The sequence below is a fragment of the Carassius carassius genome, chromosome 41 (genome assembly GCF_963082965.1).
Source record: "Carassius carassius chromosome 41, fCarCar2.1, whole genome shotgun sequence".
Taxonomy (NCBI): domain Eukaryota; kingdom Metazoa; phylum Chordata; class Actinopteri; order Cypriniformes; family Cyprinidae; genus Carassius; species Carassius carassius.
The window spans coordinates 16697162-16841340 of record NC_081795.1 but is presented as its reverse complement, the minus strand read 5'-3'; the positions used below and the strand labels follow the sequence as shown (position 1 = coordinate 16841340).

The window sequence follows — 144179 nt, the reverse complement described above, 5'->3', positions numbered from 1 at the left end:
TTTATTTCTCCAAAATGTGGCATATTCCGTCCGCGTTAGGCAATAGGAATTCTGTTTTTATGACTGGATTCTACGAACCAGACTGTGTTTGTCATGATCGGTGTTACAGAGAACACAGGAGAGAGAACCAAGTGCGGGTATGATATTTATTCAAAGGGTAATCCAGAGGGGTAAACAGTTCAGGCAGGGTCAAAACCAGAATATCCAAACATACAAGACACGAAGACAAGGCAAGGCAAGGCAAGGCAAGATGACGGACATGAAATAACCTCAACATTAAACAAGGACTCCGTGACTAAGACTCAGACAGACCAGGTATAAATACACAAAAGGATGATGGGGAAACAGGAGACAGGTGGGGAACAATCAATTAACTAAACAAGGAGGAAGGTGACCAAATAAGGAGACAGGAAGTGATAAATGATAAACACTGTGGGAACTGAGGACACCTAGTGGAAACCCAGGGAACACAACCCAGACACTGTGACAGTACCCCCTTTCTAAGGAGCGGCTCCCAGATGCTCCAAGACAGACACAAAACAGAGACCAGGAGGGAGGTGGACAGGTGCGGGTATGATATTTATTCAAAGGGTAATCCAGAGGGGTAAACAGTCCAGGCAGGGTCAAAACCAGAATATCCAAACATACAAGACACGAAGACAAGGCAAGGCAAGGCAAGGCAAGGCAAGATGACGGACATGAAATAACCTCAACATTAAACAAGGACTCCGTGACTAAGACTCAGACAGACCAGGTATAAATACACAAAAGGATGATGGGGAAACAGGAGACAGGTGGGGAACAATCAATTAACTAAACAAGGAGGAAGGTGACCAAATAAGGAGACAGGAAGTGATAAATGATAAACACTGTGGGAACTGAGGACACCTAGTGGAAACCCAGGGAACACAACCCAGACACTGTGACAGTGTTTTCTGCATCACAGAAAATTATAGGGCGATATGTCTCAGAATAGTCACTGAAATTTTGAATCTTTGAATCAATTAAATCTGTATGTGGATGTGTGTAAATATTAAAATGTAATCCCCTTTGTAATGGTTAACATTTTCATAAGTAATTGTAATTTCATTACACATTTTTTTCATAGTAACTGTAACTGATTACAGTTCAATTTATTTTGTAAATAAATAGTAATAGCAATTGTTACACGGGTAGTCATAATTGGGAAAGGATATGAAGTTGAAATGGTGATTTGATTTTTTCTGGTCTTTGTGTACCATGTTAAATTGTATAATTAATGAAAAATGTTTTTACAGTTAAACAATATATGCAAATTGATTTATTTTTCTTTCATTTTCTGTTTTTGTGTAGGACTGAAAACCACTAATTTTACTTCGTAAGTTCTGGTTGAACAAACCCAGTGCTCATACCCTGTAAAACTGGTTGAGAGTGATTGTTTTGAACGGACTAACTAATCCACCATGGCACGTGAACAGGACTACTACACTATCATGAGGGGGGTGCAGGAGCTTGATTTCCAAGGGAACCCAGTGCCCAGTGATCTTGTACTAATAGGTGAAAGTGCCTTTCCACTTGCCATAAATCCAAGAGGTCAGGTGCTGATGGCTGCATCTTATTATGGTCAGGGACGTGTGGTGGTGTTGGGACATGAGGAATACCTAACACGCTTCCCTGTCCTGATAAAGAATGCACTAATGTGGCTCATGCCATGTACTGGTGATGGTGGCATTGTAGGGATTCAGAAGAAATTACGTTCAGTAGATGAAAACTTGAACTATTGCCCTATCAAGACAGAGCTAGGAGACTTTCGGAATGGATTAGCTGTATATATCACAGATGCTTACAGTGTCGAGAGCTGTGCAAAGGATCTGATTGCTTTCATCAAAGCTGGGGGTGGCTTGATCATTGCTGGTCAGGCCTGGCATTGGGCTGCAACCCACCCACAAGAAAACACTATAAAGAACTTCCCAGGAAACAAGGTGTGCAGTGTTGCAGGAATTTACTTCTCGGAACACTATGGAGAAGTTGGCATCTTTCCTGTTCCAAGAAACATCCCTTCTAATTGGATTGCTGTATCGTAAGTTCAGAAGACATTCTTAATTTTTACCCATTCTTTAAGAAACATACATTTCACCAACTGTTTTAAATTGTTACTTTTCAGTATGGGCAAGTACTTTAAAGATGACCTAAAGTTCCTGCTAGAAGGTGTGTCTGAGTTCGACGTCCGAGGTGGGACTATAGCATCTGAGGTGTTGGTGCACGGACCATTAGCATTTCCCATTGCAGTCACTCCAGATGAAAAAGCATTCATTGCTGGTGCCTATTATGGGCAAGGTCGAGTAATTCTTTTGTCACATGAAAGCTACATAGGTCGGGACTCTCTGTCCACTTTCCTGATCAACGCTATCAAGTGGCTTGACGAGGGTCGCAAGGGTGTTATTGGCATCATACCCAGCTTACAGGAAGCCCATACAGTACTGAGCAAATCTGGTTTAGATTGTCAGTTGACTGGTTTCAGAAAAGACCTAAGCGTCTATGTTTGCACTTCATACAGTGATGCCCAGTGTGCTGAGATCCAAGATTTTGTTGCTGAAGGCGGAGGTCTTATGATTGGGGGTCATGCCTGGTATTGGGCTCAGACCCACTGTGGCTGCAATGTGATGACCGATTATGCAGGAAATCGCATTCTTAATAAGATGGGTCTTTGTCTCTTGGACAGTACTTTGGGCGGGGGGTTATATAAAGCCCCAGAGATAGAGAATGGGTGTAAAGAGGTGTACTACTTTCGTAGCATGCTACATCGCTTTGCTGAGCATGTAAGACGGGGGCATGAACTGACGAATCATGAACAGAGCTGCTTGAAACATCTGGGCAATGACTGTGCCAGTTACCTTCGCATGAGATCTCATGACAGTGCTGCCTATACTTCAATGGTAGCACTTCTTAGTGACATAGTGAAGAAGGTAGGTGTTCCACAAGTGTGTAGTAACTGCCCTGTTCAGAGTGAAAAAGACCGCCTGATGCTCCACATTGGGACAGAGGTATACAAAGTGTCTCCTGATCCTGATGCCCTTCTTCCATACATCATTAAGAACAGACCTAACTTGCCGACTGTGTCTAATGCAAGGGTTCGGATCAGTGCCAACACTGCAGGTATAAAGGTTTTCCCGCCAAATTTTATTTCTTGTTTAAGTTTCAAAATACTTAAATACTATACAGTAAGAATGCATTTATTTGTTTCAGCTCACGAAGATTGGATAAGCACAGGCTTATATATTTCTCCTGGTATGAAGACTTGCATAGCAGTACCTCCAGAGATTGTTGGGAAAAATTGGCAGGTGATGAATAAAGTCTATACATGTAACCAATCATGGAATAGTTGCTGCATGAACTATACTTGTCATTATAGATACCGCCTAGTTGTTCATAGGCTTGGGGAGCATGTTATTAACATGAGGGGATAACACTATGCAGGTGCAGCTTGGTTGCCAAACGGATAACATTGATAGATTAGATGTTCTGAAACGGGCTCCTGTGGTCCATGAGCGATTCCCTTTGAACACAAAGATGGTCCAAGTCTGCAATCTATGGGGAGGGCTCATCTACCTAATAGCACCTCCTCAAAGCAAAATGGATGGGGTGGAAATTGCTGTGCATGTCTCAGTACAGGCTCCATATTTCAAGTCTGGTAAGAATTCTGTATGAGCATCACAGTGAGGTTTCTATCAGAACATTTAATGTGTATGGTAAAACGTTGCAGTGCTAACATGTTTTGTCCCTCAGGAGAGACCAGTGTAGCTGACTGGGTGAACAGGATCCGTCAGGCACCTGCCCCCTGGGCGGAGCTTGAATTTGAGAACATCATCATAACTTTAGAATCAGAATATATAAGGAATCTGGACTGCCCTGATAAAGTGGCTAAACTTTGGGATACCATAATGAGAAGCATTGCTGACCTGGCAGCAAAGCCTGGCAAGTTCCCCCGTAAGGAGCGGTTTGTTGCAGATGTTCAGATCTCAAACGGTTGGTGGTACTATTAAATACTCAGTATCTTTGTTAGGATCAAGAACCATCACTATTACAACAGAATCATGCTATTAATATTAATTACACTCACACTGTGCTGGTTGATAACACTGTTCCCCTTTTATTTTTGCAGGTTTCATGCATTCTGGCTATCCCATCATGATGCACTCTACCTCTGCCCCAGAACTAGTAAATGTACAGGAAGCCTATAAAAGTGGTTTGTGGGGACCCATTCACGAGCTGGGTCATAACCAGCAGCGTGGAGTTTGGGAGTTCCCTCCACACACCACTGAGTGCACTTGCAACCTATGGTCAGTGTACGTACACGAGGAAGTGCTGGGTTTGAATAGGTCTAATGCGCATCCAGATATGACTCTAGAAAAACGTCAGGCTCGTACCATGAAGTATTGCAGTGGCGGTAAGGATTTAAACAGCTGGTGCATGTGGACGGCACTTGAGACTTACATGCAGGTGCGAACAGACAGCATATCATTTAATAGATAGTTTAATCAATTAAATGCATTATTTGTGATCCTTGGGGGTAATAATAATATATATATATATATATATATATATATATATATATATATATATATATATATATATATATATATATAATTATTTTATTTATTTATTTATTTTATTTTTTTGTTTTCCAGCTTCAGGAAAAATTTGGCTGGGATTCTTTCAAGAAAGTTTTTACTGCCTACAATGATATGAATGGAGTGCCAAACGACAATGCAGGCAAAATGAATCTATATGCTGAGACCTTCTCTAAAGTGGTCAACCTGAATCTTTGCCCCTTCTTCAAAGCATGGGGTTGGCCCATCCAGACCAGCACACAAGAGAAAATCTCTCATCTCCCTGAGTGGAGTGACCATCCTTTGGTCCAGTATGCATAAGAACATAATGTTAATGTGCTTTGTTGCGCATCAGCAACAGGTCTTAATTCCATATTTTCAGAATTAATAAACTCAAGGGTAACACTTTATAATAACTTTCATTAATTAATAATTAACAAACATTATATAATTTTTTACGTATCATTAGTTAATATATATTCACATAGCTAGAAACATGAGATAATGTGCTTGTTAATGTTTATAAAACTTATTAAACATTACCTAATGATCAACAGATAATTAATGTAAATAACAATTATTATGATCATGCATGCCTTGAAACTCTACAAATGATTTTAACAGATGTTATAAAATAATTAAAAGCTTTTGTTAATGTACAACAATTTTGCTGTTATCTTGGTGTGAAACAAGGTTAGGGTTATGTGTTTTTAAAAATGTACAGTATTCTCCTACTGATGTATGATTCAAGGAAAACCATGTTTAATGATATAGTATACTAATATAAGTGTTTTTTTAATTCAATAAAAACAAGTTTTGCACCCAAATTGCAATGTGTGTTATGTCTTTATGAAGCATTTAACTAAAAATCCCTATAAATAGATGTTGTTAACAGCAGCTAAAAGTCCAGTGCCCATAAAAGTGCTGCATGATTAGTAATCATTTTTAAACATTTAGAGATGATGAATAGTTTCCACTTTAGACTGGCTACTGCAAAAACATGATCAAATAATTAATAAATGATTTAAGATGTGTAAATTGGGTGAATTGAGGACATTTGAGACACATTTTCCCATTGAGATGACTGCTTTTAAGTGATTAATGATTAATAAACTTTTATAAACATTTACAAAAGATGAAAAGTTAACACTTTAGATTGAGTACTGAAAAAACATGAACAAATTAGTAATAAATAATTAGTTAAAATAGTATATTATCACTAAGTGTAATAATGTTGAATGTTATCTGATCTTAATGAAACTATGACTTCAGGCCCTTAAATGGTCGACAGGAGTGAAGGCATAATGAAATGCTTAATTTTACCTGTTTAAAAAAAAAAAGACCATGTAAAGATACAGTTTTCCACATAAATAAATATGTGTCATTTATGAAATCATGAAGTTATCAGTTCACCTCTATAAAACAGCGCTTCTCTCTACCTCCACCATTGCTTGGCTGAAATATGTAAGCAGCTTAAGACAGCTGTTTGGTAGTGTGTTTTGTGCAGCGTGACGAAGTGATACATGTTTAGGAAGCACTAATATAAATGGACCACATCTGGCAGGGACGCTCCTAAATCTGGAATTTTCTCCTTGTAGAAGAACTTGATGCAGTCAGGTGAATCCCAGAAATTAACCAGCACATGTCCATCTGCAGGGCTCAGGAACACACCAATGAGGACACAAACGATGAAAGAAAAGGGCTTGTGTGAGTTAGCCAATAAAGATGGTGATTTCAGAGGAAATTTTCTGGTACATTGAAAAAGCTTAGCTTGTTGTGTTGACTCACCTGTAGCTGTGAATCACCATGTCATTGACAGGAACATGCTTGGTGGCAGAAGGGACCATCTCACTAAACTAAAACCAGCGAAAACTAGATCAGATCAATCAATAACTGTGTATTTTGATGTAAAAAAAAATAGCCCAGAAAACAGATTTTCAATTCCATTTTCCAACCTTTCATCATGGTATCATTACATTGGGTTTCATATTTAATTTACATATAGCATACTGTAAAATAACTGGAGTAAAAACCCAAATACCCTGTTGTTTTGTTTTGCTTGTTCCAGATTTGCTGTGAACTTGAAACACCTGCAGGGATCTCCAGTGCTTTGACTGACATCTATATATCTGTGGAAAAAAATCATTTCTGGTGCCATAGCAGTTTTGAAATAAGCATTTGTATTTGAAAAAAGAGATAGGCACATTTTTCTAGATTTCAGGGTAAGTGTTAGTGTTGTCCACTGCGATGCTTCGGCCTTCTTTTAGAGCATGTTCACAGGCTGAAACACACTGCTGCCAGGAGCCAAGTATGTCTTAGAGTTCATGTGCACATCACAACATTAAAACAGTTAAAACAAGTCATTATACACGTTTGGATGTTTTCCTCCAAAGCTTCTAAACCAGCTTGATATCCTGCTCTTCCAGATCAACTTATTGTGTCTTGGTTCTCAGTTGTGGCAGTTAACTCAGCTCACCCTGTTCAGATACACATAGCCCTTTGTAATGATGTGTGTCTGGAAGAACGTCCATTTGCCCGCTGCAAAATTAAAAAGTTATGTTATGTCATAAAAAACGAGTCTACGGAGCCCCTCTGGTCCCACTTTGTCAAAAAATATATATATATAACTAACTCGTGGCCTCAAGATAAGTTAACTCGTGGCCTCAAGATAAGTTAACTCGTGGCCTCAAGATAAGTTAACTCGTGACCTCAAGATAAGTTAACTCGTGGCCTCAAGATAAGTTAACTCGTGGCCTCAAGATAAGTTAACTCGTGACCTCAAGATAAGTTAACTCGTGACCTCAAGATAAGTTAACTCGTGGCCTCAAGATAGTGAAGTGTCTGACACATGGACCCTTTGTTATTAAACTGGATCCTGTACTGTAGTGCAATGTAATACTTCACATTCTGTGCAATATTATCTGTTTTAATATTCAGTGTAATATAATTTGATGCACTTCTGCTTCTATTTATTTACTAGTACTGTTCATCACAATCAATTCAATTCTGTTAATACAGTAATGTAAATCTTGTAGGCTGCATATCGATAGTCCTTTATAATTCTTCATATTTTATAGCACATATTTATACTTTTTACATGTATATAGGCTACTTGTTTATTTACCAACTTCTATTATTATTTCTATTCCTTTAAAGGTCCCATGACATGGATTATTTCCTTTTCTTTAAATGCTTTTTAAAGTTTCCTTAGGTGTACTTATATTGTTAGTATGATTTTTACATTTAAAATTTAGAAATAAAAAGCATTTTTTATATCCTGATATTAGCCCTCTGGCTTGAATGCTCTGTTTGAAGGGGCGTGTCTGCCGTGAGACTCCGAGTAAACGACAACTGTTGTGATTGGCTGACATCTTTGCATTCGAAATGCGTATTACATGTGGAACCCCTCTCAAATTTATATATATATATATATATATATATATATATATATATATATATATACTACAGCTGTCGAGATTAACGAATCGTGGATTTGTTGATTATATAATTATTTTTCGATCTTTTCCCATCACATGAAAGGCTGCAGTGATGAGCTGAGTAGAGTCTGTTTATCGCGTGAATGCAGTGATCTCGTCATTATTGCAACACGTTTTCTCTGACAAAATGCTTTCACCACAACTAACAGCAAACACATGAATACAGTAAGAGCTCCGTTGTATAACATAACAGCGTCATTCATTGTAACGGCAGTTTGGGCAAGTGTGCAGATATACTCGCGATGTGGGGGGGGCAGGGGGAGCATTGCAGTATTGTGTGAGTATTGTGTGACTGTTCATTTTTCCCTCTCAAAATGTTTTAAATGTTTCATGAATTACAACAAAATGCGAAATAACTTGTTTTTTAATCACTCTCATTGCCACAGTGTGTTTTGAAAAAAGGAAAGAAAAATGTTAAAAATCTTTTCGTTTTGGTTGAAGATAATATTTTAACAGTGCAAAAGTGGTCCACATTTCATTGATTAATTGTGTTCGAACGAAGATGCGATGCGAAGTCAAGTGGCTGCTTATGCGAAGTAGCCTACCTGTTTACAAATATGATTGTATTGTTGTAGTGTTTTTTCTTGGGTTAAAAATAAATATGTGTTTATTTAGCATGTTTGTTTTGTCCATATGTGCTAGTGCTGAGTTCCCCAATTGATAGGCCATGCAAGTCCCAGCCAGGTGCGGATTTAGACATTTTGGGGCCCAAGGCAAACACAGACATGGGGCCCTCTACATCTCTTGTTTCCCTCCTTTTGTCAATCCTTATTTAAAAAAAAAAAGCCCTACTTGTTACTTCTCTTCAGCAGTCTTCACACAGCAATGATGTATAGACATCTGGAGTTGTATCTGTAAGAAAAAAAGAAGAAAAATAAAAAACACAGAACAACATTCTGTTTAACAGATGTATCCTCTGTAAAATTGTATTTACATAAAATTTTCTCTGTACAATAATATGTATTGTCTATTTACACAGGGAAGAGCAGTCATTGGTTGTCATTTACCTTGGTTGTTCTGATAGTATCTTCTATATGGATCTGCTTGCTGCTACATGTTGTTTTTGGACTTCTGTCTTGTGTTACTAAAGTGAGAAGAAACACACAAGACCATAAGTGATCAATTATGGAGACATCATTTTAGTAAAAATAACTTACCTTTTTTCTTTCACTGACTTTCTCCTGCTCTCCCTTTTTTTCTGACCATTTCTTAATTTCCCTTGTCTCTGTTTTTGCATCTTTCTAGTCTTCTCTCTTTGGTCTTTGCTTGTCTTTTTCTTCTTCTCTCTTTGGTCTTTGTCTGTCTTTTTCTTCTTCTCTCTTTGGTCTTTGCCTATCTTTTTCTTCTTCTCTCTTTGGTCTTTGTCTGTCTTTTTCTTCTTCTCTCTTTGGTCTTTGCCTATCTTTTTCTTCTTCTCTCTTTGGTCTTTGCTTGTCTTTTTCTTCTTCTCTCTTTGGTCTTTGCTTGTCTTTTTCTTCTTCTCTCTTTGGTCTTTGTCTGTCTTTTTCTTCTTCTCTCTTTGGTCTTTGCCTATCTTTTTCTTCTTCTCTCTTTGGTCTTTGTCTGTCTTTTTCTTCTTCTCTCTTTGGTCTTTGCCTATCTTTTTCTTCTTCTCTCTTTGGTCTTTGCCTATCTTTTTCTTCTTCTCTCTTTGGTCTTTGCCTGTATTTTTCTTCTTCTCTCTTTGGTCTTTGCCTGTCTTTTTCTTCTTCTCTCTTTGGTCTTTGCCTGTCTTTTTCTTCTTCTCTCTTTGGTCTTTGCCTATCTTTTTCTTCTTCTCTCTTTGGTCTTTGCCTGTCTTTTTCTTCTTCTCTCTTTGGTCTTTGCCTGTCTTTTTCTTCTTCTCTCTTTGGTCTTTGCCTATCTTTTTCTTCTTCTCTCTTTGGTCTTTGCCTATCTTTTTCTTCTTCTCTCTTTGGTCTTTGCCTGTCTTTTTCTTCTTCTCTCTTTGGTCTTTGCCTATCTTTTTCTTCTTCTCTCTTTGGTCTTTGCCTGTCTTTTTCTTCTTCTCTCTTTGGTCTTTGCCTATCTTTTTCTTCTTCTCTCTTTGGTCTTTGCCTGTCTTTTTCTTCTTCTCTCTTTGGTCTTTGCCTATCTTTTTCTTCTTCTCTCTTTGGTCTTTGCCTGTCTTTTTCTTCTTCTCTCTTTGGTCTTTGCCTATCTTTTTCTTCTTCTCTCTTTGGTCTTTGCCTGTCTTTTTCTTCTTCTCTCTTTGGTCTTTGCCTATCTTTTTCTTCTTCTCTCTTTGGTCTTTGCCTATCTTTTTCTTCTTCTCTCTTTGGTCTTTGCCTGTCTTTTTCTTCTTCTCTCTTTGGTCTTTGCCTGTCTTTTTCTTCTTCTCTCTTTGGTCTTTGCCTGTCTTTTTCTTCTTCTCTCTTTGGTCTTTGCCTGTCTTTTTCTTCTTCTCTCTTTGGTCTTTGCCTATCTTTTTCTTCTCTCTTTGGTCTTTGCCTATCTTTTTCTTCTTCTCTCTTTGGTCTGGGTGTGAGTGAGTGTGTCTGTGTGGGTGAGTGTCTCTGAGTGAGTGTGTCTGTGTGTGTGTGTGTGTGTGTGTGTGTGTGTGTGTGTGTGTGTGTGTGTGTGTGTGTCTGTGTGTAAGTGTGTGAGTGTCTGTGTGAGTGTCTGTGTGAGTGTGTCTGTGTGTGTGTGTGTGTGTGTGTGTGTGTGTGTGTGTGTGTGTGTGTGTGTGTGTGTGTGTGTGAGTGAGTGTGTCTGTGTGTGAGTGAGTCTGTGTGTGAGTGAGTCTGTGTGAGTGTGTCTGTGTGTGTGAGTGAGTGTGTCTGTGTGTGAGTGAGTCTGTGTGAGTGAGTCTGTGTGTGTGAGTGAGTGTGTCTGTGAGTGAGTGAGTCTGTGTGAGTGTGTCTGTGTGTGTGAGTGAGTGTGTCTGTGTGTGAGTGAGTCTGGGTGTGAGTGAGTCTGTGTGAGTGTGTCTGTGTGTGTGAGTGAGTGTGTCTGTGTGTGAGTGAGTCTGTGTGAGTGAGTGTGTCTGTGTGTGTGAGTGAGTGTGTCTGTGTGTGAGTGAGTCTGTGTGTGAGTGAGTCTGTGTGAGTGTGTCTGTGTGTGAGTGAGTCTGTGTGTGAGTGAGTCTGTGTGAGTGTGTCTGTGTGTGTGAGTGAGTGTGTCTGTGTGTGTGTGAGTGAGTGAGTGAGTGAGTGAGTGAGTGAGTGAGTCTGTGTGAGTGAGTGTGTCTGTGAGTGAGTGAGTGTCTGTATTGTCATGTCTAAAGCACTATAATCTGACCTTGCGAGGTTTGGCCTCAGCAAATCTTGCTATCACTGATTCCATATCCAGTGACTTCCTGACTTCCTGCTCGATGGAGAGAACAGCTAGAGCAGACAGCCTGTCCTGTGACATAGTTGATCTGAGGTACGTTTTGATTAGTTTCAGTGATGAGAAACTTCTCTCACCGAAGCTACTGTAACAGGGAGAGTGAGGAGGAGTCTGAAAGCTATACTCAAATTTGGATATATGTCAAGTAAATTCTCTTTATATATATAGTCAAGCATCTCAAATGGTGATGAAACATTTGGCGGGAATGACCTAACTGCACCCTTAACCTCAAGCTTCAGATCTTCTGCATCAATGTCATCCATCCTTTGCTCTAATCTGTGGCAGCATTCATCCAGCTTCCCTTCCTTCTCAGTGCTTCTCATTGTGTCGAGTGAGTAGAGAAATCCATAAAGCTCATAGAAGATTTCCATATTGAAAAATCTGTTCTCTACAGTGACAAGAGCTGTATCTATTAGACGTAGAAAAAACTCTCTTTTGAAGAGCTCTTCTGCAGTTGACTGAGTCTGCTCTGTTCCCTCATACTCAAACTGTTTTTTTTTTTTTCTCTGACGCACCTCAGGCCAGCTCATCTCCACCTCAAGCTTCTCTGCTATCTCCCTGGCATCTGTTTTCGCAGAATGAAATCCATGACTGCGAAATTCCTGAAGAAATTCTTTCACTGCCCTGATTTCTTCTCTCACTGTCTCAACTGAAACTTTGGGGCTCTGAAGGGTCTTGCTCACTTTGTTTATCTGGAACATCACATTGTACCACACAATGGTACTTACCACAAAAGGCCATTTCTGCAGCTCCTTGCAGATGCTTTCAGCTGTTGAGACAACATCTGCATCTCTTTTCTCTGTGGCGTACTCCTTTTAAAGCAGTTAATGCCTTCACGATTTCAGGCAGCTGGTAGCGAACAGCTTTCACAGCTTCAACTCTGCACTCCCACCTGGTTGTTGACAATGCTTTAAGTGTCAAATTCTTGACGTGTTCTTTGAGAATACTCCAACGTTGAACTGAAGAGCTGAAAAGATTGTAAAGTCGCTGTATCAGCCCAAAGAAGCTGATGGACGTCACGGAGGACTTGGCTGCATCACCAACAACAAGGTTCAGTGTGTGACTTCCACAAGGAACATATAACGCTTTGTTGTTTATTTCCAGCACTCTCTTTTGGACTCCCTGCTTTTTACCCTGCATGTTGCTCCCGTTATCGTAAGACTGGCCTCGACAATTGCAAAGATCCAATCCTAGTGTTTCTAGTTGGCCTAAAAATGTCTCACATAAGCCTTTTCCTGTTGTGTCAAGTGCCTGAAGAAATCCAACAAAGTGCTCATGGATGGAGACACCCTTTGATAATTCACAATTAACAATTCGTAGCACCACTGAGAGCTGCTCATTGTGACTGAGGTCTGGAGTGCAGTCCATAATTACTGCATAGTATTTGGCTGTTTTCACTCTCTCTACAATTGCATCAGTTGTACATTTTGCCACAAGGGAAATAAGTTCATTTTGGATATTCTTGCTTAAATAGGTGTCACTTAGCTGTTTTGCCTGAATTCTCCTCAGATGCTCTCGCATCACTGGGTAAAACTGAGCCATTAATTGCACTTGTCCAAGAAAATTTCCATTACCAGCCTCAAACGATTTGTCTGAGTGGCCACGAAATGCAAGATTGTGCTCTGCCAGATGGTTTACAATTGCAATAAGTCGTCTTAAAATCTCTTTCCAGCAGTTTACTTCAAGAGCAATTAGATCTTGGTTTACCTGATCTATAGCTGTGTTGGTTTGTAGTTTCTGTGAAAGATTGCGCCAAGCATCCATGTTTGTGATGTGTTCTGCAGACCTCTCATGCTGTCTCAAGTGTGCAGAAAGATTTTTCCAGTAATTAAACCCATCTGCACTTAGCTGAGTGGCCTTTTCTCGGTTACCAAACAAGCGGCAACAAAAGCACAAAACACAGTCATTTTTTTCACTGTACACGAGCCAGGACCTCTTTATTTTTTCTCCATTCTTCATTTGCAGGTAATAATTGCTGTTTGTAAATCTTCTGCCCTCTTGATTTTTAGGATAAATTCTATCCTTGCTCTGAACTGGGCCTCTCTGCACTATTGAGCAGCGCTCTTTGTCAGTGAGATGTTTTGGCCAGAGTGCTGGGTCATCTTCAACTTCAAGTGTAACACATTGGTCAGAATGACTGCTAGTACTCATTAGTTGTTCATTGGAAATAGAATTGTCGTCTTTTTCGTCATAGACGTCGTCATCATTATTATCACTGTCACTGAAAGTGAACGCGGATGTTTTGTTACCTGCAGCTGCAGTTGAAGGATCCTCTTCATCCTGTAAAATTGCCGTGCATGTAACGTTAGCAGCAATATCGCTTGAGCAGCCTGGGCTAGCACTGTCGCCACGCTAGCAGCAGTGCTAACAGTCGTGATGGTGTTAGCGTTGTTGTCATTGTCAGCGGGGCCGGGCATCACAAAAAAGTTTGTTACCTTCGGCAATTTTGCTAAAAACTTTTTGCTTTCCTCCCGTTTCTTCCTTTTTTCAGCACCGCTTGGGTAGCTTCGCTTCATTTTTACTGTCAACACTCTCTCTCTGTACACTCTGTCTATCACTGTCAATCACTTCTTCGTCAGTTTTTTGGCGCATTACAGCCTTGTCACTTTCGCAGATGCGCAGTAAGTGAAATAATGGAATAGTCCAATGTAGTGAGGTGTCTGTGTGTGAGTGAGTCTGTGTGTGAGTGAGTCTGTGTGAGTGTGTCTGTGTGTGAGTGAGTCTGTGTGTGAGTGAGTCTGTGTGAGTGTGTCTGTGTGTGTGAGTGAGTGTGTCTGTGTGTGTGTGAGTGAGTGAGTGAGTGAGTGAGTGAGTGAGTGAGTCTGTGTGAGTGAGTGTGTCTGTGAGTGAGTGAGTGTCTGTATTGTCATGTCTAAAGCACTATAATCTGACCTTGCGAGGTTTGGCCTCAGCAAATCTTGCTATCACTGATTCCATATCCAGTGACTTCCTGACTTCCTGCTCGATGGAGAGAACAGCTAGAGCAGACAGCCTGTCCTGTGACATAGTTGATCTGAGGTACGTTTTGATTAGTTTCAGTGATGAGAAACTTCTCTCACCGAAGCTACTGTAACAGGGAGAGTGAGGAGGAGTCTGAAAGCTATACTCAAATTTGGATATATGTCAAGTAAATTCTCTTTATATATATAGTCAAGCATCTCAAATGGTGATGAAACATTTGGCGGGAATGACCTAACTGCACCCTTAACCTCAAGCTTCAGATCTTCTGCATCAATGTCATCCATCCTTTGCTCTAATCTGTGGCAGCATTCATCCAGCTTCCCTTCCTTCTCAGTGCTTCTCATTGTGTCGAGTGAGTAGAGAAATCCATAAAGCTCATAGAAGATTTCCATATTGAAAAATCTGTTCTCTACAGTGACAAGAGCTGTATCTATTAGACGTAGAAAAAACTCTCTTTTGAAGAGCTCTTCTGCAGTTGACTGAGTCTGCTCTGTTCCCTCATACTCAAACTGTTTTTTTTTTTTTCTCTGACGCACCTCAGGCCAGCTCATCTCCACCTCAAGCTTCTCTGCTATCTCCCTGGCATCTGTTTTCGCAGAATGAAATCCATGACTGCGAAATTCCTGAAGAAATTCTTTCACTGCCCTGATTTCTTCTCTCACTGTCTCAACTGAAACTTTGGGGCTCTGAAGGGTCTTGCTCACTTTGTTTATCTGGAACATCACATTGTACCACACAATGGTACTTACCACAAAAGGCCATTTCTGCAGCTCCTTGCAGATGCTTTCAGCTGTTGAGACAACATCTGCATCTCTTTTCTCTGTGGCGTACTCCTTTTAAAGCAGTTAATGCCTTCACGATTTCAGGCAGCTGGTAGCGAACAGCTTTCACAGCTTCAACTCTGCACTCCCACCTGGTTGTTGACAATGCTTTAAGTGTCAAATTCTTGACGTGTTCTTTGAGAATACTCCAACGTTGAACTGAAGAGCTGAAAAGATTGTAAAGTCGCTGTATCAGCCCAAAGAAGCTGATGGACGTCACGGAGGACTTGGCTGCATCACCAACAACAAGGTTCAGTGTGTGACTTCCACAAGGAACATATAACGCTTTGTTGTTTATTTCCAGCACTCTCTTTTGGACTCCCTGCTTTTTACCCTGCATGTTGCTCCCGTTATCGTAAGACTGGCCTCGACAATTGCAAAGATCCAATCCTAGTGTTTCTAGTTGGCCTAAAAATGTCTCACATAAGCCTTTTCCTGTTGTGTCAAGTGCCTGAAGAAATCCAACAAAGTGCTCATGGATGGAGACACCCTTTGATAATTCACAATTAACAATTCGTAGCACCACTGAGAGCTGCTCATTGTGACTGAGGTCTGGAGTGCAGTCCATAATTACTGCATAGTATTTGGCTGTTTTCACTCTCTCTACAATTGCATCAGTTGTACATTTTGCCACAAGGGAAATAAGTTCATTTTGGATATTCTTGCTTAAATAGGTGTCACTTAGCTGTTTTGCCTGAATTCTCCTCAGATGCTCTCGCATCACTGGGTAAAACTGAGCCATTAATTGCACTTGTCCAAGAAAATTTCCATTACCAGCCTCAAACGATTTGTCTGAGTGGCCACGAAATGCAAGATTGTGCTCTGCCAGATGGTTTACAATTGCAATAAGTCGTCTTAAAATCTCTTTCCAGCAGTTTACTTCAAGAGCAATTAGATCTTGGTTTACCTGATCTATAGCTGTGTTGGTTTGTAGTTTCTGTGAAAGATTGCGCCAAGCATCCATGTTTGTGATGTGTTCTGCAGACCTCTCATGCTGTCTCAAGTGTGCAGAAAGATTTTTCCAGTAATTAAACCCATCTGCACTTAGCTGAGTGGCCTTTTCTCGGTTACCAAACAAGCGGCAACAAAAGCACAAAACACAGTCATTTTTTTCACTGTACACGAGCCAGGACCTCTTTATTTTTTCTCCATTCTTCATTTGCAGGTAATAATTGCTGTTTGTAAATCTTCTGCCCTCTTGATTTTTAGGATAAATTCTATCCTTGCTCTGAACTGGGCCTCTCTGCACTATTGAGCAGCGCTCTTTGTCAGTGAGATGTTTTGGCCAGAGTGCTGGGTCATCTTCAACTTCAAGTGTAACACATTGGTCAGAATGACTGCTAGTACTCATTAGTTGTTCATTGGAAATAGAATTGTCGTCTTTTTCGTCATAGACGTCGTCATCATTATTATCACTGTCACTGAAAGTGAACGCGGATGTTTTGTTACCTGCAGCTGCAGTTGAAGGATCCTCTTCATCCTGTAAAATTGCCGTGCATGTAACGTTAGCAGCAATATCGCTTGAGCAGCCTGGGCTAGCACTGTCGCCACGCTAGCAGCAGTGCTAACAGTCGTGATGGTGTTAGCGTTGTTGTCATTGTCAGCGGGGCCGGGCATCACAAAAAAGTTTGTTACCTTCGGCAATTTTGCTAAAAACTTTTTGCTTTCCTCCCGTTTCTTCCTTTTTTCAGCACCGCTTGGGTAGCTTCGCTTCATTTTTACTGTCAACACTCTCTCTCTGTACACTCTGTCTATCACTGTCAATCACTTCTTCGTCAGTTTTTTGGCGCATTACAGCCTTGTCACTTTCGCAGATGCGCAGTAAGTGAAATAATGGAATAGTCCAATGTAGTGAGGTGGGGGGGGCCCTCCTGTCTGCGACACTAATGATTTGATGCCATTTTTCGCAAATGGAGTTTTAGAAATATATATTTTGCACGAAGTAAAAAAAAAAAAATCTTTAAGCAAGTTAATGGGGCATTTTGGGGGCCCTTAGGTAGCTCGGGGCCCAAGGCAATTGCCGACCTTTGCCTAATGGTAAAGTCCGCCCCTGGTCCCAGCTGCTACAATGATTTTTTTTTTTTGCCCCCCCTGGCTCGAATGTCAAACTCCGCCTATGATCGCTCTCTGTAGTTAAATCACAATTTAAATAACAGATTTGTTTCATGCTACTAAGAGAAACAACGTGAAGTTGATCGTTTAGTCACTGGCTTGTTTCACTGATGCATAAACAGTATTAAACGATTTAGAAAGAAAGTCTGTGTGAACTTTGATTAACTACACATCATCAATCACTGATCAGAGATCAGGCATTAATGAACACTGTTACTCACTGTTTGTGGTGGTGCTGTCGAATCCATATCATAAAAGTCTGTTTGTAATGCCTGTGCTGACATTGCGACTGAATTATATGTAAATATTTGGGCGGGCAAAGCAGAGAAAGGGGAGGTAACATTTCTCTTTACAACGTCACAAAGAGGAGATTCCAGATCAGCCCCTTTGAGCTTCCATTTTCTCAAAGGCAGAGAAAGATAGCAAAATCTCGATTTACACCGATTAAAATTTTTTGAAACTTGGGGACCACATACATGCTAGGGGAAGTCATATTAATGTTAAAAAACCTCAGAAAGTGAAATTTTCATGTCATAGGACCTTTAAATGTCTTGATGTGCACATCAACTGTGACACAAGAATTGTCCCCCGGGTTATCAATATCAGTAAAGATCAAAGAATTTCTGATTCTGATTTTAAGTTAGCCTATAGTAGTGTGCAGACTGGTTCATTAATTATTTAAGTGTTTCACATTTTGGAAAAGCATGTCCGTGTAGCCTACGATAAAACGTCAGCAGAGGGTGTTCTAGGCTTAGGTCACGGTACCTCCGTCTGGCTGTATGTATTTATGTGTATTTTCCGGTATTTCCAAGTTGACGGCAAAGTTGCGGGATGAGAATGCGTTAGATGATCATATGAATAATTGTGACGGCTTTACAGAGGTAAGAGTGTTTTAATTAGAATGGTTAACATTTAGTTAGATGGCAAATTACTGAGTTAAGATAAGTTAAGCAGGCTAATTCAACGTTAATGGCTATCAAGTCCGGTAATATCCGGTATATATATCCGGTATATATATATGTATATATATATTGTTAATGGAGATGATGATTTTGCAATTGTACTGTCTTGATTAATGCTTAATTTGCTATAATTTGCTATACATATATATATACATATATAAACACATATAAATATATATATATATATATACATATAAATATATATATATAGGTTACATATAAATATATATATATATATATATATATATATATATAATTTCTAATATGCTGATCTCCTGTTTCTTATAACCTTATAAATAAATCAATATTGAAAACATATTTTTGTGGAGACCATGACATTTTTTTTATTCTTTGTGGAATAGGACGTTGAAAAGAACAGCATTTATTTGAAATAAAAAAAAAAATTGTCATATTATAAATGCCTTTGCTGTCATTTTTGATATATATATTGTTAATGGAGATGATGATTTTGCAATTGTACTGTCTTGATTAATGCTTAATTTGCTATAAACAGATATACTGTAACCTAAGTAGTAATAATGCTTTTTACTAAGTACAAAGATGTAACCCTGGGATTAATGCTATATGGAAAATGTATTGTGTAACTTCACTAACATTAAGAAAACTGCTTACTTGCATGAAATGTATATAGTGACTGATTTAGAGTAGAAACACTTATGTATTAGAAATAGTTTTTATGATAAATGGACAATATAGTAAGGTGTATTTCTCAGACAGTTAAGAGGAAAAAGAAGAGGAAAAGGGCTAAAGCAATGCTACGTAAACAACTGAAAGCCTCGGCAGAGGAGTTGGCAGCTCTCCAGGTGATGACATCAGAAGAACCAGCGTTCAACGTCTGTGTATAAAAGACTGAGAGAGAGACTCGAAGGGCGGATACCGAACAAGCACAGTATCCCTCGACGCCTGATACCAGCTGATTATACCTTGATTTTGTAACTTTACTATTGTACTTTGATATAACTTTTGTTAACTTTAATAAAACTTGCATTTTATTATTGACCAGTTATGGTCTGCAAGAGTAGTAATTTAAGAGGCGTAAGTAAGAACTGACCACTGGGAAGTCTTCTGAGCAAATTGTAAGTACTTTTGGAATGCTTATAGTTTTGTCCAGAGTCGACTTTCCTTACCTACCTGAGAATAATAAATAAATAGGTAAAAGGTGTATAGATAAAGCAGACACCATAAAACAATATATATATATATATATATATATATATATTGTGGTGGGGTGAAGTAGGACACGACCAGAGAAGGAGGGTAAATTCTCCGAAGGGTGGATTTATTAACAGAATCCGTGTAAGAACTGGCGGTGCTGTGAGGTGGTTTGGGTATTGGGTGCTCGGCGTCCTGTCTTGGCAGTGCTCTAGTGCAGTGTGGGTCCGTGCTCTCCTGTGGCGTTGGGGCTGGCGGTCACACGCTGCTGTCTAGGGCATAAGGAAAAGACAATGTTAGCCGATTCTCGTGGAGACATCTCTCACCTCTTTGCCCACTTGTGGGGTTTATATGGGCAGAGGCTGATGACACGCAGGTGTGGCCGCTCAGCCCGTGATGAGTAGGAGCAGGTGTAGCGCCAGGAACCACCATGTCACCCTGGCGTTGGTCTCCTTTGCCCGGGCCATCCACTGCAGGGGAGCGTGGTCCGTGAGGAGGGTGAAGTGGCGGCCGAGGAGGTAATAACGGAGCTCCAGGACTGCCCACTTGACAGCCAACGCTTACCTCTCTACGGTGGCGTACCGCTGTTCTGCGGGGGTCAGCTTTCGGCTGATGAACATCACCGGGTGTTCCTCACTGTCGTGGTCCTGCGACAAGATGGCTCCCAACCCGGTGTCGGACACGTCGGTTTGCAGCAGGAAGGGGCGGTTGAAGTCGGGGGCACGGAGGACCGGTTCCGTCGTCAGGGCGGCCTTGATCTTGAGAAATGCGGCTTCTGTTCCGGGGTGCCACACGACTTTCTCCGGCTGCCCCTTCCTGGTCAGGTCTGGCAAGGGAGAAGCTAAGGAGGAGAAGTTAAGATGAAGCAGCGATAATATCTTATATTATCGCCAACCCCAAAAAGGCCCGTACCTGTGCCTTAGAGGTGGGCCGCGGCGCAGAGAGGATAGCTGCCACCTTCTTCTCCTGAGGTCGGATCAGGCTGCGACCCACCTGATATCCCAAATACTTGGCTTCGGCTAGGGCCAGATGACACTTCCGGGGGTTGGCGGTCAGGCTGGCCCGGCGCAGCTCCGTGAGCACCCTCCACAGCCATCCAGATGGTCCTCCCAGGTTCCGAGTGGATCATGACGTCGTCAAGGTAAGCCGCCGCATAGGCCTGGTGCGGCCGAAGGAGGACGTCCATGAGCTGTTGGAAGGTGGCTGGGGCCCCATGGAGGCCGAAGGGAAGGACCCGGTACTGCAAGCGGCCGCTTGGGGTGGAGAAGGCCGTCTTAGGTTTCGCCTGTTCCATCAATGGGACTTTCCAGTAGCCCTTGGTGAGGTCGAGAGTGGATATGAACCGGGCCCTTCCCAACCGGTCCAGCAGCTCGTCGATGCGGGGCATCGGATAGCAATCAAACTCGGAAACTTCGTTCAGGCGGCGGAAGTCGTTACAGAAGCGGAGGGTGCCATCGTACTTCGGGACCATGACGATGGGGCTGGACCACGGGCTGAGCGATGGTTCGATCACCCCTAACCTCAGCATCTCCTGTACCTCCTCCTCGACGGTGTGTCGCCGAGCCTCCGGGACACGGTAGGGTCGCTGCCGGACGATGGTTCCTGGTGGTGTGCGGACATCGTGCTTCAGTACGTGTGTCCGCCCAGGCTGGGGGGAGAACACATCCGGAAACTGACTGACCAGGTGCTGCAGCTCCGACTTCTGGGCGGCCGAAAGTTGAGGATCTATATCGACAACCACGGGACTCGAGCTGGCATAGGCTGAGAGCTGGGGCCCGGTTCCGACCCAGCGCTTCAGCAGATTAATGTGATATAACTGATCCTCTCTTCTCCTACCGGGCTGCCGCACCCGGTACGTGATGGGGCCAACTTTTCCCGTGACTGTATAAGGGCCTTGCCAGGTAGCTAGGAACTTGCAGGCAGCTGTGGGCACAAGAACCAGGACGTGGTCTCCCCGCTGGAACTCCCGTGGTTGGGCCGCCCGGTTGTAATGCCGTTGCTGCGCCTGTTGTGCTCTCACCATATGTTCCCGGACGATGGGCATCACTCTATCAATCCGTTCCCTCATCTCACGCACGTGCTAAATGGTGGTTCGGTGTACCGCCGGTTGTTGTTCCCAGGCCTCTCGGGCCACGTCGAGCAGTCCGTAACCAACTCTCGCTCGGTTTCCCCCTGCCGGGCGGCCATGTTTTCCATGATTTGTTGCTGGCGGATGCTCACCTCGGTGAGATGTTTTAGCAGCTCTTCCATCGTCGGGGGAGGAGCGCCACCTGGGGAACCAGATAAGATTTGTCAGGTAGAGACCGTGAGGAAAAAAAAACAAACAAAGACATCCAAACCAATTGACTCGTTGCACACGGTGAGTGGTAGGGTAGTCGGTGTCCACTTCACTGAGTTGCCCGCATTCTCCACTAGTAGGATAAGTAGGACACGACACGAGAAGGAGGGTAAATTCCCCGAATGGTGGATTTATTAACAGAATCCGTGTGAGAACTGGCGGTGCTATGAGGTGGTTTGGGTATTCGGTGCTCGGCGTCCTGTCTTGGCAGTGCTCTAGTGCAGTGTGGGTCCGTGCTCTCCTGTGGCATTGGGGCTGGCGGTCACAAGGTGCTGTCTAGGGCATAAGGAAAAGACAATGTTAGCCGATTCTCATGGAGACATCTCTCACCTCTGTGCCCGCTTGTGGGGTTTATATGGGCAGCGGCTGATGACACGCAGGCGTGGCCGCTCAGCCCGTGATGAGTAGGCGCAGGTGTGTCTGCGCCGTTGCCAGGGCGACGTTGATGAGCGCTTGGGACACGTGTCACAATATATATATATATATATATATATATATATATATATATATATATATATATATATATATATATATGCTTTGACCTCAAACTTTTAAACGGTATTGTAAAGGTATAAAATATCTACATGAAAAAAAAGCGGTCAAATTCTGGCAAGCTGAACTGGAGAAAGGGAGAAGAAAATAAATCATTTTGTGGAAGCCTGTAAACTTCTCCCTTTTTTATACAGTAATATGTAGCAAGACAGCACTATTGCGCCTCCTTGTGGACAAAATAGAGTAAAGCTATTGCACTTTATTTACTTAAATACTAATTAATATAAAACAAGTAACTCAATGTGTAATGAAGACTGCAGTTAATTTCATTACCAGTCCATCACTGCAGGAAAAATCTTTCTTCTTTTTTCCTGGTGCCCAGTTCGCAGAACGTCCTATTAGTACATGCAAGGAAAAACATGACTGGGCATAGAAACCTGGTATGTTATTGGGTCATTTTGCAACATGTGCTGTAAACAAATAATACAGTTGTTATCAAAACAAAGTGTTTGACAATTTTTTTTTTTAATTTCAAGTGATATAGAACATATATTTTATTTCCACAGTGAACAGGTGGGGCTGATTAACCAGGTGCAGTGTGCAACCAGTTATCAGACATCCAGAGGAACCACGTCCCAAACACTGACCGTCCAGGTAAGAAGGGTTGTGCCCGAGCTGTAGAAACACAGGAAGGTTTGAACTCACTTATGCTTTTGTATATTTATGTATTAGAAAAGAATTTCAAAATGTTGTTGTTAATTAAATTGTATCTCCCAGTAAACTGTAACATTCACTGAGAGAGACAATTTTATTAACAACAACGTTTTGAAATTCTTTTCTGAAACCTTTGATGTGTTGGTTTTACCTGCGTAACCAGAACCTCCTGGATTTCCATAGTTGGCCCACAAGTTTGACTGTCAGGAAGATAGTTGGCCCACAAGTTTGACTGTCAGGAAGAGACGTGCTTCTGTTTTTCTTTATGAACAGAAACAAGCGTGACACGTGCAACTTTTGGATACCTGTGATGGGTGTGATGTGACCTAAAAACCCACCCTGATGCCTTGAGCACTTCTTTTCTGTAATTCTGGTTTCAGGACCTCGACCTAACTTTAAAGCTCGACCATCTGCCATCTCGCCCTGAGCAACAAATAATACAGTTGTTATCAAAACAAAGTGTTTGACTAATTTAAAAAAAAAAAAAAAAAATTATTTCAAGTGATATAGAACATATATTTTAAGTTTAACTTTTGATCTCCAATAATCATAAACATTCTTCTGTTATACTGTCATTTATAAATAATCATTCAATTTTATATTTAGCTTGAAGATTCAGAGCTACTCAACAGATCTCAAAAAGAATCTTTAAAAAGATAAATAAAACACTGCTAAAATAATACTTTTCAGTATCAAAACATTCATGTCTCAAGAGTGCTAATAACAAACACTGAGCCTTGAAAGAACTTGATAGAGCTCACCTCCTACATATAAAGCTCTGTGACACATCTACAGTCACTCCACCATTTGCCTGCAAAAACACTCCAGTGTCTTAATATACACAGGTTTCTCTGACCGAACCGGATGCTTTTTTTTACATAATGTTAACAAATCAGTAAACAAATGTTTAATATATAGAAATATAAAGTAAATGCATCTTTGGTCAGTATAAGAGACTTCCTTAAAAAGTGGTTTAAAAATCTTATCGACCCCAAACTTGGTTCAAATGGCACTGTATGTAAAAAAGCCAACGTGTCATTTACCTGGATGGGCAACTGCAGTGTCTCTAGAATATCCTCAACTTTTGACTTGAACACTTCCGGTCTTGAGTTTGCCTCCAGAAATACACATCTGATTAGTGAAAAAACACAACCTAAAAAGACACAAATATGACCAAGACTTGTGCTACAAAAGCAAAAATAACTACAAACATTTAAACTAGACAAACAGTAAAATGTAAATGCTGCAAATTCAGTTCAACATAAAACAAAGGAATAGTGGATTAAACAGCACCTTTTAGTTTTAGTAATTGTAATACTTAAACTTAGATCATTTTAGTTACTTGCTAAAGCAATATGTCTAATGTAAATGTAAAAGTTTATGCTTTTTATTAAGATATATTTTATTTTAATTAACAAAATAATAATAATTTCTATAATGATAAAAGTGTTTTTTTTATTAAAAAGCATACATTTTTTCACTATTAATACTTTTACAATTCATATATTTTGAAACTCCTAAAGACTTTTAACACAAGCTATTTATTCTTCAAAACTGTTTCTATACATTGGATTTAGTTTTATCTTATGGCATTTCTTTTGGTTATGTGGATGTTTGTGTTGCAATCTTTTCTGATAACAATCCAGTTCTTTTTGGGATGTCTCGCCCATATCAGCCTGTTAGATCTTGCCCACCGACACATTTGTGTCTTATGTTGAAATCTAGTGTGATTATAGTGAGTTTTCTAGGGCATTTTTGAGAAATCATAATATTTCTACCTTTGAAAATTCTCCATTATATTTGGATCCTGAGCCTGAACTGTGTTCTTTTAACTATGGTTGTTCAAATATTTTAGACTCTATTGCACCTTTGAAGGTGAAACGTGTAAAAACTAAGGTAGAGCCTTGGTTAAGTGATACTATAATCAAAAAAAAATCTAAATACTGAGAAAATCACCTTTAAGGTTGTCCAAATGAAGTCCATAGCAATGCATATTACTAATCAAAAAAGTTTTGATGTATTTATGGTATGAAATTTACAAGACATCTTAATGGAACATAATTCTTACTTTGTCATAAAAGAAAAATCGCTAATTTTGACCAATACAATATATTTTGGCTATTGCTACAAATATAGCCCAGCACCCGGTTTTATGGTCCAGGGTCATATATCTATATATAGTCTGGATTTTAATTCCTTTTTAGGGGATTTCATGTGAATTTCCAGTTATTTCCACAGTGAACAGGTGGGGCTGATTAACCAGGTGCAGTGTGCAACCAGTTATCAGACATCCAGAGGCTCCACGTCCCAAACACTGACCGTCCAGGTAAGAAGGGTTGTGCCCGAGCTGTGGAAACACAGGAAGGTTTGTACTCATGCTTTTGTATATTTATGCATTAGAAAAGAATTTCAAAACGTTTTTGTCAATTAAATTGTATCTCCCAGTAAACTGTAACATTCACTGAGAGAAACAATTTTATTAACAACAACGTTTTGAAATTATTTTCTGAAACCTTTGATGTGTTGGTTTTACCTGCGTAACCAGAACCTCCTGGATTTCCATAGTTGGCCCACAAGTTTGACTGTCAGGAAGATCGTTGGCCCACAAGTTTGACTGTCAGGAAGAGATGCGCTTCCGTTTTTCTTTATGAACAGAAACAAGCGTGACACTTGCAACTTTTGGATAACTGTGATGGGTGTGATGTGACCTAAAAACCCACCCTGATGCCTTGAGCACTTTTTTTTTGGTTTCTGGTTTCAGGACCTCGACCTAACTTTAAAGCTCGACCATCTGCCATCTCGCCCTGAGCTCCATTCACACTTACTAGTGCGCACTGCACCTCCATTCACGGACGACAACAGCTGAACTTCAGGAGAAGTCACGGTAAGAAATATAACTAGGTACAATTAAGATTGAAACAGCCTAAGTAAATGCTAAATTAACATGCTACCGTGCACGTACTGTTTGAGCTAATGATAAATATGTAATATTATGAATGTATATATTACAAATTACTGAACTACAACTCATTAGCTAACGTTACATACGTTAACTTTGTTTTTTTAATACATCCTTTAATGTGTCTTGTGTAAAGATAATGAACTCCAGAGGGCTCATACTAACTGTACAACCTGCGCAGTCTGCGTGTATCTACAAAGTCCCCCAAAATTATACTTCCATCTAACCACCATGATTTGGCTAAAAACGCAATATTGTAAAATGGTGCTAACCAGTTGCCTTGCGGTTCATTTGTTGTACACGCTTTACTGCTCTGACACGTAAATAGCCTATGTCCGATGTTGAACAGGGACATTCATTGTGTGGTTCACAAATCATTGGGCGTGACTGGTGGTGAATAGTTTTTGCATTACCAGAGTTACTGCAGGTAAATTTAGCACTGTAAAACTGTGGTCTTAAGTAGTAGTAGTAGTAGTGAAGATTGGTTATTAATGTTTTTATTGTTCATGAGCTAGAAATAAATTAATTCTCAAAGTGATTTCATTGATATCGTTTCTCTGTGCTGTTGTGGTGTGGTGTGATTGTGGTGTGGACATTTAGAATAGCTTTCAAAACTTTACAATTATTGTTAGAATGATTGTTTTTGCCTGTTAAAGTATTACAATTTCCTTAATAAATAAATAAATAAGCAGCATAACTACTTCCAATATTGATAATAAATCAGTATATTAGAATGATCATGTGACCCTGTAGACAAGTAATTATGCTGAAAATTCAGCTTTGCCATCACCGGAATAAAACTGTTTTGAAGAATATGTTACTAGTTTGAAGAAACTGTTACTTTAAATTGTAAAAACAGTTCATGATATTACTGTTTCTGTAGTTTTGGTCAAATGAATGCAGCCTTGATGAGCATATGGGACTTCTTTAACAAACATGAAAAATCTTACTGATCCCAAACTTGAAAGTGTATTATAATATGATAATACACTTTCATGAAAACATCTTAATGGGGTTGGGGGGGGGGGGCTTTTCTGAACTATCCTTTTAGGACTGATGTGGGAAAAACTTGAAAAATGTAGGTGTTCACACTTGGGTATTTTTATTAATTTTTTTTTACCCAAGAACCCACTCTGCCATCGAAAAAGAAAAAAATCCACTTGAGTTATCATAGCCTACATAACCACTGTCAATGAATATTAAATAATAATTAAGATTTTCTTGTGATTTGTTAAAAAAAATAAGAAATATATTACTTTGTAATATGTTTAATGGATAGCTTCAATTTAATTTAGTTAATTTAATTTAAAAATGTTGAATACTGTAGAGGGAGTGGTCGACTGGTTTCTGGGTGAACAAACAAAATGGAAAAGGTATAATCATGGGCGTGTTCGTTGGGTGTGCTCCTTATAGGTGAGGGAGACATTGTCAAAGCCCCAAACTCGTTCTCACAGTAGTTAAACATAGCTAAGCGAGGAAGAACTTTTTTGTATATCCAAATGAAGGTGAGTGTGTACAAAGAATGCTCCTTTTAGAATAAAGTCGAAATTGTGATGCCAAGTTTTAGTTTTAAGATTGGGAAAGGATATGAAGTTGAAATTGTGATTAGAATTGTTTCAGACTTTTGTATGCCATGTTAAGTGGTATAATTAATGAAAAACTTCTTTACCATTACAATATTTATGCAACTTGATTTCTTATTCTTTGACTTTCTGTTTTTGTGTAGGACTGAAATTTTACTCACAAACCCAGTGCTCATACCCTGTAAAACTGGTTGAGAGTGATTGTTTTGAACTGACTTACTAATCCACCATGGCACGTGAACAGGACTACTATACTATCATGAAAGGGCTGCAGGAGCTTGATTTCCAAGGGAAAGCAGTGCCCAGTGATCTTGTACTAATAGGGGAAAAAGCCTTTCCACTTGCCATGAATCCAAGAGGTCAGGTGCTGATGGCTGCATCTCATTATGGTCAGGGACGTGTGGTGGTGTTGGGACATGAGGAATACCTAACACGCTTCCCTGTCCTGATAGAGAATGCCATAATGTGGCTCATGCCACGTACTTGTGATTCTGGCACTGTAGGGATTCAGAAGAGTTTACGTTCAGTAGCTGAAAACTTGAACTATTGCCCTATCAAGACAGAGCTAGGAGACTTTCGGAATGGATTAGCTGTATATATCACAGATGCTTACAGTGTTGAGAGCTGTGCAAAGGATCTGATTGCTTTCATCAAAGCTGGGGGTGGCTTGATCATTGCTGGTCAGGCCTGGCATTGGGCTGCAACCCACCCACAAGAAAACACTATAAAGAACTTCCCAGGAAACAAGGTTTGCAGTGTTGCAGGAATTTACTTCTCGGAACACTGTGGAGAAGTTGGCATCTTTCCTGTTCCAAGAAACATCCCTTCTAATTGGCTTGCTGTATCGTAAGTTCAGAAGACATTCTTAATTTTTACTCATTCTTTAAGAAACATACATTTCACCAACTGTTTTCAATTGTTACTTTTCAGTATAGGAAAGGACTTTAAAGATGACCTAAAGTTCCTGCTAGAAGGTGTGTCTGAGTTCGACGTCCAAGGTGGAGCTATAGCGTCTGAGGTGATGGTGCACGGACCATTAGCATTTCCCATTGCAGTCACTCCAGATGAAAAAGCATTCATTGCTGGTGCCTATTATGGGCAAGGTCGAGTAATTCTGGTGTCACATGAAGGCTTCATGGGTCGGGACTCTCTGTCCACTTTCCTGATCAACGCTATCAAGTGGCTTGACGAGGGTCGCAAAGGTGTTATTGGCATCATACCCAGCCTACAGGCAACCCACACAGTACTGAGCAAATCTGGTTTAGATTGTCAGATGACTGGTTTCAGAGAAGATCTAAGCGTCTATGTTTGCACTTCATACAGTGATGCCCAGTGTGCTGAGATCCAAGATTTTGTTGCTGAAGGCGGAGGTCTTATGATTGGGGGTCATGCCTGGTATTGGGCTCAGACCAACTGTGGCTCTAATGTGATGACCGATTATGCAGGAAATCGCATTCTTAATAAGATGGGTCTTTGTCTCTTGGGCAACACTTTGTGTGGGGGGTTATATAAATCCCCAGAAATAGAAAATATGTGTAAAGAGGTGTACCACTTTCGTAGCATGCTACATCGTTTTGCTAAACATGTAAGCCTGGGGAATGATCTGACAAATCATGAACAGAGCTGCTTAAAACAGCTGGGCAATGACTGTGCCAGTTACCTTCGCATGAGATCTCATGACAGTGCTGCCTATACTTCAATGGTAGCACTTCTTAGTGACATAGTGAAGAAGGTAGGTGTTCCACAAGTGTGTAGTAACTGCCCTGTTCAGAGTGAAAAAGACCACCTGATGCTCCACATTGGGACAGAGGTATACAAAGTGTCTCCTGATCCTGATGCCCTTATTCCATACATCATTAAGGACAGACCTAACTTGCCAACTGTGTCTAATTCAAGAGTTCGGATCAGTGCCAACACTGCAGGTACAAAAGTTTTCCTGCCAAAAGTTCTCATGTTTAAGTTTCAAAATACTTGAATACTATACAATAAGAATGCAATTATTTGTTTCAGCTTGTGAAGAATGGATAAGCACAGGCTTATATCTTTCTCCTGGTATGAAGACGTACATAGCAGTACCTCCAGAGATTGTTGGGAAAAATTGGCAGGTGATGAATAAAGTCTATACATGTATCCAATCAAGGAATTCTTGGAGGGCATATTATTAACATGAGGGGATAACACTATGCAGGTGCAGCTTGGTTGCCAAACAGATAACATTGGTGGATCAAATGTTCTGAAACGGGCTCCTGTGGTCCATGATCGATTCCCTTTGGACAAAGAGGTGGTCCAAGTCTGCAATCTATGGGGTGGGCTCATCTACCTAATAGCACCTCCTCAAAGCAAAGTGGATGGGGTGGAAATTGTTGTGCAGGTCTCAGTACAGGCTCCATACTTCAAGTCTGGTAAGATTTTCTGAATGAGCATCACAGTAAGGTTACTATACAGAACATTTAATGTTGTATGGTAAAACTTTGCAGTGCTAACTTGTTTTGTCCCTCAGGAGAGACCAGTGTGGCTGACTGGGTGGACAGGATCCGTCAGGCACCTGCCCCCTGGGCAGAGCTTGAATTTGAGAACATCATCATAACTTTAGAATCAGAATATATAAGGAATCTGGACTGCCCTGATAAAGTGGCTAAACTTTGGGATACCATAATGAGAAGCATTGCTGACCTGGCCGCAAGGCCTGGCAAGTTCCCCCGTAAGGAGCGGTTTGTTGCAGATGTTCAGATCTCTCACGGTTGGTGGTACTATTAAATACTTACAGTATCTTTGTTAGGATCAAGAACCATCACTATTACTACAGAATTGTGCTATTAATATTAATTATACTCACACTGTCTTGGTGACAACACTCTTTCCCTTTTCCGCTTGCAGGTTTCATGCATGCTGGATATCCCATCATGATGCACTCTACCTCTGCCCCAGAACTAGTAAATGTACAGGAAGCCTATAAAAGTGGTTTGTGGGGACCCATTCACGAGCTGGGTCATAACCAGCAGTGTGGAGTTTGGGAGTTCCCTCCACACACCACTGAGTGCACTTGTAACCTATGGTCAGTGTACGTACACGAGGAAGTGCTGGGTTTGAATAGGTCTAATGCGCATCCAGCCATGACTCTAGAAAACCGCCAGGCTCGTACCACAATGTATTGCAGTGGCGGTAAGGATTTAAACAGCTGGTGTATGTGGACGGCACTTGAGACTTACATGCAGGTGCGAACAGACTGCATATCATTTAAAAGATAGTTTAATCAAACAAATGCATTATTTGTGGGTAATAATTATTTATATACATTTTTTTTATATATCATCTTTCATCACCACATCTAATTTTTTCCAGCTTCAGGAAAAATTTGGCTGGGATTCTTTCAAGAAAGTTTTTACTGCCTACAATGATATGAATGGAGTGCCAAACGACAATGCAGGCAAAATGAATCTATATGCTGAGACCTTCTCCAAAGTGGTCAACCTGAATCTTTGCCCCTTCTTCAAAGCATGGGGTTGGCCCATCCAGACCAGCACACAAGAGAAAATCTCTCATCTCCCTGAGTGGAGTGACCATCCTATGGTCCAGTATGCATAAGAACATCTTAGATAGCTGTTTAAATGTTTTAATGTTGCTAATTAGTAAGAATATATATGCTTATGTAATTTGAAATCATTATTGTTCTCATTTTGCTTAAGAAGATGAGCAACACTTGTTATTGGTGGGTATAGTCTAAGTGGACTAAGGTTAAGCACAACCAGAAAATGCATGTTTAAATCACAGCACATACTATACATAAATAATAAAAACTACTTGTATTACTGTATGAAGTGCACTTCAAAAGTCAGTTTAACTGTATGGCATGGTGTTTTATATTGGTGTATCTCCTTTTCTTATCCAAGAGAATAAATCATATATATCATATTTTCTAAGACTCTGGATGGTGCATAATGTTAATGTGTTTTGAAAATATGGAATTAAGACCTGTTGCTGATGCTTAACAGATTTAATAAATACAAGGATAACACTTTATAATAACTTTCATTAATGAATCATTAACAAACACATCATTTTAACTGGTTTATATATATTATATATTCACATAGCTAGAAACGTGTAATAATGTGCTTGTTAATGTTTACTAAACTTATTAAACATTACCTAATGATCAATAGATAATTAATGTAAATTACAATTTTTATGATCATGCACGTCTTGAAACTCTACAAATGATTTTAACAGATTTTATACAATAAGAGCTTTTGTTAATATACGACACTTGTTGTTATCGTAGTGTGATACAAGGTTGGGGTTATGTGGTATGGGTAGGTTTAAGGGTTTGTTAATGGGTCAAAAGTGTAGATGGGACAGTTTGGCTACTATAAGGGAACGCGGGTCAATCTGTTTATATAACATTGTTTTGATAAATGATTTTTTTTTAATCTTTTTTATTTTTTTAATTCTTTGTTTTCTCCGACTGATGTATGATTCAAGGAATAACATGTTTAATGATAAAGTATACTAATATAAGTGTTGAGGCAATAAAAACAGTTTTCTTTGAGAATGATTCTTTGAGAAGCATTTAACTAAAAATCCCTTTAAATAGATGTTATGGCAGCTAAACATCCAGTGCCCATAAAAGTACTGAATGATTAGTAATCATTTATAAACATTTACAGATGATGAATAGTTTCCACTTTAGATTGGCTACTGCAAAAACATGAAAAAATAATAAATAGTTTAAGATTTGTAAATGGGGTGGGGGGGGGGGGGGTGTTTGCTTGATTAATGAGGAGAGGTCACCCATTCAATTGATAAATTAGCGGCTAGTTAAAGATGTAAAGGTAACTTTTATTGTATTAATTAAAAATAAACTGATATTAGGAATCAATCTCTTGCTCTCCTTATGTTTCTATATGCGTGTTAACACAATTCAGCAGCAAATGAAGACTGACGCCAGGTTGTGGTTTTCCCCAAAAAATGTTTACTTCGATATCAGTTTAATAAGAAATAATTGAAGTCACATAAATCACTGTTTCCACAACTCACTTATATTACACTGCTCATTTATATCACATTCCTCACTTACATTACACTGCTTACTTAAATTACTCGCTTATCAAGTCAAATCAAGTCTGCTTTATTGTCAATTCTTCCACATGTACAGTACATACATACAGAGAAACGAAATTGTGTTACTCTCAGACCCACGGTGCATACAGATAACAGTAGAGCCTAAAAATCAAATATAAAAAGTAAGATACAACTATACAATAAGGGAATGTAAAAAAATATATATAATAAAATTTAAAATAAAGTTGAATTTATTGAAATTTACTTGGAGATGTGGGATCTGGTGGGGGGGGGGGGGTTAGTTCTGTGATGCCTGGGGCAGAAGAGGCATGGGTGGGGGTGGGGGGTGGGGGTCAAGGTCGGGAGCGAGTTCAGCTTCTTGACAGCCTGATGAATGAAGCTGTTCTTCTGTCTGCTGGTCCTGGTCTGGAGACTCTGCAGTCTCCTCCCTGATGGCAGCACACTGAAGAAGCTGTGTGATGGGTGTGTGGGATCACCTGCGATGCAGAGGGCTTTGCGAGTGAGACTGGTTCCGTAAATGTCCTGGAGGGAGGGGAGACAGACACCAATGATCTTCTCAGCTGCTCTCACTATGCGTTGCAGAGTCTTCCGGCAGGATGTGTTACAGGCCCCATACCACACAGTGATGCAGCTCAACAGGATGCTCTCGATGGTGCCTCTGTAGAAGGTGTGCATGATGGATGGCGGGGCTCTGGCTCTTCTAAGTTTGTGAAGGAAGTAGAGATGCTGCTGTGATTTCTTGGCCAGTGCTGCAGTGTTGTCCCGGAGAGGTCCTCTCTGATGTGTACACTCAGGAAATTGGTGCTGCTCACTCAGAGGAACGTGCTGAGTGTGTGCTCTCGTGAAGTCAACAACAATCTCCTTTTTCTTCTCCACGTTCAGAGAGAGATTGTTGTCACTGCACCATCCGGCCAGGTCTCTCAGTACATGCCCAGGGATGATGTCAGGACTCGGAGCTTTGCATGCATTGATCCTGCTGAAGGATCTCCTCACTCTGTCTGGGGTCAGCGTCATCACCTGGTCGCCGGGAGGAGGTGGGGTCTTCTATCCAGTGGTGCTGTTTTGTTGCTCAAAGCGAGTGAAGAAGGTGTTCAGCTCGTACAGCAGAGAGATGTTGCTGTCACAGGTCCGCAGTAGGGGCTTGTAGTCCGTAATGATCTGTATCCCCTGCCACAGTCTTAGAGTGTCTCTGCTGTCGCTGAACTGATGGGCTATCCTCCCGGAGTGCTGTCTCTTAGCCTCTCTGATGCCGTGGGACAGGTTGACTCTGGCTGTTCTCAGGCCCACCTCATCTCTAGCTCTGAAGCCAGCGTTCCGCATCTTCAGGAGTCTGTAGACCTCCCCTATCATCCACGGCTTCTGGTTGGCCCGGACAGTGATGGTTTTTGTGACTGTTACATCATCAATACTGAGTCTCTGAGTACTCCTGGAGTTCAGTGGTGTTATTGTATGTGGCAGTCTGCTTACTGGAACATATTCCAGTCATTTGTGTCATAGCAGTCTTGAAGAGCCCCTGACGATCCTTCTGGCCACACTTGAATTTGTTTTTTAACTGGTTTGGCGACTTTAATGAGCAGTCTGTATGCAGGCATTAGCATTACAGTGATGTCGTCTGAGGCACCAAGGTGGGGGAGGGAGAGGCTTTGTAGGCTCCTCTCTGTGAAGTCTAAAATGTTATTACGTCGTGTTGCAAAGTTAATGTGTTGGTGTATTTGAGTCAGCATGGTTGAAATCCCCAGCTATGATAAGAAAAGCATCAGGGTGCGCTTTCTGCTGCTCACTGATGTGCTGGTACAGTTCATTTAGTGCATTGTTCCTGTTGCAGTTGATGTTCAGGGAAATGCAAACCGAAACAAGCAGTATGGCAGTATATTCCCTCGGCAGATAGAATGGTCGGCAATTAATAATCATAAACTCCACCAGGAGTGAGCAGTGTTTGCAGATCACAACAGCATCGCGGCACCACGCGTCATTGATGTAAACACAAAGCCCGCTGCCGTGGGTTTTTCCTCCCGCGACAAGAGCTCTGTCCGCTCGATAGCACGTCAGTTGGTTGAGCTGAATAGCACAGTCTGGAACACTGTTGCTGAGCCATGTTTCTTATAGTCCTCTGAGTTGAATGTAGTAATCGGATGTAGTCCAGTTTATTGTCCAAAGAGCGTACGTTAGCCAGTACGTGGGGATAGATGGCTTGTGTGGGTTAGCCGTTAGTCTAGCCCAGATACCTCTGCGCTCACCCCTCTTCTGCTTCCTCTCACACCACTTGTGATGCCTCCGCTGTGGGTGAGATGCAGTAGTGGGGGTCGGTGATGGTGTAGGCCTCCGGAGCAGTCCGAGATCCCGCAGCTGTTCGGCGTGCGCAGAGTTTAACTGTAAAAATGCGGTTCTGTCGCAGTGACGTACAAAATCACTGCGACTCACAAGACAAAAAACACGAAAACACCATTATGTCGAGACAGAGAGAAGCCGCTGCGTGTGGACGCGTCGCTCCCTACTATCCATATGCATATTACACTGCTCTATCCATATGCATCTTTGCTCTTTTATGTTTTTTCTCCTTCTCCAAGAGATGATGCATTTCGGTGACACCTGTAGTTTTCTATGTGGTGTCTGTCACGCTCGTGCAATGGAACAAAATGCAGCGGTAAATTAGCAGAATAAAGCATCAGCTACTTCGCAGTCTATTGGCCTTTTTCTCCGCTCATACCACGTCCTCGAAAATCCTCATTTATATGACTTCCCGCCCTTTGTAGATACTTGTTTGATGTTTAAATTTGCTCTTAGTTGTCCTAATTCTTTAATGGGCAATTTATCCTTATTGCTACAACGAATGAATGGTATTTCTTTCAATGACATGATAGAATTAATCTGCGCTGCGGTAACATTCGCTGTGATGTCGATCAAGTTCTGCTGACAAAGGCATAGCTGTCCCCGTCTCTGTTTTTTTTTTTCACATGTGATAAAGATATTAAAGTAGTTTTTCATTTTTTTCTTGTTAAAATTCAAAATAGTTTTTAAATATTATTGGATGTCACTGTTCCCACTCGTTGCACAAGTTAAGGTTAGCTAGCCCCCCCCCAACCCGGAACTCAATTGAGATTGCAATGCAGTGCCTGCAGTTCTAAAAAAAATTATCTTTTCAATGGAAGTCTATGAGAGCACTCGGGGCAATTCTCAGTTTGACAAAAATCACCCAAAAAGGGGCGGTACTACACAAAACGTGACTCGACGCTGGACTATTTAGAGGCAGCACAAACAGTCTAGAATAGTGGAAGCTAGCGTAACACTGTGGTTGAATGTAAAAGAAAAAAATTCCTCCCTTTCCCTTGGTGGTGTGTCGCCCAATAACCCTAATGGAGAAACCGCCACTGTTTGAGACACACTTTGCCATTGAGATGACTGCTTTTAAGTGATTAATGATTAATAAAATTTCATAAACATTTTCAAAAGATAGTTAATGCTTCAGATTGAGTACTGCAAAAGCATGAACAAATGAGTAATAAATATGATGTGTAAATAGGGTAAATTTTGGACATCTGGGATGCTTTTTGCCATCGAGATGACTCCTTATAAATGTATTAATGATAAGAAAACCTTATAAACATTTACAAAGGATGAATAGTTTCCACTTTAGATTGGGTACTAAAAAACATGCATGAACAAATAATTTCTTAAGATGTGAAAACAGTAGAAGTCTACATAAAAAAAATGAAGACCAAATAGATACCTTTATAGATTGATAAAGAAATCAAAAAATATGTTAACATTAAATAGTTCAGTGAACAGTAAAGAGCTTAAAATAACCGATTAAGCTAATTATTTCACAACATTTGTGTAAAAAACAGGCATTAGGTAATGTGTGAACTGAAGTTTAATTAAATTTGTTAGCATTCAAAAGTACATTAACAAATAACCTTGTAATAATTGTTTAATTTCTGTTGAAATTAGTTGTAGATTTTTAAAAGGTGCCTGATCATATGAACTGAAAGTTAAATAACATTTGTTAGCATTTGAACTTACATAAAATTATCTGTTAAACATTACATAATGTTTGTTAATGATTTATTAATGAAAGTTAATATAAAGTGTTACCAGTTGAAGTAAATGTGTTGGCCTAAGCTTTGCATTGGCCGCTAAACAGTTCATTCACCGGTGCATCAGAGAATTGCTGAAGGAAGTCGACCATCTCATCTAAGGTGTGTTCAACTACCACATTCAGCTCTGTGTTTAGGGCAGTTGCAGCACCGCTTAGAACGGGGCGGCCATTTTGATCGACACAGCAGTAAGCGTTCCAGATGTACTGTGGGATGTTGACCCTTCTGACATTGTTCTTGATGATCCAGTTGTTAGAAGAAGGAATAGCACCAGCCAACACATAAGCCTGATGACAGTTGCCATTAAACAAGCTGGTCAGTTTAGACTCGTGTTTGTTCCATGCGTTCTGATTCAGCGTTGGGATTTGGGGCACCACATTTGTCAAGGAAAAGGTGGCATTTCGACTTGGAACTAACAGGAAGCAGTTATGATAAAAGAGAGAGAATAAAGTAAACATTAGAAATAATTTCACTTTTGATAAAATTAAATTTCAACGTATATCAGTAAGTGTCCACAATACTAACTTCTAACTTTGGCAATAAAAGTAACAATGCGGAATGTTATCTGATCTTTCTGAAACTATGACCTCAGTCACTAAAAAGTTCAACAGGACCGAAGGCATAATGAAATGCTTCATTTTACCTGCATGATGTCCATTGGGGTTCAAGTGTCCACGGTCAAATCCTGAGTTTGTGTAGTCTTCATTCAGAGCCTGTTTTTCTCCTAAATAGATATCTGGTTTTTGCTGCAACAGCTTATAACCATCTTCCATTTCTTCAGACCATGAGGGATTCACCAACTAGCAAAACGTCATCATTTTAATGGCTTAATCCAGAGACATCAACATTACATTAACATAACCAAGAGTAATTAAAGGGTTAGTTCACCAAATAATCAAAATTATGTAATTAATAACTCACCCTCATGTCGTTCCAAACCAGTGAGATCTCCTTTTATCTTTGGAACACAGTTATTTGGAACACAAGATATTTTAGATTTAGTCCGAGTGCTCTCAGTCCCTCCATTGAAGCTGTGTGTACGGTCTACTGTCCATGTCCAGAAAGGTAAGAAAAACATAATCAAAGTAGTCCATGTGACATCAGAGGGTCAGTTAGAATTTTTTGAAGCATCAAAAATACAGTAAGCAGTAATTGGTTTGTTTTAACTCAGAGGGATTGTAAGCCACATTAAAAAAGTTAACAGCGTAAGTAATTTGTGGATTAATGCTTATTGGAGACGCGAACCATTTCAAAACGATTCAGTTCGATTTGGTGAACTGGTTCAAAAAGATCTGGTTACATCGAATGATTCGTTCGCAAACCGGCTATCACAAACTGCTTTGTTTTGATTTCTCTCACAACAGACACGGAAGAGAAGACAATGCTGAATAAAGTCGTAGTTTTTGCTATTTTTAGAGCAAAATGTATTTTCGATGCTTCAAAAATTCTAACTGACCATCTGATGTCACATGGACTTACTTTGATGTTTTTCTTACCTTTCTGGACATGGACAGTAGACCGTACACACAGCTTCAATGGAGGGACTGAGAGCTCTCGGACTAAATCTAAAATATCTTAAATTGTGTTTCCAAAGATAAACGGAGGTCTCACGGGTTTGGAACAACATGAGGGTGAGTTATTAATGACATAATTTTGATTAATGGGTGAACTATCCCTTTAACAAACACAAGCCCCTTCATTTTAACAATATTGGAACTAGAGGTCCAGTGAATATTTCAGGATAAATGTATTATATATATTAGTGTTTTATTATTTAAAAAAAAATTATTTTAAAATGTATTATATTTGAGCATATCTGTGTACCAGTTTTCCTACAAAGTGCTTGTGTATATATATATATATATATATATACACACACACACACACACACACAGTGGGTACAGAAAGTATTCAGACCCTTTGCTCAGTATTTAGTAGAAGCACAATTTTGATTTAATACAGCCATGAGTCTTTTTGGGAAAGATGCAAGTTTTTCCACACCTAGATTTGGGGATCCTCTGCCATTCCTCCTTGCAGATCCTCTCCAGTTCTGTCAGGTCAGATGGTAAACGTTGGTGGACAGCCATTTCCAGGTCTCTCCAGAGATGCTCAATTGGGTTTAAGTCAGGGCTCTGTCTGGGCCATTCAAGAACAGTCACAGAGTTGTTGTGAAGCCACTCCTTTGTTATTTTAGCTGTGTGCTTAAGGTCGTTGTCTTGTTGGAAGGTGAACCTTCGGCCCAGTCTGAGGTCCTGAGCACTCTGGAGAAGGTTTTCATCCAGGATATCCATGTATTTGGCCGCATTCATTTTTCCCTAGACTGCAACTAGTCGTCCTGTCCCTGCAGCTGAAAAACACCCGGACAGCATGAAGCTGCCACCACCATACTTCACTGTTGGGACTGTATTGGACAGGTGATGAGCAGTGCCTGGTTTGCTCTACACATACCGCTTAGAATTAAGGCCAAAAAGTTCTGTCTTGGTCTCATCAGACCAGAGAATCTTTCAGGTGTTTTTTTTTTAGCAAACTCCATGGGGGCTTTCATGTGTCTTGCACTGAGGAGAGGCTTTCGTTGGGCCACTCTGCCATAAAGCCCCGACTGGTGGAGGGCTGCAGAGATGGTTGACTTTCTACAACCTTCTCCCATCTCCGGACTGCATCTCTGGAGCTCAGCCACAGTAATCTTTGGGTTCTTCTTTACCTCTCTCATCAAGGCTCTTCTCCCCCGATAGCTCAGTTTGGCCGGACGGCCAGCTCTAGGAAGGGTTCTGGTTGTCCCAAACGTCTTTCATTTAAGGATTACGGAGGCCACTGTGCTCTTAGGAACCTTAAGTGCAGCATAAATGTTTTTGTAACCTTGGCCAGATCTGTGCCTTGCCACAACTCTGTCTCTGAGATCTTCAGGCAGTTCCTTTGAACTCATGATTCTCATTTGCTCTGACATGCACTGTGAGCTGTAAGGTCTTACAAAATGGTGTGTGGCTTTCCTCATGAAGTCCAATCATCAAACACAGCTGGACTCAAATGAAGTTGTAGAACCATCTCAAGGATGATCAGAAGAAATGGACAGCACCTGAGTTAAATATACGAGTGTCACAGCAAAGGGTCTGAATACTTAGGACCACGTGCTATTTCAGTTTTTCTTTTTTAATAAATGTGCAAAAATGTCAACAATTTTGTGTTTTTCTGTCAATATGGGGTGCTGTGTGTACATTAATGAGGAAAAAAACTAACTCAAATGATTTTAGCAAAAGGCTGCAATATTAAATTAAAATTAAGTGAAAAATTTAAGGGGGTCTGAATACTTTCCATACCCACTGTATATATATTGTTCAACCTTTTATCACAGTAAATCCTTCCATTAGTTTCCAAAAGTATTTTGTCAGTTTTCAGCCAAATTTACAATAAAACACAAGTAAAATAGCAAAAAAAATAAAACGTTAATAAAATACTAAAATACAGCACATAAATAAATCAATAAATAAATATCCATCATTTATGAAAACATGAAGTTATCAGAGTTCAAATAGAAAAGCAGAAACAGAAAATAGAAATATACGTTTTGTATATATTTATTGTTTTATTAAAGAGAGAAACCAAATAGATGTATATCAGGAACTAAAAGCAGCAATCCTCACTGTTTGAAGGCAATATAGATAAATAGATTGAACTCACCTGTGGCTCTATAAACCAGCGCGTCTCTCTGCCTCCACCATTGCTTGGCTGAAATATGTAAGCAGAATAGACAGCTGTGTGGTAGTGTGTGTTGTACAGCGTGGCGAAGTGATATGTGTTTAGGAAGCGCTGACATAAACGGACCACATCCGTCAGGGAAGCTCCTAAATCTGGAATTTTCTCCTTGTAAAAGAACTTGATGCAATCAGATGAATCCCAGAAATTTGCCACCACATGTCCATCTACAGGGCTCAGGAACACACCAATATATATATATATATATGTATATATATATATATATATATATATATATATATATATATGTTTAATTATATATACATAATTATTCTTTATATATATATATATATATATATATATATATATATATATATATATATATATATATTTCTGTTTTATTTTTCCTGCAAAGGTTGTGTTTGTCAGTGTGTTTGTTTCCCATCACTCAAGAGTGACCCCATGGGAACAGCACTGGTGTCTGACCCTGATGTAACCCAAGAAAGTCTGATTAACAACAAAAAAAAGTTAGTGCACACATCAAAGGTGAATTAAAGACGATTACTTTATTTATTGGGCGTGTTTAAATTCTAGCTAAATATATCAAAAGAGATAAGATTAACAAATTCAGTTTATTATCCAGTATGGAGGGGCTGGAGCATGGGACTGCTCCCACACCAACCCCCACATAAAACCATGTCCTCCTAATAACGGCTCATTCTAACACCCCCATGTCAATGTCACCATGTGGGAAGATTTGCATGAGGCCGCCCAAATGTTCACGCAAAGAAAGAAGGCGTAACTTACACCTCACTGTAATGAATGAGTAGGTACATTTTGAACCTTAAAGAGCATTATCACATTGCATTACAGCAAACATAATGTTCTTTTTAGCTACATCATATGACCCCTTTAATGCTATGTAGTATACTTGTCAAATTTGTGATTTTTGATTAGTAAAGCAGCAGGTTTATGTGGGTTAAGATGATTTATTAAGAAAAAAATAAACTATTAAACAGTTCAGAGCAAGTGGTATATTTGCAAATTCCTGATGTTCATGTTGTGTCTAGGTTTCTTTTCAGAGACTCCAAACACATAACCAACACTAGATGGCAGAATAGTGACAGCGTTCATGTGCCATTAGAACTCAGCAGGTCTCTGGGCCTCAGAATCCTTCAGAATATAAACAGATAGAAAAATAAGAGAATATATATGTGTATAAATTATTACAAATACATCTCAAATTAATTAGGCTGAGATGAAAAAGACATTGGTCATACATCTGACAGTCAAGGTGAAACAGCAGTTCAGAATTCAGTAAAGCCATCTGAAGAAATGTGTGAGATGCATATAAAGCATATTACAAATGATTTAAATAGATGTTTTAAACAGTAAAAATATAATATAATATATATAATATAATATAAAAATTAATATAAAAATATACATATTATCACAAAAGTTGATTTAAGTCCATTATCACAGATATCTTGTTTCATAAAGAACTCTTCGAGACAATATTCCTACATTAAGCCACACATCTGTGATTTTCAGACCCATGGTGTGGAACGGGCCAAACTCAAACATCCTCCATCCACTCTCCTCATCTATGTCCTTTAAGTCCATGCATTTCAGAATTATTCATACATTTCCAATATATTTATGCATGAGTTCTCTCCACTCACCCCTCCCTGCCTGCACACCCCATCCCATTACTGTAATCCATCACCCCGGCATCATCCGCCATGCAAGCAGCCCCTGAGTTGCCATGGCAACCACCTCAGGCCCCAGCTCTTTGCATTCGTGCTCTTATTGGAAGGAAGGCTCAGGCAGTCTGAGGCTGTCTGGTGGATGTGGTAATTGGCTTGGAGTCTCCAATCCAAAACACACACACACACAAACTCAAACACAAATAATGCAGCAGAACACACAGACATTTGTGATTTGGAACCGAATGCTATGGACAAAATTCTGATCTTAGTGCAAACGGGTTTAAATTTTGTGTTTTGGTAAACATAAAACAAATTGGAATTCAAATTGTGTTAAGAAAAAGAAAGTGAGCATTAATTTGTGCTTTACTTATTTATTTATTTATTAACTCTGGATCGAGACTAAATAATTAAAACAGAGCTAAAATTGTGTAGCACAAATAGACCGATTACTTGTTAGTTAATTGTGTTTCTTCACAACAGGCAGGCAGAAGGTACAAGTATCTGTTTTACTATTCACTCTTCCAATTAAAAGCACAGCTTTACAGTACAGCATGTCTGCTAGATTGCATGTCATTTATCAAGATGTAATGTTCTAGCTGTAGGAGAGAGGGAGAAAAAAAAGAGCCTTATTTTATCCAACAAACAGTTTTAAAATGGTTACAGCCAATTGGTTTCCTTACACCAGTGGAAGAAGCTGACCAATTTGTTTCTAAGTATCAAAAGTGCTACAGTTTTTCACCTATGGGCTGAAATTTAGTCAAGGTACTTTACACCAAGACATAATGTTTCAGTTTTCACTGTTTTTATGTCCCTCTTAGAATTTAAGAGGCCTTTTTTCGCTGCTGTGCCTTTGAGAGCAAAGCCTCTTTCAAGGGTTTGAGGTTTCTGTTAGGCCCGAGACAAGCTTGCAGTAATAGCATCTTAGAAAAACTTTGTGAAATGTTCATGAAATTAGTTCAATTAGTTAATGTGAAGTTTAACAGAGACTCCTTGCTGGAGCTGATCTCTCTTTATACAAAATGGGAATAACTGTGTGATTTTGATTAGGATACAACCGTAAAGTGTTAGTTATGCACTGAGGAAAACGCAGTAATGAACACTAATAGGATCTGTCTTAAAGTGTTAGTTCAGACAGAAATGAAAATTATGTCATAAATGACTCACCCTCATGTCGTTCCAAACCCGTCAGACCTCCATTTATCTTCTGAACACAGTTTAAGATATTTTTTATTTAGTCCGAGAGCTCTCAGTCCCTCCACTGAAACTGTGTGTACGGTATACTGTCCATGTCCAGAAAGGTAAGAAAAACATCATCAAAATATCTTTAACTGGGTTCCGAAGATGATCGGAGGTCTCACGGGTTTGGAACGACATGAGGGTGAGTCATTAATGACATCATTATCATTTTTGGGTGAACTAACCCTTTAAGTGCGTGTCTAGACAAGCCGTCTGAGGTAGTTTAAAACTGTATAGTTTTTTTAAACTTAAAAACACACATCATTTATTAATTGATAATCAAATTCTTTGATAATTATTTCATTATATATATATGTTATTGCAGCACTGCATTAAATAATCTACGCAATGTGTCTACAAGTTTTGTGAACGGAGGATAATGTGTACCTTTATATGTCCTTTTAATGTATTAATATGTAGACATAAGCTAAAATGTAGGCCTTTTAGCTTTTACTACCGCAGTGACAGAACCTTTTTTCTGAGAGTGCAGGAGACTATAGTGCTCTAATCATACACTAATCATAATTTTATGATACTTTTATGGTACATTTGTGTCCCTTTTGAAGCTTCAGTTCTCCAGTTCCTTTTCATTTTTAAATAAATGAAAAATATCAACCAGCACATTCTTCAAAATGAGTGTTTATTAGCTGAGCCACTCTTGTAATTGTTCCAAAAGATCCAAGAAAAAAAAATATTTCTATTTGAAAAAAGTCACATCGATTGCTCTGTTGCGGAACAAACTAAATTCTGTATATAATTGCTGTATTTCAAACACCACAGAAGACAAAATTAGATAATGGTACTTTTTTTTATTTCCTGCTTGTCAAAATGGACAGAAATAAAAGAAAGGACATTCTTTAAAATGGATCGCCGAGCAGCAGTCATCAGCCGCTCAGTTCCACGAGGAGCACAAATGTACAACTCAGTCCTGAGTCAGAACACGCTTCTTTTCTCCATACGTCTGTTTTATTTTTCTATGGACAGTTACAAGAAAGGAAAACACTCACGCATCCTCTCGCACAAGAGTTTCTTTTGTGTGTGTGTGTGTGCGTGTGTGGGGGAATAAAGAAAACTGCAAGCGAAAATCACAGCACAACAATACACAGGTAGAGAAGACCCTGCGAAATCAGCGAGACAGATTAAAGACAAAAAGATCACAGATCTCAAACGAAAGATGGACAGAGGACCACATAGTCCATGTTGAAATGGAAATGTAACTTAGTCGCTTACCTTTTTTATAATCTGGTTAAGCATTAAATACCCATAATCCCTCAACCCACACAATGCCACTCATACTCTCACATTACTAAGAAAACAATCACATCATTATGACGCCGCCCCTCATCAAAAGGCCTGCGAACTAACACATGATACAAACCAATCACAGCCTCTCTTTCAGCTTTACGATCGTTTGATAATACAACAGAACTTGAAGGTTAGGTTCTAACCAAAAATCTCACCAAGGCAGACAAATCATAATATATATATTTTTTTCCACTTAATGCTGTTGAAAAAAGTCTAATTTCTGTGCCACAACCGGCACCGAACAGAATGGCAAAATTGACAGGTTTTTAAAACATTCTTACAAGCCCTTCCATCTGCCATTGGTCACCCATACAGACAGCTCCGCCTCCAAACTCTTGCTATTGGTTGAGCCAGTGTTGCTATGCTGGGCCACTCAAGCAAACATAGCAATGTTTTGAAAACACCACAGAGCCTCAGTGTTTTGGCTTCAGGAACTGAGAGAGAAAGAATCAACACATTCCATGTGTAATTATTGTGTTATCAATATCAGCGCATGCAAAATGTCTCTATAATTTCATCTTGGGTGTAATTGCTTATGAACAAAACGCTTCAATAGTGCCCTCATCCAGTAAAATCACACAGACTGTGCAAAATAGTCACAAGTCAAAAAAAAAGAACAATGAGGGGTTGGCTGAACAGAGAAGTTGATATATCAAAATGTGAAATCAAGACTATTTCTACTGAAAACGAAACATTTCTACAACTCTTTTAAAAAATAATTGAAAAGATTTACATATCTGGCGTCAGAGTTGGAAATGGTGTAGTGCTCATTAAAACCAGTAACTGGAAAATTATACAAAAATAGAAATAGCCCAATGACATGGATTAATATTCCACTGACAGCGTAGAAAATTCTGTTTTCACATTTTGATGCATTACAGCACATGGAACATTTCACTTGAGTCTATAACATGGACTGTTTCTGGAAAGACAGAGCACTTATCTATTTACAGCAAACGTCTCGCAACTTAAAGCTCAAGGACTTGGTGCAGAGAAAATGGCAGGCAGTCTTTTCAGTTAGGCCACAGATAAGAGGGGACTTTTGGGTTCAAAACAGTCACCTCAGCACAATCGCACACACGCACACATGCTGCCATCCCCGAAAACACTCCTCTGGATTTATCTTGACATTTTTTTCTTCTTTTAAGCAGGCTGCAGTAGCAAGTCTCAGAACACAAAGCAGACTTACAGATAGTAAAGAGCTCATTCTACAAAAGAGGCGCACAATTTTCTTGTCACAAAAAAGGAAAAATGCCCCTCCAAAGAGACAGAGGGGAAAAATAACGAGTCTCCAAAGCTGGTCTTCAGTTTGTCCATGAAATAAAAATCGATGGCATCTATAGATGTCAGAATTTCACAAACTCCTCCCTTTTTCCCAGAAAACTCCGCCTACTTTAGTCTCCGCCCACTAGCATTCTGCCGTTTACAGGTTCAAAGTTCCACGAGAGTTTTAAAGCGCACATACATACAGACGCAACTTCCCCAGAGAGGGTCACGAACACAAAAACATTATTGCAGATTAAGTGTGCTTTCTTCGATTTTTTGTCCTTAAATTATTTAAAAACGATACTATTACAACATGCAAGCAAGTCATCATAAAAAAGAGAACAATCGAACATTTAACGCCCTGTTTTTAAAACAAGGACAGACGTTGCCCGATAAATATACACTTTTATAAATGCACCCTGGCTGAAAGGGAATTTTATGTTGGCTTGTTCAGAATAGGAAGAGGAGGCAGGGATCATGTTGGAAGTACAGAATAAATCAGCAGATTTTTGAAATCTACTTTTCTTACTTTTCTTTTTGCAAACAGAGCAAATTTAATTCTGGTTGATAGACATGCACCTTGGACTTTCTTAATAAAGGGATCTATCTATGCATGAAAACAGGTTGCAGCATTAAGACTTCCCTAAAAGTATATGACTGATGTTCTAGAATTTTCCAGATTCAATACAAGTAAAGTTGATGACCACAAAAAAAAAGTCAGTTGTACTTGTCCTTTGTTTTTTGCAAGAATGATAAGGCATATATAATGAAAGTGAATTGGGCCAATTTTTGGAGAATGGTGAAAAATGTATTTAAGTGCTTTTGTGTAAGCTTTTATTAGCTTATAATGTTGTAAAAGCTCTTACATTATTATTACTATTGTTGTTGTTAAAACGGCTGTTCTAATTTTAATGGTTGTTTTAGGCTAATTCTGTCATGGCAACAAAGTTGGGCATTTACAAAAAAACTAACAAAAAATTTGTTAACATTCATACTGTTTGTGTTTGTGGCTATATCTTTTTAAAACTGAGTATTTTAATACAGACTGGCCTCATTCACATTCATTGTAAGTTCTTCACTAGTTACATTTAAATGCACTCAAATAATCTGTTTAAAATCGGACAGTATGCTCAATAAGACTGAAATGCATTATTCAATCAATCTGACTGAGCTTGATCCAAATGAAATTTCAATCGTATTGAAATGTCATTATCGCAGTGGCTTTCTCATACGCAGCAACTGAGCCCCACGTATGCACTGAATTTTAGTTTGGAATGTATATAATGTGCATGCAAACACATATGTGAACTGGATTGTAACGTTTAAGGTTCATATAAACAGATCTTTTTAGAATCTGAATTCGGGTAGATTCATTTCGAGTGCGAAATTAAGTGCTTGTAAACTGTAGAGGTCTGAGTGGGGATGGATTGTTCAATCCTGCTCCCTCAGAAAGATGTTTTATTTTGTCCTGTTCACGCCTACAGCCCTCACGTTTTTTCCTGCTTATGTCCGCAAATGCCTGCAGTAAGAGGTCTACACAGATTTTTCAGTCTCGTTCCACTGTCATAGCCTATTTTTCCCCCCACACACAGCGCTTTAGATCTCAAGTGCTTGTTGCAATTGTCGCAGCAGGTAAAAGGGATGTACGCTGTCGCATACAGTGAAAAATACTGAAAATGTCAAACGCTGCACCTGTAAATCATTTTTGGTTGTTGTTGTTGTTCCTGTTAAAAACTGAAAAAATATGGATTAACTAGATAATTATGTTTTGCCCCACTATTATTTAATATGCACATATCTATAGAATCATTTTTTTTTTCATTTATATTTTATCATGGTAGAGAATGGGATCTTCAGGACCCAATGAAACAAGAGTTTTGAATGATGAGAGCAGGTGTGTTTGCAACGATACTGATATTTATGTAATCTTATTGCTGCAACGGAATGTTCATCTCACAATTCATACTTTTTCGAGAATTGTGGTGAAAATAAGATTGTGTTGGGTCCTGCAGATCGCAACCTTTCCCTAGTTTTGGATTTTTTTAAAGAAAACAACTGACAAGTTTTGTGGTAATCAACATTATTCAACAAGTGTTGTAGAGTAACTTATACCAAACCAGGAGTATTCCTTTTAATACTGATTTGTGTTGAAAGAACCAATAAGTTGTACCTTCAAGGGATATTAAAGGTGCTGTATGTAGGATTGACACGAGTGGTTGAACTACGTATTGCAGTCCAAATCAAAAATATTGGAAAGGGGGTTTTTTTCACCCGGCCCCTCCTCCTCAGACTTGACGCACACGCAGGTTGCCAGATTGACGACACAAACAGGAACAAGCGCACTTGACAATGAATGGAATGAAATGAAATACGCTGTGTTTTCCACCAATTTGCAACCCAGGGTGCTGAAATATAATTGGGTAAACTGGCAGTGGGCAGGTTTCAAACCCAAACCAAAACAGAGACCGACGTTCTGGCCCGGAACACACATTTTCAAAGGAGAATAACTGACTGTAGCATTGTTTTTCAAATAAACAAGTATGTTAACTTGCATGTTTCTTAAATATCTGCAAACATATTATGGTATTTCTATGCTTTAGTAGAGTCAAAAACTTACATACAGCACCTTTAATTATTGAAGATTTTATTCATCTCTACACCTGAAGTCTAATTATAACTAGAATAAGGCCAAATTGAATGACTAAACATGATCTCATTATGTGCTGGTGTCTGCTCCTGAAGAATATACTGCTAAAAATCAATGGCACACTGATATCATCTCTCACCAGAGCTAAACCAACCAAAAGCTGCAGTGAGATCATGTGGCACTTATCTCAACTGCAGTAGGTGCGTCATCTAATATCACAGAGACTCCTCCCACTGACACGCCCCCTTAGACTCGAGTAAAATGTCTCCTCAGTGACAAACCGTTTGGCACTACTGGTTTAACCACCATAAGATCGAGCCAGGCAAGAAGTAGACCTCTCTGATCCATGAAGGATACAACTCTTTGGGGGACTGTTAAGGAAAGGTCTGCTTGAGTCCCAATTGACATACAAAAATGTTAGTCGCACCCTACGTTTTCCTTGCAGTCACCATACAGGCAATGGGCAGATAAAACATGTTCTCTTCTGGTGGATGTTGGGGGAGTCTCTTTGGATTTGATGATGGGATAGAGTAGGATGAGACTGCTAGGGTGAGGTAGGGCACGGAGATTAGGTTAGTGTGATGTAGGCGGACGCTTTTTCCTTTAGCTGGCGCAGACACAGATGGCAACTCCAGCTCCCTGCAAAGGAAGAGCCACAAATTATGTATAGTCAGATGTATATTCTGCATTTAAATAAATGCAATTCTTGTCAAGAAAAATAGACGGGAGCAGCAGTTGTGAGTGAGCTACGAGCAACCCTAGCTACGCCCCTGAATTAATTGCATTAAATATTTTTAACTCGTTAATCTGGAAAACATAATTGCCTGTGTTAACGCGCTAATTTTGACAGGTATATATATATATATACCGGTATGATTCGTATTATTATTTTTTAAACACATCAATGTAAAACACATAACACATACCCTCCGGAGGCTCCGACATAGGGGGGCTTAGACAATACATGTGATACCCTCTGTCACAATCATCACAGAATAAAAGCTGATCCTGTAAAAATAATGCAAGTTGATCCTTGTATGGACATGTCCCCAAACACCAGCGCTGGGGCCTTGGAGTAAACAGTTCAGAAGCACAACAAAGATTGCAGTGGAAACGTAAGTGGCTTCGTTCAGTTGACTTACATCATTCTCTGATGTTCCACACAGGCTGCAGGATTTGCACTCGATGCACTGCCAGCGGTAGGTCCTCACCGCCGCCGTCATGTTGACCGTGAACTGCAGGCACGACGGATGACCTGCAAGAGCCCAGAAAAAAGGTAATATGTTGAGAAAACGAATAAATCCTATTTCCGAGCAGAGCTTACATGGGTTTGGTCGCACCTGATCGGCCGCAGTCCGCACAGGAAATGAGATCTTCAGGACAGCCTGTTTTCTTAGAGCCTCCTAGACAGAAGTCACAGTAGCCGTTCGGGATGACAGAACCATCGGCTGCTTTTTTGGCTGCAAACAGAAGAGAAAGGTGCATGTTATTGAAATGCAATTAAGAACTATGTTATCATTCATTAATTTGTTACGTGTCATAGACTAACAATGAAAACATTTTTACAACATTTATTAACTTATTAAAACTAAGTCAATGGTAATTTAGAAAAAATATTGTTCATCACTAATTCTTCATAATACATTAACAAATGTTAAATTACAAAACTTTAAATGTTAATAATATCTTAGTATATGTGCAAATTATTATTTAATCTAGTTTTTTTAGAACTTCCTATTTATCAAATAATCCTGTAATAAAAAGAGTATCATGGCTGCTGAAAATATATATATATATATATTTTTTTTTTTTTACCAACACTAGTGTGGAATAAGTTATGCTTTAAAATATTGTTCATTGTTAGGTAAATACACATTAACCAATGGTAATAATTTTAACATTTTACAAATTAAAAAATAAATTCTTAGATGTAGGATGTTGAGTTGTTGTGGATTGGTTGCTGTTGCTAGGGTATTTCTGTCTGGTTTCTGTGCTTAAAAAAGACCACCGTCAAGCCTCTATAATATTCTGGTCTCTAGATATGAATTCAGTCCCTCAAGCAGTGTCCATTTTACTGTTCACAAGAAGAAAATCACATATCTGCTTAGCAAATAAGTATCATTCATGTAGCACAAACACATTTTAATACTGAGAGCTTTCTTCAAATCCCAACCCTAAATATGAGCAATAGTGTGAGCAGCACTAACTAGAGCTGCTCATATGAAGCCTGCCGGATTGTGCAGTGTGTTTCTGTCCATATGTTTCCTATCACAGTGGTATACAGGCCTGCTGAAGCCTGCAGTCAGAGCGGAGGGAGGGGGACAGGCTCTCCACTGGGAGAACTGGAGGTCTGTTAAATATTGTCACAGGAAGAGAGGAAACTGCTGCGGAGACAAACAAATACACAGCAGGAGACTGGTGTATATAATTAACAAGGAAGACAAGGACAGCTCTGTGCAGTGCTCAGATCGGCTTGAATTCATGGCTGAACGGGTCTGGCTTTCAGCCGGTTGAATTTAATGCAACAGTGCGACTGGTTTTGCCTGCATACATATATATAGTAGAAATAAGTGTATGCAGCAGTGTAAAACAACACACACACACACACACACACAGTGATCATGTGCGGGTGATTTAGAGAGCTCTGGCCCACTCCAGCGAGGTCATTAATCCACTCCATCCTCTAGAGATCCTATCAGTGGGGGAGGGAGCATGTGTGTGTTATAAAGAGAGAGAGAGAGAACGGGGAAAGGGGGTGCTGTTTTATTCTCTAATCTCTAGAGAGAAGAGAGAGAATGAACCAGGATAAGATAAGAGATGGAGGAAGTAAAACCCAGTGCAGATGAAAAAGTGTTCGCCGTCCAAACCTCTGTGTGAAAACACACGCAAATAGCTCCACAAATTGTGCATGCAAAGTTGAGCAGGGGCATGAACCAGACTGAGGTGGTTTCTAAATCAAGATGGCATTAGGACGTACAGTAGAGCTTGTGGTGTGTGAGAGGCTGCATTGTGTTGCATAGATATCATCAGTAGTTTTAAAGGCAGGTCTGCAATGAGACGAGCACACCGTGTGCTGTGGAACTGTCCAGGGTGCTTAAAGCCAAACTCTACCCATTTCAGCACAGGTCAGGTTTTAGCAAAGTTTGAATAGTGGGGGAATAAAAGCTGGGGGTACTCAGCCTGTCTGCACTGGTTCACTGATATGAAGTTAAAACTGTATCAGAAACTCTCACTAATGCATAGGCAATTCAAAATTGCTCAATCAAATATATACAATCCAAAAATGCATTCATTTTATCTGTTGTTTCTCATTTTACAAATACATATTTGTATCTTCACTCAGCATTGCAAGATACATGTGAATGCATTTGTGAATATTTTTATAAAATTATATATATATATATATTATTGTTATTATTATTATTATTATTAAACTCATAAACAATTCAAATAAACTGGTCACTTGTCTTCATGTTTATTAATAATAATAATAATAATAATAATTTTATTATAAAAATATTATGATTCTTATTATTATTAAATGTATATATAGACAATTCAAATATACTGGTAACTTGTCTTTATGATTATTATTAATAATTATTATTATTGTGGCTGTTATTGTTGTTTTAAAAACATATGAACATGGTGTCAAGTGCTTTTTGTGGCACATTTTTTTATACTTATTATTATTATTATTATTATTATTAATAAAACATTTGGACAACACAATGAGTGCTTTTTTTGAGAGAGTTTTTTTTGTCACTTTTTTTTTTTGTTTATATATTATCTGTATATTATTAATAATAATGAGAAGAAGAAGAAGAAGAAGTAAAACAACAATAAAAACAACCGCAACAACAATAGGAATAGTTATTATCAACATCATCCTATTGGCCTTAAATAAACAATTAAAATAAATAGTGTCACATACTCATTTCTACCATGAAGAACAATCAGGGGTGTTGGACTTTAAGGAAGGGCTGTCAGTCTGTCTGCATCTTGGGAACACATTAAAATTCCTTGGACCTTTGGATCATGCAAATTTGTATTAGTTGCTGTTTCCCTGTGAACTGATCTGAAATCAAGACAGCCAATTAGACTGGAGTTTGCTGTTTTTGTGTGTAACCAGATGGTCAGTTGATGGTTCATTGGCCTGAAGCTGAAACTAGCATACAGCAAGCAACCAGTTCACACTTGCCATGCAACTCACTTTAATATTCAGTGGGTAAAAATAGTAAATGCTCATTTAAATAGAGAACAAGAGGGTTGGAAAGTAAATTATAAGGATAGTTCCTGAAAGCTGGGCAGTTCAGGAAAATAAGGAAGCAAATCTCTGCAGCATACACATTCACACTGCATAATTAGAAAATGAAAACTAGTGAAGGAGTGAACTGCACTCCAGAAAGCAGCACTACAATATGTCTCACAAATATTGGCTGCAGAATATAACATGAGGGTGAATAAATGATGCCTGAATTTTATGTATGTAATATTGAAAAATAGACATGGAGAGGAAAAGAAAAAAGAAAACAAGCAGTGTTTAGTATCACTTTTTAAATCATTTTAGTGGTTTTTATCAAAATTTGGAATTTGTTTTTATTTTTTTATTTTCATTTGAAGTCTGCTTTGGCTACTAGTTGAAATACAACAAAATAAATAATAAAATTAGTTTTAGCTTGAGTTAACTATAATAACTATGCTTGACAATACTGTGGCAAAAAAGTATTCTGTGAAAAGTTATGAAAAGCATGCATTCTGGTTTCCTACAGTTATATAGAATTGAACAGTGGTGAGAAGAAATCTATTCTTTAGTCCCTCTGTCTCAAAGGCAGCGGTGCTCACAAGTCCCTGAGGAGCTCATGCATACACAAACATGAACACACTCTCCTGCTGTCTCACATGTACTAAACACAAACAACATATATGCATAAAATAAAGGCTTGACTACAAGATCTGAAAGAGCAGAGAGTGAATCAGCAGATTCTAGCATAAGCACAGGGCTGCCCCGTAGCCTGCCTGACTCCAGCTAAAGCCTATCAATGATTAAAATCCTGCAGTCATGGTTAAGGTGTAGTGTTCGGATGTCAGTCACAGGCAATGCTTTCTTGTACATGCACACACAAAAAAAGAAAGATAGGAGGAGAGAGAGAGACTAGAAAATCTAGTGAGTTGCCTCCATAGGCAGCATGTTAAGGCATCATAAGAGGCATCATTTCAGCTACATTTTCCTTTGTGGAAAAGGAAATCCCAGAATGAGAAGAGTATTTGTAGAATATTTGTAGAACTTCATCTGAATATTTGTAGAACTTCACTAGACAGAATTAATTTATTTGGAATGCCAAACACAAACAACACTTTTATATAATAAAATATATAATAATAATATAATACCAGTATATAATATAATACCGGTATATAATATAATAACAGTATATAATATAATAATATATAATATAATGATTTTTTTTACAAACTTATATTTTTAATTAAATAATAATTAGTACTTAATATACTTATTATTGTTTTTATTATTATTATTATATTGTTAATACAATGTAAAGTAAATTTATCTACAGTGAATTTATATAAATTTCATTTCATTCTATATAAAAGTTAGATTTAATTCAATAATTATAACACTTTATTATTTAAACATGCTTTATAAATATACTTTATTATTATCATTATTATTATTATTATTATATAGTGTATTTATATGTAGGATTTAGTTATTTAGGTGATTTTATAATATAATATAATATAATGATTTTTTTTAATGATACATTTAATTCTATATGAAACTCATATTTTTAATTAAATAATAATTAGTACTTAATATACTTATTATTGTTTTAATTATTATTATTATCATATTGTTAATACAATGTAAAGTAAATTTATTTACAGTGAATTTATATAAATTTAATTTCATTCTATATAAAAAAATACTGTATAAATATACTTTATTACTATTATTATTATTATATAGAGTATTTACATATAGGATTTAGTTATTTAGGTGATTTCATTATATATAAAATGTCATTTAATAATAATAATAATAATAAACTATTTATATTTTTAACTATATGTATTTAATTAACTTGGTTATAGTTAATTAAAATGCATTATTTTGTGCATTATATGTGTGTTATGCATCTTTATGCTCATAACAGTCTCGTTTCATTAGCTTAGTATCATGCTAATGCCAAACTCTACAGAAGTTGAGTCGAGTCTCCCATGCAGAGCTGCTGCCTATGAAGAGTTTTATAAACCAGTCACTTTTGAGTCTCCATGACAGTTAGGAAGCTGCTGTTCTAGAAGACATCTGTCTATGCAGACAGCAGACAGCCAGGCAGCACGCTGGGTATTGGAACAAAGCCCTATATTAACACAAAAAACAGAAGATGTAAAGAACAGACAGATGAGTGAAGCCAAAAGAAAAACATAGATTGAGAGTTTTAGAGACAGACGCAGGAAATCTTTGGAATTCTTCCTAAATCTTTCCCAGTGCAGCATTTGGCCAATTATGAGGAGAATGCAGGCAGAACAGCACACTTCACAGCTTTCAAGTGTGTCTGCAGCCCCAAGAGAATCCAAAGACAGAGATAGGAAGAGGGATCCTCAAAAACCTCCCTCCCTCCCTCATCATATCTCGCTCTCTCTCTCCGCTCCCCTGACTTCTCCAAATGATCCTATAGTGAAACTATTCTATTTTAGCAAGATGACACATCTTTAATTAGGACATAATTGGCTGGGAGAGAAAGCAGCTCAAGTAACAGCACCACAGGAAGTTCTCACAAGCACCTGTTGGCAAATATTTCCACGGTCACACATCCCAAAAATATGATGCTATCAAACAAGAATCATGCAAAAGCATCGCTCACACTAAGACGATTCCTCATGCCTGATCTGACGTGTAGATCACTGTGAAATAAGGGTTAGATTAAAGCTCAAGGAGAAACATACAGAAACATGAATATATTTTCAATATTTAAATGTTATATATATGTTTTTTTTTTATGAATAGAAAGTTCAAAATAATAATAAAAATCAATAATAAAAAACAGCACACTATTAATGCGTTACTGTCACTTCTGATCAGTTTGATGCATCTTTGCAACTTTTGATTAGTGTTTCACATTTTTTCACAAAACAAATGTTAAGGAGTTTTTAAATACATTTTAAAATATATTAAAATAGAAGATTTTACAGTATTACTGTTTTTGCTGTTTGTGTGTGTGTGTGTTTTATTAAATAAATGCAGCCTTGGTCATAAGAGACTTCTTTTAAAAAACAAAACATATATATATATATATATATATATAATTTTTTTATTATTATTATTATTTGTTTTTTACATATATATCCATTATTTAAACTATGGGTCAAAGGTTTATACAAATTATTTACACCTGTGTTTTTATTATAATCTATCACATTAACACACACACACACACACACACACACATATGTATAAATAAATAAATAAATAAATAAATAAATAAATATATATATATATATATATATATATATATATATATATATATATATATATATATATATATATATATATATATATATATATATATAAATATATATATTTAATTATTATTATTATTATTAACACATTTTGCTTAATTTTTGGTTAAATTTATTATTTTCCGTCATAAGTGACAGTCATATTTACCTGAATTATTCCTTTATCGTGTGCTTTATATTGTGGAAAACCTCACACAATAGTGTCTCCTGAACCAAACTAGGTTTAAAATAGGACATAAGACGCACCTCATTAAGTTTTGCTGCAGTGGATGGATTTTACACAAACAAATAGCAGATTCCCCCTCCTGAGCTCGGCTTTATTACTGCTACATCTTTGCCTAATCATTTTCTGAGGTTGCCCACATTCTGCACCCCACTTCTTGACCGTGTCAAATGGGGCGGACTTCTGCTTTTAATAACCTCCTTTATCATACTACCACACACACACACACACACACACATCCATGCATGGTTACACATAAACAAACAGCATTTGTATTGTTGGGTTCGGAATAAAACCAGACAAGTACCAATCATAAGCTCGATATATTGGTCAGGACAGTAAGTAAATTTGTTGATATTTGGCCATTTTGAAATTGCTACCATCAGAGGACACGACTGTCTGATTAACAGAAGTGTTTCAGATCCAAAGTCTAAGAGATAAGTGGTTGTGATTGTTGGTATAATACATTCAGCTGATGCTAAATAGTATTTTTGACTTTAATAAAAACCAGTTAATTTAGATGTTACCACTTTTAGTTATAATATAATATAATATAATATAATATAATATAATATAATATAATATAATTAATATAATATAATATAATATAATATAATATAATATAATATAATATAATATAATATAATATAATATAATATAATATAATATAATTAATATAATATAATATAATATAATATAATATGTAAAAGTGTTTTTTTTATAAATCTCTTATGCTCTCCAAGACAGAATTTGTTTGACCAAAATATTCTGAAATATCAATGCAATTCAAAATAACTGTTTTGTGTGTGTGTGTGTGTGTAACAATCAGATATTGGGATCAATAAAAAAACGATATAAGTCATATAAATAAGTCATATTTAAAAAACAAAAGGCATTTCAGTATCATAGGCCTCAGTAGTTTGTCTACTCAGCGACAAAGTTGCATAACAGAATGACATTGTGAAAAGAGAGGAGGATCAGCTTTTGCTGCATAATAAAACCTGATCTATGGTTGCGGTGCTGTCCGTCTGGCGTGTGCGCGCGCACACACACACACAAACCAATGCTTTGAGATACATGGTGACTCTAGTGATGAAAGCAAACAGTATGGAGCAGCAGATACACACAGACTATCCTGCAGCCCAAAACACTGAATTAATGCCACCATCACCATCTACTCTTTGAATCTGTTTACAAGAGCAAAACTACTGTCCACCACAAAAAGGAATAACACAAACACACACAAGCTAGCGCCTTATGCTGGCGCTAGCTTGTGTGTGTTTGTGTTATTCCTTTTTGATCCTTCACAACACAATCCTTCACACAAGACGACATTCACAAGAAAGTACTGTATATGCAAGCGGGAGAAGAAACACACTTCAGTGAGACTTTTCCACTCTCCAAACTTTCATGGAACAGATGGAAACTGTAAACATTAAAAAATCAATATTTCCACTGCGGAACCCTAGGATTGTGAATCCAGAACAAACTCATGCAATATATATTATACTTATGATACCCCATGATAGCTCTAATTCGAAGTGATTTTTTTATTTACATTTACATTCATTCATTTAGCTAACACTTTTATCCAAAGCGACTTACAATTGCTATATATGTCAGAGGTCACACACCTCTGGAGCAACTAGGGGTTAAGTGTCTTGCTCAGGGACACATTGGTGGATTTATACGTATTATATATATTATACATATTTTTTTTATATGGATTTTATACTCTCTGTCCACCCTGGGCCTCCCATCTGGTTAAACTAAGAATATTGCAGTTCCATAATAACAACTTCTATGCATATGCACATACCATTTGCAAGGTAATAATAATATATGTATTTACTATTTAGATATGGCATGTGTATACTAAGTGAGAAAGAACAAATTATATATACTTTTCATTAATAGATAGATAGATAGATAGACAGACAGACAGACAGACAGACAGACAGACAGACAGACAGACAGACAGACAGACAGACAGACAGATAGACAGATAGACAGATAGATAGATATATAGATAGATAGATAGATAGATAGATAGATAGATAGATAGATAGATAGATAGATAGATAGTGATTAACTCAACAGAAAGCAGTCCATTTTTAAGTTCCTCATTATCTGAGCATGTTTACATATACATGTGAGAAAGAAGGTGAAGAAAAGAAAATGCGAGAAATGATGGTGTGGTGAGAGTCTAAATGATCCTGAGGAGGCAGTCTAGCCAAACAGCCCTCGGCCTTCTTCTTAATACAGAATAGCAAATGAGGCAGAACGCAGTATAGCTCAACACTACTGTCTGCCCTCATATATATGCCAAATCATAAAGAGAATCCAGCAAATTTCTCTCTTTCTTTCCATCTCTCTCTCTCTGATTTAATGAACCTCCGTCCCTTCCATCCTCAAACCTAGAGAAACTCCAAACTCCACTGCCCCTCTCTCTCTCTCTCTCTCTCCCTCCCTGCTCTCGATGTACATATAACAACCCATTCTTCATAGCGGGAGGCTGGCTGGCCAGTCTCCATGGCAACACCATCGCTAGGCAACGGCCACTGCTCGTCCTGCTTTGTTGCGGAGCAGACAGGGGTGCAGCTGTGGCAGGAAGCGGCCGGGGCCTAGCGGAGCGCAGACTGCAGACAGGTAAACTCACACAGATAAGTATACTTGAGATTTTGCAGAAATTGCCTGAGTCTAGTGTATAATTAGAATCTTCTTGAGCCATTTTTATGTTATCCATTATCAAAGTATTCATAATGCATCATAATACAGATAATAAAGCATTACAGATAACCTGTTTCATTACCTGTTCCTGTTTAAAGCTTATAATGCATAAAACACATGATAAGCATTGTGTTTTTAATTTATTATCGCTCTTTAATGTACATAATTACTGTTTTCTAGGTGCATGTTGTTTATTTTACTGCAAACAAGTTTTTTGGTCTCAATGGAGTAACATTCTTCTTTTGTTTCTGCTGACGTTACTTCATCTGTTTATTACTGGATGATGTTAACCAAAAGCCAAGTAAGTTATAACTAAGGGTACGCAATGAAATAATTATAAGATGTTTTATAATGTTTTATTGTGCATAAAAAATCCTGTATAACCCATACAGACTTTAGTATCTTTAGTATCTAAATCTATGGTTACATACAATAATCTATTTTAATCAAAATATTAAAAATAGTATATATCTCAAATGTTTTTGCTAATTTAAATAAAGCTGAATCAACAGAAAATATTGTATTAGGTGAAAATGCTAAACTAAAGGTAACTTGCATGTTGCAGCAAACTGAAATAATTGTAAGTATTAAATAAACATAATACTAATATTTAAAAAGGGATCAAAAACAGTAAAGAATACAAAATGACAAAAAAATGAAACAAAATTTAAAATGAAATCTGAAAATAAAAAATTTAATCTCATTCAAATATTAAGATAAGTCATTTATAATACTAATAAGTGTGTGTGTGTGTGTGTGTGTGTGTGTGTGTGTGTGTGTGTGTGTGTGTGTGTGTGTGTGTGTGTGTGTCTGTGTGTGTGTGTGTGTGTGTATGACAATGATTACAGTATTATAATTTATTATTATAACCGCCTTTAAACAATTCTATGAAACATGATAATGAAACATAATTTTCAAATAACATATCTTTATTACAATAAATGTGTGTGTGTGTATATATATATATATATATATATACAGATTACAGGAAAAAATTTCCCGCTCACTCTTTATAGTCTAAACCCATGCATGCAGATTTAAATATGAAACACAAACAATTATAAAATACCCATTTGTTGTAATGAAGATAATGTGTTATTTTATATGTGCATGGAATTTACGTTTCATTATCTAGTATTGTTTGAAGGCTCTTTGAGGCATAATGCTATTCATTTATGCTTTGTTTTTACCAGGATAGCATGATTTTTGCCAACCGTTTATTGCAATTGACTGTTGTTGTTCTGCTGTTGATAAGTTCAGCCTCCTCTTGTTCCCAGGTGCGCTGATACGCCATTATTATTTGTGCCGTGATTCAGCCTAACAATCACGACTCCTCTCATACAAACAGCATGAGGGAATTCATCTGAAGAAGGGAGTCATTCCAAGCTTTCAGAGCAGTTTGCTTACCAGCCATAATCAACACAATCGTTCATAAAAAAAGTATGTGATTACTCAGGTGCTTGTGTATGTGACATACACATATATACATACATAGAAAAATAAAAGCATGGAGTGGGAAAGTGGGGGAAAAAATCTCATTTAGGAATGAATGTAGAAAGTAAACAAAGAGACAGAAAGACAGATCAAATCTGACCTTCACCACAATGAAAAACAACCCCCCCCCCCACCATATATATGAACATATATATATATATATATATATATATATTTTTTTTTTTTTATTATTATTATTATTATTACTACAAATTTTATTAAAATTACAATTAAAACTGAAAATAAAAAATAAAGATGATTAATAAAAACAATATCATTACATAAATACTACTAAAATAACATGGATATAAAAATAAATGTTCAAATCTGTACCTGTAGTTGACGAAACACACACTAAAACATTGTGTTGTGTCAGTTTACAGTATAATCTTGACTACTATTTGCTGTGCTTTCAAATTAATTTTACAGTATTACTGTCTTGTATTATTTATTCCTGTTTAACAACAATGGTATACTGTGAGTTAACAGTGAACAGAACCAGGAATACTGTAAAATCACAATGATCATCAGAATTGTTTTCAACAGTAATCTCTTCTATATTTACAGAATATCCGCAGTACTGTGCTGGCTTTAGCTTTCCAGCCTGCACTAGGGCATAAATAAATGATGGTGTAGAGTTTTTAACTATTTGTTGGGTGATTCGACTGTTGCTGTAGTTGCATTCACTTTAGGTTACATGTTTGGTAATGTTTTTTTATTGTCACCAGTATTCTGCAAAACTCATGATTTCCCTTACATGTTCATAGAAGATTATGTTATTTCTGTAACTTAACATTACATTTTGCCAAATATAATATAAACTGTAAGAGTTAAGAGCTGATCATAATGTCTGGCTTCTTGTCTCCATGTTAAGCAATGCAACGGATTGTATTCTGTAACACAATTAGACTGGATGGGAGAAAAGTAATTAAAAGTTAAGAACTTCACTGCTAAAGGGAATGTTAATTAAAAGGAATATGAAAAGGAACACAACTATTTGTACTATTATCTCACAATGCAGCGCGCTTATCTTTTTTCCACAGTTGTGTAAGGATAGAAAATGGCACTGATTTTACTCTAAAATTCAGAAAATTAGGGTTCAGTCTTGTAATATCCTGACGTTTTTTAGAACAGTGTGGGTGCAGAGAGAGAGAGAGAGAGAGAGAGAGAGAGAGTGGGTGTGTGGGTGTGTGTGTGTGTGTGTGAGTGTGTGTGTGTGTGTGTGTGTGTGTGTGTGTGTGAGCGTGCGAGCATATGTGGGGGAGGATTTTAACTAGAACTCCCAAATCCAATTTTCAGGTGCACATCTAAAGGGTCGACCTCAAATGCAAACAGCAATCCCCCCGCCACCTACCCCTGTACCCTTTATCCCTTCACGTTGACACCAGATAGCACCCCTCCCCCCAGACCCTGCTGGACAGCCCCCAAAACCCCCTCCGTCCCACCAGCAGCACCACAACACTATATGAAAAAGAATATGAGCAGGCATGAATTTTAATGCAGTCGCTCATCTCAGCCAAGCAGCCTCACGTCTGCAGTGGAAATAAATAAAGAGGGGGAAAAATACAGAGAACTGATAGATGAATCTTAAATCAAAAGGAGATAGAGCAGAGAGCATAGGCAGAAAGACAAGGGTGATGGGGGAAAGAGAGAAAGCGAGAAAGAAACGGCAAAACAGAAGAAAGGAGAAAGACAGAGAGCGAGAATGAGAGGTGAAATCTCATCTCTTGGCTGAATAATCTGTCATTCATCAAACTGATAGAACAGAGAGGTGGAACAGCCGCAAAACCAAATAAAGGCAGAGGATGGGAGTTTCGGATTTGGTCTGGTTCCAATTCTCCATCTTGAGTTGGACGGCTCTACTATCATGCATGCATCTACATCTCTCTCTTTTGGTCTAAATATTGCATGAATAATACATGGGCCTAGGTTTCATTAAAACCTCTCTTATTAATAATATTGCTCGTGGTGGAGTATGGGAATACTGTGTGTGTGTGTGTGTGTGTGTCTGTGAAATGAAAAAACGTACCACCCTGCAGACGCTCACGATTGCATTCTGTCTGAAAATCCTGCAAAATTTTACCAGTAATCTTCAGCACTAACCGGCTCTCGGATCAACAAGCCAGTGGCGGTAAGAGGTAAACAAAGCGTTGGGAAGGCAATTTCAGCCAAAGCATTGAGCCAGATAACTCTGGGAGGCAAATGGGCATGATTTCACAAGGACACTGCAATGAGGTCACTGTTACCTTGCCTTTGTCAGGAAAAAAGGCTGTAGACCGAACACAACGGAGCCATGAGGAGTGGAAGATCTCAATACTGATACATGATGACTTCATGAAACAACTTCATGAAAAGAAAAAAAAACCTTTTTCCATAATCAGTTTTTTTGTCTTTTTGTACCAGTAAAAATATAAAAACTGAAATTGAAATTTGTACTTGTTCAGTAAAACTGTGTAAAGGCCCGTTCACACTAAAGATAACTACATTAGCTTCCACACCAGCCAATGATATCGTCTGTCGCTTTAAATTCTCAAGCTCTAATTGGCTGTCAATGTTTTTATCGTTCATCAGCTGGAAAAAATCGTTCTGAAAGTGATTCCAATGATAGCGTTTCTCTGTGCCATTCTTTAATATTGAGAACAATTTTTAGAACTATATCTTTATCGTTATCTTTATAGTAATCATCCATGGTGTGAACAGGCCTTAAGACTTATTTTCAAAGAATATAATGTTTTAAGCATAAACTATTGTCAAAATGTTTGGAGTCAGTATGCAGTTGTATGCAGTTTTTAAGGAAATTAATATTTTTATTCAGTAAGGATGCATTCAATTGATTAAAGTGATAAAAGTGACAGTAAAGACTAATATTGTTACAAACATTCTATTTCAAATAAAGTTTTTATTCATCAAAGAATCACTGTTTCCATAAAGATGAAAATATATGCCAATAGAAAACAGTTATTTTAAATTGCATTCATATTTTACAATATTACTGCTATTTTTATCAAATAAATGCAGCCTTGAGAACATAAGAGACATGTTTCAAAAAACATAAACAAATTAAATAAAAAATATCGTACCTATTCTCCCAACTTTTGAACAGTAGTGTATATAAAAAAATAATTATTATTTTTATATTATAATATAGTTTCAATATAAAAATTTTCATGTTTTTCAATATAATTGGTCTTAAATGTTGTCTTAACCATAAAACTGTCACATAATGAGTATTTGATATTCAAATAGAAAAGTTTGTTTAAATTATAGTAACATACTGTATGCTGTTTTTAATGTTTTTTGATCAAATAAATTTAGCCTTGGTGAGCATACGAGAAATACACACACACACACACACACACACACACTTAAAAATCGTACTGACCCCAAACGTCTGAAAGGTATTGTCAATGAGATATATTCTCTGATGATACGGCTTAATGTAATATTTTGCCTTTCAGGTAAATGTATCTTGAATGTATCTCGTTTTCAGGAAATTTTTACTGGAAAATGACAAAATACTGATTACAAAAAACACAGTGTGATTTTTGTTATGCATGTGTGAGATGATTAATACCCTTTTCCACCAAAATGGTGCTGGTGCTCGGAGACGTCTCTCTCAATAGTACCACACAGAAAAGCCTTTATAGACAGATTTTCCGGCACATCATATTTAAATCCCTTCAGTATGAACAGTATGACGTTTTTAAATGTGTCTCAGTCTATTTGATTTCAAATCATTGTGTTCTTTTTGTCAATGGCCATTATGTGTATGTAACACTATTACATATGAGTCAGCAGTTTTGCACACAGTATTTAGCACCGTGGTGAGAAAACTAATCAAAAAATAGAGGTAAACAGAGGTAAAAAAGTTATCGTTTCATGAGAAAGTCTCTTGGCATCACGATGACTCATTATATCATAACTATAGCAGCTGATGGAGACATGGATATTGACAACAGTGCTTCAACAAACGGATCCAAATCCAAATCTTTTCCTTTGTTCGTGTCGTGTGGTAATCACCATAATTACAAGATGACAAGTCAAAGATTCGACCATGTCTTCAGAACCAGATATCGTTTCCACTGAAACCCATAGAATATAACGTCAAACGGATCCGGGCTTTGTTGTTGATGACAAAATACTTAATAACGATGTTAATTCACCACAAGAACAAAAAAAGAAAGAAAACTGTTAATATTATAGGAGTTCCAGATATAAAGAATAAAACTCATAGTAATCAATTCACACGTATTTGTAAATAAATCTTTTTATTTCAGACAGATGGGGAAAATAAAGTGGCTGGATTAGCACTGCAGCACAACAAAAGTAGGAACATTAGGAGAAAACAGGGAGCCGACTGCTGCACTGCGCACTTCCAGTCAGCTCTGTTGATTATAATGAACGATCTAGTTCGGTTAGGAGTAGTTTTGTGAACTTTAAGTGATTACTGCCCCTGGTTCCCGGCGATAACAGTGCCTGGTTTAAGACCAGCAGGATTAAGAGGCCGAGTCAATTCGGTCCAGGCCAGAAGCACCTTTCATTCATTGGAAATGCGTGGAACTGGGTTAGATTGGACAGCGGCTCCAGCACCAGCACCGGGGTCAGTGGAAAAGGGGTATGAGAGAGTGAGTAAATAGTGTTAGAATAGTGGTACTCTGTGGGTTGTGCTATGAGTGTGTAATCCATGGCTGAGGCTGATGCTGCGCTCACGTTTGTGGTTGTTCTTGCGCTGGAAGGGCAGTGTGTGCCGTTCAGAGTCTTCCTCACCCTCTTCGTCTGCCAGGTGTGTGTGAGTGTAATGGTAACTCAAACCTGGACGGTTCTTGTAGCGCTTTCCACAAACTAAACACAAAGAAATACACAAGGACACAAAAAGGCAGTCAACAATAGTGTAATAATGTGTACAAATGTTTGGTTAATTTTGTCACGAACAAAAACCATCAATTATATTATAAGTATTATTATATTTACATTATTATTAATATTCTATGATTTGATTTACTATCAATTATTTGAATTAATTTCATTTTAATGTAATGACTAAAAATATATCATAGGTATTATTAATAAAATAAAGTATAATAAAAAAAATAATTTTATATTTAATTTAAGAAGTATTATATTTGGATAATAATAATGGTATAACATATATATACAGTACAGACCAAAAGTTTGGAAACATTACTATTTTTAATGTTTTGAAAGAAGTTTCTTCTGTTCATCAAGCCTGCATTTATTTGATCAAAAATACAGAAAAAAATGTAATATTGTGATATATTATTACAATTTAAAATAATTGTTTTTAATATGTATTATACTTTAAATTATCATTTATTTCTGTGATGCAAAGCTGAATTTTTAGGATCATTATCACATGATCCTTTAGAAATCATTCTAATATGATGATTCATTATCAAAGTTGGAAACAGTTCTGCTGCTTAATATTTTTTCAGAACATGTGATACTTTTTTAGGATACTTTGATGAATAAAAGGTAAAAAAAAAAAAGAAGCTATGTTTTTAAAATATAAATATTTTGTAATAACAATATACACTACTGGTCAGTAATTTGGGGTCAGTAATTGTTTTTTCTTTCTTTTTTTAAATAAAATCAATACTTTTATTCATCAAGGATGTGTTAAATTGATAAAAAGTGATAGTAAAGAAAATATATTATTAGAATTTGTTTTTTATTTTGAATAAATGCAGTTCTTTTTAAACTTATATTCATCAAATATATTAGACAGCAGAACTGTTTCCAACACTCATAATAAATCAGAATATTAGAATGATTTCTAAATGATCATGTGATAGACTGATGTTACATGTGACACTGAAGGCTGGAGTAATGATGCTGAAAATTCAGCTTTGCATCACAGGAATAAGTTTTTTTTTTAAAGTATATTCAAATAGAAAACTATTATTTTAAGTTGTAATAATATTTCACAATATTACAGTTTTTTCTGTATTTTGATCAAATAATGCAGGCTTGATGAGCAGAAGAAACTTCTTTCAAAAACATTAAAAATAGGAATGTTTCCAAACCTTTGGTCTGTACTGTGTATATATATATATATATATATATATATATATAATTGTAAAATTAAATTAATTAGAATTTTACAATTTAATAATTAAAATAATATTTTAATAATCAAAAACTAATCATAAGCATTAGATTTGTATAGTAAAAGCTATTTAATACGTATTTCCATTTTATTTGTATTATTATTTACTATAAATAATTTAAAGTAATTTAATGGTGTATTAATGTGTATTAATTTTAACCATTAAAATTTATTTGATTTAAATGTAGTAAACATCACTTATGAGTATTATATTTGTATAGTAATAGCTATCACATTTAATTATTATTATTATTATTATTATTATTATTTATTAAACACTGTTACTAATTAAAAAAATGAATATTATAATATATATTATTATTTGTATAATATTTGTGTCGTGTGTGTAAATAAACATTTCAGCTGTTACTGCCCATGAGAGAAGATACAGTTACAGATAATAATGTTGGGAACACTATGCAGGATAAGTCGCCACAAAAAAACAAAACAAAAAAAAACACCTTGACATCAAACATCCTATTATCAGAAGATATTGCATAGTACATGAATATATGTCTCTATGGTTCTTTTATTACCCGTTCTACTATTGCTTACCCCATGCTGGTTTTTAATAATAAATATAGAATCTGTTCTGCGATCATTTGTTTATTTTTGCGTGATACTCACTGTCACACACATATGGCTTGTCTCGATCCTCTAGGGATGCTGGTTCCTGTCTCTTTCTCATCCCACCGACACCACATGCCTGGACATATCAAAAATTGCATGTAAACACACACAGATTAATTAACAGTTGGCAACCAGGTGCAGCTAGAGATCCTTTGTTATTTTGGCCTCGCGGAGCCCCCATCCCACTTCCTTCTTCAAGCTTTAAGCAAATCCTCTTACACAGCATTAATTACACACAATTATCACAGCATCTCTTCCACACGTTGCCGGATAACTATGTGGAGTGTGAGAGATCTTAGAGGAAGTAGTGTGCCCCAATTAACAGCACAGAAGGTGAGAGATTCTAGGACCTGAATCGAAGACATTCTGTATGTTATCCTTGTATGTGTTTCTGCTAAACTCGAGTAATGAAACTTGCTTTTACGTACAGTCGTGCGCCATACATTGCCCTATAAATTGAATTAATGTAGCAAATAAGATCAACAATTGTCCTTTGAATGCACAGATAAGTCTGTAGAGTTTTCCTTCTTCAGGCTGTGGTTATTTCATGGCTTGAGTGCATTTCTGCACAGAACCACTTACGGTTCCAGCCTTTCATGTATGTGGGGTTGTAATTACAGAAGAGACATGTTTTCAGTGTGCTATCACACATCAGGTGTTGTCTTTAAAGGGGTTACTAAAGGATGTTTTTCATAGCTGCTCGGAAGGAGCTGCTTTGAATCAACACAAAACCAGTAGAACGCAGTGATGAAAGGTATGCAGGGATCAAACCTGGATATGTGCTAAACAGCCATAATGGATCAATGGCTGATGAGCTACAATAGCCTGCTTTGTTCAGACAGCAGCCTTGAAGAAACAGAAATCCTAGATTAAACAAAGACCCCGCAAGGCTCACTGCAAACCTGTGATATATTAAAACAAAACCTTGGGTTGTGGATCTAATCGCTACCTAGAGCAGACGTTCTCGACTGGTCAATTGCAACCCAAAAATGTGTGGGCAGGTATATTCTTCTGACAGCAGGAAACAAACAATACTGAAGGTAAATAATCAAATCTATCAAACCATTCCAAACCAATTTCCGAAAGACATGCAGAAACGCTTTTTCTTTTTTTTTTGTCGTTGTACATTTAAGATTGTACATCTATAGTCAAACTCCATAAAATCCTTCTACGGTATTCACATCCAAATGACTGAAGGTAGACGAAGATACGACCCAGACCCATTTGACTCAGTGCTTGATGTGCAATGCTAAAATGTCTTATGAGTAATCAGCCTACAACTGTACGATTCACTCTAATATTAGTATGATTCATGCTAATTAATTAGTGACTGCAGAAAATGTTATGCTGCATGTGTTGTACCCGTCCTTTGGTGCGATTCTTGCGTTTGGGAACATCCTCCTCCATCTCATCCATGTCCAGCTCGTGAGGAAACTCTCCCACCAACAGCTTCTGTGACCACAAGGAAAGACCAGCACGTACTGTGTGAGTAAGCTGTACTGTTTGAGCAACTCTAGAATATAAAACAAGCTGGACAGACGAGACGGAGAATAACAGACCCTAAGAAATACTATATGGAAAATATGTTTTATATTAGTTTACATCAAATAACAGCTTGTACTGGTTTATCCAGCGGACACATGGTTAAAAAAAACCGTAAGGGTCTAGCTGGAACAGACTTTTTAACATTTACAGTAGGTCGCCTTTGTTGTCATATAATGGTACAGTAATTGTAAATGTAAATAGTGATACAAATTCAAGTATAATGTGCATTATGTGGTGAGGTTTTAGGGTAAATACATAGGGTTAAGAGTTTGTTCAGATTATTAACACTGTGTCTACACTGGATACAAACTGTGCGACATAACATGCCAAAGCAAACAGAACCCATTAAAACTAGTCATGCAGCGCAGTCAATGACGCGACGTAAACAGCTGAAAGTAAACCCATTTCTGATGTACTCCACCCATTTGCTGTACTTCCAATAATAGTTTATCAGTCAGAGCAAACTTTCCTGACAAGCTGTTTCAAACTCTGGAAAACGAACATCATTTCGATCTGTTTTTATTCTAAATGACAGTACACCGCTATTGTTTGTCTATTGTTGTTTTTTTTTCTTGATTTTGCTTGAAGTATTTTGAGGCCTTAGCTGTTTATGTTCACACCAGTTCGTTCTCCGATCTCAGTTGAAGTGTATCATGTTTTCGTTTACAACTGTTCTTTGTTCTAAATGAATTCACACCAGTTCGTTCTTCGATTTCTCTTTAAGTATCGCTGTTAGCTGTTTTTGGTTTAAATGACGTCACACCAGTTAGTTCTTTGATTTTGTTTGAAGTATATCCTTGCCTTTGTGTTTGTTTTTTGTTTTGTTTTTTGTTTTTTTCAGAGGACGTCACTCCAGTTCGTTCTTCTATATCATAGGACATTAAAATGTGGGATAAATGTATTTGGAACATTTTCTTTAACACGTCCCGTGTAAACTGTGTCAAGCTGTCGTGTCTCGACATGAAGTAAATCTCGTGACCTTAGCTGTTCTTGTTCTAAATGACTTCATACTGGTTCGTGCTTTGATTTCAACTGAAGTATATCGGGACCTTAGCCGTTTTTGTCCAAAATGAAACTACACTAACTCGTTCTTCGATTTTACTTGAAGTATATCAGGGCTTTAGCTGTTAGCTGTTTTTGTTCAAAAGGACTTCACACCAGCTAGTTCTTTGATTTCGTTTGAAGCATATTGTGGCCTTGGCTTTTTTATTTATTTAATTTTTTATGACGTAATACCAGTTTGCTCTTCCAATTCACTTTAAGTATTCAGGTACCATAGCTTTTTTTTTTTTTTTTTTGAAATGACATCACACCAGTTCGATCTTCTATTTCGTCTGGAGTATTTTGGTTGTTTGAAATGACGTCCCACCAGTTTGTTCTTTGATTTCAGTCGAAGTGTAGCAGGGCCTTAACTGTGATGACTGCCTAGCAAGCGCACAACTGTAAGCACACTCATACTCTGTGGCTGTGGGAAGAGAACAGAGGTAGCAGGGTGGCACACAGCTTTTAACTCCTGCAGGGGCCTGAGGCGAAACAAGCAGCAGGATCACAGGTCCGCTCCCAGGGGACGAAGTGCTCTAAAGAGTCACTCTTAATTGAAGTGCTAATTGGTTAACTGTCCACCCCTGGGATAGATGTCATGTTGTGTGCAAAACAGTGAGGGTGGTGACACTAGTGACAGCTCTGTCGAATGACAGGCTGGTTCATTAGGATCTATAAGCATTAGCACATCAACACGGTCAAAGGTAAATACCTGTAAACCCAGCTACACTGAAAAAATGCAACCGTTCTCCGCAAAATCAATACATCTTTGTCAAATGTATACTGACACAGACACAGACACACACAAAATTACAAAAATACACTCGCAAACATACACACTTTGTGGTTAACAAGAACGTCTGCCAGTAGGGGCGTATCAGGCCTGCAGGGATTTGTGTTACTGCCAAAAAGAGACACAAGTACTACAGAGAAATCAGAAGGGGAGAGACAGGAAGAGAGAGGAAGATGGCAATAGAAAGCAGAAAGAAACGCAGAATGGAGTGGTGGGATACCAAAAATGACTGTACTTCAGGACAGAACGTGTAAAAAAGCTCTTTATCTAGTTGACAAGTGAGTGAGTGTCTACAAAACCATTGTCGGGCGAGCAAACAACCATTGAGGAATCTTTTTTTTTTTTTACCTGGCATTCACTCATGGGCTCCTCCTCTTTTGTTTCAACCTTCTTATCCAGCAGTTCTCCACTGAGGAGTGACTCCAGAACGGGACCCTCAGGAACACCCCCTTCCTTCTTTAGTGCTGCTTCGTAGTCTGAACACACACCGTAAAACACTGTCACACCAAGACGTTTCTAGACAACTCATAAAAGACCAGACCAGACTGTTTTTATGTCATCTGTTTAAAGCCTTAATGTATTTCTGTTCAAACTGATTATGCAAAACCAATTTTTCCAAACAAGGGCATATTAAATTGGCTGTAAATACATTTATAATGTTATAAAAATTGATTCATCATTGATAAAAAAAAATTTGTGAGTGGCAAGACTTTCTGAATACCAGCTCTCACCGATTTTAAACTCGATGGGTCCAAGACGTGGATCCTCTAAGATGTTTAACCGTCTCTTCTTTCTCCAGCAGCGTGCAGGATAGGTATAGAGCTGCCCTGGAGCCACACCTGGGTTTAAAAAAGAACCAGGTAAAAAAAAACTCAACCTTGCAACAAAATCACGTTTGTAGCATGATACACTGTATAGACACACACCTGGCCCACGATGGGTCTTCTCCATCCATATGTAGCAGTTACTCTGCGCTACGCCTGTTTGGGAGTCGAGAAAAGGCAGGCGCATGGAGCGTTCAGCACAAAGTCGAGCATTATAACTGCGGCAGTGCTCAATGGCATCACGGTAAAACTCCTCACCAAGGCTGGAAAGAATTAAAAAGGGGGAATGTGTTACAACAAACACATGAATGCTCAAAAAACTATATTGATTATTTACAGGCCCCATGAAATCATCATCTCTATGCTAGTAAACACTTAAAGGTTGACAAATTTATATTTTAGCACATAACTGCATTCAAAATGTAGTCTTTCCCTTCTGGGAAAATAGAGCAAAAACTATTCATGAGTCATGTTGCGCTAAACAAATTTCTGTCCAAGTAACTTCAAGGGGTCTTTAAATGTTCAGCCATCTTTGCAGAGAACTCTTTGTAGTGACATGCAGGAGGTAAATACAATTCTTGGCTGGCATCTAATTAGGAAATAAACATCTCATTTTCAGCTCTGTTAGAAACCTATCGAATGTGCATTGCAATCTACTGCACAGAATCTCACTCATGTGTTAGGAATTGCTGTTTAAAAACACTGCAATATGAGAACGGTGGTGTGAACTAATGGTTCATGTTCCAAAAAAGAGCGCACTCAACAGTTCTGTCCTCAAGAGTATGTTTGCATGCTCAAAACTGGTCAGGACAAAAGTACCAAACAGTGATTTTATTGCTGAGGCTGCACTCAGAAACCTGCTTTGCAAACTGCTGCATTTGTAAAACAGTTTTAATATAAGAAAAACACTCATGAATAAGTCAGTAGCAACTGTTATATATTGCTTTACAGATCAGTAGTTGATTTACACTCAAATTTGAATATATGAAAACGCATTATTTTTTTTTTTTTTTACTTTTTCAGAAGTTAATAGGAGGCTCCTTTGTGAAAAAGAAGTGCACTTGAATCACTGAATCAAATCTTAAAAGTATATTTAAAAAAACTGTAATTGCATAATACATAATACATATACAACATAGTATTAGCACTAAAGTGTACTTAAAAAGGGGAAAATGTTCATGACTGTGTTTTAGATAGTGTGCTTTGTACAGTAGTAATGTCAAATACAAAGTTTTACTTTAAAGTATATTTTATATCATTATGTTTTAATATTTTATTTGTTTTAGTTTAACCATAAATGGTTACCAGTATATCTGGGCAGTACATTTTAATTAAAGGACAATAAATGTAATTGAGAAATTATATATAAAGACATACATGAGTCTAACTTAAGTGGATTAAAAAAAAGCATTTTAAAATTCCACAAATTGCATTTAATATCAATTTAAAGTATAATAGATTTAATTAATTAAGTCTCTGAAAACATTACATGCAGCTCAAATTAGTCATATTATTCATTTACATAATAATCACTCTTTTTAAAAGTATGATGAGTGTACTTCTTTTTCATAAAGTCTCCTTCACAGCGAACACAGTTATGCAGGAAACTGCAATTATAGAGTTTAGCTATCATTATAAAACATTGATTGGCCAAGTGACCAATCAAAATCAAGTAGTTCAGAATGAGTCGTGTAATAATGTTTGACAATGTTAAAAAATACAAGTGCTACTGAAATTAGTCCAGATGTTCTTTTGATTCTGCTCTAGTTTATTCAGCACTGAAGTTTTTCTGCATCATCCCTCCCATTGTTAACACAAGGAAAGATCAAAAGTGCAGAAATAATTGGGGGATGCTTAAAAAGTCCTGACAATACTCTCCTTAACCCTGCTCTCCCGCGGTTCCCTTTTCTTCCTCTGTTCATTTTTTGTGCAAACCGGCTGAATAAACCCCCTGCTATGTTATAACCTACTGTAAAAATTAGCCCTACAGAAGTATTGGTGAGTTCTGCGGTTTCCGATGCATCATCGTTTGTTTCATTGTAATCAAAAGCACTGGTCTGCAAACAGGAGTGAGAAATGAAGGAAAACTGCATTATGCAATAATGACCGCAATAAAACAACACATTTTCTACCTAATTTAGTCCATGTTTGATTCGGGGGCCACATCCTGGTCATTCGGTGCAGGCTGGAATCAATCCTCAACATGTGGGTTGAAATAACCCTAAGTGTTCAGGGGCAGTAAATTACAGTGCATTGAATGTCATGTGCTCAGGGTCCACCAGAGGGGAAATAATAAGTCCCGTGGTGAAGTGCTGTGGGCTCCATTTAAACAGTCAGCAGCCAGTCTCACAAAATGGACCAGGCGAGCGAGTACAAAAACAAAATGTGGCATCTCCGTGATTATGTGAGAAATTGTTCTTCAGAGAAAGTCCTTGTCAAATAAACTTTCAGGACTTCTGTTTTTGAGGAATTTCTGAAAGGCTTTCTGATTGGACTTTGAATATTTCAAACATAATGGGCCTGTCCAACAGGCGAAAAGAGTTGGGGGAAAAACGGTAGTTCCTTCAAGAACTTCCTGAACTGGTGAGATAAGGTGGCTTCTCTGTATGACACAGCTTGTTTTCATATACCACAAGCACAATGGAAAAAGCAATCAATTAGATCGGAAATATTCACACGACATGCGGAAGAAAAAATAGATATCGTGGCCACAAATTAAGAATTGGATCCCATAACTTATTATAGACTTATTAATTCATCCATTCATTTTAGTTAAGTATATTGTAGAGATGCACCGATTGCAATTTTCTTGACCGATATCAATTTCGGCCGATACCGATTTTTGCCGATTTTATTTTCCTAAGAGATATTAATTGACAGCATATACAAACAAGAATCTACCATTCTTCGACACAAAGTTTCATTAAAAAAAACACAAGTTAAATGTCAATAATTAAATAAGAACAAATAAAAAAAATGCTAACAAAGGCACAAATAAATGCAACAGAATAAAGAGCGCTATGAAACTAAGTTTTTCAGGTTAAGTAAGTTTTGATTCACAAGCTGTTTGAGACTGAGCCCAGCTTGGGCGATATACTAATATAGATCAGTTGTGGTGCGTGCACTTTTGCTGTAAGTAAAATACTAATATAATGAAGAATACAAGCACAATTTAACTGTTGCGAATGAGACGTTTGTGAGAGAGAAGTGGTCATCGGCGAGAAGAAAGCAAGAATGCACGGCTGATGTGACGTTATTGCCTGTGCCTCTAGTAACAAAATGTATTGGCTCGAAATCTGAAAGAAGTGAGACTGATCGGCTGGTCACCGATCCATGAAGAAAATCGTCCGATTCCAATCCCTGGCCGATCAGTCAGTGCATCTCTAATATATTGGTCACCCATCTGTGCCAATAGCCCCGTGGTGCTACATACAGCGACATACAGCACATCTAGGTTCACGGCGACCTGAGTTCAATTCCCGTCTCGAGGTCCTATACTGGTTCTGCTCCTCTGCTCCAACGCTTTCCTGTCTGCTCTAAACTATCATCTCTAAATTAAGGCATAAAAAGGCCCATTAGTGTAACTTTATAATATATTGTAGCCAAAAAATTCTGCCATCATTTATTCACCCTTATGTCATTTCAAACCTGTATGACTTACTCTCTTATTATGAAAAATGCTGGTACCAAACAGCTTTGTTTCCCATTGATTTCCATTACATGTTGGACCATAGAGTGCAAGTCAATGGAAACGGAAACCATTTGGTCACCAACACTCTTCAAAGCATCTTTTCTTTGTATTCTGAAGAAGGTAGAAAGTCATACAGGTTTGAATTTACGTAAGAGTGAGTAAATGATGACAGCATTTTCATTTTTCGGTGGACTATCCCTTTAATTGGGTTTTTAAAAAAATGTCATCCACTGTAAATAGAGTAGCATTGCAGAAATCTCACAAAGAGGTCACTTTTAAACCAAGCGGCTTTGTGTTGGACAATGCTGCAAATTCGTGTGCCTTAAAATCAATGCTAGAATCTACATTGGGATTTTTTTTGCCCTCACTCGAAACTCCAGATTGTGTGAATTCCTATTTAAATGACTGGATTGTGACTACAAAATTTCATCAAAGCAATGTTAAATGTGACTGCATCTGTGCTTTGGATATGATATGTGTATTTGATTTAACAAGCATACCTGTTCTTTATGACAGTTCCACTTGATTGTCTAGAAAGAGAAAGAAGAAGACAGAAACAGACAAAAGTCTTACAAAATAGAAAAAAATTCTGAAGTATGTTTCTACTTGTTTTTGCCCAAATCAGCACAAGATACCGTTTACTTAATAAATAAATAAATTCAATTTCGGTTAAATTATCATCTTAATAACAGCGAAGGAAACACATATTTAAATAAACACAAAAATGAAACAAACTTTATTACAAAATTTTGAAAACAGAATATGTTTCTTATCTACTGACAAGGCTTTGGGAAGACTTGTGTTAAACGACCAAGCATGCCAATAGTGGTCATTTCAAAAAGACCCAATACCAGCTGATTAATTGATATCTGGGTCTGAAACTAGGATCTGGATACCTTGACTGTGTTTTCTGATTAGCCACATGAACAGCAAGAGCAGCAGCGTGCTACAGTTTTACAGCTGACAGGAAAAGCAGTTACAAGAATAGCAAACGGAAAACACGTCTTATTGCCACTTTAACTACATTACTGAGAGATGCATTATTTACAGTTATTGTATTCACCCTATATGAGAACTCCAAAAACATTAGGTATCTGTGAGGAAGGCTGACAGAATAGAGAAATGGATGAGGTTAGCTAATATAAGAAAAAATCAATAAGAGGAAGCAAAAGCCTGAAGCAACCCAACCAGAGTTTGGCTTGTGTGCAGGCAGAGCCGGCCAGGAATGGCATCCATGGGGAAAAGTGTGTATGCCAGTGTGCCATGAGCAAGCGCTCTCACTTCTTTGTGTGTAAAACTATGCTCAGAGGCAGTGAAAGGTCAGTGTGTGTGTGTGTGTATATTGTGCGATTGTGTGTTTGAATTCGATTTTAGCCTTCAGATAGTTGATGCTGAGTGACCAATGAGACAGCATAGCAGAAGGGAAAATGCACTTAGCTTGGTGCCCATTTATGATTCATATAATACTTTTTGTACATGATATAATTTTACTGTAATACCATGATTTTTTAATGTACCATAGTTCTGCTCTACACTTCAGAATGTGCAGATACTTTATTTATTGGTTAATCCAGTATAAAAGATACACACATGGAGTTTTATGTTGGGCACTTTCCATCGGCGTTTGTTATGTTTATGCAGATGATAAATTCTATGATATTTTTATGCCCTTACAGAAATGTTATTATAGAAATTATTTAATTTAGTTTTTTTCAAATTTCCTTGTGACAATTAAGGACTAGGATTGCCATTTAAAAGTTAAATTAACAAATAAAATTGTTAATTGAACATATATATATATATAAATTTATATATTTTTATAGAAATAATTAAAAATCAAACTGATACACAGATGTTTCTAAACAATTTATGTAATTAAGTTTTAAAGATGTAGTAAAATGTAGTAACAGTAAATATTACAAATCTCAACAGTATTATTATTTTTTTTTTTTTTCAAAAAACTTTTAAATAGCTTTCTTTTTTAAATAAAGCATTTACAAACTGCTTTTCTTTAATTGCTGGTCAAGTAAAAAAAAAAACATTTTGTACTGTATGTCAGGTTTCGACATTAACATTTAACCATGCTTATTTGATTTTAAAATGTATTTATAAATGTATTTTACAAGAATTAAATAATTCCATCAACTATAAACATTAAAACAAAAATATTATAGGAATCTAATTATTAAATATTATTGCTAATATTAGACTCATATTAATAATATTATATACAAACTACACATTTTATATATATATATATATATATATATATATATATATATATATATATATATATATGTATGTGTGTGTGTGTGTGTGTGTGTGTGATTTGTAAATTAATACGTTGTGTAAATTAATATATAAATTAAGTATATCTGATTCCTTCCTATTACTTTTTTACTTTATATGGATTCAATATTTTCATAAACTATAAATATATAAATATAAAATGTATTATAGAAACCTAAATATAAACTAAATATAATACTGAAAAATTATTTATATATATATGGTGGCCAAAATTATTAGAACACTAGTATTTTCACCAGCTAAAGAAACTGGTTTTATGTCAGTTATTTCTATGTTTTGCTGTAGTGTGTCAGTAGGAAATATCAGTTTACATTACCAAACATTCATTTTGCAATTAATTGCAATAATCCAGTGAGGTTTGTGTTTGCACAAGGAGTCTGACAGCAGAGATCTCATCTCACCATCATTATCGGTCTGTCTGGAATAACATGAAGAAACAGATGAAACTGAGACAGCCTAAATCCAGAACAACTGTGGTCGTATCTCCAAGACACTTCAGGAAACCTGCCTGCAAATCTCCCAGAAAAACAATGTGCTAGTGCACTTGGGGAAAAGCTATTTTAAACGCAAAGGTTGGGCACAACAAATGTTGATTTAATTACTTAATAGAAGTTAACTGATCAAGAAAATCTATTTATGGCATTATTTTTGACAGCATCCTCATTTCACAGCATTTTTACACAAGTGCCTAAAACTTTTAACAGTTCTTCCCAACAATTTATAGTAAAAGATAGTGACTGATATGTAGACTTGGGCCCAGACTTGAAAACTCTGGAAGGAAACGGGTAGCGAAAAAGACACTAACTCAAAGCAACTCACCCCTGAGGTTCAAGCCAGTGCCCCTCCCCCTCCCCCTCCGCCTCTTTCTAGTCTGAGCACAGAGCCGTCAAGCCCCCCTTCTCCACTCCATCCCCTCAGTCCTGCGTGTGCTGCTAGTGGAACAAGTCTGGCTTTCAGTAATAAGTTGACAGCTGAAGAAAATGGCTGCTCTCAGTTTGTTTGCTTCTTTTTTTTAGGCAATCTCATTATATTATTCTGTGGCGGTGGCCTTGAAATCTGTGGAACGTGTCTTGCTGGAAGACGAGAGAAAGCCGGCCATATGGAACACAGTCTGAAAGTAGGCCATACTCTGTGAATCCCAATTTTCTCGATCAACACTGTTCCCCGCAGTTCTCTATGCAATTTAATCACAGTCCCTCCCTCATATGATAGGTGACCAGTGTTCGATTGTGAATGACCACCTATGGATTTCTTTAATAGCAGTGAAGGAGGATTTGGACAAAACCTTTCAGGCCAGCATTTATTTGTCAGCATCAGTGACAAATGGAGCGCAGATCTAATCGGATATGTCTGAGGCAATATTTTCAACTTATATTCTCTTATATTTTCTCTTATATTTTCATTAGATTTGATTTTGGTGCACAGTGTTGCTGTATTAGCAGCATATATCAAAGCAAAGGCTAATGAAAGAAAGCATCAAAAATTATAATCTACTCTCTTAGAGCTATTTTTAGTAGATGCTGCCCACTTAAGAGACCTTTTTTTGCATCTAAAGCTTTTAAAGATCTGTGAACACGTAAAATCCTGCAATAAAATGTGTTTGGCATTGATAAAGCATGCTTGAATACGATATGAATGCATTCATGTAATAACCACTTACAATTTACACAAAGAAAGCCAGGCTGACATACACACACACACACACACACACACATACACACATACACACACACACTAGCTAAACAAAGGAAAACAGGAACCTCAAGAGCAGGGTGCTTTTTCCCCAAACCAAAAGAGAAATAAAAAAAGATGATTGGAAAGGAGTGCATAGCTTCCAGCATCCACACTGTCACTCCTGTGCAGAGCTCAACTATGACCCTTAAAAATAGAACAACCTCCAAAATTAGCTCTTCTTCTGTAGCCTATTTAATTTCAACCAGCGAGGAGGCAGAGGGAGATGTTGTCCAAATCTGTCTGAAAACGTACTGGTGTATTCCTCATTATACTCAGTGCACTCCCTACAGTGCCAATTAGTCTCAATTAACAGTTGTCCTTTAGAAAAGTAACGGAGAGCTCCCTCTAGAGGCTGCACTGTGAAAGTAAAGTACCAAACTCCTGTTGAAGTTACTGAATGCAAACACACATGCTCAACAACAATATATTAATTTTAACACAACTTAGTAACAAGAAATTTTAAGTATATATATATATATATATATATATATATATATATATATATATATATATATATATATATATATATATATAGTGAAACTATGCAATATTCATTTATGGATTAAATAGGTTACATAGTAATACTGTATGTAACCCAGGGTCACAGAAAAGAAGTTAAACCATAATTTTCATGATAAACAATACATTAATATATCTTTCAATGATACATAAAAGCTCTGTATTTACAGTATTTTTATTATTTTTTCAATAACTGGTCAGTGATAGGTGCTTAACCTTCAGAAAATATTAATAGCAATACTGTCTAACAATAAACATTATGTAGTTACACACGTTTCCCGTTCAGTTTCTTCACATTTTCAAATTTTCCTTAAAATTACTTGCATAAGAGGGTTGAGCTTGTCAAATGTAGTCAATTACAATTTAAGTAAATATTGAGAACATTTTGAGATTATTTACTGTAGAAATAAATCTAAATTTATATTAAAAGAATGTACTATTATAAATTATACTTACAGGGTAGACAATATTTATTTTTTTATTGTTAATAAAATTAGTAATATATATTTAATGAATTAGTAATTTTATCATAAAGAACTAAATATCAATTTAACACATTATACTACAAAAATTACATTTTTATTTTATTATAATTGTTAAATATATAGGTAAGGTGGTCGACATGGAACTAAGCTAATTAAAGGTAGGGTAGGTGATTCTGTAGAGGCTAGCAATAGCAAGTTAGCTTTGAAAGCGTAAGCTCCCACCCTCCCTGTAAATCATTCTCCAAAGACACACCTCCTCCAAAACACATGAACGCACACAGGCAGACCAGATGCTAACGACATGATGACAGAGGGTTGAGGCACTGCCTCATGTCTCATTCACCGCTGACAAAACATTACAGTACATACCACATAATATTACAATAGCACAACAATATTACATTATTCGCTCGCTCTGCAATAGCGTACTGGAACGTGCTGATGACGTATGACGTCTGTGAGATCTGGGTGCACAGAGGTATGCAAATATATACATTGACAGACAGGTAGAACAGCCTATCGAAGTCCTCAGACCGACGGATATGATTGGACGAACATGTTATGGACCTACGCCTTCCACAGTAAATCTAAATATTAATACATTTAGACCACTTAAATTTAGTGATTGCTATCGCGATGTGAAGAGACTTTCAACCAGCATAACAAGCAATGTTTTTGAACCAAATCACCTACCCTGCCTTTAGGCTATAGGTCTTTCATGCTAGGCTTTGTTAGATAATAGTTTAACATAGCTCTTTAAAAACAAAATGGGATTTGGGCCTTGAAAGCTTGTTTTATAAGTCATAAAGTGTACCATATTCATGGAATGTGCCAGACAATAATTAAAAATCTGCTATCTTCACATAAACTTAAATTCTACTAACCAAAAAAGAAATGCAGCAGTACCAGATGGTAATCCCATGGACTGAACGTTTTCATATTCAAACCAGCAGTCCTGGATACTTCAGAGAATACTATTGTACTTTTTTTATAAGTGGATCTTAGTGGCACATGTGGGTGTAAAGTACTTGTAACCATGCTGAATTGCTGTGGCTGGTGCCACTGATGGTGGAGGCTGACTAATATGTTGATGTGGCCCACAGTATTTCCATGAGCTTAGGACTGTTAAGAGAGGATATTGGCATGCCCATCCCCCATCAGTACTGTAGATTACACTTCGCAATAGCAACCTCCTCGAGCACCTCTCCCTTTTCGTCATCCGCCCCGCTACCCCTCCCTCTTCTTTTTCACTAGACAACCCAGTCAAATGATTTATCTCATTTCTTTCTTCATTTGCCTCTCTTCCTCTACAGATGTGCGGGTGCATTTCCTCCAGCCTGCTGAAGACTAGCTTACTGAGGACTGAATGAACTGCAGCACATTAACAGATGCATAGTCAAACCTCAGCCCTGCAGTAGCAGAGGCCAACTGTTACAAAAACATTTCTGAATCTCATCGACTTAAAAGAAAATGCATGTTGATTATGTTGGCTAGCCAGTATTCTAAGAATAAGAGCATGTTTACACAACAGTGATTTTAGTAAAAACAGAAAAGTTTTTCCTTTGCAATTTTGAAAAGTTTTGCATAGAGACGACACCACTGTCAAAGCATTCCCCATTTACACAGACCCGTGAAAACGAGGAAAGACGCTGGATTATGCATGCCAGGCCAGTAGTTGGCGATGTCACTTTGTGAAGAACAGCTACCGCGCACATACACATTCCTATAGACTGAACACGTAATATGCATGTGCACAGTTTTAGGTTTGCGTTTTTGTAGTTTACATGGAGACGTTAAGGGTATCGTTTTCAAAAAAAAAAAATACATTCTGATACAGGTTTTCAAAAGTTTGCATTTTCAGGTCCCCAAAACACCACTGTTGTGTAAATGAACAGCCCAAATGCATAAAAACTTTTCCAGTTCTACTTGAAAATGGGTTTGTGTAAACGCCCCCTTAACGTGCAAGTAAAGAATGGTCTCAGAACAAGACAGAAATAGTCAGTATAAATTGAACTTGTCGTGTCTATTGTACAATCTGTTCTGTCACGGTTTTAGAGTTTAGAGCATTACATGTAACCATTCAGCTGACGTAAATGCTAATCATCATAAAAATTTCGCAAGTGCTGACACATTCTTTTTCCGTTTAACTTCCGTTAACCAGATGTTGCAAAAAAACAAGTTTGCTCCATATGAGATGCTTCTGTGTTCCTATATTACTCCAAGTCGGAATGAAATGAAAATTAGCCTAATTACTGGAAATGCAGTGTATACAAACTTGCTTTAATAAAAATAAATATTTTACATAGCATTTATCAGCCAGCACTGCATTTCTCAAACGCATTGTGTGTATTTGATGTGAGTTGATCGTTCATTGGTGGCGATGGATCTACGATCTACTTAGGCTTATGATGCTTTTGGAAAACGCAGCCCAGATCTCTGAAAACTATTTTTTTTACAAGCTGGTGATTTCATATGGTGTAATTTTTATGGAAGCATACGATTTTTAGGGAAAAGGTAAGCATAAAGGTCTAAATCTAAGTCAGCAGGGTGTGAGCTGGGATTTTACAAACAAATCAAATCATACAAATAAGAATTAGTTACCAATTCACCAAAATTTACAATAGTAATGTTGTTTTAGTATTTAAATCTTTCAAACACCAACATCTCAAAATCCAGTCAACAAATGATGCTGAATGGAACAAAATTCCTGTACTATGTTTTTTTTCAATGTTGTTTGTTTCAATGCAACTTTAAAGCAATATTTTTCGGTAATTTTCAAGGATGCATTAAATCTATTTATATTTTACACAGCTGCCAAAAAGAGAAGACAATATTTTAAAGTTAAGCAATTATTCGATGCATTTTTCTTAACTTAAAAGTGTTTCCAAAACTCGTTTTTCTCCAGTGACAGAGAAATAATACTTAGGAGGAGAAAATGACATTTATTAGACAACAATCTGCACATGACATACAGCACTAGTAAAGCACTAGTTGTTTGCTTCAGTTTAAAATTTCACCAAGTGCTGCAAAATGTTGGTATTTAGATCTACCAGCTTATATGATTTTTTTCACAGTTCCTATGAAATGTCTATGGTTTTACCCTCAACCACTAACAGTGAAGAATTCATACTAGTTCACCAAGTGAATTTTCAGAGATTGTCTGCTAAAGACACCTGCATTAACCATGGACCGCAATGCTTGCAAACACCCTCGTTCAAATGGAATACCCAAGATCCTTCAATGCAGTAGAGAACCATATATCCTCAGAGGCATTTGTCTGCTATATTGAATTGCCCTGCTGTGTTTGCTGGCACAGGCTATGTGTTCACATAAATCGTTTCCTGTGGTGTAACATAGACCTGATGTCCTGCCGCATGTAAACTGCTTGAAAAGACTGCAGGACTGACAGGGATGCTTACAGGTGCACTTGTACAGTTATTTTAGTTGGGCAAAATCCCAGTGCTTATTATTCTTTATATCATATATCACATTCGCACTGCATAAAATACATATTTGGGGACCTATCACCTCATTTGTGAGTGTTCACACACTGTATACTCTGAAAATTGCCCTCCACCGTGCAGTACTTGCGTGATGCTCTTCACAGATCATATTTAACCCTTTATGTTTCCCTCTTGGAAAATTTATAGTTTCCCCTTAAACGAGTATTCCTTTGGATCTCCAGTGAAAATATCCAGTGGGACAGTTTGTCTTGTAGAGAGATGAATATTTCGACCCTCTGCACTTTAATAATATCGGAAATCTGGAGAAAGGATCTATCTACCTAATAACGGAGAAAGAAGAACAGCTATAAATCTCATCTGATGGACCCACATTTAGCAATGGACCATGCCATGTACTGCTCTTCTGCTGCAAATGCATGTTCTGATTCATTCTGTCACACACACACACACACACACACACACTAGCGCTCAGCACAACGTACACACAGTCTTACAGGGCCGAAGATGCCCATGAGCATGCAAGTTCTAGATAATAGAAAATGCAGTGGACACTTGATGTTGACACATTGATGGATGAAGATGTCCACCTTTCAATGCAAAAGGAGTGAAGGGTCTTTTTTATTTGGATATAGAACACTATAATACTATAATCTGCTAAAGGCAGCACTAGAAACAATCATTATTTGTTTAAAGCACTGCACTATTGGCGATCTCCTGCAGACCACCAGTCCAACATATCAGTGAGATCAAAAAAACAAAGTCATTCTCAATCAAACAATGCTTGTTTAAGAAGAAGATACCTCAAAAGGAGTGGCTTTGTTGAGGAGAGGTTGAGCAATTTTCACCTGACAGATGATGGGAAAAACCCCATAGACTTACAATGACAGAAGGACACAAACCATTCTTAAGGTTCAGAATAGGGATGCACATATATTGACCATTTGAACATTAACCGAAAGTAAGAATTTTTACCAATTAATACTATCAGTTAAATGATTGAAAAAAAAAATCCCCAAGTATTTTAATGTATGCTGCATGATAAAAAAAAAAAAAACACTATACATATATATTTTTGTTGACTCGTATGCACATGTTGACATGTGCATATTTCAATGAGCAAGCACCTGCTTCACCTTCCCTTAGTTAACTGATGTAGAATACGAAACACAATGGAAAGTGGCACTTGTGAACGTGTGGAACTCAGCAGCACTGAACAAAACACCGGTGTTTTGAGTGGATTGTAACTTAACCACCTCTGATTGGCCACTGCATTCATTAAATCAACAGATATGATTGGCTAGGACCAGCTGATGAAAAGTCCAGAACTGCAGATTGATGAGATTTTTGTGATGGCATGATGGTGTTATTTGCCAGGGGTCTAACACTTAACAGGCAGGCCTCCTATTGACACGTTCCGAAAAAAAAAAGTGCATGTTGTGAGGTAGGCCTGCTATTTGTTTTTATTTCTGACACACAAAAAAAAAGACTACGCCGGTAAGCTTATAGAAGGATTTAGTGTGTGTTTCCATTTTGTCTTAATCTTAATTTGTTCTTTAATTTGTTTATTTCTTAATTTATTAATGATTTAAGTGATCTGTATTAAGTGTAGGCCTATTTATTTATTCTTTTTTGTATAATATGGCATTTTCATAAATAAATATAAATATCCTGTGGTTTGTATGCAAACATACACTCTAAAAATGCTGGGTTCAGCCTTTTGGGTTGTTTATTGGTTTATTTTTTACATTTTTACCCAGGAGCTAGGTAGTGTGTTTTTATTATTTTAAATGAATTTTTTTTTAAAATAGGTTGACTGAATCAGCACTATGTCAAAAAACAACCCAACAAATAGGTTAATGTATAAAACCCAATAAACAGGGTCTAAATAACCCAGCATGTGTTCTGTCCAAAGATTTGCCTAAAGCTGGGTTGCCAAATAACCAAGAAATAATTGATTTTAACCCAGCATGAAAGTCCCAATTTATCCCCCAAATCTAACCATCAGTTGGGCTTAAGCTTTTCTTCAAAAGGTATCATACTAATTTATTTGAATTAGCCAGTGATTCGACAAAACCTAAAATAGTTGTGAATTGTCATGTTTTAAATATTAATTCAGAGTAAATATTTACATATAGTGTTTTACATATTTACTCAAAATTCACAAAAAAATTATTCATATGGAAACTTTTCAGAAGAAAAAACAAAACAAAACATGAATATTCCACACTAACCCATAAATTTAACCACCGTTATGACACAAGCAAGCAAGCAAAATAAACATACAAATTAGATCATATGTAAATAGTTACGAATGAGAGTTTGCTGGCATTTACTCAAAATTCACGAAAAAATAATATATATATATATATATTTAAAACATCGTTTATAATTCACTGATGCATCTGTTTATTGAATTCACAACTGACAAAAAGCCAAATAAACACTTTTGTTAACTGGCAACATGGATAATATCCATAGCGATAATTTCAACATTGCCAATTTAAAAAAAAAACATTTATTATAAAAATATAAAATAATGATTCATGATGTATTAATATAGTATCATGACTAAAAAAAAAAACGTTTTTTTTTTTTTTGTGAAATTTCATGAATTGTCCATTCTAATGTCCAGATATTTTTGCATGGCTATATTCTCCAAACTACTTTACTCAGATGTTCACACTGACGAGACTGAGTCATCAGGAAGTGACACCCTCCCTCGGTCTTCTTCAGTCCACATCTGACGATCTTCCCACAAGGTGAAAAAAGAGTGAAAGTGAGGACACCATCATGCTCCTCTAACCTTCTTAACTCCTAAGTTCAAGTGCAACAGCACAGAACACTACATATAGACTATAGATGCTAGCAGCGCACTATAAGATGCCTGCGCAACAGTGTGATGACTGACAGTGAGTTAGATAGCTTTGGAGAAATAGGTCATAGAGCTAAAAATACCTATCTGTGTGTCTCTCTCTCCTCTTGAAGACAAAGAGAGTCACTCCAGAAAAAAAAGTGAGTGAGCGAGTGAGTGCAATGAAGAGAACAGCCCACCAGTCTCAGAAGAGAAATGCCTTTATAGAATTGTGGCCCCTAATGCAAACAAACATTAAAAAGGGCCTGAGTCTAGAGATTGGGGGGGAAGGGTCTTCAGATTAAGAGCACAGTGTGAATAATTATAGAGATCTTATTTTTCTCAGATCAGCAAGGCAAAGCGGAATAACTATCCAAGAAGTCTGCGTCCTAGCAGATGACTGGAAGAGACAGGACAGCATCACTTTAGCAGACTGAGAGAGTTAGTCGAAGATAGAGGAAAAATAGACACAGTTAATGAAACTGTGTAATAACTAGAGAGATGTGATGACCAAGTGGAGGAAAAGAGACTGAACAAAGAGAAATAAACAACTAATCCAAAGATTCCCAATGAAATGCCATCAATTTGGTGAAGGCATGCCAGTTAGCAGATAATCAGCAATCAAAAGGCAGGCATAATTTAAACACCATCTTTTAAATATTAGTGATTTATAAAAGCCAGTAATGGACGTTGGCTTGGCTCCTCAACTGATATCTCTTCATGGCTTTAACTGGGTTCTTTGAAGAGGGCTATTGAAGAGTGCAACATCACAGTAATTCAGACGCTGAGTGAAACCCCTCTTTCTGTTCATTCACGTTTCTCATGCAAATATCTCAAATGCACCGAGAAGCACACCTGATATTGAATATGCATAAAAGCATCTGTCCACAGTCAACAACAAAGTTCACCGCTGATCGAACCAAAGAGAACCCAGTAAGATACTGCAGGTGTTGTCATGTATGAGTTACTTACATGAGTCACTGAGTCAAAACTGCAGTTTGATTCCTTTACAGAAAAGTGCTAAATAGTGCCACTAAGGTTAATGAATCACTTAATGGCTACAATCTAATGTACAATCGTATAACACTTTAAAATTAGGTCTCGTTGGTTAATGCAGTAACTAAGTAATAACATTTATTACAGTATTTATTTATCTGGGTCTAGCTCTAACTCTCCAGGCGTTGGTTACGTAAATTGCTTCCATTAAGAAAGATCATGTGAAGCACGGAGTAAGCTATATTTGCTGCACATATGTCCACACACACTTAATTTCTCAAGTCTGAATACATATTTTTACGAAAAACTTGACTGAATTCAAATTGTCAAAACCGTTAGTTTAAATTTGAGTAAGCTGTAGCCTATTGTAGCGCAAAAGTAACCAACTGACGAATGTTATTTCACCAGTATTACTCTCGTTTGTTTGTTTTTTTTCTTATATATACATTTTAAGTTATTCAAATTCTATAATTTGTCATAAGGTAAGAGTTCATTATCTCATAAAACCCTGCCTCCTCTCTGACTATGAACTTCCATTCACAAAGCAAAAATAATATGGATAATAATGAATAATTTATGTAGTCAAATGTTTGGCAGCAGTGTCCAGTGTAGTCACAGATTAGACAATCAAGTTAATTGATAATGTATAATTTGTGTCAAATGTGTAAAAGATAATGTATAATTTTACAAAATTTTATACAAAAATTATATATATATATATATATATATATATATATATATATATATATATTTATATATATATTATTATTATTATATTATTATATTATATTATATTATATTATATTATATTATATTATATATATTTTTTTTTTTTTTTTTCTTCTTCTTTTCCTGATTTGGAGAACGTTTTAAACCGCTCTACTGGGATGTTATCAGCAGCTGCAACCAAAATGCAACGTTGTGGAGACGTTTCAAGCTTGCTGGGTCCAGGTGGCCAGTCGTGGTTGTTAGCCTACATGAGAGAGATGCAACCTCCGGGTTAAAACCCCGGCACAGGTGCAATGTCCTCTTCATCAGAAGTAAAAGCTACACTCACATAGTCATGTCAAACACAAACATGTCTCCCCATTCGGAAGGTCTCCGTCTCTAGCAGACGAATGTAAAGCAATTTTTGGCACTGAGCCCGTGTGGCGTCTGCGTGCCGACCGCCGAAAAAAAAATGTGTCAGCGTGCACAAAGGAATCTAATGGAAACTTCACAGAATGTGCACAGAATTCTTCACAGAATGTGCACTGCTGCAACGGCGCATAAGAGATGTTACACGCCACTAAAATGCCATGTTTAATAAACATGTTCTTGCTTCTGAAGTAACATAAAGAATTAATTTCCACAATGCATGTAATTTGTACAACCGAATGTATGTGATCAGCGCGTGCAATGTAACCACTGAAAACCCGCTCTAAACTATAACATTTTCCAGTTCTGTCAGCTTTGCACCTAAATCCTCTAACAGACAGCATGCCAGTTCATTTTTGTTTGCCATCATATTATGTAAAAGCAAAAAGGTTCAAGTCGTTAATCTCGAGACTCGGAGACCAGTGAACTCTCCCGATTCCAGCACCAACAGCTGTAAGTTCCCAGTGATCAATACTGACCAGGGACGCCGGGTCAACATTCTCCACATTCCTCCATATCATCACTGTGCATATGCAGAAATGACACCCGAGACTCTGCACTTTATAACATGCCATATTTGCCCAGATGACAAAATGTCGCCGAATGCAGTATTATTTATTGCATTTCAACATGCATTCGTAGTTTAAACCTCGCCAGCATTTAATACTGTTAAAGATGTTTGTCTATTTGTGAATTAGAAAAAAAAAACGCTGTTTGTTGCATGACATGTATTCCATAGAGCATGAAAATATAAATATTTTTTTACTTACGATTTCAGAGGATTTTGGACCACTGTGGCCATTTTGATATAGAATGATACAATGTAAGACTGCAGATCCCCGGTATTGTACATGTAATATAGCAGCAATTTCAATTTCATTCATTCTCTGGGGCTGCGGCTGGATCGGCCAGCCAATAGGAGCACGACTGGCTGACGGTGAGTGCCGGGAAATGTAGTTTTTATCCCTTGATGGCTTCAGGGGTCAGACGCACGTGTACTACAAATAGCATAATGCACTGCGGTTAACTGTATACTAGTCCCGCCTTGATTTTGTTTGGGCAAGCCAAAACATCTACTGTAAAGTCAAGGTTGGATTGCTGGACTGTCTGTCAGTATAAATATTTTTGCTCTCATGTTGGTAGCTTCTTTGATTCGTAGAGAATTGGAAATATTTTTTTGAGAGTGATGGGCAGCCATGAAGAGCGATGAAGTCAATATTTATTTTCTTAGTATGCATATATTATATATTTTATATTAGAGATAATCCGAACATGTTTCGGTTGGCAGTTATCAAAATTATTATTGCATAGCTTTATTCTCTTTATATATATATGTGTGTGTGTGTGTGTGTGTGTGTGTGTGTGTGTGTGTGTGTGTGTGTGTGTGTGTGTGTGTAAATCATCTAAAGCATTTTTTTTATTATTATTTTAATTATTCTGTTTAAGAAATTAAACAGCTACAAAGGGCTCTTCAGTCCAGTTAACTGCAATGGCGCCACTTTGAAGGCATTCTGTGACATGTGATATTTATAGATCCCTGCTAACAAATATTTAATGAACCTTAGCAAGCTCTATGAAATGGCTCGGAACCCAAATGTCCTGTTAATTCATAAGGGAACACTGCCGAATTGGTGCAGTTTTAGGGGATTTTAGAGTTGAGCTAATCTTCAATTTAAGATATTGCACTGCAATCAATTCGCAAACTAAAATGAAACATTAGTTATATTCTGTGTGCAATTACCAATTAAGTATTTACCAGTTTTACAAAACTTCGATTTTTTTTAATCATACAATAATGAGTTAATGTGAGAGCGTCGTATCATGGTGACTTGCTTTTATTGACCTGGACAAACTTCTGTATTTTGCACACAAAGACTGCTGAGAGAATAGCGACAGAAAAGCCACTAGAGGACGGCAAAATGCTTAATAATCCACAATGAAAGCCAATAGTATGAAAGCGGCTGAAAGAGTAGCAACAGCGCCCTCTTGAGTTCAGAACAGCAGTAGCACTGTAGTCCTGGGACAGTTGTAGTCCAACTAGCTTTCCAGAGAGGTGTGATGGTTTTAAATCACGATGTCTGAAATGCTACCGAAAGATATGGAAGAGATTTCTCTCGGGCCTGTTAAAATAGACGAGGAGAAGGAAAACGGACGGAGTTTTCTCCTGGTGGACGAAAACGAAAGCTTGCAGGTTTGTTTTTGTTAGCTTCTGTGTTAGCTATCGCTCTATTAGGTAAACAGCACATGCTTTGTCTTGGTTGTTTTGATAGGTGTTTGTCAATTCACGAGCATGCTGGTAACTAATTATAGTGTGTGTAAAATAAATAATACACCGATGAACCAAGCCTGAACTGATAGTATAAGTGAATCACACGGAAGAGCTGTCTTTTGACAACATTTAGGGTTCTCACTGACATGCGATCTTTAGCCATTGATTATATCAAGGGTTTGTGTAGTTCTGGTCTTTTTTTTTTTGTCACATACATTCATGTCATGGCTTTAACATGTTATTCTGATGTACTTTGGTAATACCATGTTACCTATTAGCTGGAAAGCCTTAATAGAGAGTTTGGAGAGTTTAAAGTGTTTTCAGGAACCAGCCTGATCAGTAGTAGTCACTGTGATAGATTTTTTTTCTGTATAGAGACCCTTAAATTAAGCTTTATTATGCACTCAGTCTTTTGTTGTTTCAAACCCATATGACTTTATTTCTTCAGTGGAACACAAAAGGCTGGTTGACTCATTCACGATAGCATAATGATTGTCATTTTTGGGTGATCGGTCGCTTTAAGATCCTTACAAATGGTGATAGACAAAATCAGACAGACAGACAGGTGGGACAGGCGTCCAAGAGAAACCATTAACACACAATTCTGCAAACTCATCCGGAATTTGCATCCGATAACACATGTAGGCAGATTTAAAAAAAAAAAAAAAAAAATGTGTTTGTAGATATTTTAGTGATCTTCTAAAAAACACTGTGATCTTCAGCTGCTCAGAATTATTTTGTTATATTGCTATAATCTGTTATATTGTCTAAGTCATGTGATGGGATACGTGTTTTTTTTTTGCTGCATGTATTCCAGGCTTTGGCAGTGTTGAATTGATTTTAAATGAATTGGTAAACAGACAGACAGACAGACAGACAAATAGATAGATAGACAGTCATGTAGATAGTGTGACAGTTTCTGTTAACTTGATGTCCCTTGTACTCTTTCTCTCTCAGGTGAAGAATGAAGCTCAGTTTTTGCAGAAGTTGGGCTGCAGTGCTGCACAAGGAGTCAAAGTGCTGTCCATCTTTGGCAACACGGGCGATGGCAAGTCTCACACTCTCAATCACGTGCTCTTTGACGGCGAGGAGGTGTTCCTCACGTCTCCGTCTCCGTCCTCCTGCACGGTGGGCATATGGGCCGCTTACGAGCCGCGCCTGAACCTGATTGTGCTGGACACGGAGGGCCTGCTCGGTGCCACCAGTCAGCAGAACCGCCGGATGCGTCTGCTGCTGAAGGTCCTGGCCGTATCAGACGTGGCCATCTACCGCACGCGGGCCGAGAGGCTCCACAACGACATGTTCCAGTTCCTCGGCAGCGCGTCAGCCGCTTACCTGAAGTACTTCACACCTGAGCTCCGCGCTCTGTCTAGCCGCTGCGGGCTGGACGTGCCTCTCTCCAGCCTGGGACCTGCTGTTATAGTTTTCCAGGAGACTTTTCGCACTCAGCTGCTAGGCCAGGGTAAGTCAGAGCAAGCAGACTTTCACTGTTTACAAGGCCTGCAATGTTTATCAAAATGAATACAGCATTTTTCTGATACATGTTGTTGCCATAGGCTGTTGTATGACTAGCCTGGGGCAAAGAGATTGCTGTTTAAACTTGGGTCTGCACACCCTCATGGGGCCTAAACACATAGGAGGGGGTCTTTGAAAAAGTCCTGAATTTCAGACTAGTGGAGAATCCACAAGAAAAACCCAAGTTGTCAGTCAAACCAGGCTTTATTTGAAGCTCGATTGTTTCATCGTTCCTGCTATTATTTCTGTCTGCTTAGTGATGGGAATAAAAAAAAAAATTCTTGTCTCTTTAGTCAAATGACAAAATTTCAGAGAGATTTAATTGGAGTCTGTAATATACATGGGCCATGGAGAAAATGATGATTTTTATCTGTTATTTTAATTAAAAAAAATAATGCATACAAACAAAGACTTAAATGCATGATGAGCATGCTTTTAATTTTTGATTTAAGATTTCTTTTGAGCTGTACTGATATCATAATGAGAAAAAACTCCTCTTTAAAAGAATTAAATTCTTGAAAATAAAACCTTCAGTTGTCTGACACAATCTTTTATCATTATTTTTTAGAAAAAAGATTTTTTCATTTTTACAAAATGAATCATCACCTCCAAATCAAAATCATGTAATGAAAAAAAAAACCTGGGGAAAAAACCCTAAATTAATAATTCATTATATTTTATACAAAAAAATACTGTTAAATATTTTTTTTAAATTGTGCTCTCACATGTATTCAAAGTGTATTCGATATGTGTTTACTGTTTACCTACTGGTTAGAACAACTTTCATAATTTAACTTTTTTTTTTTATATGGTTGAAACATTTTTAAAATATTATGAAACCAAGATTGCAAAGAGATAAAGATATAAGATATAAATGAATATAAAATTGCATCTTCAGGTCCCTTATTTGCTTCTATAAAAGATTGCTTAAAAAAGCCTTTTTTAAATCATTTGTCTAAAAGAACATAAAAGATTGAGTTTTTTTATGGTTAAGCAACTAGTTATCTAACATAGACAGCAGGACAATCCCAAGGCAGGGTGACTCAGGTGTGCAGGGTAACCAAATCACACTACTGCACTATTATAATTATGCCCTTGGGTTAACCCCAGGTCTTCAGCATACTGTAAATCATGGTACATTAAAAGTGTTTTATAAAGCGCATAAAAAAGCTTTAAATGTCTGTAAATGTTTCTTCATCTTTTTTTTATTTTGAAACGATTGAATTAGTGCCACCCAATGAAGTGTGTCAGGCTAGAGAAATAAGGCTAGGTCTTGTTTTCTTATGCAGATGGCTCTGTCCTGGGGCAAGCAGACACACTGCTGCAAAAGCGCTTCCATGATTTGGGCCAGAGCACAGACGCCTTCAGCTCCGTTCAGTACGTGGGCACCCAAACCATCACTCCCCCCACAGACTACTCCCAGTTAGTGCAGATAGTCAATCATCAGGTGAACAACACATCCCAGCGAGCCCCACGCCAGCCCGCCATTGTGTTCAGTGCACTGCAGGTACAGTAGCTCCTCAGACTTTTCTCTCTGTGTGTAGAGTGCCCCCCCCAAAAAAAAATTTAGACATTAAAAGCTTTCATATTTGGTTCGATATTTTGTATCTAAAAGTTCAAAATGTAATCATCATTTATTCATTCTCATTCCAAACCTGTGTGAGTTTATTTCCTCTGTGGGACACAAAAGGAGAAGTTTAGCAGAATGTTGACAGTGCTCTCTTCTGTCAAGTTCCAAAAATGACTTAAAGCGCCATAAAAGTGGTGCTTTTGACTCTCTCTTTAAATAAACATGCACTATCATTCAAAAGTTTTTGGTACGCATGATTTATTTTTTTACAGATAAATGTTTAAATGTTTACATTTATTCAGAAAGATTGTGTTAAATTGATGAACATTTAAATAATAACAAAATAGTGGCTTTTAAGTTGTTACAAAATATTTCTATTTTAAATAAATGACATTCTTTGGAACTTTCTGGTAATGGAAAAAAAAATATATATATATATATATATTATAAAATATCTAAAAATAATAATATTAAGCAGTACGATTGTTTTCAACACTTATAATAGTGTTTCTTGAGCACCAGGGTTACTGTAGTTAATTCAAACTAAAACCATAAAACATTTAGTTTATCTTGATGCGCTAATTAATAAAATCTAAAGTAAAAAGTAACATTGTAACGAAACTTAAAAAGGAAAACAAAATAAATAAATACTAATTCAAAATACTAATAAAGCTTATATCTAAAATAACGCACTTAAGCACCAGATCGGCATATCAGAATGTTTTCTGAAGGATCATGTGAAAGCCTGGTGTAATGGTTGCTTAAAATTCAGCTTTCCCATCACAGGAAAACAAATATTGTAAAATATATTAGAATAGGAAACCATAATTTTAAAGTGTAATAATATTTCACAATATGGCTGTTTCTACCATATTTTAAATCAAATAAATGCAGCCTTGTTGAACATAAGTGACTTCTTTTTAAAGACGTCTTACCAATCCCAAACTTTTAAACAGTATTGAACTTAAGTGTGATTTAAGTGTCCTAAACTACTTTTCGGGGTGAGTGTATGCATGCGCTTCACTGGACTCCTCTCCTCTCCTCTGCTCTGCTCTCTCTCAGGCCTTGAGCGACAGGTTCTGTGGCGAGATCTCAGATGACAAATTCAGCATATGCTCCTTCTTTCCTGATGAATATTTCACTTGCCCATCAGTCTGTCTCAGCTGCAAGTAAGTCCACACAGGCATCTCTTCAAGCTGTGGCCTTTTTTTAATTGGAGGTTGTTGTTGAATGCACAGAAGCATTATGTTTGATGCATAACAAATTAAAAAAATTGCTGCATTGTCACACATCAGACTCTAATTTCATCACATCAACACTGAGCCATTTCATAATGTTATGATTTGCAGTTAATAAAGAAATAGGATCTCTATTCAGCATGCAAAACAAATATATGGAAATGAGTTGCACATGAATGTAATTAGATCTCGAGTCGTTTGTTATTGTTTTAGCTTGTGTGTGTGTGTGTGTGTGTGTGTGTGTGTGTGTGTGTGATTTAATAGAGCCATACTCTTAAAGAATACTTAAGAACTTGCAAATCATAACTAACCTCTCCAAAATCCCATGGCTTTAGTGTTCGGTGTAAGATCGGCATGAACCACCAGAAAGACGGGGTCCCACACATGGCTGATGGATTATGCCAGTATGCCCACCAATACAACAATAAAGTTCTCATTTGTAAGGTAAGATCTCACTGTCATGGCCAGTTCTTAAGGTCAAAATAAATGTTTTTTGTTTTGTATCATCTAGTTTAGTTGTCTATTCAGTTTTTTTGTTGTTTCATTTTGATTAGTTTTTGTTTTAGTTTGTTTGTGCTTTTATATGTTTTTTTTGTTTTGTTTTTTAGGTGGGGCCCTAAATAAAGTTGTATTTTTTTTTTGTTTTACTTTTTTTATTACTTAATGTTTTTTGTTGTTGTGGTTGTATCTGGAGTTTTTTATTTTTATTGAATTTTTTGTGTGTGTTTCTAAGTTTTTTATGGAATTATTATTATTATTATTATTTATTTTTTTCAATTGAAGTTACTCCTAAATGTAATGTAGGAACTTTCCATTTTTAAGGTTCCTAATATTGTTTTGGGTCTAATAGGATTACATGCATGCAATGTCCAAAAATGCTGATGTTTTCTTAAAATATGCATTTAATATCATCTCATTTTCCAGTGATTCTCAAATCACTTCAAAGAAGTTATCGGATTCAGTTTTTCTAAACCCCTCCTTTCCGTGAGCCTACTCTGCTCTGATTGGTCAGATGGCCCAGTCTGTCGTGACTGGTCTACCGCCTACAGCGCAATGCCTTAGATCCGTATTTTGAAAACTGATAGAAAATATAAACATCAGTTGTCAATAAAAGGACGTGTTTGTGGGCGGGGTCAAGTTGTTCGCAGCCGGCCAATGTAGAACATAGGCGGGAATTATGCAAATATGTTGCTTCAAATTACCGATGACTTGTTTGGGCTGTACAGAGTAGATTCTTTATTTTGTGAGACAATAACTTTGTTTATGATGCACTTTCGGCTTCACAACTTTGCAAATCGTTTACATTCACAATCATACAGCTACATTACACACTAGATGAAAGACAATATTAGAAATGGCACTCTTCTGTGTAGCTGCTTTGAAACGGTTTGTATCGAGAAAATTTAATCATTAATTTTATTTTTATTATAATTTTGTATCTTGTGTTTGTAGTTTTTTTTTTGGTTTTAGTTTTTTGGTTTTTATTTTCATTTTGATTAGTAAAAATTTTTTTTGTGGTGTTTATTTTTATTTTTATAATTTATTAGTTATTATTGTTTTATTTGTTAAATTTTTGTTGCACTATTGATGTTCACTTTGGCGGTGCCAACATGCCATTTTGTTTTTCATGTCAAAAAATTATAGAAAATTAAATTTAAATTCAAACTGCGCTTGTCAGATTGCGCTTCATTCAGATGAATCCGTTTGCAAAAACTGTCCTATATGGATTTTCAATCTGAAAAGAAAGGATACTAGATGGATGGAAAGGATGATAAACCATTTCTTTTACCCATGCAGAGGTGTTATGAGAGCGGAAGAGAAATGATTGTCATACCAAAAACATCTGCCTCTTCAGATAACCCATGGCTTGGTCTGGCCAAGTATGCGTGGTCAGGGTGAGTAAGAGTTTTTCTTACTGAAACCAGCCTCTGAAGCTGGTCCTCGTCCAAGCTCTGAACCCTTGTTCTACAGATATGTTTTAGAGTGTCCCAGTTGTGGCATCATCTACCGGAGTAGACAGTACTGGATGGGTAACCAGGATCCAGAGAGCATTGTGGTGCGGCCAGAGGTCAAGCATGTCTGGCAGGGGGTGAGTTGTTTTTCCTGTGTCCCATCCATGTGCTGACTCCATTGATGCTCACGGTGGTTAATGTTGTATTTGTGCATGTAGACCGATGCCTTCCAGATAGATCATCAGAATGCAGCTCAGCGGGTTTTGGATGGAATGACTTATATAATCCAATCAGTGACAGAATACAGCTCAGGCCCAACTAAGGCCGTCACCGCCTGGCTCACAGACCGGGTGGCTCCACCTTACTGGAAACCCAACTCTGAAATCATCGTGAGTTGACATGCCCTATACGAATAGATGAAAGACAATGTCAAGTTACACTCATTTATGCAAATTTCGAATTTCATAGCATGCAAAAGATGTCAAAATGTCAATCAAATCGATTGTTTTAGTTTGTAATAACATCATGTTTGTTTGTTTAGGAATGTAATGGTTGTAAGAGAGCGTTTGAGGAGGCGGAGAGGAAACACCACTGTCGGGCATGTGGGGAGGGTTTCTGTCAGGCCTGCTCCACTCACAGCATGCCAGTGCCCGAGAGGGGCTGGGGCGGCACCCCTGTACGAGTGTGTGATGCCTGTTACCAGCAGGGAGGACCCCAGCACACTGGACAGGGTGAGGACTTATTCTGGAGTTATTCTTACACTTCCTAAGTTTACATTACCTACCAAAAGTGTTGGGTTGGCAAGCCTTTTTCACTTATGCTTACAGAGGCTGCATTTATTTGATCAAAAATACAGTAAAACAGTAATATTGTGCATTATTTTTACAATTAAAAAATCGTTTTTTCCCCATTTAAGTTTTTTTTTTTTTGGTGACATTGTACATTAAAAAAACATTCCTGTAAATGTACCAGAATTAGTCAGATGTAATAATTACATAGTACAAATCATACAGTATTCTATTAAAAAAACAATTGGATCAAGTAAAACAATGAAAACGCTCCTACTGTGTCCAAAAACTGGGTAAAACTTCAGACCCAAATTGTTTTCCATGTATGTGCATCATGCAGAATTTTTGGTCTTGTAAAAAATGCAATATTCTCCAGGGTTATTGATTGAGTTGTGCTTTCCAAACCAGTTTTTAATGGTCTCAGTGTTGGATGTTGATGGTTTGCCGAGCTGAGACTATATTCTCTCCCCTGCAGTGGCTGTTACAGAACCCCGGGCACTAGTCGCCCGCAGGGTGGCAGAAGTAGCTCAGTCAACACTGGATATGGTCTCCACCGCAGTGGACTACCCCCTGTGTGAGTGTTGCCACTTAAATACACTCTGAATTTACCCTAGAGAATTGTATTATATATAATGCAGAGAAAGAGAGTTTATTTTAGTTTTTTGTTTTGTTTGTCCTGTCTTCAGGTTTAGTAAAGGGAGTTGCGAGACCAGACTATTGGATCCCAGACCATGAGATCACCCAGTGCCACAGCTGTGCCAAACCCTTCACCCCCAGCATACACAAGCACCACTGCCGGGCATGCGGTCAGGGAGTGTGTGGGAACTGCTCGACTAAGACCAGGCCAGTGCCGTCTCGAGGCTGGGACCACCCTGTGCGAGTGTGTGACGGCTGCGCTGACCGCAGGGATTCCCTTTGAAATGCTGCGCTGCTGTAATACAGCCTGGAGCTCAGATCCAGTTTGTAGGCCGTTTTCAAGCCTCAACCAGTGTAATCATGGCTGGGGGGAAATATGAAACCCACTGCAGTTGCATAGACAAACACTCGGGCTCTTCAAAGCATTAGCTGCAAAGTTAGAGGATGAAGATATCTGGGTTATATTTCATCTTAAAAATCAATAGAGAAAAAACAAACAAAAAAAATAGGTTAATTGTCTTAAGCATTTTTTATTTTCCTTTTGACTTCAGGATGAATAAACTTTTGTTTTTTTGTGAGATTTGCTGCAGAAATTAAAAAGAGGAAAATAGAAAATACTGCCGCTAATAGTTTTAATAGATTCTAGCTAATTGACTAGTGCTGAACGCAAACTGTCTTCTAAAAGTGTTTTTCTGTAAATAATTTGTTGATTAAACATCTTAATGTTTCTATCCCAAAGATAAGAAATAACCTCCATAGCAGACGAAAAGACAGTGAGCAAGAGCAGTACAAATGAACACATCTAATACACAGTGAATTATCATTTGAGATAAGTAGGAGATGTTTCACATCTAAGCTAATTAAAAAAACCTTATATTTTATTCCAGGAACAGAAGTTAAGTTAAGCAGTGCAGTTTATCATGTGATGAATCCTCTGAGTTCATATCTCGTTGTATTTTTTTATCAGCATTGTCCTTTACTACACATTCTATACTTTTCTCAAATAACTGCACTTTACCTAATGTTTACTACTACTTTAGTTGAGAGCCGTATAACCTAATACATAAGATGCAAACTGTGCATATATATAATGAAAACTGAATTATTCTCCATCATTTATAGTGCCTGATGTATCTCAACCACTATCTTGCTGAGCTGAGCAGTCACAGCAGGATAACTCCTACTGTTTGTACAGCTCATAAAATGGCTTATATATGGCACTTTATTCATATTTGATTGGAGAGAATCCATGTGGAATTTCTTAGAGGGATCATTTACCCAAAAATGAAAATGATATCCTCGTATCCATAGTACACTTCCATATATATATATATTTTAGTTACCAACAATCTTCAAAATATCTTCTTTTATGTTCAACAGAAGAAAGAAACTCAAACAGGTCTTGAATTGGTCATGAGGGTGAGTTTTCATTTTTGGATGAACTATCCCTTTAGCTGTGATGTTTATGTTTTTTTTTTATGGTTCTGCTTTTTATATTTTTTATCTGGAATTGAACATTGTAGTCTTCTATGAAGGGATTTAACCAAAGCAATGGTTTTAATTGCATACAAGCGAACCTGCATTTGACAATCCTGCAATCTTTGTTTTGACTGGCCGGTACTGTTTTTCAGGCTTTTAATCAGAACATTAAAGTTATTTCAAAACAGCCTGACCTCTTGATTCACAAGATAACAGACATCAATGGAAAGGAATGGCTTCTAGCTCTGTAAGTGAACAGACGCGAGGACTGTTCAGGAGGTAGAGGTCTAGATTTGCTTCTCCAGGGGCTTAAATAGATGAAATCTGGTTTAAATCATGGAGGCTGTACTCACATTTCCTCCATTACTGTCTGCCTCATCACATCTGCAGGAGACTGTAAAGATTGTAATGTCAGCACTTGTGTGAGTGTTATTAAGAAGATCACACACACACACACACACACACACACACACACACACACACACACACAGGGATGCTGATCGTGGTATTATAACTGACACAGTTCTCTTATATCAGTCCTTTTAGTTTTTCAATTTCTGATACTGAAACAGAAGTATTGTGTAAAATTAGAAATATAATGTCATTTTAATTAAGTTTTGAATAAAAGTGTTCATTTACTTTTTAAATCTTACTCTTAAAACTTTGGAATAGTAATGTAAATGTTTTCTTTTTTTTTTTTAATCAATGCTTTCAACATTGATGGTAATAAGACATGTTTGATGACACACATGTACATTTTAGTAGATTTCGATGTTCATTCATCAGTTAATCTGTCAGTAATTTTTATATAATTATTTAGAAACGTTATTCATTCCACATTATTTTCAGTAAAACTTTAAAACAAGTGGCCCCGAGAACATTAAACATAAAATGGCAATATTTGGTCCTTGAATCAGTTATTATTAATCAGTTGTTATGAACTAAAATGATTAAATGTTACAAATGACGAGGAGTTGAAATAAAATGTAAACGTTAGATTAAATTAAAATTAAACTTTAAAAAGCTTAAATGTTAGAAATGTTGCTTTGGCAGCAAACTGCAATAAGTTTAAGTACTAAAATACTAAAACAGAAATAAAAAATAAAGCTAAATAGAAATATTTTGAATGATGATGATGATAAAGAACATAAAATGACAAAAACTTAAAATTAAGATGAAAAATGAAAATAAAATATTAATAAATAATATAATAATATTAAAATAACACCATGGTCCTGATTTTTTTTTTAAATGCACTACTAGACTGTAACCAGCAGAGGGAGGCAACATTGCTCTCAGAAAGAGACCCACTGAGTCACCCATTGATTTAGGATTTCACTCATTGCAGGATCTTACATAGAGGCAGTTTTTTTTTTTTACAAATATTAAAACTTTATTTTTATTATTTTTGACCATGACAATAGACCTCACTCACTCAACACTGCCAAAAACTGCAGTCTCCAGCTCTGGTTGATTTAAGGATAAACGGATGAAAATAGCCCCATGTTTCCTGACTCTACTGTTTAATCCAAGAGTCTTTTATCATTTATATTGTTCTTGTACAGGAGGAGAAAGATTGGTGCACCAGAAAACGATCTGGAGCACAAGAAATGTTGTAATGCACTGCTGACACATTTCACACCTCATAACTTCATCATGACAGGAAACACTTCAATTTTAGCAAAATTCAAGATGGATTTATATTTTCGGTATAGATTTGGTCTTTATGTTTCATAGATTTTGACAACTAGCCCCGGTCTCCCTCAATTCCAAAAAGATGGAGAGAAGCAAAAGCTATTTATTGTTACTTCTGTGTTGTTATATGATATTTGGGTGCAGTCTTAATCATTATATTTCACTATAAGCTTGTTTATCAGTCTCATAAAATGCATAAGATTATTTGCCTGGAAAGAATAGTTCACTGCAGGACGCTGTCATGCAGTTTGTTTTCATCTCCTCCAGCAGGTGCACGTGCTAGGACTGAGCTCCAGCGACAAAACCAACACCACGTGCCGGTTCAGCAGAAAGCATTATTATAATTCCTTAATCCCCATTTCATACATTATTTCAACTGGAACAGCACTGACAGACAGACACTCTCCATTTGGTTTAAACTTAATTTGGGCCATTGTTTTATTTGAATTCACATATGGACTGCAAATAGCCTGCTTAAGAGAACAAATCACGTTGCCAAAAAATAAATTAAAACTGCAGTGGATGCATCAATGCAGAATCTTATATAGCCTACTCACCAGTGTCTTTTTTTCATACTGGAAGCCTTTGTAAGTTTAATTTATATCCGGGGCCAGTGTTTTTCTGCTTACTGTGGCTCTTTTGGATGTTTATTAATGGTTGTTTTGCTTTTCGAATGCATGGCAACTCATCCTGCACTGTCCCGTTTTCATCCACACAGACACTCTGTGGGTGCAGGACAGTAAGAGAAGAGTCTCAGGCTTCCTCGGGGAAGACATGGTGCCATTTAACAATGCTGATCCTCAGCTTCTGCTGAGACACAAACAGGCACTAATAGTCAGTTCTGCCAAACTGTGTGGTTGATGGTCTGTCACGATTAATTTTTCTTTTTAAAGTCCATTCATAAATCTTTACGAGGGGCTCTATTATTTGTAGTGAACAAGAGGATCTATACAGTTTAATGGAGCAGCACATAAGAGCAATCACTTTTTAAATCTCCTGTAAACACAATTAATAAAATATGTGACTGAAGAAAAAATAAGAATGAAGAAAATTATACCTATTTCAGTCTTAATTATGATTTCATATATATATATATATATATATATATATATATATATATATATATATATATATATATATATATATATATATATATATATATATATATATATATATATAATTTAAATACAATATCAATACAATAATTGCATCAGATTAGGAAAATTTCTATTATAAATATCTGTTGAATCTTAAAAACAAAAAAAAGTAAATAAGCATAAATAAATAAAAATTCTTTCCTGTGGTGATCCTCATCATATTCGCATTACATATGGGAATTCATATTTGTTATATTTATAATTGAGTTTATAAATTTATAATTTGAGTATATATACATACATATATATATATATATATATATATATATATATATATATATATATATATATATATATATATATATATACGTCAATAAATTGATTTTTTTTATAATTATTATTTATTCAGTTTAAATTTAATATAAATAAATGTAATTATATATATATATATATATATATATATATATATATATATATACAGTATAGACCAAAAGTTTGGAAACATTACTATTTTTAATGTTTTTGAAAGAAGTTTCTTCTGCTCATCAAGCCTGCATTTATTTGATCAAAATACAGAAAAAACAGTAATATTGTGAAATATTATTACAACTTAAAATAATAGTTTTCTATTTGAATAAAATGTATTCCTGTGATGCAAAGCTGAATTTTCAGCATCATTACTCCAGCCTTCAGTGTCACATGTAACATCCAGTCTATCACATGATCATTTAGAAATCATTCTAATATTCTGATTTATTATGAGTGTTGGAAACAGTTCTGCTGTCTAATATATTTGATGAATAAAAGGTTAAAAAGAACTGCATTTATTCAAAATAAAAAACAAATTCTAATAATATATTTTCTTTACTATCACTTTTTATCAATTTAACACATCCTTGATGAATAAAAGTATTGATTTTATTTAAAAAAAGAAAGAAAAAACAATTACTGACCCCAAATTACTGACCAGTAGTGTATATTGTTATTACAAAATATGTATATTTTAAAAACATAGCATCTTTTTTTTTTTTTTTAATCAAAGTATCCTTAAAAAGTATCACATGTTCTGAAAAAATATTAAGCAGCAGAACTGTTTCCAACTTTGATAATGAATAATCATATTAGAATGATTTCTAAAAGATCATGTGATAATGATCCTAAAAATTCAGCTTTGCATCACAGAAATAAATGATAATTTAAAGTCTAATAAATTTAAAAACAATTATTTTAAACTGTAATAATTTATCACAATATTACCTTTTTTCTGTATTTTTGATCAAATAAATGCAGGCTTGATGAGCAGAAGAAACTTCTTTCAAAAACATTAAAAATAGTAATGTTTCCAAACTTTTGGTCTGTACTGTATATGTGTGTGTGTGTGCGTATCCTAATTACACATATAAATAGGTTCACCACAGAAAATTATGGAAAATAATAAAAAAAATGTTTTACATATTTATAAATGAGTAATGAGGGGAGAGAATCTTGATCCAACAAAGGTGCCATTGTTTATATTATATTATTTATTTATCTTTTATACAATGTAATTACAATAGAAATATGTACGTTTAAATACAAAAGTCTGTAAATAAAGATTAAAAATAATCTCCACTGGTTTGTAATCACTACATTAACGTTTATAATCAACTTCATGAGGTAATTTAGTTCCCTGGTTTTGTCAAGGGGAGAGTGTGAACTAAAAGAGCCAGGGCAATTGAGTTTGTTATATTCATCCATTTGATGCCATACAACATATTACTTTGCCAAATTACAAATGCATTGTCTTTGGAAAAATGACTATTTTTAGATTCATTTTGCACAATAGACCCGCTTCACCCTCTAATAAACAAAACCGAGAGGTCAGTTTATAACACATGATGGTCAAAATGGCCTTTTGAAACAGGAGTTAAAAACATTGTGCCTGCCTTGAATGTCCACTGCTATTACATCTCCAGAGGAAGAGCACAGTGTGCAGTCGGACTTTGATCGTCTAGCTTTGACACCTGCAGGCTCCACACACTCCAGAAAGATCATGCAACATCGTATTCGTACGGTTGGACGAGTTTCCAAAGAAAACAAAAATACAACCATTGAGAATTACTGAACGATAAATGTGCCTACAGGCTCCACGATGGGAACATATGAACCTCTTGAATGAGCAGAATCCAAATCTATTTTTACAACAACTGCATGAGATCTTATTACGTAGTGTGTGTGTGTCATTATTCGCCTGCAATTAAAGACAATTATTCCCTTTCTTAGACCAGAGCGAGTGAAAAAGTGGTAAGAAACAAAAGTCAAGACTAATATGCATATTCAATGTTTTAACATACTGTAATATGGAATATTTTAAGCATGCATGAACGGGACCAATGTAAAAGTCCATGTAGTTGTTCCATTGCTTGCAAAGAACAAACACTATAACCTGCATCTTTTACCGTTTTCTAATATTTTCTTACACTTGCTCTTCAATACCACCCATTCTAAAACATTTTATCATTTTGCCGCCCTAGCATGGTCACAGAGTTTCTGAAATACATTCTTAACAATTGAGAAGCCCCATGAACCCACTGAAGATAATGTTAAGGTTGATCAAACTCATATATTTGAACAGGTCTTGCTAAACAGATTATAAAATGAAAAGAGGTCACTGCAGTGGCATTTCGGTCTAGTTTTCCATTGCATGTTGGGACTCGGATGTATAATCAGGGTTGGAATGTGTCTGTTGGTGGAACTTTTGGTATCCACTTGGTTCAAAGCAGATGCTTCAATGATTCATATGATTCATTTGGAATTAATGAAATTAAATGGCAACAGAAATGGGCAATCGATAAAGAAACTGAAAGCATGCTATTTACACCACAATGTAAACTCAGAGTTATTCTAGATAATGTAACTCTAATTATTCATTATTTGATGAATCAAGTTTTCAAGTAGCCAATATATTCCACTTTTAATTCTTCTTCCTGTTCAATATAAATAAATAAGGGAAAACAATAAATACATTTCGACCATCCCCTAATTTCAGAATTCCATTCATTTTCCAAGCATGGGTCATTACTGGTCAAAGTACTGTGCAGGTTTTTCTTTCAAGCTGCCTTGTAAGTGCCAAAGATGTTCTGACGGTCTTTCTGTTCTCCTGATTCTCGAATTGACGCAAATTGCAACTGAATAATCTCTTACAACAACCAATGCCCTCAAACAGACCAGGAGCATAAGACACCCCTTTAGGAGACAAAACAAGGCAAGGGTTAATGGGGTATGAAATAGTTCAGCCTCTTTCAGAGTCTCCTTAAGATTATAGTTCAATCTCAAAATTCTTTTGTAAGTCATTCGAAAAAGGGTTTTGCGCCTTCGGTTGCGATTTGGACTCCAGAGCAGCCCACTTTGCCTCAAAATGCTCTGCTTCTTTGGAACTGCACATGGGATTCGGATTCAGACTTTCCATGGGCCAACCAGTACCACTTTTTACGATACTACCATTTTGTGTGACACCCGTAGTGGTGTTCGTTGATGGAAAGGAGTTATGGGGGTGGCCGTTGACGGTTGGAGGAGGGGTGAATGTGGTGGTTGGGAAGCCTCCGGAAAGTGTGGGGAAAGCCAACTGTTGGCCACCCCCAAGAGTTCCTGTCTTCAGCCCCATCGCCGCTCCACCACCCCCTGTCCCGGCCGCAGTGCAGAATACATTAGCCACCATCTGCGACGGTGTGATGCCCACCACGGGCACACTGGCATTGGGATAGGTCATGCTGTTGGCCAGACTGGGCATATATGGCTGCATAGGTACAAAAGCCGGTTGAAGAGGCTGTTGGGCGAACATGCCAACAGGTGCAGGAGTGATGTCAAAGGCCATTGGGAATGGTTGCATGGAGGAGGGGAGGGAGCCGGGTGCGATGGGCATGGTGGGCACGGGCGGAGGTTGCTGACTGGGTGGTGGTGGTAGGGTTGGTGGAGTCTGCTGCTGGGCTTTCACCACTTTAGCCACCTCCTCCAGCCAGCGTTCTGCTTCAGACGGGGTTCGTTTGTGGCCACCCTGAGGAACGGGCGGAGGGGACTGGACAGCAGGCTCTGTCTGAACCCATGAGTTTGTAGCTGGGGAACGAGAGGGGTAAGAATGTTCAAATATGACCATATTTATACCGGTTAGAGTTTGTAATATTAATACATTTGAATGTTGCCGAAATATGCTCTTACGCTCTCCAAGGCTGCATTATTTGATCAAAATAAAATACATTTTCTTACTCTGTATCTGTGTCATTTTTAACAAGTTGTTTAAACTCACTTAATTTTGATACGTTTTTCATTTTTAAGTCATTTTTGCGGAGCCCGCACATGGCATGCAGGAAAAAAATAGTAGGCTAAATCATGTGCATGATATTCTACTTTGTTCCCGATTTATAAATTGTGCACACGATTGTGAACAAGGCAGATTTTTATTGTTTTATTACTATAAAATGAATAATAATTGATTATCAATAATAATTGCGCACAATTCAGCACATTAGAGTGATTTCTGAAGGATCTAGAATAATGAGAGAAGAAAAAAAACTTTTATTTAAATGATTTAACATTAAATGTTTAACAATATTAATGTTTTACTGTATTTTTAACCAAATAAATGCAGCCTTGGTGAGCATAAGAGACTTCTTTCATAAACATGTATACATTTGAATTATTTCACACTTTTGACCGCTAATGTACGTTTATGTGGGAATGTGCCATCTGTGTTACCTTGCAGTGGAGCAGGTGGTGGAGGAATGGCAGGTGGAGCGCTGTAAACTGGTAAGCAGTTGTCGGCGGCTTTGGCACACAGATCCTCAGAAGGTTTGGTGAAAGAGCTGTTGATTTGGCTGCACAGAGCATTTAAGCTGTCCGCCTCTCCTGCCACTGACAAATCCATCTCTGGAACTGACACAAACCAATAGAAAGGTCAATCACATCTGTGAGGCTCATTTCAGTGGGCCACGCATGCAGTTTATGGGATTTTAATTGCTAAGATAACCTGGATCTATAATATAAGGTAGGGATGCACTATACATTATTGTTCAATAGTGTAGGTTTGTTAAGGTTTTTTTTTTTTTTTTTTTAAGGATGCATTAAATTTACATCTATATTTCAAATAAATCCTGTCTCTTCATCAAAAAAGCCTGAAATTTTTTTCAAATACATTAGACAACACAGTTGTGTTCAACATTGACAATCATAAAAAGTTTCTTGATCAGCAAATCAGCATTTTAAAATGATTTCTGAAAGATTATGTGACACTGATGGCTGGAGTAATGCATTACAGCAATATATATTTTTTCTATGTATTCAAATAGAATAGTTCAATTTAAATATTTCAAAATGTAACTGTTTTGCCGTGTTTTTGATCAAATAAATGCATCCATGGTGAGCATAAGATACTTCTTCTTCAAAATCATTACAAAAACTTACTGACCCCAAACTTTTCAATGGTAGTGTATATCAGTATCATACCAATTATCAAACAATATTACATTTATCATGGTTCATAATATGTGTTGGATGATAATTTTCCCTATTTTTACATTTAGATTACCATTGCTTTTGCGTATCACCCACTCAATCAAAGTTAATCTTTAAGAATATTAACATTAGCCACCATCAGATCTCAAAATTAATATCCACAACACCTCGAGATTAATTATCAGATAATCAGGATCACACAGATCTTTAATACTGGTTCATCTCTAATAAACACCTCCAACAACAGAAACAGACATTTCATGTTCTGGTTTGCATTACAGCCCTCAAAGCAAGAAAAAACAGTTTTACTACATAAAATATGATGTCTTCATATGTAGTCATTTACATAAACCCCATCAAGCATGGCACTGTTAAAAAAAAAACATACAAGCTATAATTCCCCTGGTCGAACCTAGTCTAAAGGAGATCAGAGACAGCAGTAATTATCAGTGAAAAGTAGGGCTGCACGATATTGGGAAAAAATGACATTGGGATATTTTATTTTTCTGCGATATATATTGCGATATGAAATCTAATCTAAGATTTCAATCTCTCTCTCTATCTCTCTCTCTCTCTCTCTCTCTCTCTCGCTCTCTCTCTCTCTGCCCTGTTAAACTGTCAGGACTTAAAAACACATGCAAATGATAAACTTTCACTCTATGATGGTTAAGCTGTGCAATTAATCCGCGAATCACATTCGTCAAGGACCGGGGAGCAGCTGGCCCGTACAGTTAAGGAATAACGGATCTACGACAGCCTACATCGCACATCCTGCGATGCGACTATCGTGAATTCGTACATCGTGATATCGATGCTTAACCGACACATCGTGCAGCCCTAGTGGAAAGCACCTGTAAATGACATATCTACAGGTAAATGCAGCAGTTTATGGTCTGGAATACACGCTCAAATGATTTTATGGGAACATTCAGAAGGTTTCAGTGCAAATAGAGTGCTTTTGTGCTTATTTGTTTGCAGGCTCAACATGAGATACATCTGAAATTTCCTCTAGTTGATGACACACAGTACACATAAATTGCGGTCAGTGCTATCACATGGGTAAACAGTACTGGGTCAACATTATGGTTCCATTACACTTACGCTGCTTGAGTACACAAAAACAACTAACCCGGGTTCTTGGTCTGGAAGTCTGTCTTGCGCTGCAGGTTTGATGGGAGATCATTCAAGCGTAGTGAGAGCTGCCGTTTGAAAGGCGAGTTCTTCTGGCTTAGTTGTGGAAAGCCGCGGAACGAGCCCTGCCGCACCAGCTGCTCGATAGGAGCGTGGCGGCGCGGGATGGCGTGAGGCCCGCCGGGTTCTGCTCGATCCCCCGGTGAAGCCGCTCCCTCTGGAGGAGAAGCATTTCCAGGAGGCACTGCAGAAATGCTGCATGCTTCTACAGAGAGGCACATTCACTAATCAGAGTCATTTTTTATGAGGAGAGCCTTCGGTGTTTGAGAGTGATTGTAATTAGCCTGACCTTTCTTTTTGACCTGCAGTTGTTTCATGATGTCCTCCCGGTCACTTTGCTGTCCAGCAGAGGAGACGCGGAAGGAGCCTTCCCTCACAAACGATGTGCGGCTTGCATCGAAGGAAGCTGTGACCCCGCACTCCTTCTCTCTGCGTTGCTTCCGCTCAAGGCAAGCAGCAAAGGCACATCCCACTGCATGACTCAAACGTTCGCCCTGATGTTGTGGAGGATGTTATGTTATGTTGTTGTTTTATTAGCTTTTTAATATGCTTCATCATGGCAACACTGTTTATCAGCTTTGTTGTCTTGTTCCAGTAAAATATCTAAAATATGCATTTAAGATAATATATCATATATAGGGGGTTATATTTATATATATAAACATAATGTATACAGTAAGTATAGAAAAGAATCACTCTCCTTTAAAATAATCACATTTTGTTGCTTTGGATCCTGAAACGAAGATAGACAGTTTTTGTTTTATTCAGCTGTATTTACTCAGTGCAACTTATAACATCCAAGTAAAAGATATAAAACCAACATGTCAAAAAAATAAATAAAAAAAAACAGAATCACTGAGTTGGAAAAAGGATCACTCCCCTCTTAAGAATGACTTGTAAACTCAATCAGGTGTAGCTAATCACCCTCTCAATGGCACACAAAGCCATTTGACTTTCAACTGTGATCAGGTCATATTGGCTGTGTTTACACTTGGCATTAACATTAATCACCATGATCTGATCAAGCAGATCAGATCATCAGTCAATCAGAACATGGCGCGTTTACACCTGGTAACATCAACTGACTTTACAATCTGGATAACCGATGGGATCTGTCTTTCCCGCACAATTTGAATAATCCCGGTGCAAAGTCAACCTGAAATAGTGGGTTTTCTTTTGAAAAGCATTGTCAGTCGCGGGACATTTTACAAATCAAAGACAAGTTTAGGAGTCTCCACATGGGTGTTCTCTCTGTCGACCTGCGAATGCAGACACGATAGCTGGATTGCATTTACATTACACTGAGATCCGATCACAATGTGTCCTTGACTACCTCTGGACCAGGACACACTGATGTGTGTGTGGACAACATCCGGATACAGGTCACATGTTAATGCCAAGTGTAAATGAAGCCTTTGATTAGCTAAGCATGAAAAGAGCTTTCATGGAGCATTTCAGTCCTTGGTAGTGCAACTGAAGCAAACAATCAACTATGGGTGGTAAGGCACTGTCAAAAGATCTCTCAGGTACAAGTCAAGAGATGTATACAAAATACCTTGAATATTCTGAGGCAGGTAAAAATTTAAAAGGAGAAAAAGAATGTCCTTGCATGACCCAGCCAGAGCCCAAACTTATACTCCACTGAAAATCTGTGGAGTGACTTCAGTCCACAAACAGTCCCCATTCAATTTAATTGAATTTGAGCAGATCTGCAAAGAACAGTGAGCAAATATTGCAAAGTCTAGATGTACAGAGTTAGTAGAGACAAATTCCAACAGACTAAAGGCTGTAAGTAAAACAAAAGCTGGCTCAATAAAATACTGAAACAAGGGGTTGATCCTTTTTCCAACTCAGTGATTCTGGTTGTTGTTTTTTTTCTGTCATGTGGGAGTTATATTATATCTTTCACTTGGATGTTATAAGTTGCACTGAGTAAATACAACTGGATAAAACAAAAACTGGGTCTTTCTTCATTTCAGGCTGCAAACCAATAAAATGTGATTATTTTAAAGGGGCTGATTATTTTCTATACTCACGTTATATAGACAGATAGATAGATATCTAGATAGATAGATAGATAGATAGTTGGTGTTTGCATCCACTGTTTTGCTATTGCTGTTATGGGACGGACAAGTCTCTAAGCGTTTATTCCGGTTGAGATAACACTGCCATAATCCCTATCTTAGTCTGAAGAATTAATCCCCGCTGGGTTCTCCTCACCGAGTCCTTCAAGGCCATGAAGCAGTGGCAGATCCAGCGACGAGTCGTTCCATCACGACAGATGTAGGAGAATGCCTTATCATAATTACGGTCAGGTGCGCAGAAGGACACCTTCTCAATGGTCTGGTCAACAATGAGGTCCTACAGAGAAAAGTAGATCAGTTCTTGGTTTTAGCAAATAAAGTTTTAAAATACAAATAAAAAGCATTTTGAAAGTTCTTTGTGTTTAATAGTCAATATTTATTCAAAAAAAGTATTATTGTATTGGGTTTTATATTATTATATTGTGTAGAAAAAAAGTACAATGCAAGTCATAGAGACAATGACCTTAAATCATCTCTTCATGATTAAGAAGTTTCCAATTTCTATTTATTTATTTTTTTCAATTTTGATCGTCAATTTTTATATTTTTTTTGGTGCATAATGTAAAAAAACGTTTTAATTATCCTGAGATAGTGATGTAGAAAAAAGTCCTGAGGAAATACCCTAACATTTCCTGAGGGAAACATAATTTTCATGACGAGGCAAGATTATTTCAAGTTAACAAATAATATAAATCCAAGAAAATATCATAATTCAATCATGAAAATATTTAAAAGAAAATAATTTAAAATAATTATTAGGATGATGTGCACTTTTCTGTATTAAAGGTGTAAAGAAAACATTGCCTTTTCCTTTTTTCTTTATAAGTGACACGACAATAAAAGTTTAGTCTTTCATTTTTTCTCTTATACTTACCAATATGCATTTATTTGATCAGAAATACAGTAAAAACGGCGATATTGTGAAGTATTATTACAATTTAAAAGAACTGCTTTCTGTTTTAATATACTTTAAAATAAAAATTTATTCCTGTGACACAAAGATGAATTTTCAGCATCATTCCTCCAGGCTTCAGGGTCACATGATCCTTCAGAAATCATTCGAATATGCTGATTTGCTGATTTGTTGATCAAGAAACAGTTCTGATTATTATCAATGTTGAAAACAGTTTTGTTGCTACGTATTTTTGTCGAATAGACACAGCGTTTAAAAAAAAAACTAGAAATAGATTTTTTAAAAAGTATTAAAAAAGTCTTACCCCAAACTTTTGAATGGTAGTGTAATATCAAATCATACATTTATTAAAATATTATAAATTGTTATTAAATCCCTGGGTTTGATACATATGGCATAATAGTTTTTCAAAAACATGAAACCGACATGAATATACATTTTAAATTACATCCCAGGAACTAGAAAGCCACATTTTAAACTAGATTCTTCTATATTCTTATTCGTTCATGACCCAACCACATTATACTGTTTTGTCCTTTTGATTCTTCTAACATGACCAAAGCTTTTTGTGTAGCCTGGACCTCCCACTGTAACAGTGGCTAGTGTTTCCTTTTTAGGGGGCCAAAGTTAATGTATAATGAATGAGCTGAACCCTGTAGAAGGGGTAGGTGAGGGGTGAAGCAGAGGAAGTTAGCCAGTTACTGAGCAAGGGGACCTGGTTAGAGCTGTAAAAGCTTCGTCATGGATGATTGTGTTCTTTTTGGAGACTACTGACTCATCTCAGTTTTCATAAGACAGTCTGGCTTTGTAATCAATAACCCTTTAAGGACTCGACAGTAAGTAGATGCCCAGGGCAGTTGAAGGAACTCAAGAAAGTCTATCATTTGCGTGTGTTTTGGCAATTTAAACATAGAAACCATCAAGCGCAAAGAGACGCACTTGGTACTTGCTCAATATGAGAAAATAAAAACCCTTGAAATACATACAAAATCATGACAAAATATCCATCTTGGCAAGTATCCTCATAAACACAGTTGTTTAAGTCTTAAATGAACATGAACATCTGAGAAAGAAATTGGATGTGTATCGGGATATTGGATCCATGCGTCTTAAAGTGACAGCAGCCTAATATGCCTCTGACTGATCATTTGTTTCAATTAATGTTATAACAACATTATTAAATAATTTTTATAAAATTATGTTATAAAGGGCTAGTAGTTTTTGGTTTAAAATTTGGAATGTAGAAATGTGAAAATGTTGGTGTCATAACATTATTTATTAGAATACAGGGTCACATTATCAAAAGCAATGAAAACATTAAATATTAGGGGTGTTACGGTACGTGTATTCGTACCGGACCGTTTCGGTACAGGGGTTTCGGTACGGTGCACGTGTGTACCGAATGACCGAATGCAATATTTTGTGTGTGGACAATAAGTACATTTGTGGCGTAAGTCTCCACGTTCAGCGTAAATCCCGCCCTGCAGCTGATTCTAAGGCCGGTGACACACTGGCTGCGTGGTGTGAACGTGGCGTTCCTGCTGCGTGTCAGTTGCGTGACGGCTGCTTCCCGTTTTCTGTGTCTTTACACACCAGAATCGTTCCTGACGCGGCGCTTGCGCGCTGCTGCTGCTGTAGGTGACATAGAGGGAGATCGCCGACAGACCAGGATCTTGTCTTCACGACAACAATATCTATACTTCATGATGAGCATAAATATAAAGCCTACTGATGAAGGACACCGTCAACAGTATTGACGGCAAAATAGACACTGTTTGACAGGTGCAATATGTCAGTGTGTCACTGGCCTAAGGTTTTCAAAAGGGATCACGTGAGTGTGAACATCACTACAACTAGGAAAAAAACAATTGTAATTCAAACGCAGCTCCCGTCGGCATTTAAACAGACCTTTGCTCTTAATTCAGATTGGGCCAACGCAACGAAATCTGAACAGGTCTAAAAACTGAAACTGTTGATGCTGCACTTTACACTTTGGAAAAGTTATATATATTTTTTTTAAATATGAGCAGGCCTACAAGCTGTGATTGGTAATGCTGCACTGTAATCATAGTTATTCATTTATATTTTTCATTATATTTTATTATCTGATATTGGTTTGAGACTGAGAGTATTTTATTTAGTGGAGAACTTTGCAGCAGTATTTTATTTCCTATTCTTTTTTTATTTCTATATATATTTTATTAAAAAGTATTTTAAAAAAGTGTAAACAAATTGTAAAAAAAAAAAGTTTATTAGTAATGAACAACCTGCAGTTTAATGTTTGCATTTCTTTCCCTTACTGTACCGAAAATGAACCGAACCGTGATTTTTGCATTAAATTATTAATTTAATAATTTTTGTTGCGGGGCTATTGAAGATTTAGGCAGAGCAAGAAACATTTTGGACCACTGGTACAAGTAAACCAGTAGAAAAAAAACTTAGTGATGATCACTGCCTTTTATTATTATAATGAGAAGTGAAGTTTAAGAAGAGACAGGAGGCAGTGCAGGACACAGGTGGTGTGTGACAGCAGCAGGAAGGATAAGGTTGTACTGCTGACTCATACTCATACGGGAGGATTACCAGAAGCGCACAGTGAGTGAACGTGTCTGAGGCCCTTACGAGAAACAAAAAAGAACGCTTTGTAGCCTTCCGCCTTTCGCTGTGTGAGCTGAAAAGGAGGAATTGGGGGATGACTGAACTCATTATGTTAGACCTTTGACCTTTTCTGGTTAGCCTTCTGGGTTTTGTCTGAGGAAAGGATGTTATATTAATCCCCGAACTTTGAAAAGAAAAACCCAACTGTGAGAGACACGGGAACCCTTGGCCTTAAAAGTCATCTCGTGTCTGCGAGTGATGTCTCATGAAGCAGGATGGTCATGTGACAGGTCTTCTGGAGGCCTGCCAGCTTCCTCCTACTGCATATTTTTTGTTTCCTACAGATCTTTTCTCTTTGCTGATGAACTTGGCTAATTAATGGCTTGGGAGCATTTGCGGCGCTTCAAATACTTTTTGTTTTTTTACCATCGATTAATGGCTTTCAATGAACACACAACAAAATGCCTATACAAACTTACCTTGGTCTTGTCATCTACTACTCTCAGGCCATCGGCAGACACCCATAGCACAGCCTTGACAGTTTTTTTCCCACTCTGAGAAGAAATAATGAAACAAAATCAGCCTTTTGTCACAACAGGATATTATCACTACTGCAGAGGTTTTGATTTGCTCTGCATTAAGCATACTAACACAAGAATTTGTGCTATTTTTGTGCTATTTCCATGACAGGCTTAGCTTTCGTCAACTCAATCTGTACTACAGCGTTTCAGAGAGCTGCCCAACAACATGATGACCTGTAATGCAATGCAGTGAGTTCCAGCAACATCAAGTCCAGAAAATAATGTGAAATTTGGGTATTATTTTTTCTATTACGGTACTATTATTAATAATAATTTTATATATATATATATATATATATATATATATATATATATAATTTTTTTTTTTTTTTCACACATCTAATGGGTATATTACCATTCAAAAACTTTGGGTCAGTGTGTACGTATATATATATATAGCAAAGATGCATTAAATTAATCAAAAGTTATAGAACTCTTTTGTAAAAGTATATATATATATTTATATAAAAAAAACTTACTATTACTATTTACTATACCCACTATTTAAAATTATTGTCTTTTGAACTTTCTAATCAACCAAAAAATCTAAAAAGAAATATTCAGGCCTATATTACATGGCATACAAACACATATTAGAATAATTAGTATTATTATTAATAATATAAATAATATATAACAATAGAAAACTGTTATTTTACATTTAAATACTATATCACAGTATTACTGTTTATTGTATTTTTAATCAAATAGAAGAGCATAAGACAATTATAAAATAATAATAATAATAATAATAATAATAAATAATGACCCTAAACTTTTGAATAGTAGGGCAATATTATTATTATTTTTTTAATTATTATTACCATATAAATACATATTTATTGTACTAAATTTGTCATGGTTCTCTTTATATTATCAGGCTTATTTTTTTTTTCTCACACGGGTAAAATGTGTCTAATATAAATACTGCTGCCTCATTATTCTAGGACAGGAGTTACTCTGAGGTACTGCAAGGCAGCTCTCTAGGTTTGGGAACAGGGTTTAAATCTTTCAGTGACTCTGTTGTGAGGGTTATCTGTCTGAGAGAGTGAACGTTAGTACACTGTGAAATGCATTTAATCCGAAGGGAAAAAAACCCCGAAGGGAATAAGTAAAAGTGAAGGATGCAACTGAATCAATAAAAATTGAGGGAATTCAGCTGACATTACAAGTATCCCCAAAGTCACTGTCCAAATTTGCCAAAACAGCAGAACACTGAGGAAGAAGAGAATGGAAGAATAAGGAACAAGCACAAGCTCAAAACAGAATGAGGTAAAGGCTTTGGGGGTTTAGGAAAGAAAAGAAAATAAATGAAGTGACTGTGTAGAAAGACACAGCGGGAGTGTATATGAACAGATGGAGGGGCCCCAAAGACAAGGGCCACGCACACAGACAGCAGTGGGTGAAAGGTTTTTGTAAAATATTACATATTACAGTTTTGCTCTAACAATTCAGTAATGAGATTTGCAGGCTCAGGATATGACTACTGACAGAGCAACAATACTGAAGATAATAGCCATTGACAGAGAAGCTATGCTCCATAAAGATCCATTTTTAAATAAATGAGACTTTGTAGACTCTCAGTACATTAAACCCTAAGTCCTCACAGGTCCTCAAAGAGCTTATGGTCTCCTGCAATCAGGAAAGCAGGACATGTGGAGTTCTACAAATGGATGGGAATTGGTCTTTGTGTTAGGGTTGAAATTAAGCCCTTGTTATATGTCTGGGTTTTTTTTTTTTTTTTTTTTTGGTTATGCATGATTCAATTTGACCTACACAAAGACTATATACAAATGTACACTACACTATGAACACATTTTCCACCCTTTTTGATTTATATGAATTTTGGATAGAGATGGCAATCAAACTGAGCAATTTCAAGGTAATTAAATATTTTAGAGCTCAGATGAAGAAAACAATGATGACAGAAATTTCCATGTCTAGTCAAAATTAATGAAGTTTTTTTTCTATTTTATCTACTTTAGCATTCTAAAGATGTATTGAGCAGCTGAAATAGATGGTGTTTTAGGGCATTTTCCAGATGCATGATAATAATAATAACACTAGGGCCTATATCATTTTCACATTTATTTACTTATACCATGATTTTATGAATAGAAAATGAACAGGTATTTTTTATTATTATTTTATGGCACTCAAGCAAAGCAATTTCTAGGCAAATATATATTTTAGAACAGGAAAACTACAAGAATGTATATTCACAATAGAAATTTCTATTACTGTTAGGATGGAGATACATTGTTCTTACTGGCTGACGGCACTTAAATACAAAAGAGCTACCAGTGCTTTTTACAGCAAGCGTATGCTTTATTGAGTGAGAATGGCAAGCACTACAGCACTCACCACTTTCAGTTTTTTCACTGCGTCTTCGCACACATGCATCCCTCTGGACTCGTCGACCTCCACCAGACCGAGGTACTGCAGAAAGAAAAAAGAACAGGAGGAAAACAGAGAAAGAAGACAAAACCGATGAAATCCACATTTTCAATCCAGTACTGAATGACATTTGCAATACGTTGTGAAAAAAAGAAATCACAGACTCTGTCATTGTTTGCTGCGGTTATGTGAGAAATACAGACAGGAACACAAATTTATTCAACCCTTTCAGGGAAAACTTGTCCTGTCCAAACAGGGCTAGTGTAGACTTCAATAAGGAACCTGTTGAAAGCACAGCTGAGGATTTATTTTAAAGGACATTTCACTCAGCCTAAACCAATCAATATATCCTCACATGGACGCAATTAATAATCATCAAGCCAGTGTTATGTGATTATGGTGGCCATGAGGATCTCATTCACAAAGAGACTTCTGAAAATTAGGATGAATTTAATTATGAAAGATGCACTGCAATAAGTCCTCCACTTTACTTAATGATACAGACCTTCTTTAGTCCTGAAAGAGCCGCTTGTCATTTCAAAATAAGATCGTTGAATGATTTCAGTTGAATTAATTACATGATATGCTCATTAATCACATATAATGTTTCCACAAAAATATTACAACAACGGTTTTCAACACTGATAATTAAAAAAGAAAAAAGAAAATGTAAAAACCAGCATATTAAATTGATTTCTGAAGGATCTTGTGACACTGGAGTAATGATGCTGAAAACATTTTTGTTTTGCATCAGAAATAAATGACAAAATCTATTCAAATGGAAAAAGGTCCTTTTAAATCGTGATAATATTAACTATATTACTATTTTGACTGTATATTTGATCAAATGTAATGCAGCCTGGAGAGCACAAGAGACTTTCAAAAACATTAAACACAGCGTACCATTTCTATCTGCCAAGTTTATTTCACATTACCGTATTTTTCGGACTATAAGTCGCACCTGAGTATAAGTCGCATCAGTCCAAAAATACGTCATGATGAAGAAAAAAACATATGAGTCGCACTGGACTATAAGTTGCATTTATTTAGAACCAAGAACCAAGAGAAAACATTACCGTCTCCAGCCGCGAGAGGGCGCTCTATGTTTTCAGTGTAGACTACAGGAGCACTGAGCAGCATTAGAGCGCCCTCTGGCGGCTGGAGACGGTGATGTTTTCTCTTAGTTCATTTCTCTGGGTTCATGTCAAATTAATTTTGATAAATAAGTCGCACCTGACTATAAGTCGCAGGACCAGCCAAACTATGAAAAAAAGTGTGACTTATAGTCCGGAAAATACGGTAGTTCAAATCTAAGTTAAACTGATTTACTTTCGTTACACACTTTCCTAGCCTTATTGTGAATGATTCGTATGTGCCGATGTTCCAAAGAAAGAAAATGTTTTCTATAATCTTTAATCAAAATGTCATATCTTTTTGCCACTATTTGTTGCAATGGCTGAAGTAAATTGCCAGCCGAAAGCCTTGTGTGACCGCACTTTTAGATCATGTTCATCTTATTAAAACAAGACGTCTGTTAACAACCCTCTGGATGGATTTGGAAGCCCTGCCATTGAAGTTCTCAACTCACCCGGACAGGAAAATTACATTTGCCCTTCCGTACAGCCTCTTCGTCTGCCTGCCACTGGTGCGGCCGGCTGGCCTCCGGCATGTAGGAGGGCTTCTTCTTGCACAGGCTCTGACGAAGCTTATTCATCTCCACACTCTCGAACTCTATGTTGCTGAGAACAATAAAAAACAGGACACATTAGTAAGAGTTCTTACAAATCATGAACGAAACAGCCCTTATTTTACCTCAGGATCAACGTAACTTCCAAGTTCAAAAAGTCAGATTTATTACCGTAGGTCACACACTAGCTGGGTATCAAGTGAATGTTGACACATCATACAGAAGGCAATATTTACAGTCATGCTGGCCAGGCAAGATGTAATCAGTCTGATTTGAATTTCAAAAACTGCCACCAATACTACCAAACTACTTATATTGGATTGAACAGGAATTGCAGAGAATGCATTCACCCCTGTCTAAAAAACAATTGTTTCGCTCCCAAGCGGCCTATTTACGTAACATAATCAGGTCATTCATTCTCCCCTTAATTTGCATTGTTAATTTAAAATTCTGATGCACAACACCACAAAGCCAGGCTTCTCTGAAGAATGCAAATATCGGAAGCTGGTTAGTCCAAGTTAAACATTCACATTATAACAATTCCACTGAGGACACAATACAGTACGACACATACTAAGACTCGAAAACAAATTCAACACTAGCTCAATCAAAAAGGAAATTTCTGTCATAGCTTCTTCGCCCATGTCTCATTCCAAACCCACAACACATTAATTCTTCAGTCAAACACAAAACAAGACATTGTGAAAAATGTCCTAGCTGCTCTTACAAAAGGTAAATGGGGACTGACACTAAAATAAAAAACTGCAGTCCATATAACTTGTGTGCAACGGTCAATTCAGTGTTATTTTTGTATTATTTATATAAAATTAGAGTTCCGTTTTTGTTTTATTTAAATTTTTAGTATTTTTGTTCATGTATTTATTCTAGTTAGTTTTTAATGGTATATTTATATTTATTTTATTTTAACTTTATTTAAATTAAACAATTTATATATATATATATATGTGTGTGTGTGTATGTATGTATGTATAGTTAACGATAATAATAACTACGGTTAACAAAACAGGTTTGGATTTACAATTAATTAATTAATTAATACAGGATACATGACTTAATGTCTTTTTAAATTCTTTTTTTCATCTCACTTTTACATATCACTAAGCATCATCATTAACATCTTTTGACATGGTTTGGCATGTTCTCGTTAAAAAGTTGTAAATTTCACACAACCCGTTGTAACTGTGTTCCTCACTATGAACCACTTGCCAAACAACCGCATTTACTTTTATAGCTTCACGTCAGTGGCCAAAAGTGCACGTTTCCCAAAGCCCAGAAGCTTTACGGGTAACAGGTGGCAGCGCCGGAAGTAGCACTATGAACGTCTGGCCCGTAGCCCAAATATATACACCATAAACACACCCACATATTCAAAAGACCACATGCTGCTATAAATGAGTGTGTTTTTTAATAGCCGTGGCGTCTAGGTCTCTCCAAAGGTTTTTTACTCCGCTCTGGCGCACGCGCCTGTTGCTGAGCTTGACATATCGTGTAGGGTTTAGATGGGATACGCTATCGCTCAGCGGACTGGCACCTGTCCGAGTATGAGCAGCTGAATAAACCACATGGCATTTTTAATGAGGCAACGCCAACTGGACATTACAGCAAAGTCAGAGTGTCTGAATGTTTAAGGGTTCTTGATCAAGATGACCAAGAAGTCAGTGGTTTTGCAGGAAGAGGAAAGGGAGGGGCTTCTGAGATTCCGTTCTACTTTCAGGGTTGATCTCATGGTTGAAAGGCTGCCAACTCTACAGAACAGCAAAGAGAGAGAAAAAGACATTCGGAGACAGAGAATATGCCAAAAGCCAGAGAGAGAAAGAGAAGAGACTTTATAAGGAGAAGAAAAAGGGAGCTTGAGATGTAGAAGGAGAGAGAGACAGGACTAAACACACTTATTGAATCTTATTGAGGTCACAGTCCTAATGTGTGTCACTCACACTGTGGTGCCGGTCACAAATACTGGCTGTCAATGCTAGGAATGTCAAAATGACATATTTTTCATAACTGGACAACGGGTTGACTAATTGATCCTAAACCCTGCATTAGGCTGGTTTGAGGCTCACCTGATATTTCTTAAGGGGCAATAACAGAAAATGTATTGGTATTCAACAGCTTAAAAAAATAAATAAATTAATAAAATGTTACACCATTTATGGTCAAATGCATCTGTAATCAGTGATGTACCAATATTAATGGTCAATATTGAAAGACAATTATTTGCAGTGTTATTTATATATACTATCACAATAATTATGAATATTTTGAATTCGCTTTTAATTTTATACATTCAGTCTAATTTATATTTTAGTTTAGGTTTTATTAATTTTGTAATGTGCTTTTGTCATTTATTTTATCATTAAGTTTAAATATTTTTTTTTTATATAGCTTTAATTTATGTTTTAGTTTAGCAATTTTAGTACTAGACCACTTGGTTGCCACAGCAACATTTTTAGTTTTTGTTTAAATGTTTTAAGTTTGATTTTCATATAATATTTATATTAACTTCATATCAGTGTTATTATAAATACCTGAAATGATTTATAATAGCTGTAGTTAACAATAATGACATCTATAATTGGCCAATAATTAAATTCTACACAATTTGTCTAAATAAAACAAAAAGACTACAATGTATTCTTATAATATATGGCATGAAAACTAGATATCAATTTTCTGAAATGTAAAAATGTTACATGTTATGTGTGTTTTTAAAAGTAGAGTTCACTTTCAGTTGCTGGTCCCCATTGACTTGCATAGTGTTTTTTTTTCATACTATGAAAGTCAATGGGGATGATGATGAAGTTTATCTAAATGTAAAAATATTGAAAATTGGATGCACAATTTTATTCATACATACGGTATGGATAAAATTAATATCCAACATTGACCAATTTAATAAATCATATCCAAAAAAACAAAATTATACTGATCATGAATCTCTAATCTGAATGTATAAATTTGTTTAATTGAATAACGACTACTTTAAAATTTTAAGTAAGGTTCACTCAATTCAATTTCAATTTATATTTCATTATATGTTTATAACATTTAAATAAAAGTTTCTGTTCAGTAGCATACAGTTTGTGCTATGGAATCAAAACTGGTTTTATAAATTGTGAATTGTACTGTACATAGATTTTAGTATTGCCTACTTATATCATCACATAAGGCCAAGAAAACTATTTTTACTATTGTTCTTGAGAGGTCCTTATGAGACTTTCCAGGGAAATTTCCCAAACATGCATGTGAAAGTTGTACAACATCCATAAGAGCTACCCAAGCCATTCCATGGAAATCATTTCATCACCAAATGAAAACCAGGTGGAGAAACATGGGTAGAGTCAAAGACTATAGAAAACCCAAGACATGTCACTCGTATAGTTTTGAATTGGGAAAAATGCAATGCTTAATATGGCTGCTGAATCGCAGGAAGCCCCGCCTTCTCAATGAAAGAGCCAATCGCTAATCTGTAAAGTCAGCGCATCTCTGCAGCTTCCATTAGAAACGTACCATTTGCTATAGAAACAGTGAGCTAAGGACTCATTTTTTTATAACGCTATTTGAGCAATAGATACAACATTTATGACAGGAGCTGCACTTGCATGCCCAAGAAGCATTTTAAAGATGGCTGCCAAGTGACATGACTTGTCTTAAAGGCAAAACAACACATGCATACAAAACATTTGACAGATCACTTCTCTTTATATGTCTGTGTGATGGCCCAACCATATACCCTATCAGATTAAGACAAATATCTTAGTAAACAAGACATAGAAATATGTTTATATTGTGAATACTGTGATAACTCATTTATTTTAGAATCATACAGCAAATTCACATAGAAATAATACTTTAAATGACCAATAACAACATTTTTAAAAGGTTTTTCCTCCATGAGCACTTGCATGAGTTGAATGGACTACTTTTTTTAGGATGCATTTTTGTGCTTTTTGAAACTTGAATTGAGAATGTGGATAGGAATAATGAATGAAATCTCATTTCTGGGTGAACTGCTCCTTTAAGGTAATGGGTTTAAAGAGATAAGATAAAAGAGAGAGAGGAAGAAACAGTGCAGTGATGGGGATAAAATCTTACTTAGGATGCTACGCGTAGCATGAGGCCTGTAGCGTCACAAGTAAATAACAAACCAAAAATGGCTCCTAGAGCAAGAGGCACGAAATCTACAAAAGACCATCTTAAGCTCCTCTGCGCCATCTCAGTCTGTGGTGTCAAACTGATAAAGTAAAACCTGCAGTATGACTCAAACTACAGGAGAGAGGAAGAGGAGAAGATGTTGCCTTTGTCTCATTATTGCTAAAATCAATGCTCTCAGTGCAAGGAATCAAACCGCGGCAGCTGCCTGTGCTCATTTCAAAGACACTGTGGGTGGACAATATAACGGAGGCTTTTTGGATGCTTTCGAAAAAGGGAGTAATTGTAGCATGACTCTCCAGTCTCTGTTGTTGTTCTTGAAGCCCCTTAATCACAATATGCTTTAACTGTACGGAAAAAAATATTTTGAAGTCAGCAGAACAAAAAATTTAATGCAGGTTTGGATTGGTATGGAGGAGTGTAAATAATGACAGAAGTTTTTGGTTAATTATTCCTTCAATGCCCTACGGTAGATCCAAAAGTTATGTTGCCACCCCTAACCCTAACCCTAACCCTCCGATATAAACATTTAGACCAATTCAATCAAATGATGACCGATAACTGACAAATAACCAATACTAAATTCTATACTTATATGTCTAAATAAAGTAACAAAGATATGCTGAAAAAATCAATCATTTGAAATGCAAAAAATAATGTATTAGTGTTTTCAAAGTTACAAGACAGCAGACATAATATAAATGTAAAATTAGTAGAAATAAGAATAAACAATTAAATGCAATTTATTTATTGCAAAATAAATGCAATATATATATACAGTACAGACCAAAAGTTTTGAAACATTCCTATTTTTAATGTTTTTGAAAGAAGTTTCTTCTGCTCATCAAGCCTGCATTTATTTGATCAAAAATACAGAAAAAAAACAGTAATATTGTGAAATATTATTACAACTTAAAATAATAGTTTTCTATTTGAATATACTTTAAAAAAAAAACTTATTCCTGTGATGCAAAGCTGAATTTTCAGCATCATTACTCCAGCCTTCAGTGTCACATGTAACATCCAGTCTATCACATGATCATTTAGAAATCATTCTAATATTCTGATTTATTATGAGTGTTGGAAACAGTTCTGCTGTCTAATATATTTGATGAATAAAAGGTTAAAAAGAACTGCATTTATTCAAAATAAAAAACAAATTCTAATAATATATTTTCTTTACTATCACTTTTTATCAATTTAACACATCCTTGCTGAATAAAAGTATTGATTTTATTTAAAAAAAGAAAGAAAAAAAAATACTGACCCCAAATTACTGACCAGTAGTGTATATTGTTATTACAAAATATTTATATTTTAAAAACATAGCATCTTTTTTTTTTTTTTAATCAAAGTATCCTTAAAAAGTATCACATGTTCTGAAAAAATATTAAGCAGCAGAACTGTTTCCAACTTTGATAATGAATCATCATATTAGAATGATTTCTAAAAGATCATGTGATAATGATCCTAAAAATTCAGCTTTGCATCACAGAAATAAATGATAATTTAAAGTATAATACATTTAAAAACAATTATTTTAAATTGTAATAATATATCACAATATTACATTTTTTTCTGTATTTTTGATCAAATAAATGCAGGCTTGATGAACAGAAGAAACTTCTTTCAAAAACATTAAAAATAGTAATGTTTCCAAACTTTTGGTCTGTACTGTACTGTATATATATATATATATATATATATATATATATATATATATATATATATATATATATATATAAATATATATATGTATATATATATATATATATATATGTATATATATATATATATATATATATATATATATATATATATATATATATATATATATATGTATATATGTGATATCAGATGACAACTGATACATATAGCATGTATCTCCAAATTCAATGCTTAACACTGTATTTAAAATTAATACTTGCAACTTGCAAGGAACCTGCAAGGAAGTATTAAATTTATCAAAAGTGCCAAATACTTATTTTAAATACATTTTATATTTAATTAAAGAAACCTCACAAAAAAATAAATAAATTAATTAATTTAAAAAAAATATATATATCATTGTTTCCACAAAAATATTAAGCAGCACAAATGGATTAAACATTGATGACAATTCAAAATGAAAAAAAAAAAACAGAAAATAATTTTATTTATGATTTCTGAAAATTCCTATGACACTGAAACTGGAGCAATGGCTGCTGAAAACAAGAATACATTTTAAAATCTATTCGAACAGAAAACTGTCTTTTTAAATTGCAATAATGTTTCCCAATATTGCTATTTGTATTTTATTTTTGGTCATACGAATGCTGCCTCGAAAGTTATTGAGTCTTATTTCACCAAATAACTAATCAAGTAAGACCCCACACACAATGGTGGAAGACCGATACAGATCCACCCGCTCATGACCCAGTTTCAGTACCGTAAACCGTGAACATCATCTGACCCAGGGAGCAAAGGCGACGTGTTTCTCTGGCCATCTGCCGCAGCATGTCTAAAAAAGCTGCACCTTAACACACCTGTTCAGATTGAGGTTAAACTCACACATAATCACGACACCCGCACACAGCCACATTTGTCAAATACAGATGTGAGTAATCATGTTTGCAAATGACAGAGGAAAAGGGGTCAGATCAAATGTTTATCCTAAGAGAAACTAGCCTTTGCTAATATCATCAATACAAAAAGCCAGTGACACATTGACCATTTCACACTTACAGCCAGTGTGAATATGTGGGTCATTCTGGTTTGCAGTACATGCTGTCGATTCAATTGTGTAGGAGTTTTCGATCAGAATTCACTGACATAAGCTACAGAATGTTTTCTGTAGGCGAACTAAGCCAACATCCTAGTAAAACAATCTCCTATAAAATGTATGTCTGTGCGCATGTTGCTTTAAAGAGTGAGACAGCTAAAGACTCTAATGCAGTGAGACAGCTGAATCAGAGACTGCCATCAGTGCTCGATTGACACTTTGCCTGACCAAAAGCGCTTTGGTGGCTTTTCCCAAACCAAATTTTCTCTTAATCTCCCACAAGCTCAATTTAAGAAACATAATTATTATTTGGCAAGGATATTTCTAAAAGATTATTTCCCATGCTGTGCTGTTTATTTTAGGAATAGCTTGCTTCTTATTAGCAATACATGGTTAAAGGGATAGTTCCCCCAAAAATAAAAGTTCTTCTTCTGTGTTTGGAATAACTTGAGTGTGTGTAAATGATGACAACTTTTTTGGGTGAACTACCCTTTAAAAAAAGGAATCAACCTCTCTAATTGTTTAAAAAAAATGTGTGTGTATATATTATATATATAATATATATATATTATATATTATATATATATATTATACAGCCCTAATATATATATATATATATATATATATATATATATATTAGGGCTGTGCAAAAAATCTAATGCGATTTTCATGCCCATCTCATCAGTAAAGATGCTCCTGTGATTAAAAGTATATCTCCAGCACGTGCGTTCAGATCAGGGTTGCCAGGTTTTCACAACAAATCCTGCCCAGTTGCTTCTTAAAACTAGTCCCAAAACTAGCCCAATCGCGTTTCCAGGAGGTTCCCTGATAAAAATTGCTTCCCGGGGTTAAAATATACATTTTTTGGAATGGTTGCCTTGGTAAAATTCACATTTTAGGGGCTAAATATCACGTTATTTGTATTGGGGTTGCTTCAAACCACAGACATGAAAAACAATCGCAGACTTGGCAACACTGGTACAGGTGGAGTGGCAGTTACTACACAGCGCCGTAGTCTACCGACAACACAAAATCGTTTTCAAAATCGACAAAGAATCGCCTGCGATTTTAACATCGATTTAGTGTAGATTGTCAGTGAATTACGGCTCGGTGTAATAAATGCCAACCAGTGTTGCCAAGTCTGTGGCGTATACTTTAGTTTTTATGTTTACGATATCTTATGCGTAGCATACATTTCATCATTGACATTCTTTTATTACAGCACATATTCTGTACACTCAGGTTTCCTATTATTTATTTACTTATTCTATGTATTTATTGGCACTAATTGGTTTTTGATTCTTTTTTGATTATTGGTAATTGATTCTTTTATTATTATTATTATTTTGGAACAAATGAGGTCTCTGTTTAAGAACACCGGCTCGCAGCTGCAGGTTCCGCTGCTTTAGAGCACCGCATATGCACACGCATATATGTTCAGTTTGCCTGAACATAGTTTAACTGTCTGCCAAAAGTTGATCTTGTAATAAAGGTCTCACCGAGGAAAAACACGCTGTATTTTTGTATTCATTGCATTTTTTAATTATTAAAATTAAATATTAATTATATTATAAAAATATTAATGATTAATCGATAGTCGATCGTTAATTCTCCCGACGATCGACTAAGAAAATTTAATCGAATGCCCATGCCTACTAGTGATGAGTCACGATGGTTGACTCATAAATTAGTAATGTTCATCAAGTGTTCCCCACCCCCAACAAAAACACTCATGGAAGTCGCTTTCTGTAATTTGGCAACTGGTATGTTTGCCTGGATCAACATCGTTGTTGGACCTGAAACTACATTGCCATCAACCAATCAGATTGTAGGGTTAGGATTAGGGCAGGGATTGGGAGTTGAACAACATGCTTATTGCCCTATTATTTCCTTACAGTTTAAGAGTCGGTTAATGAGTTAAGGTTAGGGATATGGTTACGACTATGTTTGTTGACATAAATGTTGTTCCAGGACCAACTAAAGATGCTAATCCAGGAACATTCCCTACTTGGCAAACTCATGAATGTTCTGCATTAAGTAGGACATGTTCCTGGATCAACATCTTCTATTGGTCCTGGAAAAGCCTAGTCAAACAAAAATACACGATTACACTATTAGTGTATTTTCCCCCATAAATACATCAACAAATCAAGATAAATAAATTTAGAAAGCGTAATCGTAATCCAGTAAGATTTTCATATTTTGGCATGAGTGTTGCTCCAGGTACGGAGCCCCGCATATGACATGCAAGAAAAAATAAATAAACTATTCCATAAACTATTACGTTCCCTTTATTTACTATTTCATTCACTCGATTTATAAATTGTGCGCACGATTTACTAATTTGTTCCCTCGATGTACTAAAACGTGTGCACGATTACTATTGCGTAATTTAGCAAATCGAGGGAACGAATTAGTAAATCGATTAGTAAATCGTGCGCTCAATTTATAAATCGAGTGAATGAAATAGTAAATCGAGGGAACGCAATATTAATCGCGTGCACGTTTTAGTACATTGAGGGAATGAATGAGTAAATCGTGCACAAGATTTAGCCTATTATTTTTTCCTGCACGACATGTGCGGGGCTCCGTATACAGGATCTCCAAGAAACTGTAAAAAAAAAAATCTATAAAAATCGAAGCAATTTTAGTGGGAAAATATGTTTTTTATGTTTTTTGTGAAAATGCTTTCTCATACACAATGTAAATGACCTATTTCTCACTCTGCATATCGTGTGTGTAACTGTGGCCCTTTAATGCCAACAGTAAAAGAAATTGATACGTAGAGTCATGAGAGTCCCCTCAGTCCACTGCGTTCTCTGTAATGATGCCATTCCAGACACAATCAGACATTAATTTGTTTTCTGATCATCATAACCAGCCTACATTGCCACAGAGAGTTAACCACAGAGAGTGACAACAAATAGATCTAATAATAGAAAGACAGATAATCTGTTCAATTAGTATATCAATTTATCTATTAATCTGAGCCATATGGAGGCCCATGCAGCTATTTCCTGTAAGAGTATAAGACAAGCACAAGCCTTCAGAATTAAGCTTGTTTACTAATCTGAGAGATGCACTGGTTTTAGCGCCCATGTGTTAAAAAAAATAAATACGACTTTCACTGCACGAAGCAAAACACCCATAACATCATCCTTCATTTTTAAAAAGAAAAACAATTAAAAAACTCACCTCCCCTCTTCTGTCTCATCCATATCATTGCTGAAACTCATTTCAGAGAGATGTCAGAAGACCAAAGCCAGGTAAAGTATCAAAATCGAGCCACCAGAGGATGTTTCTCAGTCAACAATGTTGTTCGATGAAAAGCTTGAGGCAAAACGCTGTTGAATATTCAGTTTTGGGATCCAAAAGAAGGAGGCAACCACACCTCCTCTTCAGAGATTAACTTGTAGGAGGCGACAATAACACGTGTGCTCAGTCTCATCACCATATGTGTCCTCGCCCACAGAAACAAGCGCTGACGCACAAAGACGTGAATTTGGCTGGATGTGCTGAGCTGCAGCCTCCGAGGAACAAATCAACTTTTTGTCTATCCACAACATAGACAGTGAGGGGAGGATAGAAAGCGAAAGATAGAGAGACAGGGAAGGGAGGGGAGAGAGAAACAGAGGAAGAGCGCGGGCGGAGGTGATTAGACTGGAGATGGTGATGACACACTTTCAGTCGCCAATCTGCAGTGCCAGTTGTCTGTGTTGTTGCATTTGTACTTGCTATGTTCTTCAGCTCAGCTCATCATGTGTACTTATTAAAAAGCTCATGTAAATGAGACAGTTTTGTTATACTGACATATTAGTTACTGTGAACAGAGCACAGTGTGTGCAGTCACAGCACACTTCCTATAAGCCTATTAATGCTATAGTTCTGAAGAATGACCTCAGTGTGCTGGATACCGCTCAAGATTCTACTTACGTAATAAAATGGCCTTTCAAAATTTAAAGATATACTGCCTTTTCTAAGCATTTTTTTAAAGATTTTTTTATATTACTGGTTTTATTTGTTAGATTTCTCCAAGGAAACTAAATAAATCTATTTTAATCTATTTATCCTTTATGGTATACACACACACACTCACTGGCCATTTTATTAGGTACCTTTTATTAGGTACCTTGTTAGTACCGGGTTGGACCCATTTTGCCTTCAGAACTGCCTTAATGCTTTGCGGCATAGATTCAACAAGGTGGTAAAAACATACCTCAGAGATTTTGGTCCAAATTGACATGATAGCATCACGCAGTTGCTTCAGATTTGTCAGCTGCACATCCATGATGCAGTACTCAGGTGGACTGTGGCATTTAAATGATGCTCAATTGGAACTAAGGGTCCCAAAGTGTGCCAAGAAAATATCCCCCATACCATTACACCACCAGCAGCAGCCTGAACTGTTGAGACAAGGCAGGATGGATCCATGCTTTCAAATTCCAAATTCTGACGCTACCATTTGATTGTCACAGCAGAAATTGAGACTCATCAGACCAGGCAACGTTTTTCCAATCTTCTATTGCCCAATTTCGGTGAGCCTGTGCAAATTGTAGCCTCTGTTTCCTGGTCTTAGCTGACAGGAGCAGCCCCCTTTGTGGTCTTCTTCTGCTTCGACGTGTTGTGCATTAAGAGATGGTATTCTGCATCCCCTGGTTGTAACGAGTGTTTATTTGAGTTACTTTTGCCTTTCTATCATCTCTAACCAGTCTGCCCGTTCTCCTCTGACCTCTAACATCAACAAAGCATTTTTGTCCACACAACTGCCCCTCACTGGATATTTTCTCTTTTTGAACAGGTGTACCTAATAAAGTGGCCGGTGAGTGGGTGTGTGTGTATATATATATATATATATATATATTGTTTAACAGGCTTTCCCTAAAATTTTTTTTTGTTATCCAAACCCTTTTGACCTAATACTGTATATTTACTTTCCACTCTTAAGTAATATACAAACCAGATTCCCAAAAAGTTGGGACACTGTACAAATTGTGAGTAAAAATCTCATAAACTTATATTTTATTCACAATAGAATTTAGATAATATATCAAATATTGAAAGTGAGACATTTTGAAATGTCATGCCAGATATTGGCTCATTTTGGATTTCATGAGAGCTACACATTCCAAAAAAGTTTGGCAAGTAACAATAAGAGGCCGGAAAAGTTAAATGTACATGTAAGGAACAGCTGGAGGACCAATTTACAACTTATTAGGTCAATTGGCAACATGATTGGGTATAAAAAGAGCCTCTCAGAGTGGCAGTGTCTCTCAGAAGTCAAGATGGGCAGAGGATCACCAGTTCCCCCAATGCTGTGGTGAAAAATAGTGGAGCAATATGAGAACGGAGTTTCTCAGAGAAAAATTGCAAAGAGTTTGAAGTTATCATCATTTTCGGGCCTTTAGACGGCACTGCATCACATACAGGAATGCTACTGTAATGGAAATCACAACATGGGCTCAGGAATACTTCCAGAAAACATTGTCGGTGAACACAATCCACCGTGCTATTTGCCGCTGCCGACTAAAACTCTGTAGGTCAAAAAAGAAGCCATTTCTAAACATGATCCAGAAGCGCAGGTTCATTTAAAATGGGCTGAGGCAAAGTGGAAAACTGTTCTGTGGTCAGACGAATCATAATTTGAAGTTCTTTTTGGAAAACTGGGACGCCGTGTCATCCGGACTAAAGAGGACAAGGACTATGGAAGTAAAATAATGACTTATGTCTTTGAAACAAAAAAGCATGCCGAATAGCATCTGAAAAAATAATGCATTGAATTAACAGTTCTTGCATTTTAATGCCTTGTATTTCCAGGGCTTGCATCTTTAGGTCCTGAAATGTAATATAGTTGTTAGTTTAAGCTGTGAATATTTCAATTAAAAATATTTCACACACTTTTTCATAATAAAAAAATCAATAATTCATATTCACGTTCCAGAATTCACTTCCAAAATATTAAATCGGTTAAAAAATACGATGTATAATATTCAACAGGCAAATTTCGGTCCATTTTATTTCACTTTCCAAATTCGCTTCCACAAATTCAGTGGTTAAAATTCGGCAGATAATTCGCCCTTTCACATCCGGGAGCTGCAGGAATAGCAGTAGAGCACAGAGGCATGATCTCTATCTACTGTCAGTCGCTCACAAACAGGCAGTGTTGGGGAGTAACTAGTTACATGTAACGGCGTTACGTAATTTAATTACAAAATAAATGTAACAGTAATCAGTTACAGTTACTAAGAAAAAATGAGTAATTAAATTACAGTTACTTATGAAAATTGTAACGATTACAAAGAGGATTACATTTGAATATTTACACACATCCACGTACAGCTTATTTCTTTCCCAAATTGCACTAAGACATATTGCCCATAATCTCCGAGACGCGGAAAACACATACGTAGAATCCAGTCAATGGAATTCAGCCTATAACGCGGACGCAATACGCCACATTTTGGACGAATAAATCAAAAGTAGGTCAGTACATTTGAATAAAAACGCGATATGGACTGATGTCTGTGAATATTAAGCCGCAAAAAGACTGAAAATGAATCCTGCACGTTCTGCGTGTCTGTGGAAATCAGGCGCTGACTGGACATCGGGAGAACCGGGACTATTCCCGGTGGCCTGGCAGACGATTTGGCCTTCTACTTTAATATTGTTATTGTATAATTGCAGGCCGAATATACTAAAGCGATTATTTCCGAATCCGCCATTCGATAATTAAATTTCAGGAATCGGTTAGTCGTGACTGCCAATGGCTGGGCTCGCGCGCTCTCCGCGCCTCCGCCGAACGGTTTGGATCAGACTCCGAGTAATCAATGCGAGAGAGAGACCGGAGTGAACTGTGTAAGCGCACAGCTGGAGCAGAGAAGCGACACTTCTGTTCAGGGTTTCAGGTGCAGGTCAGTTTCATCTGTAAATATGCTAATGTAGTTTTGTCTTTGTTTACTTAGTCAAGCAGCAGCAGCAGCAGCACATTGCTCGCAATCACTCAAAATACTGTATAAACGACGTCATTATTATCTATTGTAATGTTACAGTAGTAAGTTAGCAGACAAATCATCATATTTTATCATATGTTTAGGGGGAGCTAGTGGATACAAAAAAAGCAACCCTTAGGAAAATTAAAGTAGCCTATGGTATGGTACTAACCGTGGTTTAACTATGGAATTTGTAGTAAAAATAAATACAAGTGGTAATTCATTTGCCAAAAAAAAATAAATAAATTGCACTTACAAAACATGGTAAAAGTCAAATAAAAATCTTCAGTATTAAAGTCATGAGAGAGATGGATGGATAATGGAAGTGAAGGTGCAGTTCAGGAGAGAACTCTTGATTATGTTGCATGTCCCCAACCTAAGGATTCAAATCTTTTTCATGTCAGGTCCATACACAAAATAGTGTTGTCCATGTTTCAGAATGGGTTGTGGGTGTATGAGTGGGAGATTTCCCAGCCTATTTTTTTTTTCCCAGTCCGCCCCTCATGGAAATTAATCTCTAGAACTGTGTAGTGATGGGGACACTATACTGTCAACAAGCACCGTCCTTCAGATGAGACGTTAAACCGAGGTCCTGACTCTCTGTGGTCGTTAAAAATCCCAGGATGTCTTTCGAAAAGAGTAGAGGTGGGACCTCGGCATCCTGGCTAAATTCACCCATTGGCCTCTGACCATCATGGCCTCCTAACAATCCCCATATCCGCTGATTGGCTTCATCTCTCTGTCTCCTCTCCACCAGTAAGCTGGTGTGTGGTGGGCGTACTGGCGCACTATGGCTGCCGTCGCATCATCCAGGTGGATGCTGCACACTGGTGGTGGATGAGGAGATACCCCCTGACTATGTAAAGCGCTTTGAGTGCTTAGAAAGCGCTATATAAATGTAATGAATTATTATTATTATTACTATAAATGTGATCATTTTAATTCAGGTGATGAAGGATGGTTAAAGTCTGACAGTATTGAGCACTACTTTAATGTTAAACCTGCATGGTGTAATTGATTGAAGATGATTAACAGTTGCAAATAAACATTCATTAGAAATTTATAAAAGTAATCAAAAAGTACTCAAAAGTAATTAGTTACATTACTTTATTAAAGTAAATAAAAAAGTTACACTACTGTTACGTTTTAAACAGGGTAACTTGTAATCTGTAACCTATTACATTTCCAAAGTAACCTTCCCAACACTGCCAACAGGTGGTGCAAGCGGCTGTTAAATAAGGCCAAAGCAACAGGTGGATTAAGTAATACAGTTACAAAAACTGATCTGCAGAAATTAAGCAAGCGCTAAGTAGAAGTTTTGATTATCGGGGCATGTGGAAAAGCTGATTGTGCGTATGTTTATTTCAACCTCTTTTCTGTTACCAAGTAAGCAGCATTCAAAGGAGATTATTATGGTGTTTTACCCAACGCTGAATTACAGAACTAACATTACATCTAAGGAAGACATATATTGCTTTCGGTTGTTTAGTTTGCCTAACTTTGTGTCATGGCTTGTGAGTCGCTGTGCTGTAATACTGGGGATCCCCTCACGTCACACTCCAGGATTCCCCAATGACGAGTAATGCTTCTCAGTCAAATAATACTGTGATATAAGACCTCAGATCTCAGAATATATTTTATTGATGATTATGCAAACTATATAGACAGTTAAGCAGATGTAAAATATGAACGAACGCTCAAGGTTTCACGCGGTTTCCCTCAGAAATCTGTTAAAGAAAAGAAAACACGTGGCTCAGCGCACTAACAGTGACAGCGATTTAAAGACAAACTCACATCTTACTGATGATGCAAACTATATACAGACAGATGAGGATATGAACGCAAGTTACGGAACAAGAAAAAGTGCATGTTATATATATAAAATAATTTATTTAATTTATTTAAAAAATAATTAATGAATGAATAAGGGGCCATTCACATATCGCGCCTAATAACGCGTGGAAAAGGCTATGTGCGCCGCTTTCTCCTTTTTTCCAAAGTGCTCGGGCAGAAGCGCTCCTGGGGCTAAGCAACAATGACACGCTCTCTCCATGAAGACCCGGAAATTTCAGCAAAGGATAAATGGATTTGCAGCACAAAAAAAATCGCTTTCAGTAGCTCTGCTACTAAATTTATTTCAAAATGGCAATCCATTCAAAGGAGATTATAATGGTGTTTTACCCAAGGCTGAATTACAGAACTAACATTACATCTAAGGAAGACACATATTGCTTTCGGTTGTTTAGTTTGCCTAACTTTGTGTCATGGCTTGTGCGTCGCTGTGCTGTAATACTGGGGATCCCCTCACGTCACACTCCAGGATTCCCCAATGACGAGTAACGCTTCTCAGTCAATTAATACTGGGATATAAGACCTCAGATCTCAGAATAGATTTTATTGAGGATTATGCAAACTATATACAGGCAAGCAAATGGGATCAAAAAGAATCCAATGCGCTGCATTTTCTTTATAATTGATTTCCATTACCACTGGTCTATAAAGTCGACAGTCACACAAAGATATCAATACCATGATTAGTTTTAACAATATGCAACCAATTTATATTAACATAAAAAAATGAGTTAAAAACAATCTAGGTATATTCTGAAAATGTAAACTGAAGAAATTATTGACGTGCTACCGCACCCAAGGGACCGTCTGACTGGGTTAAAAGGTCCAATGTGTTTTAATTGAAATTCTAAATAACACAGTCAAATTCTTAATCTTGTATTTCTTATAGTGATTTTCTACAGGTGAGATTTTGCCAATACCTCCCTTCATATATTTACAGTATACAATCATTTACATATTAAAGATCCCTGGAAAGGGTTTTCATGTTCCAACAGTTGTAGTACATTGCTAGATACAAGACTGACTTACTAGGGATGGGCGTTTTCCACAAATATCACATTCGACTATTTGAGCTCACAAAAAAAAGAATATTCGAATACTCGTTTATTTAAATTAAGTTTAATGAGTCAGACATTTTTCAGCAACATTTGTTTTCGTCATTTTGAACAAGCTTACACACAATAAGCTTGAACATTACACATCGTGTTTTGTAGCTGAAAACCTTTAACAATGCGTGCAAACAAATAAAAGTACAGATTAAAAGCAAAAAAATAATAATAAGTGAACAAAGAAAAAACGTAAAGCAGCCTGCAGCAATTAGGCTATTATACACTTAACTTTTAAACTGTCAGCAAATCTTTTTTTCTTTTTTTTTATTCTTTCAAATGTTCTTGTTAAGAAATACGGGCATGTAAACATGATTGGGGGAAAGTCGGCTCCTTAGTCTGTTAACAATAAGGCCAGCCGCGGAGAAAACGCGCTCTTACGGCACAGACGTTGTCGGGACTCACAAATAACGGTGTGCTAAGCGAATAAGTTTTGTGAAGCGCTTCGTGTTTTCGTTTACCACTGAATGGGATCCTCATCTGGTGGAATACATGGAATACATGGCTCCAGCAAGAACTGTTCCCACTTGTCTCGGCTGGACTCTCTGTAATCATCGCTGAAGTACTGGCTCAGCCTTTTCCAACGAGTTGTTATTGCATCCTCTTCATCGTTGGTGACGGCGGCTGCATCCGCACCACTTGCATCAAGGAAAATGTTCTGATAATGTTCAAATAAAGTTTTTTTTCTTAATTCTCTCATGTTTTCATCGAGAAACCTGAGATGTTTGTGCCGAGGGTCTAGGGCAGACGCGAGAAGAGGAGTTTTCACTGTATTCTCCAAGTTAGCGGTGTTTATTCGTTGCATGAGAGATGCAACAATGTTCTTGAATTCGGTCACTTTCTGTGATTCTCCACGGCATATTTGAAGTACTGTAGAAGACCGCAGTTCTTAGGGGGCGTTCACTTATCACGTCTTTTGCATGCTCAAGTTCGTTATTTCCAATGTAGGCGCACGGTATGCGCGCTCATAATGGAAGCGCTGCGCACGCGGTGCGACGCGGTCCCGTTTTTTCCAGGCGCGTCCGAACAGCATCGAGTTAAAAACATCTCAACTTTCAGAATGCCGCAAGCGCACCGCAGGTCATGTGACAAGAACTAAACATTCAGCTTCATCCTTTCCCGTAACAACGTTGAAAGCTCAGCCAGGATTAAGGAACTGCTGAACATAGCTGCTTACTTGGTAACAGCAAAGAGGTTGAAATAAACATACGCACAATCAGCTTTTCCACATGCCCCGATAATCAAAACTTCTACTTAGCGCTTGCTTAATTTCTGCAGATCAGTTTTTGTAACTGTATTACTTAATCCACCTGTTGCTTTAGCCTTATTTAAAAGCCGCTTGCACCACCTGCTGGTGAGCAACTGACAGCAGTTGGAGATTATGCCTCTGTGCTCTACTGCTATTCCTGCAGCTCCCGGATGTGAAAGGGCGAATTATCTGCCGAATCTTAACCCCTGAATTTGTGGAAGCGAATTTGGAAAGTGAAATAAAACGGACCGAAATTTGCCTGTTGAATATTATACTTCGTATTTTTAACCGATTTAATATTTTGGAAGTGAATTCTGGAACGTGAATATGAATTATTGATTTTTTAATTATGAAAAGGTGTGTGAAATATTTTTAATTGAAATATTCACAGCTTAAATGAACAACTATATAAAATTTCAGGACCTAACAATGCAAGCCCTGGAAATTCAAGGCATTAAAATGCAAGAACTGTTAATTCAATGCATTATTTTTCAGTTAGTGCTATTCAGCATGCTTTTTTGTTTCAAAGACATAAGTCATTATTTTGCTTCCATAAAGGACAACCCAAGTTGTTATCAGCGCTCAGTTCAGAAGCCTGCATCTCTGATGGTATGGGGCTGCATGAGTGCGTGTGTCATGGGCAGCTTACACATCTGGAAAGGCACCATCAATGCTGAAAGGTATATCCAAGTTCTAGAACAACATATGCTCCCATCCAGACGTCGTCTCTTTCAGGGAAGACCTTGCATTTTCCAACATGACAATGCCAGACCACATACTGCATCAATTACAACATCATGGCTGCGTAGAAGAAGGATCCGGGTACTGAAATGGCCAGCCTGCAGTCCAGATCTTTCACCCAAAGAAAACATTTGGCACATCATAAAGAGGAAGATGCGACAAAGAAGACCTAAGACAGTTGAGCAGCTAGAAGCCTGTGTTAGACAAGAATGGGACAACATTCCTATTCCTAAACTTGAGCAACTTGTCTCCTCAGTCCCCAGATGTTTGTAGACTGTTATAAAAAGAAGAGGGGATGCCACACAGTTGTAAACATGGCCTTGTCCCAACTTTTTGAGATGTGTTGATGCCATGAAATTTAAAATCAATTTATTTTTCCCTCAAAATGATACATTTTCTCAGTTAAAAAATTTGATATATCATCTATGTTGTATTCTGAATAAAATATTGAAATTTGAAACTTCCACATCATCGCAGTCTGTTTTTATTCACAATTTGGACAGTGTCCCAACTTTTTTGGAATATGGTTTGTATAAATATTTTAAATTTTAAGTTTTATTTAGATAGTTTTTCTTTTTTAATTCCATTTCGCTTATTTTTTTTAAAGTAATTATTTAGAAGTTTTCCTTCAACTCAAGTTCAACGAACTTCCTTCCATTCCCTCACAAACCCCCAGTTTGGGAAACGCTGTTCTATATGGTTAAATATTCTATATTTATCTAATTATTGTTTGTTCTGTTTACATGCGATTGAATGTCATCACCACAATATAATTACCAGTGGATTTTGTTGTAGAATCATGACAGAAGTAAAGCTGAGGTGTGCAATTTTTGCAACATTAGTGGAACAAACCTAAATTGTTTTCAAACAGGTTTCCTAAAACGCTCACGCAACATTGTTTGGATTTACAGATTGTTTGGATAAGTCCCGCCTCAAACTCAAACCATTGGTTGAAGCAATGTTGCCATGCTGCAATGTCTTCAAAGCACAATAGTTACTTTATAATCAGTATGACTTAAAGTTGTCTCTGCACATTTAACAGGGATGAGAATATTTGATCTTCATTTTGTTGAAAAAAGTGAAGAATTATGAAATTCCCAAATCATTTAATTAATTCCCAAACTGTTCCTTCAGCTTCAGCTGCCTTGTGCTGACTATATAATATCTTCACTTATCTTTCAAATCATGTCACTTTTCTAGCCTGGAATAGGGGAGTCTCTTGGCTGAAGTCAACTGGTGGAGCTTTCCTCTGGTGTTGAATTGATCACGCTCTGTTGACTGAACTTGTCCTAAATTCTCATGACCCAAATGAGTCCACCAGCAGGGCTGGATCAATGTATTCACATGGACATGTAACCAGATTTTATATAGTTGTTTTACCCAAAGGTAATAAACAGAAGGGACTTAAGCTCATATGAAGACTTGCAAATATATGTAGGGCCTAAACACTTATTAATTAGCAAATCATTCTGTCAGACTTTAGCACTTCATATCCACTCCCAATGGAACATCTTGGTGTTAGGAAACTTCACAATTTAAATGAATTTACACATTAGTAAATATTGCTATGTGTTAGCAGAGATGTCCAGTCCTCTCGAATATGAAATTATATGATCCACATAATCAGGCCTCCCATTCAGGCAAACTCGGTTTCAGTTGCCAGTCTGTTAAATAAGAGTCGATGTGTCCTCTCTAGACGGTCAGTGAAAGTGGGGTCAGATTTGTGTAGTCTGACTTTAGGAGCCGCACACTAGAGATTGACAGTCACAATGATCCAGTGGCACATTGCCCTCTACCTGCACTGAGTGGCAATATGACAAAGGCCTGCGTTTCTTTACTAAGCTGTCAGAGGATACGTGAGGCAAGCTGATCTGTCAGTACAGCTTCATTAACCAATCATTCAGTTAGGGTAAGTTAATTAATTGAAATTCGAATATTATTATTCATTAGTAGGAATGTGCCAACACAAGTATTAATTAATGTACTGCAATTTTATTTCTTACAATACCACACTGAGCTTCAAAATCAATATATTACTCATAATACACATTCCTGGTCTTATTGTGCATGCTTCATCAATGCACACTTTTGCAAAGGAAAACATTTCTGTCTATATAAACTTCCATCGAAATGTAATCACTTGGCTGAATAAAAAATTCTACAGTTAATACATATAATAAAATGTGACCAACTGTACATTTTACATTAAAGGGATGGTTCAACCAAAAAATGAAAATTCTATCTAGTGGTCGACCAATATGTGCTTTTTTGACAGCCATTGCGGATATCTGGGGGGGGGGGGTTCATTTTTATTACTCATATTTAAGAAATTTGAAATCATTTGACAATGGATTAAATAATAAATGTATAAAAGAAACATACTTATACCTTAGATGACAGTGTTTTTCACAAATAAATCACTATTTAATACAATTGTAATATAAAACAAGTAAACACTGTAACCAACAGGGCACTCAGTATTCGGGGAAGTTTGTGTGCATTGGGAATCATATTTTTTAAATAAAGCACACAGTGAAAATGACATGAATATTACAGTGGGCAAATGCATAAAGTGCAGCATAATTTGAAATCACAAGTTTAAAGTTTAAAGCATTCAATTCACATGGACTGACCATCATGCAGAGAACACGTGATCATGCTGGATACACATAGACGCTCCACAAGATTTCACAGCTGGATTCGACTAAGTTTGCAAGGTTTGTGAAATTAAATGTTCATTAGTCATTCAAAGATTTGTTTAAATTATATAAATGCGTATTTGCTTAATGGTGGCGGCAAACGAGAAGGTATTATAATGTTTGCCTTTCTATTACTAATAGGCCTAATATAAAATAAATAGTTATAATTCCTTTGTTTAACCATTCTACCTGATTATTAGACAGACTTCTATCCATGTTAGACAAACCTGTTAACGGCGACAACGGCGGACAAGATAGAGAGTGTGAGCACTGTGTGCGCATCAAAATAGTCCCGCCTCAAACACATTAGCCAAGCAGAAAAACTTATCGGCTGATGCCGATATTTAAAAAATGCCAAATATTGGCCGATATATCAGCCTTGTCGATATATCGGTCAACCACTAATTCTGTCATGGTTATGTTGTTCCAATAAGATCCATAAGACTTTCAATCATCTTTGAAACCACTCTGTTGAAAGTTCATTCACCCAAAATATTGGCGCTTTAATCCAAATCTTATGAAGAGTCATAGTCACCTAATAAATATGATAAATAAATTATATTCAGTTTTTTTTTCAAAGAAAATATTGATGAATGCAGAAACAGAGTATACCAAACATAGAAAATGTAATCTCAACAGTACACTATTTTCCCTAGTTCTTGCAGAAGCTCAAATGTTTTTGCATGACACTGGTTCTTGCAAATACATTTGAACTTCCTATTACCATATTTGATATGCACTACATATGAGATCTGATCAATGTTTATATGCGAATAAAAACCTAAATTAAATCGGTCCATCATTTAAAATGAACATGTCCTCCAACAAAATACGACTCTATAGGTCATTTGTGCAAGCACCTTATTACGACTTATATTTACATTTTAAGTTGAGCGCCCTCTAGTGGACGTAAAATTAATGAGTGTAGTGTGTTGCGTCTGTCATGAAATTATGTATGACTGTCATTACCAGTCAAAGTGAGTGTTTATTTAAATGCAGTTTGAGGACTTTTTACATGGTCCAACCTGATCTCACCGCAATTTGTATTTTACTAGGTGGCTTATTTATATGATTTTGTACGAATGACCACACCTAGCCCCGCCCCTAAACCTACCCTCACAGAAATCATGATTTACAATACATATACATTTTATGAGCACTTGCGTTCTCTAGGATTAATTGCATGAGTGCCTTTAAACAGCAGTGCTTCCAATAATCCCAACGGAGGTCCAGCCCATCTCTTTCCTCAGCTGCCCTGCATTCAGACCCATCACCATAGAGGGGAGCCCGAGGCTCATGCGAGCACACTGGCCCTGTCTGCTTGTTCTCAAAGCCTGAAGGCATAAAAAGCAGCCCATGTGATGCAGAAGCACTGATATAATGGAAGGCGAGAGCCTCCAGCGAGGCCTGAAGAGGCACTGAGACCAGTAGCGATGTCACTTTCTTGAATGTTCTCTTTCAATCCATTGCATTCGATTAATAAATCTTGGTCTCAAACAACTCATTATCCCTAATACTGTTTCGCCCAGCCCTCTCCTCTTTCTCTCTGCCTGTTTTCCTCCCTTGTTATTATTTTTGGTCCGTCACTCTAAGAATCTTCACTGTTCATCATACCTCACTCCAATCATCATCAACACCCCCCAATCACCACCTCCTTCGGCTGCCTGGCAACCAGCTCCCATGGCAACCACTCCTACAAGGGGTGTATGGGGTGAGTTCCAATGCCTGATGAAAGGAAGATGCTATGGGGAGAAAAGAAGACGGAAATGAAGCGTCATTGCAAACACGTTTTGAATAATTGTTGTCTTGACACTATACTTCCTTGGACATGGATGGAAAAATTCATGGAGGGGAAAGTTTAGCAATTCATAAGTGTGAGGAGAAAGTTATCATTCCTAATGCTAATATTTATACAAAGAATTTCTATGCCAAATGGGAGACTGGGAGTGTTTTTGAAAAATCTAGTTTCACTGACCAAAAGCAGGGTGCTGATATAATACCCATATGAAAACTATAGCAAATGAGACCTATAAACAAAATAGTGATAAATTCCTCAAAATAGTGGAACTAGTGAAACTGTAGGAAATCTGCATGGGTGTTTCTGAGTTTATTTCTCTTTATTTCTTCTGGTTACTAAATAAGGGTGGAGTAGTTTAAAATCAGTGTATATTACTATTTGCAACCCAATTTGTTTCCATAATGTGACATATCTCCAAGTGAAACAGGACAAAAAAAAAAAAAACAGACAACTTTATTCATCAGTGATTGACTGAGTCGTCAAAGGTGGGCATTACAAAAAAACAAAAATAAAAATAGAGTTTGTTAAACCAATGGTAAAATAGCTTTTAAATTGTTAACATTATTCAACAGCCTGTGTGAACCAGGTGAATCACTGAAATAGAAAGGAGCAAATCATTACTTCTATACATTTGTTGTGATTAAAGTTAACACTGCAAAGAAAGATATTCTTTCGTATTTTTGTCTTGCCTTTCAGTGCAAATATGAAAACATTCTTATGCGTTATGCTTAAAACAAGCACTTTCTGTTTAAAAAGTAGAAATATCTATTTATTTTATCTTTTGAATTAATTTCCTTTTTCTTTATTATATTCAGTCACTTTAATTTTGAATATATATATATATTTTTTTAGAAAACAAGACTTCTTATCTTGTCATTTTGTTTCACAAGTAAATGTACAGTATATTAATTTACTATGTATATTAATTATTTGTTTAGA

The 144179-nt window shown here is 36.9% G+C and overlaps 6 protein-coding genes across 9 annotated transcripts; 3 read left to right on the top strand and 3 right to left on the bottom strand.

Annotated features, from left to right (window-relative positions):
- Positions 1–1336: 1336 nt before the first annotated feature.
- On the top strand, positions 1337–5391 carry LOC132122898 (TRPM8 channel-associated factor homolog). The gene is made up of 7 exons (XM_059533396.1): positions 1337–2059; positions 2144–3135; positions 3226–3320; positions 3457–3670; positions 3766–4005; positions 4142–4479; positions 4668–5391. The coding sequence occupies exons 1-7, from the start codon at positions 1443–1445 to the stop codon at positions 4908–4910; spliced, it is 2739 nt and encodes a 912-aa protein (XP_059389379.1). The 5' UTR covers positions 1337–1442; the 3' UTR covers positions 4911–5391.
- Positions 5392–25203: 19812 nt separating this feature from the next.
- On the top strand, positions 25204–31443 carry LOC132122895 (TRPM8 channel-associated factor homolog). Of its 3 annotated transcripts, none has more exons than XM_059533390.1 (9): positions 25204–25315; positions 25751–25873; positions 27675–28377; positions 28462–29453; positions 29542–29636; positions 29720–29933; positions 30032–30271; positions 30409–30746; positions 30874–31443. In XM_059533390.1, the coding sequence occupies exons 3-9, from the start codon at positions 27761–27763 to the stop codon at positions 31114–31116; spliced, it is 2739 nt and encodes a 912-aa protein (XP_059389373.1). In that variant the 5' UTR covers positions 25204–25315; positions 25751–25873; positions 27675–27760; the 3' UTR covers positions 31117–31443. The 3 variants fall into 3 exon arrangements, with proteins under 3 accessions (XP_059389373.1, XP_059389374.1, XP_059389375.1); XM_059533391.1 differs by lacking the exon at positions 25204–25315 and adding an exon at positions 25336–25354; XM_059533392.1 differs by lacking the exon at positions 25204–25315 and having other exon boundaries at positions 25640–25873; positions 30032–30232.
- A 5061-nt stretch (positions 31444–36504) lies between these two features.
- LOC132123295 (endonuclease domain-containing 1 protein-like) lies at positions 36505–40649 on the bottom strand (the record flags this gene model as incomplete). Its single annotated transcript, XM_059533852.1, has 3 exons — positions 36505–37119; positions 37351–37507; positions 40383–40649. Coding segments are annotated over 3 exons (816 nt in total), but the record flags the coding sequence as incomplete, so codon positions are not given.
- A 3490-nt stretch (positions 40650–44139) lies between these two features.
- Positions 44140–89612, bottom strand: LOC132122893 (zinc finger protein neuro-d4-like). 2 transcript variants are annotated; one of them, XM_059533388.1, is made up of 12 exons: positions 89473–89612; positions 75707–75736; positions 71618–71778; positions 71423–71530; positions 71040–71167; positions 68675–68764; positions 67310–67388; positions 65266–65397; positions 49904–50023; positions 49706–49818; positions 49490–49571; positions 44140–49202 (listed from the first exon to the last, which is right to left on the bottom strand). In XM_059533388.1, the coding sequence occupies exons 1-12, from the start codon at positions 89580–89582 to the stop codon at positions 49132–49134; spliced, it is 1224 nt and encodes a 407-aa protein (XP_059389371.1). In that variant the 5' UTR covers positions 89583–89612; the 3' UTR covers positions 44140–49131. The 2 variants fall into 2 exon arrangements, with proteins under 2 accessions (XP_059389371.1, XP_059389372.1); XM_059533389.1 differs by having other exon boundaries at positions 49490–49565; positions 89473–89601.
- Positions 89613–90665: 1053 nt separating this feature from the next.
- On the top strand, positions 90666–98955 carry LOC132122892 (zinc finger FYVE domain-containing protein 1-like). Its single transcript, XM_059533387.1, has 11 exons — positions 90666–90893; positions 91929–92433; positions 93776–93993; positions 95119–95225; positions 95630–95738; positions 97092–97189; positions 97266–97383; positions 97465–97635; positions 97788–97977; positions 98510–98608; positions 98721–98955. The coding sequence occupies exons 1-11, from the start codon at positions 90777–90779 to the stop codon at positions 98951–98953; spliced, it is 1965 nt and encodes a 654-aa protein (XP_059389370.1). The 5' UTR covers positions 90666–90776; the 3' UTR covers positions 98954–98955.
- Positions 98956–104444: 5489 nt separating this feature from the next.
- LOC132122891 (numb-like protein) lies at positions 104445–130355 on the bottom strand. The gene is made up of 9 exons (XM_059533386.1): positions 130006–130355; positions 119781–119931; positions 118160–118234; positions 115694–115768; positions 111840–111980; positions 109909–110113; positions 109558–109824; positions 107673–107849; positions 104445–107033 (listed from the first exon to the last, which is right to left on the bottom strand). The coding sequence occupies exons 1-9, from the start codon at positions 130044–130046 to the stop codon at positions 106240–106242; spliced, it is 1926 nt and encodes a 641-aa protein (XP_059389369.1). The 5' UTR covers positions 130047–130355; the 3' UTR covers positions 104445–106239.
- Between the last annotated feature and the right edge of the window lie 13824 nt (positions 130356–144179).

What these genes read in the sequence shown, in the direction of transcription:
- LOC132122893 (XM_059533388.1), bottom strand. Translation starts at nt 89,582, where the DNA reads ATGAAATTGAAATTGCTGCTATATTACATGTACAATACCGGGGATCTG. An exon ending in GTCCAAAATCCTCTGAAATC is followed by an intron (nt 75,737 to 89,472) that starts GTAAGTAAAAAA and finishes TTCTCTTTCTAG; the next exon opens with ACAATCAAGTGGAACTGTCA. An exon ending in ACCCATCGAGTTTAAAATCG is followed by an intron (nt 71,168 to 71,422) that starts GTGAGAGCTGGT and finishes GTGTGTGTTCAG; the next exon opens with ACTACGAAGCAGCACTAAAG.
- LOC132122891 (XM_059533386.1), bottom strand. Translation starts at nt 130,046, where the DNA reads ATGAGTTTCAGCAATGATATGGATGAGACAGAAGAGGGGAG. An exon ending in GATGAGACAGAAGAGGGGAG is followed by an intron (nt 119,932 to 130,005) that starts GTGAGTTTTTTA and finishes TATTGTTCTCAG; the next exon opens with CAACATAGAGTTCGAGAGTG. An exon ending in AATGTAATTTTCCTGTCCGG is followed by an intron (nt 118,235 to 119,780) that starts GTGAGTTGAGAA and finishes TTCTTTCTGCAG; the next exon opens with TACCTCGGTCTGGTGGAGGT.
- LOC132122898 (XM_059533396.1), top strand. Translation starts at nt 1,443, where the DNA reads ATGGCACGTGAACAGGACTACTACACTATCATGAGGGGGGTGCAGGAG. An exon ending in GGCTCCATATTTCAAGTCTG is followed by an intron (nt 3,671 to 3,765) that starts GTAAGAATTCTG and finishes TTTGTCCCTCAG; the next exon opens with GAGAGACCAGTGTAGCTGAC. An exon ending in AGATGTTCAGATCTCAAACG is followed by an intron (nt 4,006 to 4,141) that starts GTTGGTGGTACT and finishes TTATTTTTGCAG; the next exon opens with GTTTCATGCATTCTGGCTAT.
- LOC132122892 (XM_059533387.1), top strand. Translation starts at nt 90,777, where the DNA reads ATGTCTGAAATGCTACCGAAAGATATGGAAGAGATTTCTCTCGGGCCT. An exon ending in CACTCAGCTGCTAGGCCAGG is followed by an intron (nt 92,434 to 93,775) that starts GTAAGTCAGAGC and finishes TTTCTTATGCAG; the next exon opens with ATGGCTCTGTCCTGGGGCAA. An exon ending in ACCCCAGCACACTGGACAGG is followed by an intron (nt 97,978 to 98,509) that starts GTGAGGACTTAT and finishes TCTCCCCTGCAG; the next exon opens with TGGCTGTTACAGAACCCCGG.
- LOC132122895 (XM_059533390.1), top strand. Translation starts at nt 27,761, where the DNA reads ATGGCACGTGAACAGGACTACTATACTATCATGAAAGGGCTGCAGGAG. An exon ending in AGATGTTCAGATCTCTCACG is followed by an intron (nt 30,272 to 30,408) that starts GTTGGTGGTACT and finishes TTCCGCTTGCAG; the next exon opens with GTTTCATGCATGCTGGATAT. An exon ending in CACTTGAGACTTACATGCAG is followed by an intron (nt 30,747 to 30,873) that starts GTGCGAACAGAC and finishes AATTTTTTCCAG; the next exon opens with CTTCAGGAAAAATTTGGCTG.